Consider the following 144,179-nt stretch of genomic DNA (forward strand, 5'->3'; position numbering starts at 1 on the left):
TCCTCAGAAATACAGATAATCAGCGGTTAGAGAGGCAAGATCAATTGCAAAAGTATAGAGCATATTTCAATAGACAATGTACTTCGCACATAAACAGACTTTAGTAAACTCATGTTATAAAGTGCTTCAGAACACCATAAAATAGTTTATGCGTTGGTTTATACCACCTCTTCAGAGCACCTCTCTCACTGAGAAAAGGGGCTCACGACAACCTTACTCTCAGCACCTGACACTGTTTTAAGGAATTATGTAATTCATTACACAGTTTAGGCTTTGGACAAGAGAATCGCTTAGTTATTTTCCCTAGCCAAAAACAAATAAACAGAAACAAAAAGCTAAGGCTTGTTTAATTTGAAATAATACAAACAATTTAAATAAAATAAATTTAAAATAATTTTTGAATATATAAAGGGTCTAATAAATATTGAATAATAATTTTCAAAAACTCTAAATAGAGGGAAATGACAACTAACACATCCAGACCTAGAATGGCTGAGGTTTATTTCTTGCTCCTGTTATGTGTCCACTGAGGTCAGCTGGGGGTTCTTCCCTCTCTGGGACCAGGATGACTCAGCAGCATCTGTTGGGAACATTGCTGGATACTGTGGCAAGGGGAAAGAGACCCTACCCTGGAGATCAAATCCTCTGCCCATAAGCAATGCAGGCCAACCACAAGGGACAGAACTGTCACCTTACCACAAGCCTGGAAGGAAGTTACCAGAGCACACCAGTAGTTCCCTCAAACAGTGATTGGCCCTATAGCGTAGACACTAGTGGGTAACACAGTATTAACAGTCAGGGAATCTATTTAACAACTTGTTAAATAATTCAAATGAAATCAGCAATGCTTTTGTGAACCCAACAGACATTGTTGGTTTGGAAGCTGGTGCCGTGTCCAAAGGGCAAAGACTGTAACACGATAAGAAGTCGGGAGCTAGAAATGCACATGGAGAAAAATACCAAGAGACATTTTGGTGGGTGGAAACATTCCTGGAAAGCAGAAAGTATCAGAAAGATAAATTAGAGGGAGTGTGATATCAACTTCCACTGATTCATCTGCTTATAAAGAAACGTCTCTCCCTCACAGTCAATAGGAGAGGGAATGTCTTACCATGGCCAGGAGGGAAAACCAAGGGTTTTCATACACGTACACTACCTCTTAGACACCAGTCTATTTTCTTTCTTTTTTATAATTTTAATTTTTAAAAATTTATTTATTTTAATTGACACGTACATGCTTATGCGGTACAATCTGATGTTCTGATATGTTGTATAACACTCAGGTTGGGGTAGTTAATATATCCATCCTCTAGCTATTACATAATATACAAAACTTAACTGTTAACTATAGTCACCCTACGGTGCCATAGGACACCAGAAATTATTCCTCCTATGTAATTGTAATTTTGTACCCATTGGCAAGCCTTTCCAGGAAGAAGTCAACATTACTTTAGATTTAGATATTTAGTGCCTATTTTCTAAATATCTAAATTTAAGCTGACATTGAATACTTCCAGTAAAAATATGTGCAGTTATCTACAGATACAACTAAGTACACATTCCACAAGCCCCCAGCAACTAGTCCCTGTCTACCCTTCGTCTTTCCCCACACCTCCGGCACTGAAATTCCCTGCAGTTCTCCCACCTTTCTTTGTCGTGTCTCCAGGAACTTTAGTGCGCCTTCATTTTCCACTCTCCATCTGCCCGATCAGCTCCTGTGAATCCTTCAGAGCTCATTGCAAACCAACCTCTTTGTCAGTTGTGTCCTCGCACCACAGCCACTAAGATGACAGCTCTCTCGCTGTGTGGCATTTGTTTTATTTATTTATTTTTCAGTTAAGCTGTGATCTTTTTTTATAAGTCCTAAATTATAGCAAATGGTTTTACTCCTTAAATGTTCTTGACCTAAATAAAATTAACAAAACAAAACAAACAAACAAACAAAAAAAAACCCAGATCAATGAAATAGAAGAGACAGATCAGAACAGAACCAACTATGTATGAGAATTTTATATTTGACAAAACTGACAATGTGAAACAATGAGAAAAGGAAGGATTATTGATAAATGATTAGCAGGTTGAGGGAAAAAGAACAGAACAACTTCCCCTCCCAATACATGCCTGAATAAATTCTGAATAGATCAAATTGTTAAGAGAAAAAAGAAAACTGAATCATAAAGAGAAGAAAATACTGTAGATACACAAATATTTGCATGATCTCTGATTAAAAAACAAATTCCTATACATAAAATTAATCATAGAAACTGCAAAGAAAATTATTACTAAATTTGATTACACAAAAATATATAACTGCTTTATATCCATAAGTGCCATAAATAAAATTTTAATTTTGTCTTTTCAGGAAAATGACAGGTTGGAAGAATATTTTCAACAAACTGATGGACAATAATACATACAGAGTTCAAAGGATAAATTTAAGAAATAGATTCCAAAGGGTAAATATTCAATACCAGGATATATTGATACATAAAAATAACATAAATATTTAATAACTATGCCAAGAATGCTTAATATTACTAAAAATTAAGAAATTAAAAAGCAAAATAAATGATACACTCTTTCTGACCTGTTACATAAGTAATTTGACAATAGAAATGTTCCTCAGGAAATAAAAGGAGATGCTATTAAATGTGTGTTTTCAAGCATATTCATTACAACACCCTTTTTATACTTGTGAAAAATTAAAAGCACTCTCCATGCTCAAAGTTGAATGACTAATTGCATGTTCTACAATGCAGCAGCAGCTGTTAATAGTGATGTGAGTACATGCTACATAATGGTGTGGGGAAATGCTCATGTATAGTGTTAAGTGAATACAAGCAGAATAAACATCTATATGAAAAGTAAGATTCAGGAGAGGAGGACAGAAAGGTGGGACAGCAAACTGTTAACAGTATTTACTCTCAGGTTGAGTGATAACAATGATTTTTATTTTTTCTTTCTACTCATTGGTATTTTCCAAACTTCCTGTGATGAAGATGTGTTAATTCCAGCATTAGAGTAGAATGATGAATAATTTAAAATTATAATACTTAATATTAATGTGGATGCAGTGAGACTTCAAACCTGTGGGTACTCTGTGGGTAGGAGGATGAATTGGTAAAACCAGTCAAGATAACAATATGTTGATAAAACCTTTTAAACCATGTCTGCCTTTTGAATTGATGCCACTTATAGAAATATAGCCAAAGCATATGCTAAAAATGTTGTGTATTAGAAAAAAAAGTTCTAAATCTAAAATTAACAGAGTAAACCACAAGGAAATATATCACTAAATTTGATTACACAGAAATATAAAACTTCTTTACATCCATAAATGTCATAAATAAAATTTTAATGTTGCCTTCTCAGTCAAATAACATGCGGGAAAATAATTTTATAAATAAATATATATATATATATTGTAAATATATATTGTAAATATATATTCTATTTTATAAACATATTTATATATAAAATGCATCAATATCAGTCCATTTAATATACAAGTGATGAGTATGATTTTACAGTTAAACTCATAACAAAAATTCAAAAATTGCCTGAGTGTCCATAAACAGGCATTGGTTACATCACTCTGACCATTGATACAATGAAATATGCTTATGATATAACATTAATATCACATTAATCCTAGAGAAGAAAATCTCAAATAAGTCAAAAAATGAAATGGTGAAAAGACTCAAGGAAATACAGAAATCTTTGAAAGTTTTATATTATGAAAGATTTTTATTTATATCTTTATATTTTTGTGTATTTCCAATTTTTCCTCAAAGTACACTTTTATAATTAAAAAAATGCTTGATTTTTAAAAAGTCAAAAGAAATATTGATTCAGGTTGAAAGAGAAGAGTTAAATAATTTTAACATTAAAACATAATATTCCAGTACAGCTGGAGATACCAAATATCAGCAGTCTTTTTTGGACCATTCACGTTTACTTTTTTGCAAGTAGTATTTTTTAACATTTTTTGCCTCCTTATTTCTTAATGGATTGCACGAAAATATAAAACTACTTTATAGCTATAAATGTACTACTAATGGGCCAATTCATAGCTATCCAGTTAAAAACAAACCAGCATAGGTTGTTGAACTACACATTTTGTAATGAGAGGGAAAATTTACCTTGACAAGCTTGCAAAATTTCCTTGGATTGAAGAAGAGTTTAGGGTGACCCATCTATGCCAATATGCCAGTTTGCTGTGGGTATCTTCTCCAAAAAGTCATTTGAAGGAAATAACTGCTTTTGACATCAACTCACTAAATTATGCTCCTGAATATAAACCAGTAGGAAGGAAATAAAGGTAATGCTTTTCAGTCCAACTGAAGGGAGATCTGGAGAGATCGGTGGTGCAGACAACCCTAGTCCTTCGAGGAGAAAGCCTGTGGTGGCAACTGGTGGCCAGTGACACCCACCTGCTCACAGACTTTAGCCACTGCTGGAACCGTCCATATCTTCTTAAGGTATCAGTGAGATAAGAAACAAAGAGCAGCCCAATGATGGTCTGACTCAACCACAATATTGGCAACATCTTTCTTCAAGTCCTGGTTCTAAAATCAGGGACAAAATTATTATAGAATCATAAATGTTAATGAGGAGATTAAGTCATTTGGAAATTCATCACCTAACTTAAAGATGGATAACTCCATTTGTGTTGAATTCTGAGATATATTTTTTTAAATAAAACCATCATGGAGTCTGATGAACTGATCTGTAGTCCTACCAGAAGACTTCAGACAAGTCACCAAGTCTCTTTCCTTTCCTCATCTGTAAAATGGGTAGAACAATAAACATCTCAAAATGCGGACACTGAAGCTTAAACTCAGTAATCAGATAGCCTTTTGTCAACTGTAAAGTGTTTTACCAAAAAAAAAAAAAAAGAGCAATATTATACTAATTCATTAAACACTGAGCTCTGTTACATGCTAGGCATCATGCTCTGGCAATGCAAAATGAAGACATAGCTTCAAAATACCAGCCATGCCTTGATTCATTTCAAAATAGAGGAAGAAGACCAATTGCATCATCTGGAGCTGTCCAGTATAAATGAGTTTTCCCTTCATCATCTTGCCATCCATAAAGATAGCTGCCACCTGCAGGACCAGCCCTTGACCTTCTGCTCTGTGGAAGGCCAGTTGATACTGGAAGGAGATATGTAATGCACATTTTCTAATGATTCTGTAGCCAGCTCAGTCCTGACCCAGAGAATTTAATCTGAAATTAGTAGGCATCTAATTGCTTTTTAATTTAAAGCAATTAGAAAGAAGGGTGCCACCAAACACCATTTGTGAAGAAAGTGTCACAATGCGAAGGGCTACAGCCTCTGTAGGCTGGGTATCTGTGGATCGCCAATGCACTTCTGTGCACAACTAGCATGAAAATGCCTAACAACCAATGAGTTGAAAAGTTAAGTCATTACATCAACCTGCAGTATTGTGTGGCCAAAATTATAATTGTTTCATTTTAGGATATGAATTCTTCAAGTGTTCTTTTTATTAACTTTCCTTGTAACTTCATCACAATCCTTACAGGTACACTGAAACTCAGAATACAGAGCCACAGACTCAGTCTTGAAGAGGAGAGACCGTGCATCTGATTAGCAATTTAAAAAGAAACTGAAATGACGCATTATTTCTTCGTTTCTTCCTTCCTTTTGCTCTTTTTTCTTTCTTCTTCCTTCTATTTCTCCTTCTCTACCTCCCTCCTTCCTTCTCTCCTTCCTTCCCTCCCTTCATCCTTCCCTTCCTCCTTTCCTTTTTTCCTTTTCTTCTTCCTTCCTTTCTTCTTTTGTTTCTTTCTTCTTGCATTTAATAAATATTTACTCACTACTTATATACCATGCTTATGGGAATATAAAACTGAAACAGAAGTATCGTATTTCTAAATGTAACACAAAACTGTAAGAAAGGAGAAGCAACAAATTTACTACGTGTTTTTCAAAAGCTTTCAGAAATTCTTTCTAGGATATATATCAAGGAAAATATACAAGAGTGTAGGGAATAGAGGAATCTGGGGCTTTTCCTAAACTGGCAAAAAAAAGTGACTTAATTCAAGGCCAGTATATATTTAAATTCTATGATTTTAAAAACATCTGTTCCCTAGATAATATGAAATAAAATCAAGGAATTGGTTCAGGGGTTGGTGTACAGGATATGGGAGTAGGTAGGCTTAAAAGAATATAACATCACGTACTATCTGTAAATTATTGTGTATTAACTATTTTAAATATGTATACGCATTATAGGGCTGGGGTTTTTCATAAACAAAAAGCTGTCTAGTGGTATGTCCCAAGCACTATGCTAAATCCGCTGGGAGCTACAAGCATGAGTAAGACATGGTCCCCATCTTCAATATGCTTATAGCTTATAGTGAAACACACACACACACACACACACACACACACGGAGAGAAAGAGAGATCTTCTCATGCTAAAAAATGGCATACTGATGAGAAATACAAAGCAATCCAAGCAAAGAGGGTGCTCAGAACTGTCAACCCTGACAAGGAATCAAAATTGCTTAATGGCAAATGTGGCTTCTGGGATGAATGTGGGAAGATAAATTAGGATTTTAAAAGGCTGGAGAAGAAAATTAAGAGGACTATGGGCTTAAGGAAGAGCATAAGTCAGGACAAGAGGTGATGGACTTCTGCTCAAACACGTGTAGCTGGAATGCCAGATGGATAGAGAGACTTCAAAAGAGTTCAGGTCGGAAGCAGAGGTTCGTTAGGTTAGGATGGCTGAGTGCAGGTGAAGAGTAACTTAGAAGAAGAATCAAGGACAACTTTGCCAATCTAGTCCTCCACTCTGGACAACCACAAATGCAGGTACACCTATAAATCCTTGTCCCTGGCTGTCTGGGGTGAACTGTGCTCCTGGCTTTTTGGGCAGTGCCCTGAGATTGTTTCTGAAAGGTCATGGTTATGGGGTGTGGTATGGAAATACCACACTGGGAAGGGCATTACTGTATCACGAGGCTAGTCCCTTGGGAAAAGAAGAATGTTTATCCCTCACCACAATATGACAGCTTCACAGCATATGTTACCCTTGTCTCTTAACACTGCTGGTATGACATGATTTTATGACATTTCTAGAACTGCAGCTCTGGGGCAGGCAGTAACTGAGAACCGCAGCACAGCCAGAGCCTTTCTTTTTAATTTATCCAGGCTTGTCCTGCACAGGGTGGCAAAACTGTTGTCCCTGACAGCCTGTCTCCTTCAGCACAGGCATCCCTCAGTCACAGCAACTTGCCACTTTGTTCCTATCTTCTGGAAATGTGCACGCTGCACGTTCCTTTATTAGCAAACAATGAAGAAATTACAATAATTTCCATTCATCCGTAGTTTAATGAGGATCACATGATAACAGTGGTAGTTGAGGAAAATCTAAAACTTCTCAGTTACAGGAAAAGCTCCTGCACGTGGGTAATTATATCCCAATTCAGAGGCTTTCCAGAAGAATGAAACAACATATTCATACTTGTGTTTTGTTCTGGATTTCCTCCTGGATCACAGAGGACAAATGGAGAAAAAGGGCGAAAATAATGTGCAGGCTAGGTATGAACAACTAACCGATTGTGATGGTAATAGAAGATTACATCATTCATTACCATAGCAACTAAACTTGTAAAATAACAATTACGTTAGCAGAAGTTATTTCAAATAGCTTTCTTGATAGTTGATTTACAACCCCACTGAAAAGATGAGACAGATAAATAGAAAGATTTGTTCTTTCAATTGAGGTTTGATTCACTATTTGTCTCTGTTCTTGACTTTTCCCCATTATACTCTGAACTTCTTTAAAGAACTATCCCTTTGTCTCTTTGATGGAATAAAAGCAATGCTGATGCCTTTTCTCTACCTTTTTCTGTTTTGGAAAACTCTGCCGTCATTTACTTTACTCAAAAGGAAGCAGAGCGCCGTTCAGCAGCTACACAATGTGTAACAATAAGAGAAATACCATAGGGAAGTATTTCCCTGGAACAAAAACTAAAATGAAAATAAAGTCAATGGAACCAGCTACAAAGTTCACTTCCACTTCGAAGGCACAAAATGCAGCAGGTTTGAGTTTTTTTCATTGTGTAAGTTACATTTCATTTTTGTTTAAAATCCATGTTATGAAAGAAGAACAATAGGCTAAATTTATCTTCTAGAATTGGGATACTTTTATTCAAATCTTCCTTGCAGATATCTTGCTACAAAGTCCTTTTAATTTTTTATAAAGATATTTTGTGGTCTATAGAATTAAAATGTTCCTAGTAATTCAGTGACCCAATAGACTTACTTCACAGCCAATGTTTACTTCTTTTTTTCTTTCTTTCTTCTTTTCCATCTTTCTTGCTTTTTTTTTTCTCTTTCTTTCTTTCTCTCTCAAGAAATGTGGAAAACATTAGCAAAAACTGTGTTGGTCTGTACAATTTTATTCTGTTAAAGACAGGTTTTATGATACATTTAGCCTTTTAAATGACACTAATAGTCCCTGGAGACACATGGCTTTTCCTCCAGTGCAACAATTAAGTCCATTTCAATGCTATTTGGATAAGTTGAAACAATTCAGTTACTGTATGCTGCTCCTAGGTATGTACTGTAAGCCTAAAGGAGAGCACCAAAAGTTACCTAAATAATAAAGTTTTAGCCAACTTTAGACATGTACCAATGATTTTCCTTTTCCATATTTCACTCCCTTATTTTTCTCTCATTTTTTACAGAAGGGCAATAGTAAGTCTTCTGAAGTATGTGCCAGTCAGAGAAGTGACTGAGTAATGAGTATTATTAATCACAATTGGGCCCTTTTCTCCTTCCTCCCAGGAGTTTGACATGTGTTTCCCACTAGAACCAAGCAAGGCTTATTTGATTTTATTCCTTTATTTTTTTTAATCAACTATGTTAGAATAAATATGTGGGTATAATTACTCTTCAGGTAAAAAGCATGCTTTGGTAGTTGGAAGCCTGTTCAGAAAATATATTTGTATGTTGCTCAATAGTGATGCTCAATTATGATCAAATTATTACTGATCAAGAAATTAGGAAGTTAGGGGAGGTAATTTAGTGAACTCCAGATCTACACATTTGGCTTAGCTCATACTTTTAAGTACAAGTTTAATCACTGGGAGCAAAGTAGAAGTCCAGGAATGAGTCGGCTTCAGCGAAAGCTCCCCGGGTAGCATAATCCGCTTCTTTCAGACATCTGATACGTTAAAATCGCCTCATTAGAAAAATTTCTGGCAAAAAGTTTTCCCTCTTTCTCTTTGTTTTTTTTAAAACGTGGACACATGTTCTTTGTCTTTCTATATAGAAAGAAATAGAGATATTTCATAAAGATGGAACAAAATGATTTCAAGATTTTGGAGTCTTGACTGCATTGTAGATGAATTTCCATCCTCCAGATAGCTTATTTCTAAATCCAGAGGAGACTTCCAAAAGCAGCAAAAGAATAATACCACAAAAACAAATCAAGTAAACATGGGACCCTCTAGAGAAGCATGATATTAATTACTAATCAAATTGAGATGATGAGAAACATATTCTTACAGGTACTGCTTTTTTCCCCCACAATTTTCTTATCCATTCATTAATATAATAATACTCAGACAATAAGAGAGGGTCTTGCAGCTGATCCTCGTGAGGCCTAAGATAAATAGGAAATGTGCATTGTCTTCGTCGCTTATTCTCAGACGGTGAAAGTGCCGAAGTGAAGTGAATACCCCTCCCGCCCCCCGTGAGCCTCCTTCCTCTGAGGACATGGTCCTTCCATTGACTGCTCCTTCACAATTAAGCATGCAGCTGCAGATGCCACCTCTTATGCTCTAATCTCACATGCTTATGTAACTCTGTTGTGAATTAGTTTTGTGCATGCTTATATCCTATCTCTCCAGAGAGGTTACAACATCCTTAAGTGATGAGGCCATGGGTTAGCCTTTGTCAATGCCCACTGAGCCTAACGTGATGTTTTAAAATCTATATGGGCAAACACCAGGCCCTCCCAGCATCTGTGAGTTGATTGTCATTTTAAAGTTGCCATATGCAATTGAGTGCATGCCAATAAGAAAGAAAGAAAGAAGTGGAGAAACTAAGGAAGTAAACATCTCACCATGGAGACATGAAAAAGGAAATAATTTTTGTAAATCCAAAGGTTAAACAAGTAAACATAGATTTATTATCTTTTTGATATTCTTTATAGTAGTGAATGAGATTTTTCTACCATATTTGAATTAGACAATTTGAAGATATAATGTGCCTTTGTGATAAAAATTAAGAAATTTACATACTTAGTATTGAATAAACCGTGATTTCTTCGGCAAGTTTTTTGTTCAAAATTGTGCAATGCAAGGTTTTGTTGTTTTAAACTAGAGAGCTGTGAAGATAAATGAAAATATCTCCAAAGAACTTTAAAGTAGTCAGAGAAGGCAATAGATTTTTAAATGCGATGCAGTTTGAAGTAATTAATTTTTGTAAAATGCTTTCGAATTGTCCATGGATATGCAATTTCTATGGTAAATGTGAAGATGTGGGTTTGAAACTTACACTGGAACTTCAACATTGAAAAGCTACATGTACACTTTCCCTTTCTTTCTCCCTGTAATTGGACAAACAGAAAGTTAGTTTAGTACCCAGACTAACCTATTACAAGAGAAGATAAGGATCAATACAATTTTCAAACTAAATAAGCTCTCGCTGCTGTTTTTATTTCTCTTACCATTTACGAAATAAAATGACTTAAATGCTTTTGTCCACATTTTTAATACAGCAAAGAATTTCTAAACCAGAAAATGTTGTTAATGATCATGGCTGCCTAAATTTCTCCTGGGTATTAAAATGTTAAAATATTATTTCATATTTAGTTAATTTTACATCATAACCAGGTGTTTCATCCCAGATATCTTAAAATTAACATAAATTCACCAAACATTTGATAAGCCAGGAACAATGTAAAATGCTGAAAATTAAAAATAAATAAAGCAAAGTATCTATGAGCAAGGAGTCATAGGATTTGGTTAACACTGAGTTCAATTTATCAGTTTAAAAAACTTTATAATTCCAGAAAAAGACAAGGTTTTATTCTTCATAATTTTATTATTTGTTTATTTATTTCAAATTCTAAGTTTAGCCATAAAGTGAGATTAAAACAAATTCAAAATTCAGAGGAATGCTGTTAGACAAAAGTTCTTTATACAGCAGAGATAAATGTGTCATATCAAGAATAATATATTTTTTTCAGTTCTTATAGTTTGAAGATACTTTCTCATCCAGTGAGAAGAGCATGGACATTGAGATAAACACATCAGGGTTCATATCCAACTATGCTTTTTATTAGCTCAGCGACGTGAGGGTAATTACTCCACCCATCTGAAGACCGTTTTCTCTCTCTCTGCTATAGATGGAGTTACATGTTTTGCCAGCAGGTTCTTTGAGTGACCAAAAACACAAAACTTACAAAGCACTTGGCACATACGGGGCAGTCGTTTAGTAGTTACTAAAGATAACTAAACAGATGCAATTTAGCTCATCTTTAAAACTATGACAATGTGATAGTTATTGTTGCAACATGTGAGTACATGTGGATACTTGATATTGAAAGTGGTTCATGGTAGACCTAAACTTCATACTGATGGAGGAGAAAGCTGTTTAATGTAAACAATTGTAAGAAGTTTATGGGTTTCCGTTATGTATTTCTCTCAAATAAATAGTAGGAGTGTGTTTCAAGGTGAGTCATGAAGGGAACATGTTTGTTATGACAACCAGACACCCCCACCTAGGTGTGCTGGGTGGATTTTGAGGCCAGAATCTGACATTTTAGAATCAAACCCCAGCTCCCTTGCTTCTGAGCTGTGTTGCTTTGGATAAATTAATCTCTTTGAGTCTCAGTGTACTCAAAGAAGTGTACTTAGTGTACTCAAAGAAAAACAGGGTCTCAGTCAGGTTAGTATTAAGATCTAATAAGATTATGTGAGCAACTAGCTCAGCACAGAGCTTAGCACAGAAAAATGGTCCATAAAAGGCAGCTGTTATAACATTGTTGCTGCTGCTAATGGTATTGATGCTGCTGGTTATGAGGATACTGGAAAGCAAACTTTCTAGAGGTAGAATGGCAAACATATTATTTTTCTGTTAAATTATGAAAGCATTGCTTTTAAAGAATTTGGCTAGACCATAGCTTCAGTGTTTCAGAACCTGAGGTTTCTCACCTGTATGTGGCACTGAAATGGATGCAAAATTGAGCAAGTCTAAAACTAGAAATACCCATTTCCCCATCTTTAAATGTTCGTCAGTTATAACCAGAAAACTCCAAACAGGCAAGCCTTGGCCTTGTGAATACTTCAGCTTTATTATCCTGATATAAGCCTCACTTAGAAGAAACCATGCCAATGTTTGGTCCTCAACTCATAAAGAAGACATGAGATTCTAAATATTTTTCCAAAACCAAAATAAGCCAAGCAAAGTGCTCTTATAATTCAAAATATAATGAAGAAGAACTTAAAATATGCTCAAATCATCTTTAATTTATGTTTAATATTTTGATTGGGATAGCTGTATCATTTAGGGAAAGAAAAGATTCTCAGTTTGTACATCAATGTATCTTATAGTCATTATCCATTTTGGGATTTAGCAGAACTATTTAAAAGTACAAGTATGCAGAGTCAGTAAATCACGGGTCCAGTCACCCTCCCTGGGCAGGTAAGTATATAGAATAAAAACCTGCTTGTGCTAACGTGCTATTTCCAGTCCCCTGGCACCAGTGTTACAGGAGTCATGGATCTGAGATTACCAGGACATAACATCAGCCTCAGGCCTGACTCAAATCTCATGGCCACTACCGTCTGAAGTTCACCTGTGCTTGAAGATTGGTGAAATTGTTGCCCTGTTCTCAGATCAATGTGTCCTCACTTTGGATTACCAGCAAGCAAGCCAACACCTAAGGACTGAAGTGAGAGAAGAGCTTTCCTATCCCGCTTCTGTCCCCTAACACCAGGCTCAGTGGTCAGCACTGGTGGGCAGTGAGGACAGGAGGTCCAGGTGGGATCAGGGTGTGAGCTCTACACCTGGGGTAGGCCAAGGTGGGAGTGGTCACCACTGAGTCACAGCCCCACTCATTGTCACACAAGGTGACCCATGTGGTACTAACACTACAAACTTCTGACTTCCACATGCGACAGCCTACCAAGGCCTTCAAGAGAGGCCAAAGACTCGGGAGTCTGAAGAAAGAACAGTGCACAAAAGTGACATTTGGCAAAAGAAGCAGGAGGTGAAAGATTATAACACTCGTAAGAGTTTTGTTTGTGCAAGTTAATAGTTATCTTAGTTTGAGATATTTTAAAGAAAATAGTAAAAGAAAATAACATTTTTTAATCATGCTATTGAGCCCCAGGAATATATATACTGAATACCTTCTAAGTGTCAAACACTTCTACAAGCACTATGCTAGTATAGGAAATGCAATTGTATATGTGGCAGATGGGGGACCTGCCCTCATGGACAGTACATTCTAGAGAGAAAAGCAGTGTGTAAAGCTGAATTATGCACGCCCCCCCCCAAAAAAAGATGTCCATGTCTCAACTCCTGGAGCCCGTGAAGGCTTCCTTGTATGACAAAAAAGGGACTTTGCAGATGTGGTTAAGTTAAGGATTTTGGAATAAGAGATTGTCCTGGATTATCCAGGTGGGCCCCAGGTGCCATCACAAGGACTGTGTAAAAGATGCAGAGGGACATTTAACCACAGAAGAGGAGAAGGCGGTGTGAACTGAGACAGAGACTGGAGGACTGAGGCCCTGAGCCAGGGAGCCAGAAGCTGGAAGAGGCAAGAACAGATTCTCCCCCTAGATTGTGGGGATTGATGCTAATTTAGGACCTCTAGCCTCCAGAACTGTGAAAGAATAAATTTCTGTCATTTGAAGCCACCAAGTTTGAGGTCATTTATTATAGCAGCCATAGGATACTAATACAGACAGATTTTACAAAGTAAACAGACAAGTTAAGTAATCACAGATCACAGTAGGTACCTGCGGGGAAGCAAGAAGGGATGAGAGAATAACGGGGGGTAGGGGGGCTGCTGTCGGGGTGGATGCGGAAGTTGATGACTGGGCTGGCCGTCCAGGGTGCTGAAGACAGTCACTGCCCCGGTGCCATGGGCCTCACCACCTGTGGCTCTGAGACCCCTGTTGCAGCCACCCTGTCTCAGGGCAGAGCCCAAGCTGGAAGCCCGAGTGGTGCCTCACTGTGACCCCCGAGTTCTCCCTGCTCCCACAGGCCTGTCTTCTTTCCCTCGTCTCCGCTCAGCTGTGTCACCTGAGCAGTCCCCTGTGCTGTACCAGCCTGCAGCTTGCCTGCCATCAGACCATGCAGCCACCTTCCGAAAACCCTCCTGCGGTCCTCCTCAGAGCCCTGAGGAGCCCCCGGCGGCTTCCCACTGCCATGACAATGCAGCCCGACTGCGGGGACATGGTGGTCTCCAGAGTCCTTGCCCTCCTTCCTCTCGCCAGCAGTGAACTCCCTTGAGTTCCTCCCGCATGCCAGGCTCTTTTGTCATCAAGCCATCACAGGTTTCATTTCTCTCTACTGGAAACACTTCTCTCATCTTCCCTAAATTAACCTACACGGCTCCACTGCTTGTGCTATTTTCTCATAGAAACGTGTCCCTGTCGCTTCTGATCTCCTTTGAGCTCTCCGGACCCCTCCCCTTTCCCTCTCTTCGCCCTTATCATAGCGCATGTCCATTATTTCATTGAATGACCATCTTACCACCACACTGGAACCCCCGTGAGGGCAGCAAGCAGTGGTTTCCGAGCCTTCTTGAGCAGTGTTAGACAGGAGGGACAGGCGCCCCATGACGTTCTTGGGAAATGCTCTGTGTGAACACTTTTCAGGATTGCATCGCAGCGAATAAAACCAGAGACGCTTTTGTTGCGTGGTACCAGGCAACAGGCAAATCTCAGAGAGACACGCTCACATGAGTCGTGTTGCAGGAAGCGTGCCACCCAGTGGCTCTTCCTCAGGCCGGCACCCGAAAAGCAGCTTTTCAGCAATGATGGTGTATGACACTCCAGGTGAGAGACATGTCACAAGAAATGTTTCATCACGGTAAAGCAGCAGAGCTTGCAATAGACTCTTCAAAAGTGTAATAAATTATCTCCGAGGGGAGAGTACCCCCATCTTCTTGCATTCTGATGTAATTTCATTGAGAAGGATGGACAGGTTAGAATTAGACACAGAATTCAGGAATTGACCCTCACTGGCAGCCTCCTTGCCCCACGTGCTCCTCGTGATAAACACAATTATTGTCAGAGCATTGGTATCTGTGGCAACTATAAATATTGTAATGCTTTACTCTCCTGCAAGCTCGGGCATGGGGGGAGGAGATTGGGCTCCCACAGGGCATCATAGATATCATCCTTCATGTGTGTCCGTAGGAAAAAGGCTCCCAGCACTGTGCTAGATCATGGGTGGCCAAATACTTTGTGTAAATATTTTATTATAAATGTTGTAAGTATTTTATGCTTTGTGGGCCATATGATTTTTGTTGCAACTTCTCACCTCTGGTATTGTAGTGTGAAAGGAGTCATAAATGGGTGAGCCTGGCTGTGTCCCACTGAAACTTTATTGATGCACACTGAAATTGGAATTTCACTTCATTTTCACAAAATATTATTCATCTTTTTATTTATTTGTTGTTGTTGTTTTTTTTTTTTCGTGATTACAAAATATAAAAACAATTCTTTGCTCACTGGCCATATACAATCAGGCACTGGCTATTTTCAGCCCATGAAGCAGTTTGGGGAGCTTTGCTCTGGATCTTTAAGAAAACCAAATAAGATCAATAGTGAGTTTGTGACAGATTAGGACTTGCAGCAAACACTAAAATGATTAAACATATACAAATATTCACATATTTATGCAAGTATTAAGGATAAAAAAAGTTGCATATAAAAAACGTTAATTAAAAACACAGGACTTGAAAACAGGTAAAATTTTAAAAACTGGTAATGTCTAAAAAAGTTTATCCAGAATATACAAAGAGCTAAAAGAAGTTTACAGCAAGAAAATAAATAATGCAATTTAAAAATGGGCAAAGGAGCTGAATAGATATTTCTCAAAGGAAGACATACGAATGGCCAATGGGTATATGAAAAAATGCTCAACATCACTAATCATCAGGGAAATGCAAATTAAAACCACTTTGAGATACTAGCTCACCCCAATCAGATTGGCTATTATAAAAAAGACAGAGGGTAACAAATGCTGGCAAGGATGTGGAGAAAGAGAAACCCTTCTGTACTGTTGGTGGGACTGTAAATTAGTGCAGCCATTATGGAGAACAGTATGGAGGTTCCTTAAGCAACTACAGATAGAACTTCCTTATGATCCAGCAATCCCACTCCTGGGGATATATCCACAGGATTGGAAAACATCAAGTCAAAGTTATACCTGCACTCCCATGTTTATTGCAGCTCTATTTACAATAGCTAGGCGATGGAATCAACTTAAATGTCCATCAATGGATGCCTGGATAAGGAAACTGTGGTATATATGTACAATGGAAAACTACTTAGCCATAAAAAAGGATGAAATTCTACCATTTGTAGCAACATGGATGAGCCTGGAAAAAATTATTCTAAGTGAAACAACCCAGGTACAGAAAGAGAAATACCATATGTTCTCACTCATAGCTGGGAATTGAATCCATAAACAAACAAATGAACAATAAAGAGAGACAGAGAGAGAGAAAGAAAGAAAGAACAATTAGTCATATCTTGAGCTTTTAGAAAGAGAGGAAAGAACCGTGGTTACTAGAGGTGGAAAAGGGGAGCAGAGGGGGGAGGGAGGGGGGCTAATGAGGAATTGGTCAACTGACACGGAGAATGATTGTGTATTGTAATGACAAGTAAGCTAACTATCTTGATCTAACCACCACGCATTGTACACAATTATCGAAAATCACCGTGGTACCCTACATGTATATATAATCAACTATCTAAAAAAAAAAAAAAAAAAAAAGAAAGAAAAAGAAAAAGAAATATTGGACAATGTAATATTTATTTTTAAAATTTTGGCTGCCTACTGGTAAAATTTAAAACATGACATCTACTTTTCAAATCACAAGAGAAAGAAATGAATAAGGTAAAGAAAATGAGATCTATATAGCAAATATCAGGGAAAAAAAGAATAATCAAGGAAATATGACAGCTCCTCAGCAAGTTCTTTGAAAGATTCATATTATCTTTTCATTCCATTTTTCCATAAACTTTTTGAAGTATCCTTGTGATTCTTTAAACATGTAATATTAGAAGAAGAGAGGACTCACACCCTATATTCTCATGCATTTCTTAAACGTGAAGTGATTTTTAGAGTCATAACAAAAACAACTTATTTAGAAAACATAGTAAAACTGGTAACTAATAACAAGAGTTTAAGGGAAAAGTTATCATTATACATTCAAAAATAGTATGGTGAATTATTATATGGTTGAAGAGGAAATTAAAAGTGCAATAGTAGAGAAAATAAAACACGAATATTACAGATTGAAATCTACGTAACTAAATTACACCCACAAGTCAATTTGTTGCCTCATCTGCATCCTATCTTGAAAGAAAACAAATGAAGTGTTCAACTCATGTACTCCTAAAACAATTTCAAACCTTCCTAATTTAAAGAAAACAGAAGGAAAAACATAGTAAAGAAAAAGCAGAACACAATAAATTAGAAAAGCAAAATCTAGATCCGATGAAGGAATTCAAGAAGTAAATCTTTGGAGGACTGGGGAAAGCAGGCTTGGCTGTGTCACACGGGGCAGGAGGGAGCCTAGCCATGGGCCCCACCACGCCCACCCACCACCACCACGCCCACCCCCCTCACCACGCCCACCCCCCTCACCACGCCCACCCCCCTCACCACGCCCACCCCCCCCACCACGCCCCCCCCCCACCACCACAGCCATTCCACGCAGGAGCCCACTGGAGCAGATACAGTGTTTTCCTGCTTGAGCTTCACTGATGATATATGGGATAAATGATGAGCTATGATCCCATTACTGGCCTAGAAGCACTCAGCATGTCTGGGCAGATCTTAAGTAGGACGGGTATCACATCTGTAGGCAAGGCTTCCAGCCCACGGTGGTGTCCTCATGGTCTCCAAGCAATGGGAGGTTGCTCTTTTCTAGCAAAAGGGAGATATTCAATCCTGATGGACAAAGCTCAGAGAAATCCAGCGTCCCAGACTTTCAAGAGCATTTCCCCAGTGTCCCTTCTCAGCTATCAGGGCTTTACTGATAGCTTCCCTGACTTCAGTATAGGAGAATTGCCAGGGAAACAGATTCAGCCCTTTTTTGAAACTCTACCACTCTTGAAATCATATCTCAGGACTGATTTTCAGTCAAGTTTGCCCTTGGGCTACAAGAGATGAGATCTTTTTAAAATGTGTTTAGGCAGCCTTCTGACTTTGACATTCTTTTTTCCTTTTGTCACAGCTTCCATAGTTATTACCAATAGTCAATCAGCTCTCTAATGATAATGTTCAGGTGTAAGCCAGTGCCTCCCTGTCTGTAACAAGGCCTGGGTCAGATGAGAGCTTTCATCACTGTGATGATATGACACAACCAGTTGTCACTACCTTCTCTCCACCAGCAAATGTCCCAAACCCATGACCCAGTTCTGAGCCCCTGCTTCCGAGGACAACTCCTGCCTCCATCTCTACTAACTCCCCTTCCCTAGAAGCAGACCCTGAGAAGAGGACTGGAGTGAAAGGAGGTTATTTAGGAGGTGGTTCCAGGAAGAGAAGGAAGCCAGGGTAAAGCATCGTTAATGAGCAAGTTTCCACCAGGACTCAGTTGTACTAGAAACTTCTGGGAGGGATGGAGGAATAGGTTCAGAGTTGCTGCACTCAAGGATGAGGAGCCTGCTTACTTGGTCTCTGATTTCCACACATCGTTGACTGAGAAAGCCCTTGGGTATGGGTAAGAGACTCACTAGGACACTGTTCACATGCCTGGGAGCATGAAGCCAAGGGTATGCAGGAGGCCGCTGATAGCACCTGCTGCAGGAGAAATGGAGAAAACCCTGCAGGGATCCCCAGGGAACAATGCAGAGCCTAACTGTGGCCAAGAGTTTCTCTCTAGGTACTTGTTTCTCTCCGCCTTCCTTTGTTAACCTGGTTTTGACTTCCTTTTAAGATATAACCTCTTAGCAATGTGTGCAGACCTGGTGAATCTCACTATTTGGGTCCCCCACATCCCCCACCCACTCAAGAAAAAGAAGATGATCCAAGCCAGGCCATTGGATTCTCTCCTAGAGTGTTGAATCTTGAACAACATGTAAAAGGATTTTTTTTTTTAAGTTGGATCTCCTTAATTTTAATAGCAGTTTCTTGACATGACCATTGGTTAGTTCTTGGTACACGGACCCAGGGGATGTTCCTGATTTCTGTTCTTCATGAGAATGTTTCTCCAGCCTTCCTCTTGTGTCTATGATCTACATAATTCAATAAAACCATCTTCAGCATACACTGGTCATAATGACTTTCTGTTGCTTGCAATCAAAGCGCCGTAATTTGTAAAGGTGGATACGGTGCTCTGACTTCATGAAGAGAAAACTAACCCTCCAAGAATATGGGGAACTGCGGAAAGTAACAGCTAGTCAATGACAGAAGCAGCACCATCATTTGGTCCCAAATGTGGCACTCATTATAACAGAAGGCTGCATGCTTTTATTCCTGAAGTCACCCCTAAAAATTTCACTTGGCTGTAGATAATAAGGTTATAAAACTATGATGTCAATCAGATCTAAATTGCTTAAAGATATGGAAAGCTGTTTAAAAGCAGGAGCCCTGTTGTATATTTCTTTGTATCTCCATCCGTATTCTAAGAGAATTATATTAAGTGAAACGAGTCAGGCACAGAAAGAGAAATATCACATGTTCTCACTTATTTGTGGGAGCTAAAAATAAATAAATAAATACTCAAATAAACTGGGGTGGGGGAGGAGGGAAGAAGACACAACAATTACAATTCCTTGAAGTTGATACAAGCGAACAGATATGAGGCTGTTGGGAGGGAGAGGGGAGATGGAGCCGGGAGGGAGGTTTTGTATGGGCCACAATAATCAACCACATTGTATATTGACAAAATTAAATTAAATTAAAAAAATAAAAATAAATAAAATACATTGTCTTGTAGATAGTGGTCAATTAGATATGTTTGCTGATCAATTATTCAAAAGATATATAAACATTTGAGACTTCTTTAACTAACCAATGGATCTTTTACCAGTTCTTAGACTTTTCCAGAGTGTGTCTAAACCAGCTGTTTTTCTCTTTTGCCCTTGATGGCTTCTGCCCAGCCATATGAGCATCCTTTATAAAAAGCACTCTGAAGTTGTTCTAGACTTTATCCACCTGAATTTGCTCTCTTTGTGTTGCTGGTCTGTCTTGTGACTCTTTGCCTAAATTTTGGTCACTTGGGATTAGACACTTGAAGAATCTTTGGTTCCCTGTACTTGGCCCTCCCTCCTCGCCTGGTGCCAGAGTATGACTCTCAATGAGAACACAGGTCCTCACAGGCCCACACAAGGAGGGAGTTCAGACAGTTCAGGATGTTTTGAACTTTCTCATGCAAAGGTTTCAACATTCATTGTTCAGGTAAGCTGTCAACATTTTTCTCGATGCTGGCACATTGTTTCACTTTCTTTCTTCAGAAACTTGTCCCACTAAGCCATCTTTTTCAAGTATTTATCTTTCATTAATTATTATAGGGCATTTATTTATATTTTTAGTCTCTCTGCTTAGCCTTTTCTGTATCCTCTACTAGAGGCATATATTTTCCAAAGCATTGTACTGTTAAATTAAATCATGAACTCCTTGGAGATAAGAGATTTATTCACCTTTGGCTCCCTGGAGTTTAGCAGAGTACCTATTACACAGTGAGCACTTCCTAAGTGTTTGTTGATTGAATGAATAAATAAACATATCCAAGATAGCTCGTATGTGTGTATACTGCATTTCTAAATGAATATATACGTTATTCTACATAAAATATTTATGTCAGTAGTGATTCCTACTCTATTTCAAGTCAAGGTATGATTTTTTTTTTTTTTTTTTTTTGCCTAATTTGTGATGGTGAACTTGTGGTCTGATAAGATAGTTTGCAATTTCAATTAAATTAATTACAGCTACCAATTCAGCCCCAGAGTGCATCGTTTTTCACAGACGTGGGCATCAGCGTGGAAGAGGCTGCACGTGGAAGTCTGCAGTCTCTGTGGCCTCAGCAGAGTAAAGTTTGGGATTGCAACGTGACTCTCCTCATTCCAATCATCTGTTTTCCCTAGGCCAGTTGTCATCTGTTGGCCATGAAGTGAATTCTAAATGTTCCATTCCTTGTGTTGGCACATGACATACTGTATTTAATTCCCATAAGAGGACATCTCTATCTAGGTTGAAGTGAAGGAAAAGGTTGAATTCAAAGGTTGCACATTTTTCTTTGTAAAGATCACTAAATAATAGGATATTAACATGCTGTACATCTGAAATACAATCCAGAGAAGTACAAAGATGAATTTATTTCCTCTTCAAACTCAGTTTCCATTTGATTTAACTGCAATAATTGCCATGGACTATCTTCCCACAGGTCAAATTCATTCTCTCAGCAATGGACAACCTTCTGAAAAAAACATTTTAACACAATATTCAAGCCTAATTCCAGAGAGACCAAATTAAAATAGACAATAACACTGATCTCCAATTGCAAACCTCCTTTGTCCTGTTTATTCTCCCTCGGATACACTACATATTAATTTATTGTTATTAGTTCCTTCCATTGAAGCTTGTCTATCTCATGGTGGATGTAATAATGAGCTGTTTAAAGTCTGTGCGTAAGATAATACAGGCCTTGAATGACAATGCTGGTCACTGCTCTGTATGAAAAGCCCTGTGATAATGTTGGGTATCATGAATACTTAAATGGAGATATCTGTCTGTGGATGTGTGTGTATCTGCATAATCATGATCTTGCCAGAGTATGATATCCATGGTGAAATGGTCCCTGACCAAAACTGTGTGAATAAACGTCTGATGTAAATCCCAACACCGCAGGACACGGGTATCAGTGTTCTAGGATATGATTAGCTCCTGAGTTGTGGAACTCTGTGAAACAAAGACAGATCTCGGTGGAACTTAACAGATGCTGGGAGGAAGACAGAAAGGGAAAGGGGAAAATAGAGTAAAAATGAAACAACAGAGCAGATAAATAGGAGCTGGAAATCATTAGTGTCAATTACCCTCGCTCAGCTCATATGTGACCAAACATAAAAATGGTTTTGGGATTGAGTTGCTGAAAAATTCAACAGATAGAGAGAATTGGGGCATGTTAATGTCCTTCTGGAAGGCTTAATTTGGGGTGTGGGGAAATAGTTTTATGTTTCATATTTTTAGTCACTCTGATGAGCAGCACTTTCGAGTGAGAGAGAATGGAAATGACAACAAATGGATTCTGCGGCAAGAGGACAGAAGAAGGACAGGGCGCTCTCTAAACGAGTCCTTTCTGTGCAAAGCAGGAAAAACAAGCTGCTCTTATAACATCAGATTAAAAGGACATCATGAACACTTAGTACACAGGAAGAAAAGATGAGTGGTTTTAATTAAGGCTACTAACGGAGGGCCAAACAAATGTTCATGACATGTTCTGCACCTTGACAGCCACGGAGGAAGGTTGGCACCATTTACAGCACTAGACCTGTGCCAGCAACATCCAGCACCTCTGCAGCCCCGTGCCATATGCATAAAATGGGCTCTGCTGTCCTCAGGCCCAGGTCCACCTCCCAGCTCTGCGTGTTATTGCTGTGTGAACTTGGACAGACTGACTAAGATTAAATAAGATAATATACAAAAGGTCTATGGATGGCAATTAGTACTAGTAGTATTAATATAATTCATGTTATTTCTAGTAAAATGAATTAAAGAGACTATGCCAAGTGTGTCTGGGTGCGGGCCCCCTTTTCCCAGGGCACCCCAGCCTAGAAGTCCAGATTAGGAGGTGGTGGTTGGTGGCCTCACCTCCTCAGCATGCGCCTCTAGCATTTCTCACGCATTCAGGCAGCCTCCTATCCTCTCCTCTCTCCCTACTCACTCTCTCCTGGAGAAGTTACTGGATGAATTACTTGACTGCTACTCAGAACACACCCATGACCCCCCAGCCCTCTGCCTACTCCTGGACTGTCTCCTGAACTCCCCTCCTTCGGGTCTCCTTAGAGCTCTCAGAGCGGACGTGGGAGAGGTGCTTTCACTGAGCCCAACCAGCAGCATTCCCAAATGCTTCTCTCCACCGAAGCAACCTCCTTCTATTGTTGCCTGTTTTACCTATTGACAAAACCATGCCCCCGTCTCCCAAGCCCCAACTTCAACTCCTTCTAACATCACAGCAACCTCAACCTCCCTATCACCTGGCACGATGTCAATCTGGAGTGAGTGGCTTCTGCCCTCAGAGACTACTCTCTGCTTCAGGGACTATGGCACTAACTCTGTCTGTGGCATCCCTCACCTAAAGGGCTGCATCCTTTTCTCATACTTCTCCACTCTCCACCTCCCATGTCTTGTCCAGTCTACTCCATGCATTGTTATTCTAAAATATAAGCATGTCCTTGGTATCTCTGCCACACACTCTCCAGTGGCATCCCGTTGTTCCAGAACAAAGCCCTACCCCACAGCTTGGCATTTGATGCTCTTCACTGCCTGGTCACAGATGACCTTTGCAGCCTCTCAGGAAAAGAAGAACAGCATGCCCCCACCCGCCCACTAGTCCACTTAGCTATGTGTGTATCCCTCTGCCAAAACCACAGCCTCAATTCTATGCAATAAGCCTTGAAACAAGGCACAGTGATTGCTCCCACTTTATTCTTTTTCAAAATTGTTTTAGCTATTCTTAGGTGTGTGCCTTTCCAGATAAATTTTACAATAACCTTGTCTATGTATATAAAGAATTTTGTTGTAATTTTGATAGGAGCTGTGTTAAACGTGTGTATCATTTGGGGAAGAACTGATCTTGTCTATATCGAATCTTCCAATTCATGAGCAAAGATTCCTCTCCATTCGTTTAGATCTTTGATTTTTTTCAACAGTATATTGTAATTTTCAGCATACAAATCCCATACATGCTTTGTTAGGTTTACCCGTAAGCATTTGATTTTTTTGGAGCTATTTTAAATGATGTTATATTTGCAGTTTGGGTTTCTACATTTTCTTTGTTAGTATGTAGAATACAATTAATTTTTGAGTACTGATTTAGTATACTGTGAACTTGCTGATCTCACTTATAAGGGCTAGTAGGTTTTTGTCTGTTTTGTTGATTTCTTAAGATTTTGTACTTAGACAATTATGTTATCTGTAGATAGGAACAGATTTATTTCTTCCTTTCTAGTCTGTATGCCTTTTATTTCCTTCCTTCCTTATTGTGATGGCTAGAATTTGTTGAATATTGGTGATGAAAGTGAAATTCTTGCCTAATAATCAATTTTGGAGAAAAGTGTTTAGTCTTTCATCATTAAGTATGATGCCAGCTATAGCATTTTCAGACAGGACATTCTTTATCAAGTTGAAGACATTCCCCTCCATTTCATCAATGGGTGTTGAATTTTGTTAAATGTTTTTTGCTTCAACTGATATGATCATGTGATTTCTCTTCTTTAGCTCATTAATATAGTGACTGACATTCACTGATTTTTAAAAAATATTAAACCAGTCTAGCATACCTGGAATAAGCTCCACCTACTCATGGAATATAATTCTCTTTATGTATTGCTAAATTATTTTTGAAAATATTATGATAATGATTTTTCATCTGCATTTTTGAAAACATACATGTATGAGAACTGTAGGTTGCTTGCTGCTTTTAATCAATTTTATTGAATTTTTTTAAAAACTAGATATGTTTTACTGAATTTCTCTCTTGTCTTTCTGTTTTTAATCATTGATTTCTCTTTATTATTTCCTTTATTCTTTTTGCTTTGAGTTTATTTTGCTCTTCTTTTCTAGTTTCTTGACATAGGGACTTAGACTATTAATTAGACTTTTTTTTTCCTTTTTTTATGTATGTATGCACTTAGTGCTATAAATTTCCCTCTCAATAATGCTTTAGCTGCATCCCACAGATTTTGGATTCGTGAATGTATTGTTGTTTTAACTTAGTTCAATTTAATTTTTTATTTCCTTTGAAACTTCCTCTTCCTCATGGGTTATTTAAAGTGTGTTGTTTTGTTTCAAAGTTTTTGGAGATTTTCCTGTTATATTTCTGATATTGGTTTCTATTATATTATCATTAATAATATTGACATTGCTTTGATTTAGTTAGGCCAAAAAACGTACTCTGCATGATTTCAATTCTTTGAAATTGTTGTGGTTTGTTTAATGGCACCAGATATAGTCTACTCTTGTCTGTGTTTGGTGGGAGTTTGAAAAGAATGTATATTCTGCTGTCATTTGCTATTGTGTTCTATAAATTAGATACGGGTTAGTGATGATGTGGTTAAATTGTCCTATATTCTTGCTCATGTTCTCTCTATTCATTCTATTAATTATTGAGAAAGGTGTTTTGAAGTGTGTGATGTAATTATGAATTTGTCTGTCTCTCCTTTTAGTTCTGTCAGTTTTTGCTCCATATGTTTGTAGCTCTGTTGTCTGGTGCACTCTAGGATCACTTTGTGTTTCTGGTGGGCTGACTTCATTACATAACATCCCTTTCCTACTCTCTAATTTTCTTGGCCATAAAATATACTTTATTAGATATTAAAATAGCAACTCTTTCTTTTGACTTATGTTTACATGATATATTTTTCCATTCTTTTACTCTTAACCTACCTTTATCATTACATTAGAAATGAGATTCTTACAGACAAAATATAGTTTGGTAATGCTTTCTTATTCATTGTGTCCACTCTGTTTCTTCTTCAAATTTAGAATATGCATATTTAATGTAATAATTAATATATCAAGGTTTAAGTCTGTCATTACATTTTTTATCTACAGTTTTTTGTCTCTGTTTTTGGTTTCTCTATCATCTTTTTTCTGCTTTCCAGTGAGTTACTTGGACTTTTTTTTAGAATTTCATTTTTACTCATATATAAGGTTTTCAAGTGTATCTCTTTGTATAGCTTTTTAGTGTTTGTTCTAGATACTACATTATGTATGAATAACTTATCCCAGTTTACTGATGTCAACACTTATCACTATGATTAAAGTGAAGAAACTTTACTGTCTTTGAAGTGCTTTTATTTTCCCCCACTTACAATATAATTGTGTTAAATATTTCCTCCAGACACATTGAGAACCACATTAGACAGTGTTATAATTTTTCTTTTAACTGTCATACATAAGTTATAAAACCAAGAGGAAAGGCAAAACCTATTGTATTAACTCATATTTTCGGTTGTGCTATTTTTAAAATCCAGATATTCAAGAATTCTTTCTTTCATCATGTATTTTTTATTTAAAGAAGTTCCTTTAGCCATATTAGGGTAGGTCCACTGGCAACAAATTCTCAGTTTTCCTTCATTCAAGAATGTCTTGATTTCTCTATCATTGGGGAAGAACATTTTTCTTCAGTATAGGATTCTAGGTTGACAGTTCTTTTCTTACAATGCTGGAAAACTTCGCCATTTCCTTCTGACCTACATTTTTCTTCTAAGAAACCCACAATCACTTGAGTTGTTTTTCTCTTAAAGTTAAGGTATGATTTACCTCTTCCTAATTTTAAGATTTTTTTTTTTGTCTCTTTGTGACCAGTAAGGGGATCGCAACCCTTGGTGTGGTGTCACCCACACCACACTCAGCCAGTGAGCGTATAGGAACTGAACCCGCGGCGAGAGCGCCGCTGTGCTCCCAAGCACTGCACTCTCCCGAGTGTGCCACGGGGCCGGCCCTTAAGATTTAAAAAAAAAAAAAAAAAAAAAAATTAATCTTTAGAACTTTGACTAATATGTATCTTGCTGTGGATTTCTTCAGGTTTACATTGTTGGGATTTTCTTAACTTCCTGAATCTGTAGGTTTATATATTTCACCAAATGGGAAATTTTTAGCCATTCTTTTTTTGAATAATTTTTCAGCCCTACCCTCTTTCTTCTCTCCTACTAGGACTCTAGTGACACGAATGTTAGACGTTTTGCTTTAGCTCCACACAGGTCTATTAGGTTCTGTTTGCTCCCCACCCACCCCCAGGTTACTTCTTTATTGTTCAGGCTGAGTAATTTCTACTGTTCTATCAAGCTCACTGACTCATTTCTCTGTCTCACCTATTCTACTATTGAGCCCATCACTGAGCTCTTCTTTTGATTCATCTATTTTCCAGTCCTAAAATTTCAATGTGGTTTTTGTTTATATCTTTGATTTTTTTTGTTGGCACATTGTATTTATTTGCTGACTGTCTGTTTTCTTCATCTGTCACAGGCACATTTGTGATTACTCTTTGAAGAATTTTTGTGGTGGCAGCTTTAAAATTCCTGTCAGATAATTCTAATATCTCTGTCATCTCAGCATTGGTATCTGTGGATTATCTTTTCTCATTTAAATTGAGACTGTTCTAGTTCTTGGTATAATGAGTAATGTTTTTTTTCTTATGGAAACTTGGACATTCAGGTTATCAAATCATGTGACTGTAGATTTTATTTAAACCTTTTGTATTAGATGTCTTTTTCTGTCATTGCTCTGATAGGGGCTGATTCCTCTGTGGCTGGAGGAGTATCTTTTTACTTCTCCCCATTTAGTCCCCTTTGATGCTGTGATGGGGTGGCTACATTCCAGCTGGGGACACTGAGCATTCTGACTCTCCACTAAGCCTCTTTGGGACTGTCCATTGGAGAGTGGGGGTAGGTAGAATCCAGGCTCACATGTGGTCTTCACTGCCACCATGAGGGTTGGGGACTAGGAACGTCTGTCTGAGACTGAAGTCCTGACTCCTACTCAGCCTTCTCTGACACCATCCTGGAGCGGGCTTGGTTTCCTCATTACATCTGGCAAGGGTGAACATCTAAGTGCCCACTCAGCCCTTGCTGGTGTGGATGGGGGGTGTGCAAAATATTTTCTGTGGTATTTGACAGAAGAAGACAGTAATGTCTAAAACTTTTGTGCATGGCTAGGCTACTTTTTTCCTGGTCCTTTGGATAGAGAGAACAGGCTTCTACTATGACTTTTCTTGATATATGCCCAGTGGTATTTCTAGGTTGCTGGCTTCTTCAGCTTCAAGTCTGGGAGATAGGAGGCAAAATCAAAAACAAAAACAAACCAAAACATAGTGCAGTATTGTGCCATTCCTTGGGTACTGAGGTCCCTAGAGTTTTCTCATGTTTGTGTTATACATATATAACATCCAAGGCTTTTAGTTGTATTTAACAAAAGGAATGAGGGATAGGAACAACTGCTCCTATAGCATCCTTGTGAAAACAGAAGCCATATAAGTCAGTTTTGAAGTGTGTTTCAAGAGGTTTTAAAATGTTCAAAATTATTCCATACTCATTGGTTATGAGGCAATAATTTTAGAATAAATAACAAGCCTTTAACAAAACTCAACGATCTGGTTGATAAATAATTAAACAACTCAGGTTAAGAAGAAATTAAATAATTACAGTGTATTTAAAACTAATGATAATAAAAGGTTTATGCCAAGTTGTCAAAGATACAAAGGGATATTTCTAGGTATAGTACATTAATTTTTAAACAAGAAAAGGTGAAAATAAATCATTTTTATGTTAAGTGCAGCTGGTTTTAAAGGAAGAACAAGAAAGACAAGAAGAAAATAAAGATAAAAGCAATGATCAATGAATCAGAAACTAAAAAAAAAAAAAGCTTTGTTCTTTTTTAGGTATTTGGTTAATTTCTCAAAATAACCAAATGCATAGACAAATTTTTGATAGATATAATCAAGAAACTAAGAGATTAAACCCCACATCTGTAAAAGATAAGCATTAAAAAAGTTTTTATCATAGATAGAAAAATATTTTTAATTATTAAGAATAGTTTTTAAAATTTTAGTTTTAAAAATTTCACATCAACATTGGTAATATTTTTATAAAATGAACTATTCTCCAGAAGAAAATTACCAAAGTTGGCTTACAAATAAAAATGTAAAATAGTAAAATTGAAATGATTGCTAAGAAAATAATTTCAAAGCTGTTTCTAATTTCAGATTTTTTTTCTACTTGCAAGAATAGAAAATGCTCATGCTTTTTAAAATGTTTCACAGCACACTGAAGCAGATGGAATTGCTAATTTCTTAATTATTCACTAGGCACAGGGGATTTAGTAGTGAATCAAATGAACCCCCTGCCCTCAGGGAGCTTGTATTCTAGCTGGGGGAGGTGAAAGGTAAGAAGATAAGCAAAGGTATAAGCCGATCAAAAGATCATACGATGTCATAATCGAAGGCATTTTTCTTTCAGAAGCCCCTTTTTAAATCAAGACTGAAAGGATATTGCCCTAATAAAAGGAATATAGTTATATCAATCAAAGAGTCTACATACTCAGGGGGGAAAAATGAGGCAATCAACTTAAAATAAGAGAGGCTAGACGAGAATGTCTGCTTAACAGTGTTATGAAAATTTTATTGATATATTAACACAACAAAAATAAATGAGATATAACTAGTGGATTTAATCAAATACAATTGTTATTTTGAGAATTAATATAAATATCTATTTATTGAAATAGTTACTTAATAAGTATTTACTCAATAAATAAAATCCAAGGTATCAACCAAAAATAAAGAGGAAAAAAGAAGTTGATAGCTAATGAATGGATTCAGAAAGATGGCAAATTATAAAATAAATGTATAAAAAACAAATGTCCCCTATACCACTAAAATCCTAGAGAAAAGTATAATTGAAAATGATCCCTGTCACAATTTCAACCAAAACATATATTAGCAAAAAATAAAATGTAATTTTTAAAAAAAATTTCAGGGCATGAAAAAAAACTCTGAAAAACATAAAATATTGAATAAAAGAAAGCATACAGGTCATATTTCTCTAGGGAATAACTGAATATTTTTAAAAGATGCCATTTCTTCACAAATTAAAGCAATTACAATCAAAGTTGTAAATTACCTAGAGAATAATAAGTGGGTGAAAATATAAAGAATGGTTCAAAAAAAAGAGAGAGAATGTAGAAAGCATGTCACTAACTTTGCCAAACGTCAATTAATAGATTTAAAGCTAGACAGACACACTAATGGAGCAGAATGGACGGCCACAAGCTGATTAAGTTCTCTCTATATTTTAGCATTAAATAAGTCATGTGTTTCTCACGTTGAAGAGATTATATATGGGAATTAACATGGATTAATTATATATGGGGAAAAAAGGAGTTGGTACCTTCCCAAAACCACATACCCTGAAAAACAAGAGAAAGACTAAACAGTTAATTGTAAATCAAGAAAAGAAAGATAACTTAAAACAGCTAGAAGATTTCAGAGTAGGTAAGGGCTTTTTATCATAAGAGCAAAGAAAGAAACAATAAAGTGTAAATATTTGGTTGTAAGGTTTTTAATTAACCCTGTTCCTCCTCCCCAAAAATACCCACCACGAACAAAAATAGAATATAAATGTCAAATACAAAAACTTTGCAAAACTTTTGACAAATTAATGATCTCCTTAATATATAAAAGATCTTACAAGTCAAAGACCCTGGAAATAAAAAATGTAACAATTGAAGAAAAAAATAATGCTTACAAAATTGCCTCCTTTTTCAAAGTGGCATTTACAAAATAATACTGAAATACTAAAAATTCTCGAATTAAAATTAATTTTAATTCAACATTAATTTATAATGTATGTATGCACATATGCATACTTACATTTCCATTATGTATACATATGCATACATGCATACATATTATACAAAGTTTTATTTTAAATAAACAAGGGACAACAAAATTTCACTACTTAGCAAGGGTAAGAATTACGATAATTGATAAAGAAAAGTCCAAAAGGGATATGCTTCAAAGAGAAAATATCTTCAACGTGTCCTGAATATTGCTGTCATGTTCAGAAAGGACTGCCCCTTAGTGGGTGTTATTTTCTCCTGTTGACAACTGTGTTGCAGTTAAGCTCTGATTCTCCTGGGCACTGCCTATGGAAACATTGTAATCAAGACCTGAAGAGAGTGACCACCTCAAGCCTTGGGTCACTGTGTCCGGGCAGTTGCAACAAGATGTCATGATGAACAGCTGTAAAGTGAAACCTTAGCTTCTCCATGCAATGTGTAGTGGCCAGTGTGACCAGGTACTCGGCACAGTTGACTCTACGGTTTGGGATCACACAAGGACAGAGTCTGCATGTTCTCCTTTCACCTGCTCCTGGGGAGGGTCCCGGATTCCCTGCTGCTCTGGGCCCAGAGGTGTGGATTTTCTGTTCTTTCCCCTAGTGTGCACTGAATATTTAAACATAATCTCTATCAAGTGTCGAAACTTCCTCTCCAGGTATTTTGATTTATTTTATCCATAAAAATATTCTGTTTTTAAACATTTCCATTTCATAAATATAGGCCAAAAAAATCTTGGTTCTTTTAAGCATTCCACATTTATTGAAAGTTAAAAAAAAAAAAAAGCAAGGGAAATTGAAAAACAGTAATTAGTTAATCAGTTCTACCAACACAAGCGTTATCTATGCTTTATTTTATAATTGTGAGAACAAAACAATCAAAATTTACTGATCCTGTAATTGCAATCTTTCCGACCAACACTCCTGAGCTCCAGGTTGTGTTTTCCCACGGCTCCGAGTCTTTGCACCGTGCTTTTCCCTTCGTGTTGCTTCTTTTCACCTTCCCCACCCTTTGGAAATGACATGGGAGACGTCGGACAGCCCTGCCTCTTATGAGACACACACAGGTGTCTTTAGAGAATCTTCGTGGAGTCTGGAAAGCCCCGTAAACAGGGAGCGGCCGTGAGGTGTCAGAGAGTGCCTGAGCTGTCACTGGTCTGCATAGTGACACTGGTCACTAGACTGCACAGCGCGGTTGACTCCGGGTTGCAGAAACACCTGTGGTGGGCCCATTTCCTGGAGTCTCCGGAGTGTCGCTCTCAGGAGAGGCCTGGTCCCCGCTGTCTCTCCAGGCTGCCTGGGTGCACGTCAGCCGGGAGAGCCACAGGTGCAGCTGGCATCCCATGAGCCTTCAGATGTGTCACAATAGGCAACGCTACATCCAGGGAGATCTGGCGGCCACGGGGTTCTTGACACATGACACAGCTTCAGGTGGGCTGGCCACGGTCATCAAGTGCTCCATCCCCCTCTCCCGGCTGTCCCCTCTCCCCTCTCCCTGCCTGCCAGGCTGGTCTGCAGCCGACATCACATGCAGGAGGGGGACAGATTTCAGCTGTCAGCTCAACAGTATAGAAATGTGCTCACCAAAAAGTAGAAAAAGAGAACTGCGAACTTTTAGGATGGAAAATGCTAGTTTTTTGGTGAAAAAAAATGGCGACCAAGACACAAAGAGGAATTTCTTTTTTCGAGTACATTCACCCATAAACTCTGCTCCCCACCTCCACAGCCTTCCCCCTGGGTAAGGACACTCCTCCTCCCGGCGGAGCTGTCGCCGGAGAGAATGGGCTGGCTTTATGCCCTTGAAGGAGACCCCCAAGCCCCCGCAGGGCTCTGCCTGGCCTAAGTCACCAGCAGGGCGGTGGCGACGTCAACCCAGGGCAGCCGGCCCTGAGCCGCCTCACCTGCCGGGCCAGACGCCGCCCTGCACGGGACCCTCTGTCGCAGGACAGGGCTTCCTCCAGCCGCAGACTGAGAGAGCAGAAAGTGCCGTAGAGGCTTTGGAGGACAACGGGGAGGGGGGACACCAGGAAAAAAACAGATGAAAAGAAAAGGGGGTAAAGGACTGAAATCTAGCAGAGACAAGCACAAATCAGTTACCCGAAAAAGCAGATGTATAATGAAGCCACATAAATACATAAGGCACTTACGTTGTCTTAAAGTAATGCTGAAATCACAGAGCTGTCATCTACAGACCTGCGGAGGTGCCTCTCCCTCGGCAATGTCATTCCGGTGCCTCTTGGGGACGGGTGGAGTGAGGCTGTCGTGGGAGTCCCAGGTCAGGGTGAAGGGCCCGGGTGGGGGCTTGGGGGCCTTTCCCTGGGAGACCAGCCTGGCTACGGTGAGCTGATCCTCCACCCCACCGAAAACACGAAACGAAAATATTAAAAGTAAACCCACACCGAGGCCAGGAATTGTGAGGAAGACAACTGTAGAAGGGCCATTTTCTTATGGGGCGGGCGGGATGCGGGCGGAGAAGGATTATTTTGAAAGGGAGGACTGTAAGTGCAAGCAACAGGGACTAAAAGAAGGTTAAGGGCAACGTACAAAGACGCAGGAGTTTCCTGCTCAGCTATTAAAAGCAGGAGCAGAATTTTTAGGCTGCCCAGATTTGACTTTTCTAAGTTTTATTTTCCCAGCTTCACTCATTAACCTTTAGAACAACACCAGTAGATCACTGTTGAAGAAAAATATTTTATATTATTCTTTTCTCACTGTTTGAAAAGAAAATGCAACCCTTAGACTGTTCCAATATGTAATTTTTATTTTTTTTAAAAAAACCCGTAATAATTGAGACTAAAGAGAATAACGTTTCTCTCATCAAGGAATTGCCACGTGTCGCCCTAATGGAGCGGGGTGATCGCTGGGTGCGACTTGCAGAATGGCATAACAATTCCACAGCCCAGGAAATTTCTGTCCCCTGACACGCTCGTCCTGCTTTGTGCTGCACAGACATCTCCCTGACCGGCTGCCGCGTTATTGTTCACATGAGAGCTGGGTTGCCGATAAAGGTGGCCCTGTCAGGAGCTCTCAATAGCTCCCAGCTAATGGCTGACCCTAGCAGTCCCAATTAGCCATTCCACGCGCAGCAAGACGGCCCCTGGGACTCAGCCTTTCCCACACACGCATTGTGAAACTCTCTCTGCGCTGGTACCTTGCCTATCGGCTTTGTAGTCACCTTGCAACAGATCAAAGGGTTATTGGAAAGAATGACCGCTCTATCAGCCCGAACAGGCCAGGACACAGCTACGCACACATAACACAAAACCCACGGCTCCCGTGGTGAGGAGCGGAACCCGAGGCGGTGTTTTAGGGCAGGTCTCAGAATGATGTCTACATCGCTGTAATTTGATGAAATAATCCCAAGCATTTAGTTCCAATAAGCTCCCTCTGATAATCAGCAGAGTTACAGCAGACTCAGGGGCTCCATGCCAGACATGGGGATGTGCAGGAGCCCTTACGAGAGGGACGGTCCTGCCACCTCCACCTGCCTGACCTCGAGGAAGGCACTTGCTGCCTTGTTCCTGAAAACTAAACCTGGTCTTGTTCTAGAAGTCATCCGTGATCATGCTAGACAATACGGAAAACAGAGGGGTGGGGGGAAGGAAGGAAGAACGTCCCCAATGTCTATGCCTCACCTGGACTCTTGGTTACTGGAATTTTCTCCTGTTACATAAGAGGCTTCATAAATATCTCGAGTGGTGACGACATAATAGTCTACCAAGTGCCATGTTTTATTTCCCATTCTCTAAGACTCTGGGCCATGTGGGTTTTTGTTTTTTGTTTTTGTTATTTGTTTTTTGTCTTTTGGTTTTTTTTGCCGTTATTAATATTATTATGCATAAAGCTTTTCCCCATATTATTAGGCAATTTTCTTAGGACTTATTTCTTAAACAAAATCAGGTCAAAGGATGCTGGGTCAAAGGACACTGACAGATGTTGCCATATTGTTTTCCAAAAGAATTGAAATCTCCCTTTTTCTGCCTGACAATATTTGACAAATGTTTACCAGATACTCATCAGCAGCATGTTATTTTTTGGAAATATTTGCAAAATTTTATGTTAGATTATTATTATAATTGAATATTTCCCATTTTTTCTTAGTAGTATGTAGACATTTTTTACATGCTCATCCATTTATCTACTATGTTTTTACTTTTTTTAAATTAATCACATATTTTCGTTATATAGTATAAATATTTCTCCTTTTCTGCTATTAAATATTTCAAATTGTTTCATTCATTTTTTTTATTCTATCAGTACACACATCTGTTTACATTTTTAGGAGGTCAAGTCTATCATTTTCTGCATTCATTCTATTGCTTTTAAGCTTAGAAAACTTTTCCACATCAAGAGATCAGCTATATATTAAACTAGATTTCTTCTTAGTTATTTTTTAGTTTCCTTATTTATTTGTTTTACTTTTTAAGTGTATCTGGAATCCATTTTGTCATATACTATTGGGTGAGGCTCTATATTGTCTTCTAAATACTAAAGCAAATTCCTCAACTGCAATTTGTAATTTATCCCTTCCCCACTGACATGGGTTACTTTCTTTAAAACATTCTAAGTTTTTGTATAAACTGTACTCTGTCTCTGAATTATCTGTTCTCTTCTGATAGCTGTCTGCTTATTCTTATACCGTGCCATTTTAATAATCGACCCATGAATTTAATATCTAATTAGCATGACTTCAGTACTCTTTTTTTCAAAAATTTTTAAATATTTTAATCGTAATTATTTAAGATGAATTTTAGAATCATTTTGTCATATTCAAATAAAATGACTGTTTAGGCTTTAATAGAATTGCTTTAAACAAATGAATGGATTGTAGGTAGCTTGCTCACAAAGATGGTGAAGAATCTCTTCCCCATGTCCACACCTGCTTAACAATGTGACTTTGCTGTTCCCCTCCTGAGGGGCAGGGGCCTTTTCCTCACTCCCTGAATCTTGGCTGGCTTGTGCCTTGCTTTGTCCGGCAACATTTGATGAGGTAGTGCTGTGCCAGTTCCACGCCTAAACTTCTGGAAGAAGCTTTGAGTGCCTCTGCACTTGCCCCGGGAACCTCCCAGCTGCTTGTGATCAAGTCCAAGCTAGCCTGCTGGAGGATGAGAGACCCCAGAGAACAGAGAGGAACTGTCTCAGGCACGGACATCCTGGACCAACCTGCTCCAGCTGACCTGGAAGCTGGCTTCAGATGTGAAAGTCAGCCCGTGAGACAAGACAAGACACCCTCTGAACCCTTCCACATTGCTGACCTCCAGAATTGCAAGGAAAATAAATGGTTGTTTAAAGCCACTGGGATTAGCAATGGTTTAGTTTTCAGCAAAAGTGATACATAAAAATATTCTATATTTCTGCAATGGACTGAATTGTGCCCACACAAAATTCATATGTTGAAGCCTTAATCCCGAACGTGATTTGATTCTTCAGGATAGAGCCTTTAAAGAGGCAATTAAGGTTTAATGAGGTCTTGGGGTAGACCCTAATCCTATCAAACTGGTGTCCTTATAAGGAGAGGGGGAGACAGCAGGGACATGGGTGCCCAGAGGAAAGACTGCATGAGAGCACAGCAAGCAGGCTGCCATCTGCAAGCCAGAGAGAGAGACCTCAGGAGGAACCACACCTGCATCTCAGACTCCCAGCCTCCAGAACTGTGAGAAAATACATTTCTGTTATTTAAACTACACAGTCTGTGGTATTTTGTTATGGTAGCCTTAATAAATTAATAAAATTTATTCCTGGGATGTTCTGTGTCCCTGTAATTATTCAAGCCTTCTTTTATGTCTCTCAGTAAATTCTGATAGGCATTTATTATGGGTCCTGCGTATTCATTCTTGAGACTATTCATAGATGTTTTATGCTTTTTCTTACTTTTCTGAAAGGGATCCATTGGACTTTTCAATTGGTTAATGCTTCAATGCTTCAATTTTGATAAATTTATCCTGTTAAAATAGATGTTTAATAAACTTATGTTTGAACAGTATTGGAATTTTGTTCTTAGATTTTCTAGGTATACAACCTTATTATATACACTTATAATAATTTTTTTACTTCTTTCAAGTATTTATGCATCATTTTGTTGTTGTTGTTTTGGTTCTTACTGCTTTGGCCAAAACTTCTAGAAAATGTTAATAAGTAACGATGATAACCTTGTTTTACCCCTTGATGAAACAGCAATTACTACAGAGATTTCACTGTAAGACATTATGATAAAGAGAGTGTGTAATGGTTCAATATGTAGTCTCCAAGATCAGATGAACAGGATTTGGATCGTGGAGTAAAATTTCTCAAGACTATGTGCTTTTTCCGTTCTTCCAGATCAAGCTTTGTTAACCCAATTTCTTCTATTTATTAGCTACATTATCTTGGGCAGTTCCTTAACCTTTCTGTTCTGCAGTTTCCCTCAGAGGGGGGGATCAACCCCACACTCAAATTTGGTGTGAATGTTGTATTAGGTTGCCAGGGCTGCTATAACAAAATACTGCACCACCAACTGGATGGCTTAAACAACAGAAATTCTTTTTCTCAGTGTCTTGGAGGCTAGAAGAACAAAATCCATGTGCTGCCAGGGCCACACTCCCTCCAGAGCCTCTAGGGGATGATCAATTCTTGACTCCTCCGGCTTCTGGTAGTCCTGGGTGTTCTTGGCTTGTGGCTGCATTGCTCCAGTCTCTGCCTCCTTCATCACGTGGCTGTCTTCTCTGCGTCTGTCTTCTCTTCTTATAAGGACACCAGTCCTATAGGAGTAGGGCCCACCCCAGTGATGTCATCTTAACTTGATAACATCTGTAAAGACCCTATTTCCACCTAAGGTCACATTCACAGGTACCAGGGAGTAGGACTTAGACTTCAACATATCTTTTTCAGGAACACAATTGAACCTGTAACAGATGTGGAGACTGAGGATATGACTTGTACACCAAGCCCATATGGAAATGTGTCTACCTTATGTAATAGGCTCACAGCAGGGCAGGCTTCCACTCTGGTCCAGATGCTTGTACACAGGGAGCAGCAGGTAGCTTCCGCTTTTATCGTGGTTGGGCTGCATCCAGGGTGAGGGTCCTGTGTTCTGAGAGGTTTGCATGGTTTGAGCTCCCGCCAGCACCACCAGGTGCAGCATGCGGACTGCATGGTAGCCTTGCCCAAATGTGGGGCAGAAGGGGAGGAGGTGGAGGCAAGTCCCACTTTGTACTTCTTAAATCTCAGTGATAATAAAACAGTTAATTATATTATCTTGCAGACTTTTTGTGATGGTGAAAGGAGCAGATGCCAACAGGCCTCTTGGCACAGTTCTGGTACTCCCCAGAGCAAGTGTTCAGTAAGGGAAAGGCATAGCTGCTGTTATTACAGGCTAATTGTGGGTTTAGACAGGCTAGACCACACCAGGGAGGTGCTCTTTATTCCAAGTTATTTAACACTTTTTAAGCCTTTGAGCAAGTTCATCTGTATCTTACTCTGTATTCTGGAACAGTTTGTTCTGAGATTTATCAATTTCTTAAAATTTTGAAATCATTTAAGCCTGAGACTTTTATCATTTGTGAATTTTTTTCTTCTTCTTTGGTTATTAATCCATCTGGCTTTCTTTTTCTCTTCTCTTGCAGTCAATTTTATAAATTTTTATTTTCCTAAAAAGGTTTTTTTAAAACAAGATTCCCCAATTTGTTAGAATATAGGTACTCATAGTGTCCTCCTACAACATTTTAAAATCTCCGGCCAACCTAATATATTTCCTTCTAGTCATTTCTTTTCATAATTTTATCATGATTACATTTCTGAAAGCTTGAGCTTTTTCATTCTTAACAGGTTATTCTCAAAACCAGCTCTTGAATTTATCATTTCTACTATGTTATTGCTTTTCAAATTATTGGAATTTTTTTCTCTTTCTTTTTCTCTTATATTCGTTTTAGGGTTTTTTGTTTGTTTATTTGTTTGTTTTCCTAAATTCTTGAAATAACACCTTGGTTGATTTATATTAATCTTTTCTTAAAATAAAATAATAAAAAAGATAAAAAGTGACTTTACTCTGAATAGCCTGCAAGCAACTTTTGATAATTTATTCCTATGTCATTTTCACTGTTGTTTTTCAAATAGGCTATGACCATCTCTTTAATTGCCTGCTTGATCGAAAGTATATTCAGAATATTATTTATTTTTAAGTCAGCTTTTGGTTACTTTAAAAAAACCATCACCATTTACTTCTAAACTTGGCATAATGGCTAGAAATCTATGGATTTGACCAGATTTTCCAGCATCAAAATCTCCTAGGGAGATTTAGAAAAATGCATATTCCTCAGTGCTCCCCACTGGAAGTTCCATTTACTCTTCCATCTGTTCTGGTAAGAATTCTATCCTCACCCCCACCTCACCCCTGGAAGTGCTTTTCTCTGGCTGGACAAGGATCTTGATGCTCTAACCTTGTTCTACTTTTAAGCTTCTTGATATCATCTTGCTCCTCTTTCCCCTTCTTTCTCTCTAGGTTCGCACGAGGTCATAAGACTGTGCTGATTGGTCTCCTGCTCTCTGGCTGGCTTCTTGTACTCCACCTGACTTCTACCTTTTGGGCTGCTTTGGGCTCACTGCTGAGCTCTTCTAAGTTAACTCTATTTGCCTCTGTGGTCTCATCCTGCTGGAGTAAGCAGGACTGAAGCCATGTTGGAACCTAAATCACATGGATTTTTGGAAAGAAAAAAATGAAGTTTTTTTCTTAGCATACATTTCTCTGAATTCCCTATTTTCCCATGGTTACTTGATATTTTGAACGTTGGTATGGGGCTATATGATATTATTTACATAAATGAAAAGTTGTTTTCCAGTCAGCCTAAAGCTGCAAACTTGCCATAAGATGTACTATCTAGGCCCTGAGAAAGCAAGGAAAACATCGATAATGCTATGCTGATTTCCCCCTGAAGCAGGACCCTAAGATAACATCAAGGAGGAGAACAGAAGCCAGAAGGAGCTTGGGTGAGAATTTGCACCTGGCCCCTTGCACGTTCCCCTCCCTCCTGCTTTTCACCTCCCATGTTCCCTCCCTCAACCCCCTCTTTTAAAACCCCTCAGTAAATCTGAGTCTTTCAGATGGTTTTAGTCTGGCCATTCTCCTTGAGATTTACTGGAGAGATGGATTAGCCAACATCTCTACTCAGGTTACCATATTCCTGAATAGTAGTTGACTTCCTACTCCACCAACCATTTAACTTTTGGGTTGTTTGTTTTTGTTTGGGGCTAGGCAGCCAGATTTGGGTTCAGTTACAAGATTTTGGTGAACTTCAGCCAAGAGCTGAGTGCTCTGGGGCAACAGATTTTGATAAGCCAAACCAGGGTTTTGCAGGAGGCAGAAAGCCAGGCTTGGGTTCCATAACAGTTCATTTCCACAGATGTCCATACCATCTACAGCCTGAGCTTTATGTCCAGCTCTGAGTCACCTCTCCACTGGATTCTGCTTCCTTAAGAGGTCTTCTCAGACCATCCCATGAATGTTCCCTAAATCGCCAATCACTCTGCTTCATATCACCTAGTTTCTCACTTCCTTCATGGCATTTGGCCCTCTGTGAAAGCACCATGAAATCAGGAATAATGTATGTCCTATTTACCACAGTGTCCCCAGTACCTAGCACGGTGTCTGCCACATAGCATGTGTTCAGTAAATATAGGTTGGGTTTATGAAAGAAACAATAAATGGGTATAAGAGATCTAGGCAGAAACTGGGGCATATATTTTTAAATTTTTGTTCACGTGATTTCAATAAAGTGATAACTAAGGAGGCTGCCAGCCTGAGGAGTCTCAGGATTTTGGAATTTATTGAGGTTTCTTTGTCATGTAGTGTGAGGGTACTCCAAAAAGTTTATTGAAGAACAGAATTAAAAGATAACATGAATCTTTCCATGAACTTTTTGAAGGCCCCTTGTATGTGATTAATTGTAAATATTTCACAGATGCTAGAAAAGTAGATACAACCTCACCAGGCTGAAAATATCTACATTTTCCATTAATTCAATATGTTTAATTGTATAGTTTAAGTAATTTCTTCATTTACTTTTTACCTATGTTATTTATCATAAATGGACATAAGGTATGCTTTAAAGGTTTCCTTAAGAACCATGCACCTGCTCATTTCTCCTTGCTCTATGCATTCTGATGCAGTATTCCTTGTGTAAATGTTCATGACTACTATGTATTCTTGTAAATTTTATTTTTTGCTAAAATAAACAATACAAATGGGTGTTCTTATTCATATCCAATGCTTTTTGCTTGGAATGTCAATATTGCAATGCCTGGGTATTTGTCCTTTATTTTTTGGTTTTTATGTTGTTGGTGGTGTTTGTTAGTTTGTTTGGTATCTACTTTGTCTTCTATATTTCCAGACATCTTTTAAAAATATTTCTGCATTATTTTATTTTGATGTGCCCACTGCAAATTTTATAGTGTTAGACATTGTATTTTATTTTTAACACAAAATTTTAACTAATTTATATTTGCATATGCATCAGTTTGCTAGGCTGCCATAACAAAGTACTTCAAACTGGGTGGCTTAAATGACAGAAATTTATTGTGTCAGAATTCTGGAGGACAGAAGTCTGATGTCAGGTATCAGCAGGGTTGGTGCCTTCTGAGGGCTGTGAGGAGAATTAGCTCCATGCTGCTTGTCTGGCTTCAGGTGATTGCTGGCAATTTGGGGTGTCTCTTGGAATGTGGAACTGTCATCCCAATCTCTGCCTTCATCTTCAAGTGATAGTCTTCCTGTTTTTGTGTTCTGTGTCTAAATTCCCCCTTTTACGAAGAACACCAGTCATTTTGGATTAGGGTCATATCCTACTCCAGTTTTGCCTCATTTAACCTAACTAACTACATCTGAAATAACCCTTTTTCCAACTAAGGTCACATTGCAAACTATATGAGGGACATAATTCAACACATAACAACACAATTCTCCTATTTGATCTAACTCTGATCACCATGTTTTATGAACTCGTATTTTATGAGACCTTCTGGTTTCCAATCTAAGCTTGGGTTCTTGCTTGGTTTTGCTTCATTTCCTTGCAGAGACCTGGTAGCTCTTATATTCTGCATCAGTTTGGGAAGTAGACATCTGTTACTGGTAGACTAATTTACAAGTGATTATTTTCAAATTTTTAAAAAACAAATTTAAAGCAATATTTGACTAATTATAGATATCAATAGTAAACAAGCATCCCATAATAAAACTATTGTTATTCATCTTAGAAAAATGAGTTGGGCACTTCTGCTATTTTCTCCTCATCCTTTGTTGGTGTGAGCTGGTTTCTGAATCTTATTTCTCTCTTTTTCTGTCTTCCTTTTTTTAAAAAAAATTAATGAAGGTAACAATTCAACAAAAGGAGTAGTAGAGGTAATAAATTTTAACCATATTTAAAATAATCATTTTGACATTTAAATAGTGTCCGTTTAATTCTTTTTTTAATTGAAATGTTGAGATAATTATACATTCACATGAAGTTTTAAAAAATAATACAAAAAATTTGTCAACTTTGCCAGGTTTTCCCTAATGGTAATATTTTGCAAACATATAGCCTAATACCATAACCTCAACACTGACATTGAAATGATGTCCCAGTTTTACCTGTACCCACTGTGTGTGAGAATGAAGTACTGTGTAGTTCATCTATCCACCATCACTGTCAAGACACCAAACAGGTGTAGTATCCCAGGGAATCTCCTGTCTTACCCCTTCATAACCACATCCACCTGACTTCTTCCAACTCCCACCTCCCCATCCCTGATCATTGGCAATCTGTGCTCTCTTTTTAAAATTTTGGCATTACAAAAATCTTATATAAATAGGATTACACAGAATGTAATTGTTAGGGGTTGACTTTTTTCATTTCACATAAAGCCCTGGAGATTCATACAAGTTGTTATGTGTATTAATAGTTTGTTCATTTTATTTTAGAGTATTTTTTGGTATTATGTACAATGGTTTGTTTAGCCATTCACCTGTTGAAGAACATCAGGGCTGCTTCTAGTTTTTGGCTAGTACAAAAAAAAAAAAAAAGATATTATGAACATTTCCACACACATTTTCATGTAAACATGTTTTCATTTCTGTGGGATAAGTGCCAAACAGTATCATATGGATTATACATACGGCAATTGCATGTTCAGTTTATAAGAAGCTGTCAATCTATATTTCACAGTGGCTGTACCATTTTACATTTCCACCAGAAATTTATGTGACCCTGTTTCTCTGCATCCTCACCATCACCTGGAGTCATGATTTTTTATCTTAGCCATTTTGACAGGTAAATTTTGATATTTCATAGTGGTCTTAACATGCATTTTCCTGACTACTAATGACGTGCCTATCTGCACCTGTGCATTCTATTCTGTGAAATGTCTCTTCATGGCTTTTGCCATTTCCAATTGGATTGTCTTGTTTTATTTTCACTACTAAGATTTGAGTATTCTGTACATTCTAGAGGCTAGTCTTTTGCCAGATATGGTTTGCAAATATGTGATAACAGATATAATAACAGAAAATCAAAACTAGTGAAGCAACAACTAGCAGAACTAAAGGAAAACTTAAATACCTACAGTCATGGTCATAGATCTTATTGTCTCTCTCTTTGTGGTTGAAAGATTAATATAAAATAATCAGAGAGAATATAAAAAATCCAAACTTCACTATCAATCCACTTGACCTAAATGACATGTACAGGATGCTCCACCAACAACCACAGAATAAAGATTCTTTGCAAGTGCAAATGCACAAAGAATATGCCGAGCCCACAAATAAGTTTGATGCATTTCAAAATATTAAAATCTTACAAAACATGACTTCTGGCCAAAATAAAATTAAAGAATAAATTAATAACAATAAAACATTTAGAAAATTCCAAAATTATAAAAAGTAATTAATATATTTCTAATTAACCCATGGAACAAAGAAAAACTGTATAGGAAATAAAAAAAATATTTCAAACTAAATAATACTAAAAATATTAAAATTTGTGGGATGAAGCTTAAGCGTTTCTCAGGAGAAAATATATAGCTTTAAATGCCTCTACTAAAAAAATAGAAGATTAATTTAATTACCTAAGTTTTTAGCTTTAAAGTCTAGAAAAGGAAGACCAAACAAAACCCAAAGTAAAATCTAGAAAAAAAATAACCAAACAAAATCCAATGTTGAAGAACATAAATACTAAAGCTGTGAACTAAAGTCATTGAAATAAAAATAATGAAGAAAAAAATAATAAATATTCAAGGTGATTTCCGAAATACTAATAAAATTGTCAAGCCCCAAGTGAGAGGATTCAAAAAAGAGAATACACAAATAACTAATATCAGAAATGAAAAAGTGGTCATCACTAATGATCCCATGGACATCAAAAAAGATAATAAAAGAATGCTATAAACAACTCTGTGCCTACAAATATAGCTTAGATGAAATGGACTGACTCCTTGAAAGACACAAACTACCAAAATTCACACAAGGAGAAATAGGTTATCTGAATTGGTCTATATCTATTTTAAAAATTGAATCAATAATCAATAAGTTTCCAAAAAAAAAAAAAAAAATAGCATCAGGTTCAGATGATTTTATTGGGGAATTCTAACAAACCTTTAAGAAAGAGAAGATTCCATTTCTCTTCAATCCCTTCCAGAAAATAGAGGGAGAGCACTTCTTTTTTTTTTTTTTTTTTTTTTAAGTTTTATTTTGTCGATATACATTGTGGCTGATTATTGCTCCCCATCACCAAAACCTCCCTCCCTTCTCCCTCCCCCCTCCCCCCCAACAATGTCCTTTCTGTTTGCTTGTCGTATCAACTTCAAGTAGTTGTGGTTGTTATATTTTCTTCCCCCCCCCGTGTGTGTGTGTGTGTGTGTGTGTGTGTGTGTGTGTGTGTGTGTGTGAATTTATATATTAATTTTTAGCTCCCACCAATAAGTGAGAACATGTGGTATTTCTCTTTCTGTGCCTGACTTGTTTCACTTAATATAATTCTCTCAAGGTCCATCCATGTTGTTGCAAATGGCAGTATTTCATTCGTTTTTATAGCTGAGTAGTATTGGATCTTATGGAGCCAACATTGCCTTAGTACTAAAACCAGATAAAGACATTACAGGAAAGGATAACTACAGACTCTATCACTAACAAACACAGCTACAAAAGTCCAAAACAAAATACTAGCAAATCATATTCAACAATTTATAAAAAGAATCATACACAATGACCAAGACAGCTTAATTCTTGGTGTGCAAAAATAGTTTAACAATTAAAAATCAGTTAATGTAATCTGTGACATCAACTAGCTAAAAGAGAAAAATCATATGATCACATCAGTGCAGAAAAAGCATTTGGCAAAATTTAATTCAACACCTTTTCATGATAAAAAAGAAAAAAAATTCTCAGCAAATTAGGGATGGGGGAAACTTTTTCAACTTGACAAATACATTTACAAAAACCTATGGATAATATCAAACTTAATGCTGAGAAACTAGATGCTTTCCCCCCAAGATCAGAAACAAGGCAAAAATGTCTTTTCACCACTGTCTTATTCAACATCATATTGGTATTTTTAGTTAATGCAACAAGATAAGAAAGGAAATAAAAACCATACAGATTGGGAAGAAAAAAATAAAACTGTCTATGCTTGTAGATGACATGATTTTCTCTGTAGAAAATTCTAAATAATTTAAAAAAAAAAAAAACTCCTGGCAGAAATAAGCAATTACAGCAAAACTACATAGTGCAGAGAAAGCAGGTTAATACACAAAAGCCAATTGCATTTGTATATACCAATGGAATTTAAAATTTATATAAAATTTAAAATTTAAAACAATATCATTTATAGTAGCACCAAAATAATAATATACTTAGGTATAAATCAAGCATAATATGTACAGAATCTATATAAGGATATTGACAAAACTCTGATGAAATAAATCAAGAAACATCTAAAGAAATGGAGAGCTATTCCATGTCCATGGATAGGAAGACTCAATATTGTTAAGATGTTAATTCTTCCTAATATGATATATAGATTCAATAAAATCCCCAATGAAAATCCAATCAGAATATTTTATCAATATCAACTAACTGATCCTAAAGTTTATATGGAGAGATAAAAGACACAGAACTGTCAACATGATAATGGAGAAGAAAAAAGTTGGAGAACTGGTACCATTCAACTTCAAGACAGTAATTTATAACAAAGCTACAGTAATCAAGACAGTGTGGAATTGATGAAAGAATACACAAGTATATCAATGGAACAGAATGGAGAGTCCAGAAACAGACTCACATAAATATTGTCAACTGGTCTTTGGCCAGGAGGGAAAGACAAATCAACAGAGAAAGGGTAATCTTTTCTACAAATGATGTTGGAACTACTGGACATAAATATGCAAAAAAGAGAGATAATCTAGACAATCTAGATACAGAACTTACACCTTTCACAAATATTAACTAAAAATCAATAATAGACCTAAATGTCAACACACAACTATAAAACTTCTAGCACATAACAGGAGAAAACCCAGGTTTCCTGAGTTTCTCATTGAGTTTTTAGATCCAACAACTAAAGCAAAATCCATGAAAGAAGAAATTGATAATTTGTTTGGATTTATTAAAATTGAAAATTCTGCAAAAGACACTGTTAAGATAATGTAAAGACAAGCCACAGACTGGGGGAAAATAATTACAAAGCACTTCACCTATGTGTTTAAAGGACTTGTATTGAAAATATACAAAGAACACTTAATACTCAACAATAAGAAAACAAACACTCCAATTTTAAAAATGGGCAAAAGACATGTACAGACATCTCACCTACAAAGATACACAAATGACAAATAAGCATGTAAAGAGGTGTTCAAAATCATGTTATTAGGGAATTGCAAATTAAATCAGTGAGATACCACTAAACATCTTTTAGAATGGGTACAATCCAAAAACTAATAATACTCCTACAAATGCTGCCAAGGAAGCAGAGTTACCATTTAACCTGTTTTTGTCTTATTTGTGCTCTCTCTAGATTTTCTAGTTGTTTTCAGTGGGACCATTAGTTTTCCACAAGTTCCTAAACATAGCTAAAAAGAATGGAATGATTTTTTTTATTGTGTTAACTTGAAAGTGCTATGTATTTTAACTTGTTTAGTAATGTACTTTTTGATATCTGTTTATTTTGAATGATAAAAAATACATAAAAACTCTTCCTATAATTAAAATATATTGCAGATGTTAGTAGTTATTATTTCAAAATCAAAGTTTAGCTTTTGTAAGTAACCAGAAATTGGGAAAGAGTCCTCCATGGTCACTGTCTTATGATACACAATGAAGTAAGCAGTAGCCAGGAAGATCACCCACATTATGTTTATTAATAATGTTTTCCATTTGGGTCAATTCAACAAATGTTTATGGACCAATACATGACGTTACTTCCAGGACTACTTATAATTCAACCATGAAATCAGAACCATGCATTTAATCTTACAACAGTAAAATGGCACAGACTCTTTTTCTCCTGTATGAGCTCCAGTTCCACCTCTTACCCTGTGTATTTACTCCTTTGCCTTCTCAGGTGAGATATAGAGACTATTTTCCACAGCATTACTGCTTCTGCTACCAAGGAAGCTTGTTTAGTAGGAGCATTCATATAAACAGAAAGCAGTTTTAAAACACACAATGCTTTTCAACCTTTGTTTTCTTGAGTTCCCATTTTCAGGATCAGAGAAGTAGAAGGCAATAACGATTCTGTTCTTTTTGCATCACTAATTCTTATTTGTATGAGCCTCTAAAGGCTGGACAGTATATACATAACCAATAAGCCACTTTTCCTTTACATGTTTTGTATCTGGATATCTGAGGGAAAGTAAAGGCCATCATCGTAGAGCAGCAATCATTATACAATGTGGAAAATATACAAAGCAATGAAACAAGAGCCCCCTTCCCCTCAAAAAAGATACCCTGTGTGTAGAAGAAAGAGTTTAGTCAAATACATTGGATTCAAATGCTAGCTCTGGCACTTCTGAAATCAACAACTTTGGGAAAATACTTAACTTCAAATTGAGTCCTTACCTATCTGTACACTGGGAATAGCAACACCTGTACCACAGCATCTTCAGTAGCTTTTAACTAGATGTTATTACTGTCTTTTACTTGGGAAATGAAAATAATCACCAGGATCGATTTTGGTTGAATTAAAAAACAAACAATTCAAAAAGTCAGAATTCTATTAAGTTTACCTTCAACTGCTTTGGAGAGCTGCCAGATTTGATTACATGAAAGAAGAAATATACAAATTTTCATGCCAATCAGATTTTTTTTTCCCCAGGTACAAGAAGTTTTCCTGTTGTGGGTCACTTTTCTGTTAGGAGAGACTAAAGCTGTTAACCTGTTAACTGTCTCAGTCTCCCTAGCCGTATTCTGGAGTTTACCATTTCTTTTGCTGTGTTCAAGACAAAGGCTAAATAATTTGCGAGTTACACCAAGAAAAATCAAGAAATCAAGATTTTTTAAAAAATGTATAAGGATGAAATATTTGTTACACCTAAAATAGTTTCTTTTTATCAGATGCATGTATATACATTAAAACAATATTCGAATTTCCCTAAACAGGCTTCTGCAAAAGAGTAAAAAAGCATTCTTAAATACCGAAACTATAAAGGCAAGATTAATACACCTCAAAAGACTGACAGTTAAGTAATAAACACACATGTCTAACTGAAGACATATGCAAGCAATATTTTTCTGTCTACCATCTAAACAGTTCTATCATAAACTGTGCAGAGAAGTAATCATGTTTCACTGAGACTTGAAGTTGGACCAAACCATTGTATCCTATACATTGTTAGTATGTTTGGATACATGTGTTTCAAGTTCATGTAAAAAATAAGAAGCAAAGAAGCAAAGCTTACTTATTTTCTGAATCAAAATAGGGGTTTTCCAGTAATCTGCCATGGGGGCTGTGCTAACTTTCTTATTAAGGCATAATATAGTGTACTCTTAAAATTGTACAAACAGGAATTTAACTTGATGGGTTCAATGTAAGAATATTCTGAACCCTCCTAGATGAACAAATGTTTACTCCTCAGATTTCTCATAATTCTTTAAGAACACAAAATGTGGCCTAATCTGGCCCCTCAAAAAAGGAGTCTACCTCCAATCCTTCTATATCCTGAAATTAGTTTCTCAATAGTCCCCATATTTTGTAACAACTCTAATCTGATAGCTTTTTCTTAATGTTCATTCCCCTTGATGGCCACAAATTCTCTGTACGAGGGCACCTCAAAAAGTTCGTGGAAAGGTTTGCATTATCTTTTAATTCTATCTCTCTATGAGCTTTTTGAAGAGGTGGTGTCTGTTCCCCTTCCCCGTGAATCTGACTGGCTTGTGTGTGCTTTGACAAACAGAGGAAGATGGAAGGGATGCCGGGCCGGTTCCAGGGTGGCCTTTAGAAGAACCGCAGCTCTGCCTGAGTGTGTCCCAGTCCTGAGCAGCTACGGAAGAAAATCGACCTCTCTGTTGGAAAGACCAGGTGGAGGGGCCAGAGAGGACATGAAGTGGGACTCAGGCGTGAGATGGAAGCTGTCTTGGGCCCTCTGGACTAACCTAGCCACCAACTAAATGCCGCAGAACACTTCCAGTTAGGAGATATAACAAAAAGGTTGCTACTTTAAACCACTAGGTCTGGGGGTAGTTCTTTAGACAGCAAAAGATAGCAGGAAAAGATGAGCCTATTGGGCAAACACTGCTTTAAGCTTCCATTGCCTTTGCGTGGAGAATGGTAGCAACTTCAAGTGCTATTTTCTCCTACGGTTTCTTCCTGCTCTGTTCTCGATCATCAGACTCCCAGGGCTGCAATGTAAGTGTGAATGTGCCTGTCCCAGTTCCTGATGTAATCATCAGCCCCATCTCTCAGTGCCAAGGAGCTTCTGAATGATTCTCAGTTGGGGATGAGGAAATCTCTATCTTTGGGGCATTTCATTCCATTTTCATAGAATTTTGACCATATACCAGGGTTGGTTTGTTTTTGGCATTCATATTTCTTGTAAAATATAAAGCCCAGTGCAAATTGAAAGACATTCCCTCATTTGTTCTAGATAGGATTCTTCTTAATGAAGATAAATGCTCTTCTTTTTTTCCCCCACTCCGGACAGCCACATTTCATTTTAGATTTGCACAGAGGATTTGCAGTGGTAGTGTTGTTGTTAGTATTGTTGAAATGTCTGCTGTTAAATAGTGTTTCTTCCATCTTTGCTTGTGTTATATTTTATTTGTATCAATGAACAGGTCTTTATGTTTCTGTTAAAGTGAATAAATATAACTAATCTTATTGCTACAAGTTTTTAAACTCTTTCTTTTTTGTATTCTAATTCTGTTATCCATTATGCTTTGCTTTAATGATATAACATCTATATCAAGTCATTAAAAAATACATGAACAAAGAAAGGCATTATAGACTTACACCAGATAACTCTTAGAAAGTTAATATCAATATTATAATATCAATAATATCAATACATACATATGCATTCACTATGTGTGTATTCGTTTACTTATTTATAATAAACCTGATTCCTGAAAGTTTCTATGGCAAATGAATGATTTTGAATATGTACAGTTAAGCTGTTTTAACAATGTGATGGAGTGGCTTGAACAAATAGAGGAGCTTTTCTCTCTTTGAATAAACATTTCAGAGTTGAGCAGCTAACCCAGCGATGAGGTAGCTCTCTGGGAGATCACGCAAAGGCAGGTTCCTTTGGCCTGGTTGCTGCCATCTATGTGCTAGGTCATGGCCGGCTCATCTGACCGTGCACGTGCTTTCACATATGGAAGGAGGGAAAGGCGGAGTTAAAAACAAACACTTTCCTGTGTAAGGATGTGACCATGAACTTGCTCACACCACTTCCTTTTATATTCTGTTGACCATAACTTTGTCACGAGGCTCTCACCTCACTGCAGGGAGACCAGAACATGCGTTCTGCAGCTGGGCAAAAGGCAAAGAAGTGGGGTGATGTGTTGTTAAGGGAAGAGGAGGGCATCAGACACTGGGGCAGACTCTCTCATCTCTGCCACCGGCACTGTCATTCGTGAGTACTGACGTAGCTCATTTTCCTGGGAAGCATTTGCGGCCTCTCCGTGTTGATTCCCGGAATGCCCACCCAGGCATTGCAAATGGCTCCCTGGTGTGGGTAGCATGCTCTCTCCTGAATTCCCCTGGTGTTTCATCTTGATGATCCCTTCAACAGAGGAATTGGATTTAATCTGACAGCACTTATTCTGCACAAACTTCCTGTGGCTCCTTGCAATGAAATCTTCTCCTAGGTGTTCATAGACCCTTTAAAAATTCATTATGGAGTTTGCTCACAGTTGAAATCAAGCCCATCGAACAAATTCTGCCTTCCTTATTACTCTTTTTGAAAATCAGAGTATTTGCCTATCCTTTTTTCCAACCCGTTTCTTTTTCCAGGCCTCCTCAAGGTAGGACTGAACACATTTCATCTCTTCTTTTTACAACTCCCTCATATCCAGGGATAGATGATCCAGAAGTCAAAATTATTTAGCATTGACAGGTACTCTTTTTCAATTCTTTCACAGGCTACCTTGAAGCTTGGTTACAGCTACCTTGAAGCAACGTTTATTTTTACCCTTTTCAGTTTGAGAGTTATTCTCCCTGGCAGAGAAGACAGGGGCAAAATAGACATAGAGATGTTTTGCTTTTTCTATGTCACTGGCTTCAAGCTACAGATCTATTTGTACCCAAATCTCTTCTCTGAACATATCAAAAATGTCTATGATATTTCCTGGCACTATTCATACAGTTTCATACTCCTGTCTCATCTAATTCTTTTTCTGGTCTAATTGTCCGTTAGCTTACTTTCTCCTGTCTCCTCTACTCGTTCTTATTATCAATTCGTTTTCCAGTTGAAAACAGTAACCTTAAAAAAATGTAGATCTTATTCTTCCAACCTCAGGTTTAAATCCTTCCCAGGGTTCCCTATTGTTCCTAGAATCAAAGTGACACTTCCCTAAAATCACCTGAAGGTCCTCTTCACCTTTGCCTTACAACATGTTCTCACTGCTGTGGCACACGGCCTGCAGGGGCCTTCTTCCAGCTTTGGGGCTTGCCTTCTTTCTGCCAACCCAAGGGTGTCTGCACGTATTGTTCTTTCCGTGTGAAATGCTTTCCCCTCTCTCGTTACTCGTTTTTATCTACTCTGGAGAAGATCTCAAAGCCTGCTGTGCTGCTGCTTCTTGACTTTGTCACAGTTGCTATTTCATCTTTGTTTATGCCATTATTGAATTAATTTCTGTCTCTAGCCACACCACAAACTTCACAAGGGCAGTTAGTGTAGCAAATAACATACTGTAGACATTAAATATTAGTTGATGAAGAAATATTCGGAAATACATTTTTGAGAGCTCTCTAATCCTAATCATCTTGACATGGAGAACTTCAAAGTGTCTTTAATAAACTAATGGGCACTGAGGAACTCCAAGAAGAGGACGTAGAATGTAACAATTCTCACATAAATTTGAACTTTGAGGCGCTTACTTTATGTGTGTCTTACTTCAGAGATATAACATTTCATGGGAAACATATTAGTCAATACAACTTCCTGCTTTACGAAAGCAGATTCAAAAAATGGTTAACGTAACTATAAGAAACGAACTTGATTTCTGGGATATTCTAGATGAATAATTATATTAGCTAAAAATAATGACACTCTTCCCTGTCTTCCTGATGGATTACTCTTATTTATTTTTCTTATCTTATTATAATAGCTAGGATTTTCAGAAAATATTAAATAGTAATCATAATACAAATCCTTTTATTCACTTTCTTTCCCATTCTTCTAATGCTTGGCTTTTTAGTCAGGTACAATGCATACTGAGTACAATGATGTTTTTTGCTCAAAATAGATAAATTTTTCCCAGTGTCTTCCTAGTCTTGGGTCACACAGAGAGTTTTTATTTATTTTAAGTTTCAATGTTGCTACATTTTACTAAATATCTTTTGGACATTGGTCAAAGTAACTATATGATTTTCGTCCCTTAACATTTTTTTTTCCGTGTGTGTGTGTGTGTGTGTGTGTGTGTGTGTGTGTGTGTGTGTGTGTGTGTGTGTGTGTGTGTGTGTATTTGTTCGTGTGGGAGGTAGAGCAAGGTAGGAGAAAGAATCTGAGATAAATTTGTTGTGGGGACTGAATGATCCTTCAGAGAATGATAGCTTGAACTAAAATTTGGAAAGTTGTGTCAATAATTAATTCAATTTTGTATCTGGTCAATTTGAAATGCTGGTGAACATCTATGTATTAATGTTGAGGAAGGAGATTGGAATTTCAGATCTAGAATTTATGATTTAAGAAAGTATAAAAATATAATCATTAAAAGTAATAGCTAATATTTATTGAAAACAATGAGCACTGTGCTAAACATTGTATATACATTATTTCACTTCATCCTCTCAGCATTCCTAGGAGGTAGGTACTATAATCAGCTACATTCACAGATGCCTCCCTTAACATATTAATAACTGTAACCAATATTTGTTTATCATTGGCAGGCTAAGTGCTAAATCCTTTATGTATACCTCATTTAATTTTTGAGCAATAATATGAGTTAAGTATACTTTTTCATGTTCCTGTTCCAAATGAAGAAACATGTTTAAATAAGTTTGGAATGTGGCAGGTGATAAAGCCAGAATGGGAAAAAGTTATGTCTGAAATTAGAACAAATGAGGCTTCCTCAGAAATGTGATAAATTGGAATATTTTTTTTTTAATATTAACTATCTCCAATTTTGTGTGTTTAGTTTGCTAGCATTTTAGTTGGGATTTTTATATTTACATTTTTTAGAATTTTTTTCTAGTCATTATCTTTTTTTTTACTCTTGCTATAATTGATGAGTTTGATATCAAATTATAAAATCTTTACGAAATAAATTAGAAGCATTTCCATCACTTGGAAATGCTCTATGATAGTTTATTCGTCGTGATATTTTTTCCTTTACTACTTGGGTGGTAAATCCTTAACAAATTTTGTCAGGTTCTTCCATAGCTATTTATCTTTTTATGACTTTTCAGTTTTCCTGAGCTAATTTTTGAAATTTATATCTTCCTAGTAAACTGTTTACTTTCCATGAAATTTTAATTCATTAACAAAATTGTATGTTACATTTCATTTTCTCAACTTTTTATAATAACAATTTTTAAAAACACAGAAAAGTTGAAAGAACAGTAAAATAAATGCATGTATATCCACCAACTCAATTCACAAATGAACATTTTGCGTTTTTGTTAGCTTAATATATTTTTTCTCCAAACAATTTGCAGGTATTAGGTGGCATGGCTTCATCAATAAACACTTTAGTATGCAGCTCCTTAAAAAGAAAGGACACATTTCAATATAGGAACAATTCATACATAATAAAATTAACAATAATTCCTAATGTCATGGAATGTGGGGTTTATGTTCAAATTTTCTCTATTGTGCCAATGATTTACGTATAAACTTTTTGAAAATTTGAATGATATTTTAACCAATGTTTTGTATTGTGTATAATCATATATGTTTTTAGTCTCTTTTAATCTAGAATATGTCCCCAAATCCCTCTTATTTTCCTTCCTGGCATATTTTTTGAAGAGATAAATCTTGTATAATGCTGAATATTCTGGCTTATCTAAGAACACTGCACATTCTAGATTTTTTTGAAGATGCTGTTTAACTTGTATCTCTATTGCCTATGTTTCCTATACACTTAAAATTGAATTTAAAGACTTTCTCAAATTAAGGTTCAACATTTTTGACAAGAATACTTTGTAGGCATTAAGACATCTCATACTGCAAAACGGAAGGAGCCACATGTTTTCAGGTTATCCTCCTGTTAGCGATGCAAAGCTTGATGATTTGTCAAAGCACATTTTTTATTTTGCAGTTAGAAAACAATCTATGGAGCAAGATTACAGATAGATAGATAGATTAGATAGATAGATAGATAGATAGATAGATAGATAGATAGATAGATAGATAGATAGATAGATAGATAGAGAGATAGATAGATAGATAGAGAGATAGATCTATATATAGAAAGAGTATATATCTGTATATTTTCAAAGAATATATACATATATTCTTAGAATCTTTATGGACATGGATATCTATGTATTCAATGTTTTTAAGTCAAGTATAATCATTCTTCTTGTTTCTCAAATTTTTTCATATTTGGTTAATGAGTCACTTCAGTCTAGCCCATTATCTTTATGATACTCCCTCATCAGTCTATGAGCACTTTCTTGCTTCCTAGCACAAGATTCCCAGATTCACCTTTTACTTTCTCTGCCCTAGACCCTGAATTAACTATTCTTCAAGGAACCCTGGTTCCTTTCAATAGGGAATGATGTTAGTAACCATAATGTGAGTACAAGCTCATTCCTACTGGAGTGTCAGCACTCACAGGTCTAATGTATAGGAAGGTATAGGGAATTGATAGATATATATGTGCATCCATATTTACATACCTATGTAGATGGATGGACAGATAGGTAGATAATAGACAGGCAGATGCTACAGAGAGAGGAGTGAGGGAGAGATGCATGCACATACATATACAGATGGATAGATAATCTACATATTGCTCATAATATTAGTATGTTTTCTTTATTATCTAATATATGTAAATTATTTTAAGTTTATTAAACCAACATTGTTACTAAAAATAAAATTCCTGAATCAAAATTAAGACTACTTGGCAGTTATTGTTTTATTTTAAGAAAATTTTCCAGTAAGATTGAGCAATATAGTCCTATGTTTAAATGTCACTTGAAATAATTCAATTGAATATGTTTCAATTTCTTTTCTATTTAACTTTGCTTTGTTTCCCTTTTAAAATGTATATTCTAAGCATTTACATGACTCATAAATCAAAATTAGGTATAAAGGTTTCATTTCCATCCCCATCTCATTTGTACTCCTTTCCTACACTACATACTGCAGCATAATGTGCTCACTGATTGCAGGTGGCCTTTTCAGGTCACACTTAAATCTGGAAATAAGTACAAAGAGATTTTCCTCATTTCTTTTAAAGCTGGCTAATACTCCACTGTGGGGTAAATCTTAATTTATTGAGTCAGCCAGCTATCTCTTGACATTGGAGTTATTTTTGATATTTTATATACAAAATTGCATAAACTTGCATTTAAGTTCATTTGTATTTGTGGATGTGTATCTTCAAGTTAGATTCTGAGAGATGGTTTTGTTGGGCCAAAGGGTAAAAGTATATGTAATTTTGTCAAATATTGACAAATTATCTCTATAAATTCCATACACATGTGTCTGTTTTTCTACAGATTCATCATCAGAATGTTCTTGAACTTTGGGTTATTTTGCCAGTCTAATAGGGGAGAAATGAATCTCCAGGTAGTTTTGATTTGCATTTCTCTCTTAATAGATGAAGTAACACATTTTTTTTCACGTGAAGGGGTATTGAGGATTCTTTTTAATTTTTAAATATTTTATTAACTATTATTAATATTTAATAGAGCAGATGTTTGTGTACATTTACTGACATGTTTTCCATTTTCACTTTTTTGAAATTCATTGAAATTTTATTTCTGATTTATAGCTCAGTTAATGTTGGTAAATATTATATGGGCACTACAAAAGAAAGTGCATGCTGTCTTATGGTCACAGAACTCAATACATTACTTAAAAATCACATGGTGTTTCTATCCTCCTACATGAATATTGATTCATTAATATATAGAAGTCTTGTACTGTTTAATGCTTTTCTGTTTTTAATTTCAAATATTATGAAACTTGCTATTTATTTTATTTGCTTTTGCCTGGATTCTTTTCTGCCTAATTCATTTCCACATACTTTGATGCCTTGCTCCTGCAAGTTTAATAGCTCTGAGCTTCACAAGAGAAGGGCATGTCTGAAGTTCATCAGTGTATCCTCAGGGCCTGGCACATTTTGTGACAAACAGTGGGAATTAGTAAACATTTGTTCATTATAAGTTTCTTCACGTGGCTTCCAGTCCCTCCTCTTGCAAGGCCCCTGCTTGCTTCTCCTGCTCATCTCAACTGCTTTATACTGGAGCATCCTGGGCGTCTTCCCTTCCCTGTTCAAACTCATGTCTTTCTCTAACCATACTCACTACTATTTCTGTTGAGCTATCCCAGGTCTCCACTGTGGTACCCAATAAATAGCTATACCACATTAAAATGGAGAAGCAAACAAAACCCCCTTCACATCTTCTTGTGGGCTGTTCCTATGGTCCCTGCCATCTCAGTCCATGGCAATTCCACACTTCTTTCATTCTGCCTGATCAGGCCAAAACTTGGAGTCCTTTTTGGCTTCTCTCTTTCTCTCAAATTCCGCATCTATTCCATCCATTAAAAAAAAAATCTTATGTTTTGTGCTGGGTTGAATTGTGTCCCCCCAAAGACATCCCCATGTCCTAACCCCTGATATCTATAAATACAACCTTATTTGGAAATTGGGTTTTTGCAGATGTGATCAAGTTAAGATGGTATCATCCTAGATTAGGATTGTCACTACTCCAATGGCTGGTATCCTTCTAGGGAAAAGAGAGGGAGGTTTGGATACAGAGACACAGAGAACACATAGAGGGAAGATGGCCTTGGGAAGACAGACACAGAGATTGGAGCGATGCAGTCACAAGTCACCAGATACTAAGAGAGAAGCCTGAAGCAGATTCTCTCTTAGGAAAGATTCTCTCTCAGAGTGTTGAAATCAAGACGTCTTGATTTCAGTCTTCTGGCCTCCAGAACTGTGAGAGAATAAATTTCTGTTGTTTCAAAGCACCCTGTTTGTAGCAATTTTTTTGGCAGCTCTAGGAAACTAAAACATGTTCTATATACAGAATATACCACACCTGTCCTGCTACTAAACCTTCCTCACAGCCCCCTCGCTTCTACCCTCTTCCTCCTTTTATCTGTTTGCTACTTAGCAGCCAGAAAATCTTACTGCATATAATGTTAGGTCACATCACTCCTGCTTACATGCCACTGGGCTTCCCTTTCCTCTTGGAATAAAGAGACCTTTTATAAATGAGAGCCTGCCACATCTGAGACTTTACCTCCTGCTACTATGCCATCCACATTCCCCACTCTAGCCATATGGCTGTGGGGCATGATGCTACCCCAGGGCCTTTCCACTGGCTCTCCCCTCCACCTGTACCACTTTCCTCACATATCTAGTCACTCCCTTAACTTCCAGTTTTGCTCAAATGACAACTTCCTAGTGACAACTTCCCAGCCCATCCTATTACAAACTACACCTTCTCTCTATTCATCCCCTCCATGTCTGCTTCATTTTTCTTTACATCACTTATCATTTCTAACATTTTTTATATTTTAGATATTTTTTATATTCTTTGCTTTTGACTTCCCTAACATGTACGATCCATGCAGCAGGCATTGTTGTTCACTTGTTTCCTGCTTTGTTGCTGGCACCTGGAACAAGCACACAGTCAATATTTGGAGCAAGACTCAATGATTTAAGTAAATGAAGTGAGATTTTATATCTTGACTTGATCTTATAATCCATATATTTTAATTCAAGAGGTAAATGAGTATATTTAATGTAACTAGTAATACTTTTGTCATAGACATATTTGTTTTCAACTCTTTTATTGACCTTTATCTTCTATCTTGTGGACATTTGAACAATGCTTTTAATTCTTTTTTGGAAATGTGGTATTTATACACCTCAATTTTTATTTCTGAAATTGATTCATTTTATTTATTGCCAAATACATTACATTTTATCAACCTTAAGAAGGAAATAATTGTTGATTATTCCTATAGAGGATTTAGCAGTCAAATAACATTTCTCCCATTATCTTTTCTCACTTTCTTTTTTATTGAAATTATCTTGGACTGTAGAGCCATTTTCTTATTTTTCAATTATGAATTTCAATATACAACACATCTTCTTATGAAAAGTACTTGTGACGATAACAATTGTTCTACAATCATGTTTATATGATCCACTGCTGGCCACAAGCCTTACACACTGCTCATCTTAATCCTGCTTCTTTTAAAATTAATGTCACAGTTTACTGTGTAATTCTCAAAGTTATGTTTTTTGGTGGGTTTTTTGGATAAAGACTATGGGACATAACCTTTTCTACATAAGTTTGTCTTCCTATGATGTTATTATGGAACAGCTTGGCTATGCATGCGGTTACTAGACAGCAGTGTTGCTCCCTGCACCCGGCTCTGTGTGCCAGCTCTAAGCCCTGGAGGTGCTGCACCCCATCTCCTGGTATTGCATGAGCCAGGGGCCTGCTCCACCCTTCCTTTTTCTGATAGACAGTGATGATCTTAACCATCATTGTTCTCTAGACTTTTGTATCATTTTCTTCTTCTCTTCCTTTAACTCTTCCTCCTTTTTCTTCTCTTTCAAAACTCAACCAAAAAGAGTAATTATTTATATATTATATATATATATATAAAGTATTATATATATATCTATAATACCTTCCATCAAGAATAAAACCGGAAATTATCCTAAGAGATGCTGCAAACTAGATGAAGACAAGCAAAAAAAAGTGTGTGGATGCAGAGAGAGAAACCGAGTTGTCCCCTAAACAACCGTACTGTCAAATTTCTGGAACCTTTTGCTGTAACACAAAGTGTGCTTTCTTTTGTGGCTCATCCTTCAGGTCCTCCTAGACTTCCAATATCCTGCTTTACTAAGCTGTTGAAATGAGTTCTCTCCTGCTCTAATACCCAAAGTCCTAGAGGTGCTAGAGAAAACACTGCACATAAAAGGCATGGACAGGCAGAATAGGCTTACATAATGTTAATGCAGACAAATGACGTGTACAAAGTTATATCTAGCTGCAATTCAATTAGATTAATTAGATCAATATAATTAGTAGTGCTGTATTGCCCTAGTTAGACTTAGGCATATCCTCTCTGTCTCTCTCTCTGTCTGTCTCTGTCTCTGTCTCTGTCTCTGTCTCTGTCTCTCTCTCTCTCTCTCGACACATGCACACACCAGCTTAGAAATGGTTTACAACCCTAAAACATTATAACAGCACATGGAGTACCAATGCAATAACACATCAATTCCACCATGAACACACCATTAAGAGTGGGAGTTTGTAGGACACTCAAGAGACACATAAAATGCTACCCTGCTAGGGAAAAAATTTGATAATATAGACTGAAAAATATCCCTACTGCCCAAAAAATTGCTTATTTCACATTAATCCCAAGTTTAAGTCTGGTCATGATTACACAAAAATGAATTTAACAAACAGGTTCTGGAGTTTACCTAATGAATAAAACAGGCTTAGTGTGGCAGTAGTTGAAAACCTGCAGAAGTTACATTGCAAACACTCACTAAATCACAGATGTTCAGCCATCCATTGAAAACTTCGCAGACAGCATGATACGTAAGCATCCCGTAGCCTTTAGGAATTACAGGTAAACTAAGTCATCAATCAACAGAAGACTAATAAGTAGACCAGTTGGTGTTCTGGGTCAGGGGGAGAGACTGCCCTGTCCCAGCCTCTGTGATTCATTATTTGTAAATGAGACTGTCAAGCCTCCTTACTTACAAAAACAAAGACAAGACGTGTCATTATGGCTACATCCAGGTGACCCAGAGAGAGATGAGAAGATACGCTGGCTGAAGCAACCAAAGTCCACCCAACGTTGATAACAGCCAATTTGTTAATCTTCAACACCAAAGTCAAATTATTGTGTCTACAGACCTATCAGCTGCCTCTCTGTTTGGCCTTTAGGTGTAACCCAGGATGGCTGAAAGATTACAAAAGGCAATACAGAAATTGACAGAAACTATGGGAAAATAACCTTATATTCATCGGTTCCAAGATTTTCCTGATTTTAGAATTGTAATCAACAACCATAGGACTTAGAAGAAGAAAAAAGAAAAGGGGAGAGAGAGAAAGGAATCTTGCAATTAATTTGTAGAGGTTAAAATTTAATTTACACCAAGCCCCAGAGCTGTTCACTCCATGAACATTAGAAGAGAAAGATTTTCCTCATTTCTTGGACCCTGGCTTTTATGCTGAACTCCCAGGATTCCCAATGCCCTAAAAGCAATACCTCCTTATTTTTGTAGCCCAGTTTTTACTTTGACAAATATTGACATCTATTTCAAAGAGAATGCAAAGAAATCTGGTGTTCGTCTGATTTTTGTTTTCATCTTGCCTTTTGCAAGCATAAATTAAGATATTCTGTTAAATGTTCGTTTCTGAAGCCTAATTACACTGAATATATTGTGGTTGATAGTGTTTACATACTGCAAACTACTTAACATCTTATATATAGTAGGAAAGACATGTTTAAATATGTTTGCATGGCTGGTACTTGTACATCGCTAAAATAGATTTGAATAGTTATCAAGCATTGCCATCCCTGTGCTTTTTTGAGTTATAATTAAAATGCATCATTATATTATACTTTCAATTTTTGCTCTAGAAAATGTTGAATCGTAACTGCACATTCAAGTTTAAATTAATGTACTCCTTCAAAAAGTAATTTGAACCAGTTTTTACCTATAAATATTATAATTTGGTTATGGTGTGTGTGGAACAGAATTTGTATAAATATTTAAATGAGTGCATGGAAAATGTTAAACACTTCTACTATATTTAAGATTTGAATGGTACATATTCCCTCAGAAATGGTGACAAACATATCAATTTATATTTACCCCTCGCTGGCAATCTTAAATTTAAGCTGCCAGATTCTCTTCTTTGCCTCTTTCTATGCTGAAAAGTGAGGGGTTTTTTTCCATGAAATTGCATCCCTGATAATCATTTTGCTTTTTAGATTGACCCACAAGATTGCGTTACTGCAGAACCTTGTCTCAAAGGCAGGCAGGAGGAGTGACTGAGCAAGAATGTGATTTCTAATTGCCAGTCAGTAAGAGCAGAATAAATATGGGATTTATTGAACATTTTATTCTTGTGAGCCAAATAAACTAAAGTAAGAACTAGGATTTTCTTGTTAGATAAAGGTTAATATTAGCAGAATTAAGGCTTTTTGAATTGGAAGGGACAGATAATCACACATGTGCTAAAGTAAGCAAAACTGGGAATTAACTGTAAGAATTTGGGGCTGGGAGGTGGAGGTGAATGCCAAAGATTAGAATCTGGGGGGATGTCAGGTACACATTCAGCCAGGGACTCAAAGGCCATCAAAATGATCTCACAGTTCTGCTCCTCTCTGCCCATCTGTGTTCATCTATTTTTCTGCAAATGCTTTGACCGAACAAAAAATATGAATGCTGACAACTTGTAATTCTATCAGGTTCTGAAAATTCTTTTGTCTTCTGCCACAAGAGAATGAAAATGACTAAACTAAATTCTAGCTGAAAAGTCCTGGAGAAAGCGAGTCCTCATCCTGAGCCAACCAAGCATGGTTGGAGGTGCCACGTAGACCCCAAAGAAGTGTATAAATGGTAAATGGGAGTGCAGTTCACCCCCAAGTGGAGGCTCTGTTTCCTGGGTGAAAGTGGGTTTGACACAGAACACAAGTGGAGTCCCTATCCCTTGCTCTAAAATTATCTGTGCAAATCACTATCACTGGCCGTCTCCACTGCTGCATAATTATTCACTAGACTGGATGCTTCTTCAGGGCTGCCTCTGAGTCACCATCACATCTCTACAGCTGAAGCCTAGCACAGTGCCTGAAGATGTTCTAAGAGATGGGAGGAAGGAGGGAGGGAAGGAAGGAGGGATGCAAGGAGGAAGAAAGGGAAGGAACTTATGATCAAGGTGTAAAGATGCTTACAAATTCTAGGAGCTACAGTCATCCTTCACCTCCATTTAAGCCATTACAGCTTCTATTGCAGAGTGTGCAGAAGGCAGAAACAAGTGTAGTATGTAAAAGCATGGCCTCTTGAGCCAGAGGTAATAGTTCAAATCCACGCATTCCAATGTATCTGACTAGCTGTATGGTCTTCTGCAAGTCACTTACTCTTTCTCTCCCTTAGTTTCCTCATCTACAAAAAAGGTTAACTGTAGGACCTTTCTTATAAGATGATTTCACTTAGTCATTTGTAAAGCAATTAAAACAGTACTTGACAGATAGAAAGCACTATATTTTTAGCGATTAATTTTATTATTATCATTATTATTATTATTACATTATTCCAGGTCAATATTTTCTATTAGATATTAATTTCAAAGAAATTGGGAGCAATTTGGTACACAAATATGGTTTCTGCATCTGATTTTTGGAAAGCAAAATGGGATTTGAAAGATAGTCAGCACCTGCATAGATCTGTGCTCCTCACACACCGTTACTCCCTGAACTAAGGAATAATGTTCAGATAAAATCGTATCATCAGAGTATGCAAAGATAGCTGTCTAAACCCAGCATCAGCCACTTGGACATGTAATATACTGAACTGGAAAAGAATTATTGAGGGACGAAGAATATAAGCTTCATATTGAGTACAGCTCTGGTCAAATTTTGTGACCTTGGAATCTCCTTAATCTCTCCACCTACAATTGTCTAACTTCTATATGGAATAACAATGATGTCAAAGCAGCAGCAAAAGGATCAAATGGGCTGTTGAAGAAGTCACCTTATGTGTATAAGAGAGTCACAGTGTGGTCACAGTGTGGTTCATTGTAGCTAAATATTAGCTACAATTATTATGTTCAGTTCACCTATTTCTTCAAAAGGACTCTTACTCAGTAGAAATAGAGAGGCAAAAGGCTGTAGTTCCCTAGTCCCCAGAGAAGAAAATCGCAATTCAGTCATTCATGCTCTCAGTCCAAGGTTAACAAGAGGCCAACTGCCACCATTTGGGAAAAATAGCAGAGACTCGACTGGCTCCGAATAGAAAAAGGCATCTGGATAAGATCAGGAGTATCCCAGTGCTGGGATTCCCAATCAGATGACCTGAGATTGAAACCCACACATAGGGTGGCTTGGTGTGAGTACAACCATTCATGATTAGAGAGAGATTTGATCACTGAGTGCCTACCTCATGCCTGGTTCTAGGGATCAGTAGCCAATAATCCGACAGAAACCCCTGCTTTCATTGAACTTATTTTCTGATTAATTAACCTCTCTATAAAGAAGGAACAGTCATATTTCCTACCTCATCTGGTTGCTACAACAATTAAACAAGATAATGCACATAAAACACTTCTCATCATGTCTGTCATTTTTAAAGCATGTAGGAAATGCTGGTGGTTGCTATTATCATTATTATTATTACTTAGTAATAGCTCAGGAGACCACAGGAGCATACTCACCACTGCCCCCTCTCCTTGCCCTATGGTGCTGCACTTTGCAGTACATTCCTTCAGGGGTACAATTAAGTAAATTAAATGAGGCTCTAATGAGAATGATGAGATACACAAATAGCCCGGTACTGACTGAGGAGTCTGTCCTGTTTACCATTACACTGCGTTGTCTAATATCACATTCTGAGATAGAGATAAATATATGTGTGGAAACTCTTCTGGATATGAATGTGTGTCATATACCAGAAATGACATCAACCACCAAATTAACATGTGTGGGCTTGACGTGAAATCATAATTAGCAATGTTTATAGCCTTAATTTCAACATAATGATGTGAAATTAGAACATTATGATCTGAAGTTAGAAATCAAGAAATTGTTAAAGTGTATGTTTTTTGGTGATGCTATTTAAGGTCTTTGTTTTTTAAGCACATACTACTGAATACCATTTACTAGAAATATATTTCATTTCACTTTGTTTCTATCATTTTAAAGTTGATTTTTAAGATACTGTTAAAAAGTGATGTTCAAGACGGTTTTTATTTTTAAGGAAAGCTAAATGAATTTCACATTTTCAAAAGCACATACTGAGGTTTTTGAATGGAGAATAAGCCTGACATTGGAAAAGCATTTTCCATTTTAATTTATTCACGCAGTATTGCTAAACCTTTAATAAACCTCACAGGAATTAGTCTGGCCATTTCAATGACAGCAACAAATATCATTAACAAATGTGAAACAGCCAACAACCAAAAAGCAAATGCATGGGAATTCAATTACATGACAAAGCAGAGTTGGGGAATGGTCGCATTTCATACTTTGCTGTGTTCTCATAACAAAGCAACTGGAGGCTGTTAGAAATTGTTCTTTTTTTGCTCAAGATATTACCTAGGAAGGAAAAATTACCTGAAGGCTTAAGGTTATGATCATACAGAAGATTCTAGGCTCCTGAAAAATATCCCTGGTAATTGGTCGAGCACAAAAGAATGCCTTTCAAGATGGGACTACAATGGGGATAAAGGATGATTTGGACAAAGAGCTCCCATCCCATAGGGACGCGCCCTCATCTTCTGTGGCCAAGCGGGCATGTGTGACTTATGGGAACTAATGTTTCCAGCCGTGAAAACCCAGGCAGTGGAAATTCTTCATCGTAAGTGTTTTAAAGCACTGGTTTACAATTACAGAATTTTAAAAAAGCTTTCCAAAATGGTTTTCTTGGAGGAAATTCCCACTTAAAAGTATCTACAACTACAGAAAAATAAACATAATCCTAACGTGCGGTATTTTAAACACCGCGGATGAGGTGAGTGTCAGAGTGTGGGGACTCACGTCCCACCACGTTCCCATGCTCTGCCGTTCACAAGGAGTCATATGCAGTGTTTGAGAAATGCAAAATGCTGGGGTGTTTCAAACAAGGGAGAACCCAAACCGAGGCAGGGAGGATGCAGAGTCATTGCCATTGGTAAACTCTACCTGGAAAGCTTTTTCTCAAGTAAAAAAAAAGCAGCAGCGGCCAGGAGCATTGCACTTGACTTGCATGTCTTCCTGACCTTTGAGACTGGAGTCAGCTGGAGATCGGACCCTGGATATAAGATATTAATGTGTCTAAAAGCAGCAAGATTCTGAAAGGAGGGGAGCTGTTTCCCAAAACTGCTGCTCCCACTTGCTCTGTTCCTGCCTGGGCTGCTGCTAGTAAGGGCTCAAAGGCACAGTTGGGGAACCCTGAAGAGGTGCCCAGAAAGTATGCGGATAGAGAGGATGATAGGGGTGTTTGGCCCACCACAGAGGTTCTTATAAGAGCGAGTGGGCCTGGAGCACAGCCAGCACTGCTGAGATCTGCCGACTCGTGTGAGACAGCTCCTGTGTGTCATGCCCAGACTCCTGCAGCCAAGGGTGCCATGTGAAAGCCCCTCTCTGGCCCCATCCAGTTCTCATACAGCTGTGTGTCCTGGATGGTTAGGAGCATTTCTGTTCATTCTGGGAAGGTAGTAGGTGCCTCTGAGCCTCACGGAAAGATCAGAGGGTGTTGCTGGATTCTATTGTTCTGAGTTGGTTGAAAAGGCCCTTTCTGGTGGGAACTTTATGAGGAGCATTTTCATCAAAGAGAGTCTAACATATCAGGTTAAAGAAACTCCTCATCAAGTTAAAATTTTTGCTGCTTTGTGAAATTGAAAAATATTTGGTAAACAATCCTCATTTCACAATACTTCAACGCCACCCTTCTATCTAATCACTAAAGACATGAAAACTTTTCCCTTCTCTTTCTCAACACTAATCTTTCGCATTAAAACCCATTTGCTTTGTGCAAGGACATCTGCCCTGTTTATATTTCTCTCTGTCTCTCCTTATCAAATCCTCCTTCATCTCTGGATCTTCTCTCATTTCCCAACATCCCATTTAATGATTTGTCTCCTAAAAGTCTGCTATGGGCAACCTATCTTCCTGCAAGACAGTGAGGTTCTCAAACTTAAGGGTGCTTAAGAATTATCCAGCAGTCACATAAAAATGCATATATCTAGGCTTTGCCCCTGAAGGTTTTGATCTTCAATAAGGTCTAGAAATTCATATTTTTCCCAGGTAACATATATATATATGGCTTTGATTTGGTAGTCCTCAGTCTATGTGTGGGGCTCACTGTCACAAGAGCAGATGCCATGTGATAGCCTGAGGACTATATTTACTCACAGTTTTTCAATTCTTGTTTTTGTTTTTCATACTCCAGTCAATCTGTATATTAAGTTATAAAGCTGTAGGATGTAGGGCTACCAATAGCCCATACAGCATTTTCGGGACATTGTTTTAAAAACACTCCAACTTCGAAGTGGAGTCCCCACTCCAGCCTTCAGGGCTTTGCTGGCAGAACTCAGTGTAAATTTCATTCCCTACCATTTCTTGGCTACCAAATGATCTGAATAGCAATTATGGTGGCCCTGGCTAGGTTTATGGGGTAGAGAGTAAAAATCCCCCTTAGCCAATCAATTTTGCAGTGTTTTGATCTCCTGAATGGCTTAGTTTCTGATATTTAGCCAAATGTTAGAAAATCTTGGCAACAAAATTGTGTTCATGGAAATAATATTCATCACTAATGCAAAAACCGGGACGAAAGTAATATCAATGATGATTTTTGAGAGCATCAAAAATAGAGAGGAAGTAAAAGCAGAGAGAAGAAGGTAGGAATTGCCAAGGTTGATGAATCAATTTACAAATATTTTTTAAGCACCTACTGGGTGTAAATTCTGTCCTAGGCACTTGGGAAACACAATTAGAATATGCAGCACCTGCCGCCAATAGTGCAGAATGAAATTAGAGAGCCAAGATAATTAAGATAATGAGAACACCTTCATTTAGGTTTCCACAGCAGTGTGTACATTCCCATTTTAGCTCTCATCACTTATCTGTGTCATTGTTTATTTATCTGTCATGCTTGCTTTACCCCCCACCCCCATGAACCCCTCAGGAATGGGACAATTGCAATTCCATTTTATGGCATGATGGCTATTGTGGTGCCTGGCTCATAGGGAGGATTCCCGAGTAAAAAAGAAGCCAATGTCAGGTGGCACCTGCTTTAGACATTTGCATGAGGGGGAAAGGGATGATAAGTACACAAGGGCAGGGATGTGAAGACCCATTGTCAGGACCATAAGGAAACCAAGGGAAAAATGACTGCTCACTTACAGGAATCATTGTCAAAGCCATGAAATCTAGGGTCAGAATGACAGGGCTCCACACTCCACCCGTGTGACCTGGGAACTGGCCTTCACCTCCAAATGCCAGTGTCCTCATCTGCTAGCTAGTGGGTAAGAACACCTACATGAGCCCAATGGTGAGAGGACTAAAGAAACCATGAGTAAAGAGTGTCCTGGGACTCTGTTGATACTTGATATGAGGTGGCAGCATTAGTATAGGTTTATTTGTTGATTGTCTGCCCCGTGAGGATATAAGCTCCTGACAGAGGCAACTATAACCTATTTGTTCCCTTTTGGGTTCCCAGTACCTCGAATGAAGCCTGTCATGGAACAAGAACTAGACAAATGGTTGACGCATGGAGGGTTTGTCAGTCGTAGCAGCCATTGCTAAGCTGTTGTATGTATCACCATCGTGCCCATCTGTTAAACCCTGGTGTGCAGAGTCATCGGTGATGCATGTGCAGACTGAAAAGTTGAAAATTAACTTATCTTTGAATTAACAAGGCCTATAGATAGAAGAGTCTCTGTAACCTCAAGAATGGTGACGGTCATTAAAAATAGATGATTAATCCAACAGAGAATATCTTTCCCTGACTCCTTCTTTTCTCCTGCAATCCATAGCCCCATGCCCACCTTTTTACGTTTAACATCATGTAAATTCAAAATAAAATGTTCCAAAGTTTTATTTTAAACAATTGCAATAGTTCCTAACCTAAGGCCCAATGTGTAGCCATTTCCATTTTTCATGCCATATTCTGCAAGATCACACTACTGGAAAACATGGAATGCATAACAGATGGGCTGACTCAATGACCACTGGAATGTGCATGGATTAGAGACAGCAGCACAAAGTACGGAGGTGATACAGTGTGCTCTTTTCCTTCTCCACATCCTTGAGGATGATACCCATGCTGAGCAAGCCCCTCAAGTTAGCACCCCTCCCTGCCACACGCCCGGCTTGATGGATTGTCGGTGCAGTGTTCCAGGCCCAGCTCAGAACCTGCCCTGTAGTCAAATGTCTGCTCTTAAGAAATAGCCGTGGCCCTTTCCCTCCTGAGCGCACAAGCACAGCAGAGGCCACCGTGTCATGGAAAGAGGCACCAGAAGTGGTGACGCTGCTCCCTGTGATTTGTTTTAAGCTGCATGTGCAGCAGTTGGCTCATTGAAGAAACAGTTGATTCAACCTGAACCTCCAAGCAGGTGATTTCCAGTGACTCTCTGAAATTCTGGGACATTCTTTTTTCTCCACCCTGGGATGATCAGTGATTTACATTAACAGGGTGTCTATGAGGAGCCATGACCTTGGAACTTTCCCTAATGACACTGAGCAAGTCATTGCTCAGGTTGGCTCAGGGTCTCTGCTCTTCGATTACCTGTTACCTACATACAGATACAGTAGTCTGAATATGTGCGATGAAGATGGAGATGCATCTAGTTAGATAATATTTCATAATAAACATAAACTTCGTTTCACTCATATTGGTGATTAAAAAATATGTGTTTAAATATGTTCCTCAACTTATTCATCAATTTTTAATACTGCTTTTTTTTTTTTTTTACAAACTTGTGAAGGGAACTATTTTAGACTATATTCTCCCCAAAGGAAATTCAATAGGCAAGGGGAAAATGCCAGCTGAAAGATGGAATTCCTTTTTTAAAAAACACATATGAAGTTTTCTTACAAAATATTTCTCTCCTGGATTTGAAAGTATTGAAGACTCCCTATAATAGCTAATTAACTAATGGATAGTAAAAATAAGTCACATTAATCATGCCCAATTAAAATCCAGGCACCAGCAGAGTACTCGAAATGTATAGGTGGAGCTCATGTTAACATCCACTGCTTTGCGCTGATAGGAAGCACTCTATTAAATGTGTTTTTGGATCATATTTTAGATGGAATGAAACCAACAACCTGTGGGACCTCAGAGGCACCAAATCAGAAATACCTCCTCCTCAGGGGCAGTTGCCATTGGCCCACTTGCTCACCTGGAGTTGTCCATTTTGAGCTAAGGTTAAAATAAATCGATATTCATTCTGTCCACGTGCTTACACAAACAGGAGAAGGAATTTAGAACAGAGATTTAAAACAGAAGCACTTGGATAGGATTTTTTCACCTACAGAGAGTTTCAGAATCCTCTCAAAAACTATTGAAAAGGCAGAAAGGTTCCTTTTTGTATTGCTGCAATTTCCTGAAAACGTTAACTTCATAAAGCACAGATTCCAGCTTCGGTATCTTTTGACAATCTCAATAGGGGTAAAGATCAAGGATTTCCCTACTGGCAATTTGCAAATGCTGCTCTAAGCTTTTTCTTTCAGAAGAGATGAGGGAAACAGCATAATAAAATTCTTTCCAAAAGGAAACAATAGTTAACTGTGCTGCAGACAGGGCTAATTTGGGTCTGTGAGAATTACTGAACTATTTTTCTAGGTTTTATTTCTGAGATGTTCTTCTCTTCCCTCCCCGATTTCATGCATATATTTATATGCATCTTTTTCTTTCTGTCTGTCTTTTTGGTTCTGTTTGTACCACAGCTTCAAATATAGAGCCAAGACTTGTTTATTTCCTGCTATGCAGTTATCCAAAGATTGTGAGCCTGTTTTGGAAAAAACAAAAATTTTTTTTTTCTAATTTGGAAAGCATCCTGTTCTGTAGTATTTCAAATTTAGAATTCCATTTAGCTGCAAAATGAAAACAAAGAGATAAAGTGCAGTCTTGTGTGTTTCAAGTTTGAATGAATCTTAGCCACATTCCATAGATTATTTTGATTTAGTTTTAACAAAATACCACATTAAATCACTCTAATGAGCTGTTTCTGTTCCCCTCTCAGCACAAGGTCATTAGGTACGAGACAGCATCTTTCTGCAATGTCTTCGCTATTTCATGTCAGAGATGTCAAGAAGGACTTTGATGGTTTTCCATAGTGCGGAATAGAACACAACTGTTCCAAGAGAGAAAGGTCTGTACCCTAGCAGGGAAGCAATTTGTCATGCTTCTTGGTGACTGGGTCCAGGCCCTGCTGGCGACGAAGTGCAGGCACATGGCTCGTCCTGGGAGAAGTTCAGAACCCTTCCCTCTTGCTGGCTCTGCGGTGAGCTCCTCTCACAGACTGCATGGCAGTGGCACCCCTTCCACGTGTGTGCTTCCAGGAGGTGAAAAGAAAAACCTGAAATTAGCATACACATTTAAAAAATCTGTCATTAAATGAATTGTGCTTTTTCTTTTTTTTTTTAAGGGAAACAGCGTCTTTTTAATTAACGTGAGTTGCAGGTACATGATGCTCACACAACGCTGCACACATATCCTGTACACTGTGGCAGGCCAGGCGCTCTCTTCCATTTGCAATGGGATACAGACAGCAAGGTGAAAGCAACCAGTTATCTGAACGTGACTGGCTTAAAGCTACAGCATGATGCGCTAATTATAGAGGAACAGTTCCTGTTCCAGCTTCCAATTAGGGGTCTGAACAACCTCATCAGTACTTTATTTATTTCCTGGTATATTTTCTGTGAAAGCTGGTATTCAGGTACAATGGTAAGTGGATGGACTCCCATTGACCACTGAATGGACAAAAACAGCCTTCAAGGCAATACTTTGGGGAATGCAGACTCTGGGTCAATGTTCGGCAGAGTTTTCCCAAGTGGAACATGATGCCCTGTGGTCTGGTGTAAGGAGGACAGCTCGGTGCTTCAACAACCGCTGAAGCACTGGCATACCTCCAAGCCCCATTCCTTAAATGGGGCAGAATCTTCCACCACACCTTCAAAAATACTGGAAAAGAATGTTTGCCTTCACTACAGGGATAGTTTTAAGAGAAATTTGCATATTAGGCAAATAACCAAATCTAACTAAATAGCTCCTTTTCCAATTGTCTATCAAGGTCAAACTATGTTCTTATCAAAGTCTAAAGGTCTACTCCATGAATTATTATGAATAAAACTGGCCATGATTTCCATTATTAAACAATTTTTTATTGCTAATTGATTAGAATACTTTGCTGGTTAATAGGTATTTACAAGTCATATCAGGGGAATTCATACCCATGTGTATTTTTATTTTGTGGCTACTGTCTGTTAGCCAAATAACATTTATATACATTGAGGTGTTAGTGAATAGGATATGCATTTGCCATCACGATCAAATCTTACAGGCATGTCTAACAAAACCAATAAGACGATGCCAAATGAGATCACATGGGGTGATTTACTAACATAAAAGTCTTGAGTAACTTCATGAAAACAGGTTTGCAGTTGAGGCTGTTCTACAGAGATTTTCCAAATCCATCATGGATTTGACAGACATCCCCAAGTGAAGATCATGCCCAGCAGCCAGATAAAACACAGAGTCCCTTCTCTCTGCCCAGACTTAGCAGTGCTCAGCTTTGTGTCATCAGAACAACCTGGGCTATGAGACGTGACATAGCCGCCTCTGGAATGTTGCAGGTGAGCGACTACCGGCTCAGGTGGTGGTCAAGACTGGACCTCATGGGGTCGTAAGGGTCACAGTCAGGTTAACCACAAGGAATAAAGAATGAAGAGGGGCCAGCACAGATGCATGGGGTGACGTGGTACCTTGGAGGCCCCCTGGGAGTCCTCTTTAAGAACGTGGGAGCACTCCTGTGTGGCCTCCCTCTGAGAATAAAGCCAATCAACACAGTATATGATGAGAGCCTAACAAAACTAAACCCCATCAGTGAGAGAGGACCTCCTTCAGGCCCAGCATGAATTAACAGCAGACTTTATTAAATACATCTCCAGGGTGGATGGGGAGAAGAAGTCTGAAATGAAGGCACAGGAAAGTACAGTTAGGAAGGGAAACTGTCGCAAAACTCATCCAAGTGCTGATGGGAGTGAGTGTCCTGTCACCCCACCAGTGCCTGCTCTGCCTAACAGGTGTATCTTACTCCATTGCCAGGCACTGGAATAATCAAACTCGGTGCTTGTACTGACTGCCCGTTCCCCAGGCATCCTTCCAATCATTTGACTTCCCAAGTAGCTTGCCTGCAGGGAGAGAAAGTGTTGGTCAGGATGAAGCAAACATCTGGTCTGCTTGACACTTATATTACTCACTGTAAATTAATGAACTGGCACTCTGGTTTCCTATGTCAGTCTCCTGTGAGATGTGTTAACACAAGTCAGTGTTCTTGAGTCAAACCAACTCTGAGGTCCGAAAAATCCAAGTAGAGGGCTTGATACAAGCCAGGCCGGAAGACCACTCTGTAAAGTTTCCAAAGGCCCCAATTAAATTAAAATGTCATCCCCAAAGATTAACATATAAGCCATCATTTCTTCAATCAAGAATTGACCCTAAAATTTTGAGGCCATGCGATGTAATCCAGAGACACCTGGTCAGCGGTTGGGCTAAGTGAGAGGCTTGGCAGTAATTAATCGTTGATACCACGGACAAAACGAAGGGGCAGCACTAGGTGTCCACTGGGACCTCAGGGTCCTGAACCTGTCATGTCAAGATATGGAGTGGACTGGAGAGTTTTTAATAAGGAGAAATAATATTTTAAGTATGAGGAATTAAGGATCGATGTCAAAGAATCCTCTTGAAAGAACTTCTAAAATAGCTACAGGGCTTTTCTCCAACTGAAGTTTTCTTATACAATGTTGCAACTTAACAATGATGTACTGGGTCATTGTGGCACAACACAGACTTTTTCCCTCAAATGAAGTCACTATTTAAATAGGGAGAAACAGGAATGAGAAATCAGAGATGTACTATCTATAATTCTCTGCAGGGGTCCCTTGTAGGTCCTTTGGCGGTATATTACAAACACAGCCTAAAGTGTGGGTAGATGGGGACACACATGTACATGCACCACGAAATCATGTGACAGGTGCATACGCAAAGACTCACCAGAGCAGACTTCTGGGTCTTTACCAACTTTTGGAGTCAGATGCATTTGCAGTGGAGTTGTTCTGTTATGGCAGTGCTGGGGGAGCTCCCCAGGGGGTGCTCTCCCTGTGCACCAGGATGTCAGTGTTGGCCCTGAGTCTGCCGAGGGCCAGCTGGACAGCATCAGAACAGTACCTCTTCTTTCAACATCTTGAATTACGGAGTGAAACCCACAGGCACAGGACTAAAGCACATAACACAGCATTCCATTCTTACAGCTCTATTTCCCATTTTCACATCCATTACCTTCCTTGGATCCAGTCATTCTAATTCTGACAAATCTCAGAGTGCCTCTGGACTGTTCACTGTGCTGTTTAGTTTACCTGGATCGGGTGACAGGGTCTGAAATGCATACATTATCTTCATTAGGAGCGACCCTGGTGTGTGATGACCGCCCTTCATTTTCAGAGGGGCGAGGACACCATGTGGGTGCAGACGCTTGTCTGTTTGGGAGAGCTGAAGTAAATCACATCCACAGATAATAGCACAGTAGGGACAGTGCTTCGGGGAGGAAAAGAAGAATAATACCTGAGTCATTTCATGTGCTATTTTCAGGAAAAAGAATATTTGGAAATTTCAAAGACATTTGATAATTCTAAACAGCTCGTTAAATTACCCTGCTCTCTCCAAAAGAGAAAGAGCTTCCAAATTTGCATTCATATAGCTAAAGGGGAAAGCATTAGGAATAACTCCTGCACAGATTTTTGGCGAGCATCAGGGCACTTTTTTTCTAAAGACATTCCCTCTATTGCCTGCCGCTTGCTGCTTCATAGCACTTGACAAATTCACAGTTCTTAAAAGCCCCCATAAATGTTTTGTAAATTGCTCCATTTTATCAGGGAGTTCTCTGAGCCTTGTCCCTGATATTCACCATGTTTTCATTCTCCATTCCTTGTTTATCTTTATTTTTATGCATTTTCCAACATAAAAAGGCTGCGTTATTAGTGTCCGCATTCTTATTATTATCTTGATGTTAACCACAGAAAAGATTTACCAACTGCAAGCTGGAAATTCCCACCATCCTGAGATCCTCACTGCTCCCAACAAACTAATAAAATAAATAAATAAATAAAGTCACATAAAGAAAAAAAATTAAGACATCTGAAGCTGTTACACTGCTTCAGGAAAAATACACATGCATATCTTCACTGCTCATAAGCATGCCTAAAGCCGAACAAGAGCCAGAGCATGACCTGATCACAGATATAGAGAAATTCTTCACAGAATTCCATTTAGACAGGAGGAGTAATTTAAGGGTATGTGGGTGGAAGAGACTGGAGGAAAGAAGACAGGAGAGAGGACAGAGTCCATGATGGAGTGTGGGGGAGGGGGAGGGGAAAGGGTGGAGAGAGTTAGTGAAATTGCACTAGAGACCTAAAATTATAGACCTGTTTGGAATATTAATCCCCACAGCTGCAAGCAGGAGGCCAGCCGATTGAAACTTGTTTGGAATACTTTCCTGGACAAGTTCTATTAAAAATGAGATAGTGTACTGTAAATATAGGATCATGTGCTCCAGCATTTTGTCAGCGCGCCAGCACCTGATTCATTCCCAATAGCACAATCTACTGGATATTATACCAGGACTGTAAGGAACAGCCGGTACATGTTTCCATCACTCAGAATTGCTACCTTTTTAAACACGAGCATGTAAATGAAATATTTTCCCCAGTCAGGCCAACCTCGGGCCTGGGACCAAGCAAGCACTGCTGCACTGCAGCCTACCCTGCAAATCGGAGTTTATGCTAATGGCACACATCAATCCCTCCCAGTCCAGCACTCATATGAGACCTTTAATACCAACAAGAAGCTGGGTCAGCCAAGCAGCATCCACATTAAAAGAAAAAGAAATCCAACTAAAAACTAATTTTCCTTGAACAGCTGTTCGCCCATGTTTAATTTCTACCCTGGAAGTCCACTTTTCAGAGATTATCTAATAATTGCAGCAGAGAGTGGACTAGGTAATAATACATAAATAATATTTCCCCTTCTCCTCCAATCTTGCCGCCAATAGTCAGGGTGATCACTAAAATATTTCACAATAGTTTTGAGAGCACCTGGACTTTTGGGGGTTCGTCAGTAGTGCCGGAAGATACTCTTCCACAAATGACACAAAGCCGGTCCTCCGCGTCCAGCCAATCCACTCATCTCGGTACCACCCAGGGAAATCTTGGAGCTGCTCTCCGAATTCCTCATTCATTTCCAGGATGGCCGCATCTGATGTTAGTGGCATTAGCATTAAATCACAGATTGGACGCTAAATCACACCCTGAGAGGGAACAAAAACCCCGTGACCGGGCTGAAATAGCTTCCTCGGCTCCTACACAGCGTGCACTGTGGTGCCCAGAGCAGCAGAGAGGATGGTAGGTGGTTAATAAAGAAAACAGGGGACAGTGGCCTCACAGAGGGACATCTGAGCCAGCTCGGTGCAGAGAGTAAGGACAGGGTAGACTGAAATCACTCAGGGCCACACCCCATTTCCTCCTGCACCCAACTCTGTCTCTAGTTAACCGAAGGGCATCTTGTGACTTGGAAGGATACACGTGTGGAGATAACATAAAATCAAGCACTGTTGATCCAATCAGCCTGTAAAAGTGAAGGGATCCCTGAGAGAAGGGCACAGAGGAGGGTCCAACAAGAAAGAGAGGAAGGAAGTGTTGGAGGTTGCAGGTGAGACTGCAGGGCCTGCCCTGAGGTGGGAGGACTCAGACGGTTCTAGAAAGTAGGATGTAGCAAAGGAAATAAAACCGTAATCCAGAACATGATGAGAGGTAACTAAACTCACACTTTCCCTATTTCACAAATAGCCTTAGAATGACCTTGGGTCCATCATACACATGCACATGCGTACACACATGTGAGTGCACTCTTGCGGGGGGGGTCCTTTGGGGATGAAGGGAGGCCTTCATCTTTCAGGCTCTCTGTCCTGATAGTTGTTCCTTGTAGAAAGCCCCCGCCACCCTTGCCCCTTGGTTGTCAGAGAGCTCTCACAGCAGAGGTGTCATCCGAAACAGGACCCGAGCGCATGATCACAGGCTTCTTGCTGTTCCTGGACTCAGTTCATATCCTGTGTAAGTCCTTGGGCACTCCACAGAGTTATTACTAGGTTGTAAATCCAGCATTCTAACATTTATAGAGCCTGGTGAACTGCTAAAACCCAAACATAGATTCAGAAAATGACACTGATGAAGCTGTTTGGAAACGGCCTCATTTCCTGATGAATCATTGGAGGGTGGGTTTTCCCATAGCCTGCAGGAGCCAGGGTCCTACAGTTTTCCTCTGCGGGTCTGTTGGCCTTAGGAGCCCAGGTGGAGGGACTGCCTGGAAGCAGCCTGAGCATTTTTTGAAATGTAATTACCACTTGCAGTGGGTCTAATGGTAGCCCCCCAAGAGAGGTGTCCATGTCCTAACGCCACAACATATAAATATGGAAAGAGTGTCCTTATTTGGAAAAAGAGTCTTTGCAGATGTAATTAAGCTAAGGATCTTGATATGGGATCATCTTGAATTATCTGGGTGGGTCTTAAATCCAATGACAGGTATCCTTTAAAAGAAAAACAAAGATTGGAGTGATGCAGCCACTAGCCAAGGAACACCTGGAGGCACCAGAAGATGGAAGAGGCAGGAAGGATCCTCCTTGAGAGTCTCCAGAGGGAGTAGCCATGCAGACACCTTGACATCTGGCCTCCAGAACTGTGAGAAGATAAATTTCAATTGTAATAAGTCACCCAGGTGGTGGTAATGTGTTACAGCAGCCACAGGAAACTTATCCTAGGGGATAACTTTCATTAAAGAAAACCCCACCTCAAAAGGTATAACCCAGATTCAGCTGGAAAAAAAACAAAACAAAAACAAAAGCCATAACATAGACTTATTTGTGTCACCTTCCCTTGACACAAATGACTCAGATATAGGCATCAAAGTGTTTTGAATTTGTAGCCAGAAGTATGCCTGGGTCTTACTAACAGCGTGCTGTAGCTTACTGCTATGGTCTGAATTTTTGTGTCCTCCAAAGTTCATATGTTGAAATCCTAACCCTCAAGGTGATGGTATTACGAGGTGATTAGGTCATTGGGGTGGAGCCCTCGTGAATGGACCTTCATCCCCTCCCACCATGCGATGGCACAGAAGACAGCTGTCTGTGAACCAACAAGTGAACCAGACACTGAAGCTGCCAGCACCTTCATCCTGGACTTTCAGCCTCCAGCATTGTGAAAAATAAATTTCTGCTGTGTATAAGTCACCCAGTTTATGGTAATTTGTTATAGCATCCAGAACAGACTAAGACACTCAGTGATATACATCTAATTTAGATTTCCAAATGGAAATCTTAATCTCTCAGTCTAAAATAATTATATTCCTATTGTTTTGCAGTTTTTCCTAAATACAAAAAAGACCAGTGCTATACATTTGCACGGATAAAAGTGTCATTCAGAGACTAAGGTCAAAGTGAATTCCTGCTGGCTGTCCTAGCAAGTGCAAAGGCCATGATGCAGGAGATTTTTTGAGGCTTCTATACATTCAGGAACCAAACAAAATTCGTGTGGGCCACATCCGTCATGCTGCCATGCATGTGTTCAGCACAAAGCAGAGAGCAGGCCCACACACGTCCTTGGTGTGTCTCATGTTCATGTCATGCAGGTCCTGAACACACGTTCGGCATGCTCCACACACACAGAGGCACGGAGTGGATCCAAGTGTGGGATCTGGAGCTGCAGGACCAACAAACACTGAACATCCCTCTGCCTTGACATTCTCATCTTTAAAATGGGGTTAATAACGGCCCCTAATTTAGAAGGTAATTGTAATGATTAAATGAGACAATATGTGTCAATCACTTAAAGAAGTGGCCAAACAAAGTAGTGTTCAGTAGAAGTTAGCTCTTACTTTGCTCTCCCCATGAATGCAGGCTCCGGTTACACTTGCACAACATCAGTTCAATGGCCTCAGAAATTTATAAGTAAAATAAGGTTAACCCCTTCTGCCAGGCCAGGAAGATCCAAGTCCTGGGTTGTTGACTGTCGCTTGCTTCCCTGATCAACACAGGGTGGGGTTTTCTTAGGGAAGTTTATGACTTCTTCCCCAGCTTTACACTACAAGCCCTGTATTCCTTCCACTCACAGGCAAGTGTAACCTCTGGAGTAAAAGAGAAATTGCCGAGAGAAAACAGCTTCAAAAGTTTAGGAGAGTAATTAAGGGTATACACTATTGGATTTACATTCTAGCTCCATGTCATAATAACTGTGGGACCCTGGGCTAATTCCTGGGCCTAATTTTTAATTTCATCTTCTGTGAGGACAGTACCTCATAGGGCCATGGTGAGAATCATGCTGATAAAGCATTTAAGGAGCAAACTAAAAAAATTAACTATTCGTAATATTTTTGAAGAAATCTTTTCCAAAGTAGAGATAAATGAGCATGCTTGTATATTTAAATTCAGCTTCTTCAACAATAGTTCTAAAGCACCATCTCTATGTCAAAACGGTCATTTCTTTCATTTCAACATCTCAGCGCTTATCCATTTTTTTTCCTGTCCAAAGCTACTTGCTTTCTAGCAGAAACTCTTTCTCCAGGCCCCGCAGTCTGCAGCACTCCAGTGGGAGACACATGAACAGCTTCTGCTGTCCTGAGCCACAGTTGGTGGCACATGGAATGGGGACACCTGCCCACAGCCCCAGCACTCAACGAGCTCCCCTGTGCCAACCAGAGACCCGGAAAGAAACTAGGTAGTGGTAATAATAAATTAACCCAAAACTTGAGTAAACTGTTAATTCTGTGAGTATTTCGTGAGCACCTCTTATGTTTTCACAATCCTGCTGAGGAGTAGAAAGAAAAAAGAGGCACCAGGCTCAGCCCAGTGATGAAACAAGCAGTGGGATAATCACATATAAAGTCTAATAACCCCTTGAAAGATGGAAAGACTAAATCCCACCAAACAAGACATTGGAGAACAGAACTCTGTACAATACAACAGTTGTAGGACATCAACAAGTAATTCATGATGGATCTTGGATGTGACCGGCACCATTGTGCACACAATAAGAACAAAATAGCCACTAGCCTTGTCTTCCATTCCAGCACCAAACCCCTTCCCCCTTCCCTTTAAGAGAAGCCTTGTGACTTAAACAGAAACCCTTTTGCTTCTGCAAGGGCGCAATTCTCCACCCTGGTTGGAGAGCTTCCTCATTAGCATAATGCCCCTCCTTGATTATATCAGCCAGCCCTTGGCACCCTATATAAGCTCTACCACCCCCACACCTGGTGCTGTCCCCCATTTTGAGGGTAACCCCGGGCTGCCTGTCACTTTGAGGGCAGCCCAGCAGATTCTTTCCTTTAATAAAGCTTGATCAGTACGCGGCGTCTCAGCTCACTTTCTTTCAATTCAGAGGTGGAAGAAGAGAGATCAGAGGCTGATCTGACATGAAATATTACAGGGCAGGGTGGACTTTGATGCCTATGTGTGAAGACACACTCATGGTGCACAGCTCAGTGATAGACAAGCGAGACTCTGAGGATGTAAAAGACACACGATCTACCCACCAGAGAACTCATGTGCTACTTAAGCATATGGGTCAAATACACAAATAAAACACATTTGAGAATTCTCAGAATTTTCCACCCACATGCTATGAGTGTGTGGCCGAGGAGTAAGATGCCACCTCACAGATACTGGGGGCATGACCCAACACTGTCCTGCAAGAGCCCAACATTTCCTGAACATCTTGGCCTTCTCTCAAAAGGAGTGCAAGATCTGTAGTTGACTCCTTGATATATAAAAATAATGTTTAACATTAAAATGTATTAAATAACTGTCAGTGGGAAAAATCCTGCTCCTGGAGACCTTTTTCCTCCAGTTTCCCATACTCCTTGGCAGATGGCTTTTTACTCATTTCAAAAGCATGGGCAAGAAAAGCAAAATTCCTGAAAGAAGGTAAATACAAAAAGATCTATAGGTGCTTTGGGAGTACAGAGGAGGCCACGGTCACAGAGATTAGACCAGGGACAAGCCAGCTTTGGTGGCCTGGAGAGGTGGGGAGCACTTAGCAAGGGACACAGACCACAGATGGCTGCTTCCCATGGAGTAGGCACCCCTCTTCCTTGTGGCAGAACCTTGCTTTCATGTAGGCAGCAAAGTGCCCAGCACTAGGGGATGGGATTGAACCTTTCAGGACCATTCCTCCCCTTTGTCAGGTGCTCTCTTTCCACACCTGTCACCAAGGAGCCAGAGGAGGCACATCTAGCCCCTCAGATAGAAGGGGAATTCAGCTGGTAACTTGTAGAAGAGAGAGTTCTGTCTTTATTTAAAACATAAAAACACACTGGCGCCATGCACACTCCTGCACACACACATGCACGCACACACATATGCACACATACACATACACACACACCTGTGCACACCTGCACACACGCATGCACTCACCTGTGCACACACATACACACAAGCATATAAACCTGTGCACACACACGCACACTCAGACTTTGCACTGGCTGGCCCACTTTCCCTGCAGTTAGGAACGTTGTTCCCAAAGCTGTGGCTGGTGTCTGGTACTGCAAGGGATAGGCGAAAAGAGCTATAGAAAATGCAAACCCAGTGCCTGGGGATCCCTCAGCTGTCTGACCAACTCTAACTCCTGATCTCTAGAATTCTTATCACCTGGTACCATAATCTCTCCCATATCACAGGCACAGCCTCTTGTCTCCTGCATCCTTCCTCACCACCTGCCCAACCCTCAGTGCCCCTCTCTACATTGCACAAGACTAATCCTTTTAGAATGTAGGTTAGATGACATCAGATCATGGCCTTGCTCAAAATCCTGCCGTGCTCCCATCTTAGTCATTCAGAGCCCCAGCAGAAGACTTCACCATGGCTGTTACCCTTCTGACTCCAACACTCTCTCACCCCTCACTGCTCCTGGAACCCGCCAGCACATTCCTCCTGCAAGACCTCTGTCCTGGCTCTTCCCTTGAGCTAGAATGAGATTCAAGTTTCTCAACATGCTCCAGTCTTTGCTACTATAATCACCCTATTTTTAAAAATTCAAATGGGCACTCACTCCCCAGCATTGCTCAGGTCTCTTACCCTCTTCTGATTCTTCCATATGCTTACCACTTTTTCACACTATATAATTTACTTGTTTATATTATTGTTGTTAGTTGCCTGTCTCTTCCTCATAGAATTAAATTTTTCATTTTTTAGTCTGTTTTGTTTTGTTGATGTAATCTAAGTGAAAGAACAGTGCCTGGCACATGGTAGAAGCCCAGTAAGTGAGTACTTCAAAAAGCTCGTGGAAAAATAGAATTAAAAGACAGTGTGAATCTTTCCATGAAGTCTTTGAGGTGCCCTTTTATGTGATCAGTAGAACATCTGCTGAATAAAGTCTCTGCACTTAGTACAGTGACTATGACAAACCTTCCATAAATGTATGATGATTGAGTGAAAATATAATTTAATAAACAAAAATTTACATTCTACCACCTTTCCAAAATAAATGGGTTAAAATACATATAGATTACTAGGTCTGTCCTTGAATACTTGATTGCAATTATTGTGAAAAATATTGCTGCATGAATAATCCCAAGGGAGTACCATAAAACTATTATCACTTAGTACTCCAGTGATATCTCTTCTTGGTCTCAACTCCCTTTCTATACAAAGGAGAAAAATGATCACTCATTTCAACAGTGTTCAGTTAACCTCCTAAGGTTTCTTCCTATCGAGCCTCTGTTTTGTGTGCTGTACCATCCCACAAACATGAGTACACCCATCAGCCACTTTTTTTTTTTTTTTTCTTTCCTTCCCATCTGCCTGGCATTTCTGGGACAAAGTCCCAAACCAAGGATGTTAGCTCCACAAAATAGTCACTCATTCTAGTCCCAACTACCATCCTTTTATTCATCCCAATGGAAAACGTGTGTTCATTTACTCCATGCAACACTGTCTCCAATCTTCTCATGGTCCTGACTTCCACTTGCTAACTTTTACAATTTTGCACCTGTTTCACAGGCGGGATCCAGACCAATCAAGGCAAGTTCCCTGAACATGCCCTCGTGGATGTTTTCTCTGTGTCTACTTCACTCCAACTTGGGTGCTAATTTCCCACCTATTCTCTTTTCTCAGCTTTCTCGTTAAGATGACACCTTCATACAGCAAATTGTTAACATCCAAATCCTGCATTTGCTTTTTAATTATATATTTTTAAATTATGATTTTAGTGGTGGTCCTAGACTCTATACAGTCTCTTTAGTGGTGGGCCTTGACTCTCTACAGTCCACTGTAAACCAGTTGTCTAATCACTGCTCAAGCACCCCACTGTCTTTTTAAAAAAATTTTATCATTACACAATGTAATCAATTTTCATGACCCTTAAACCCTATTTCTTAACCCTCTGATACTGTTTGTATTGATGCATAATTGACTATACATATTTGTGGGGTACAGAGTTGAATATCAATACATGTGTACAGTGCATGATGATCAAATCATGATAATCAGCATATTCATCATTGCAAAATGTAATCATTCTTTGTGTCGTTAACCAATTTCTTGCTAACCTCTAGTAACCACTGTTCTGATATTTCCTGAAAGTTCAACATATTATTGTGATTCTCTCTTTCTCTCCTCTCTCTCTCTCTCTTTCTCTCTCTTTCTGTCTCTTTCTCTCTCTCTCTCTTATTAATGTTTTTAGCTCCCACTTATGAGTGAGGACATGTAGTATTTCTTTTTCTTTGCCTGGCTTATTTTGCTTAACGTAATTTTCTCCAAGCTCATCCATGCTACTGCAAATGGCAGAATTTCTTTTTTTTTTTTTAATGACTGAGTAGTGTTCCATTGTGTATACATACCACATTTTCCTTATCCAGTCATCTGTTAATGGACATTTAAGTTGGTTTCATATCTTGGCTATTGTAAATACAGCTGTGGTAAACATGGGAGTGCAGGTATCTCTTTGACATGATGATTGCCATTCCTTTGAGTATGTACCCAGCAGTGGGATTGATGGATCATATGGCAGAACTCATATGGTAAGCTCCACACTGTTCCATAATGGCTGCACTAATTTTCAATCCTACCAACAGTGTAGGAGGATTCCTCTTTCTCGGTGTCCTCACTAGCATTTGATATTCTGTCTTTTTGATAATTTCCAGTCTAACTGGGGTGAGATGGTATCTCCATGGGTTTTCGATTTTCATTTCCCTGATGACTAGTGATGCTGAACTTTTTTTTCGTGTACCTGTTGGCCATTTCTATGTCTTCTTTTGAGAAATGTCTATTCAGCTCCTTTGCCCATTTTTAAATCAGATTATTTGGGGTTTTTTTGCTGTTAGGTTGAGTTCCTTTTATATTCTGGATATTAACCCCTTGTCAATATTTTCTACCATCTTGTAGGTTGTCTTTTCACTCTGTTGTTTCCTTTGCTGTGTGGAAGCTTTTTATTTTTTATAATCCCATTTGCTTATTTTTTCTTTTGTTGCCTGTGCTTTTGAGGTCTTATTTGTAATGTCTTTGCCCCGTCTAACATCCCGAAGTGTTTCATCTATGTTTTCTTCACATAGTTTTATAGTTTCAGGTCTTATATTTAAATCTTTAATCCACTTTGAGTTGATTTTGCCATATGGCAAGAGGTACAGGTCTAGTTTCATTCTTCTATATGTGGATATCCAGTTTTCCCAACACTATTTATTGAAGAGGCTGTCCTTTCCCCAATATATGTTCTTGGTGCCTTTGTCGAAGATCAGTTGACTGTAAGTATGTGGACTGATTTCTAGGGTCTCCACTCTATTCCATTGGTCCATGTGTCTGTTTTTATGCCAGTACCATTCTGTTTTGGTTACTATAGCATTGTAATATAATTTGAAGTCAGAGAGTGTGATACCCCCAACCTAATTTGTTTTACTCAGGATTGCTTTGGCCATTTGAGGTCTTTTGTTGTTCCATATAAATTTTAGGACTTCTTTTTCCATTTCTGTGAAGAATGTCATTGGTACTTTCATGGGGATTGTATTGAATCTGCAGATTTCTTTGGTACTATGGACATTTTTACAATGGTAATTCTTCCAATCCATGAATGTGGAATGTTTTTCCACCTTTTTGTGTCCTCTTTCATTTCTTTCAGCAGCGTTTTGCAGTTCTCATTGTAGAGATCTTTCATCTCTTTGGTTAAATTGATTCCTAGGTATTTTATTTGGGGGTAGCTATTGTGAAGAGGCTTTTTTCTTGATTTCTTTTGTTGCTAGTTTGTTGTTGGTGCATAAAAGAGCTACTGATTTCTGTATATTGATTTTGTATCCTGCAACTTTACTGACTTTGTTTATCAGCTCTAGGACATTTTTGGTAGAGTCTTTAGGTTTTTCCATGTACAGGATCATGGCCTATGAAATCAGGAACAATTTGACTTTATCTTTTCCAATTGGGATGTCTTTTATTTCTTTCTCTTACCTGATTGCTCTGGCTAGTACTTCCAATACTATGTTGAATATTAGTGGTGAGAGTGGACATCCTTGTCTTGTTCCTGTTTTTGAGGGAAAAGCTTTCAACATTTCCCCATTCCAGATGATGTGGGAGGTGGATTCACTGTACATGTCTTTTACTATGTTGAGATACTTTCGTTCTATACCTAATTTATTGAGAGTCTTTATCATGAAGGGATGTTGAATTTTGTTAAATGCTTTTCTGCATCTATTGAGATGATCATATGGTTTTTGTCCTTGGTTTTGTTGATGAGGTGTATCACATTTATTGATTTTCATTTGTTAAGCTATCTTTGCATCCCTGAGATGAATCCCACTTGATCATGGTGTATATATAGTCTTTTTGATGCAGTGTTGTATTCTGTTTGCTAACATTTTGTTGAGGATTTTTGCATCTGTGCTCATCAAGGATATTGGTTTGCAGTTTTCTTTTTTTGTTGTATCTTTGTCTGATTTGGGTAATGCTGGCCTCATGAGTTCAAAAGAATGGTCTCTGTTTCAAATTTTTGGAATAGTTTGAGAAAAATTGGTATTAATTTTTCTTTAATGGTTTGGTAGAATTCAGCAATGAAGCCACCCAGTCCTGGGGTTTTCTTTGTTGGGAGACTGCTGATTACTGCTTCAATCTCATTGCTCATTATTGGTCTGTTCAGGTTTTCTGTGCCTTCCTGGTTCAGTCTTGGTAGTTTGTATGTGTCCATAAATTTATCCATTCCTTCTAGGTTTTCAGATTTGTTGGTGTATAGTTGTTCATGATGGTCTCTAATGATTTATGTCTTTTTTCTTCTCCCCTGGTTCTTTCTTGTCTGGCTGAAATCAAAGTAAATCTTAAACCGAAAATAAACAAACAAGCAAACAACCAAGAAATATTTTTTTTCAAATCTTGTTATCTATTTCCTAGTTTATTTCTTTGTGTTCTTTTAAAAACATCTTTTTAAAAAATTACTCTATTTCTCCAATATCTCCTTCCTTATCATTTACTGCTGCCTCTTTCCCTACCAATTTGGTTTTGCCTCCTATGTACTACAATAATTCTTCAATTTTTTTTTACATCTATCATATCTGAAATAGGAATTAGTCTTATAAACAATGACATTATATTTTATGAAATATGATAAAATTGCGTACCTCAATATGACCTTTCATCTTCTAATCACTAAAGCCAGTGACTTTTCTCATATTATGTTCTTTGTGATCTCTCTAAATCACACTGCATCTCTTCCTTCTTGAAACTTTCTTCCACTGCCTTCAATAGTTTCAGTTTCTTTCTGTTTCTTGTCTTCCTTCTACCTCTTATAAAGTTCTTTTCTAAACAAACTTCTCCCATCTATACATTTTTAGATTCAAATTTTACCTTTTAAGTCTGAAACATCACCCAATATTTTATCTATTATTTTAATATAATTGTCATATAAATTTCCCCCAGAAAATCCTGAAGTAGTGTAAATAGACACCATAGTAATTTCATAAGATCCACAAACCTGTTGTTCTAATTTCCCTATGTCTCATAATGGCATTAAGATTTCCAGGGTTCTGAAATGTAATACATGAGAGACATCTCTTGTCCCCAGAGACTCTGCTCCCTACCTGTAGTCAGGATTCCAATTCCTTGCTGTAACTCTTTTTTTTTTTTTTGATTGAAACATATTGACTATACATATTTGTGGTGTACAGAGTTGTATTTCAATTTCAATACACGTATACAAAGTGTGATGATCAAGTCAGTGTAATTAGTGTATTCATCATTATGAAACTTAATCATTTCTTTGTGAAGAGGACGTTCGATCTCCTCTCTTCTAGCCATTTGATTACTTGCAGTAAATTGTTGTTAGTTATAGATGCCTAGCTCAACTGTAAACCAAGAGAATTTACTTTTCCTATCTAGCTGCTTTGTGTCCATTAACCAACCTCTCACTATTCTGCCTCCCCCTTCCCTTTTCCCACCTCTAGTAACCACAGTTCTGCTCTCTCTTTCAGAAAGCTCAACTTATTATTACTGTTGTTTGCTTATTTATTTTATTCATTTATTTCTCTTTCTTTTCCTGGCTTATTTCACTTAATGTAATTTTCTCCAAGCTCATCCATGCTGCTGCAAATTCTGCCCTAACTCTTGAGTTCATTTTTTTCTCTTTCTCCATTTCTTTTATAGACATCTTAACTCAAATTCTCATTATTATTGTTCTAAAAACTATAAAGCCTTCCTATTGGATGTGGTCAATTCTTTTAATTCTGGCCCCTAATGAAGATTACTTCCCTGTTTCTGTCTATGGCCCTTGGTTCTCATTAAGATTTGGAGTTTACTTCTTTGCCTCCTGGAATCAAGGCTGGATCTGTGAGTTGGTCAGATACAACAGGTAAAAATGATGTTTTCAGAGCTAAACTCAGAGTAACTTTCACTTTCACCACTTAAAACTCTTCCCTGAGACAGCTATGCGAAGACGGTTTAGCTACTGAAGAATGAAATATCATATCACACAGAGCACTGAGGATGCCCCACCCCCACCCCAGCAACTGGGACCAACTTCCAAACCTGGAATAAGGCAGCTTGCACCTTCCACTCAAAGTCAATCCATGAGAAGACTGCAGTCACAGGAATTGTCCCAGCTGAGCCCAACAGGAGAGCCACCCAGACTGCTGACCCACACCATTTTGAAAAATACCAAGTGTTTGTTTTTGGTTTTTAATCATTGACTAAGGTTTGAGGTGGTAACTGATATTGGCAACTGGTAATGCATAATGCCTCTGGCATTCAGTCTCAAATCTACCCCAATATCACTCTGTTGTGAACTAAATGTTTGTGGCCCCAAAAAATTCATAGGTGGTAGCCCTAACCCACCAATGTAATGCTATTTGGAGATGGGATCCTTGGAAGGTGATTAGGGTTAGATTAACTCATGCCTGCAGGTCCCTTGTGATGGAAATAGTGCCTTTATAAAAAGAGGAAGAGAGAGAGATCTCCCCTGTGCCCTGCTCACACACACTGAGGAAAATCCACATGAAGGCACATCAAGAAGACAGCCATCTGCAAGCCAGGAAGAGGGACCTCACCAGAACTAACCATGCTGACACCCTGATCTGGGACTTCTAGACTCTGAAACTGTGACAAAATAACTCTTTGTTGGAGCCACTCAGTCTAAGATATTTTGTTATAGCAATCTGAGCTGATGTAGACATTGCCCAATTAATCTTCCTAAAGTTCGTCACTATATGATGCAATAGTTTTCTATTTCCTATCATCAAAACCCAATATCCACTGTTTCCTTCAGTCATGAGTCACTTTTTATGTCATTTGAGATTTCCCCTTTCTATGAGTTGTATGGATGTGACCATCTCCTTTGATCCAGCTCCCATGAGAGATGCAGGCCTCACCTTGCACTGACTCGGTCTCTAAGCAAGCTTGCTGCTGGCCTCTCTGAGCACCTGGGAGAGTTGGCAAAGATGGCATGCAGCTCCCTAACCAGCAATGTGAAAATACATCTCTGGGGCTTTGGCATCTGACAGTTTACCTCCATGGACTTGCCAGGCTGGTAGCAATGGGTTGGTTTTGTGAATGAGTCTTGACAAACAAATGCATTAAGTGAACCATTCCTTTCAGAAGAGAAAAGAAAATTGGTTGAGAGGCCCTACAGATATGGGATTTTTGCTGCCCAAAAAGGTGACCTTTGGGAGGTTACCCTACCTCTCTGAGCACTGGCTTGCCAATCTTTAAATTGGAAACAGATTTGAGAAACATATGCAAGTGCTTATCCCAGTGCATGACACATAGTAAGTGCTTACCAAATTGTGGTTATTAGCAAGCATTTGTTATCTATTGATGTCATACTAGTTTCCGGTGGCTGCTGTAACAAATTACCACAGACTTGGTGGCTTAAAGAACTGAAATTGTTCTCTCACCATCTGGAGGCTAGAAGTTTCAAATCAGTATCATTGGGCCAAAATCAAAATCAAGGTGCTGGCAGGGACATGCTCTCTCCAAGGAAGAATCTGCTCTTTGACAGTTCCAGTTTCCTGGTGGCTGCCAGCCTTCCCTGACTTGTGACCGCATCCCCTTAATTCTTCCTCAGTCACATTACTCTGTTTCTGTCTTTCAAATCTCCCTCTGTCTCCCTCCCAGAAGTAAACCTGTGATTGTATTTTGAGCCCACCAGGCTAGTCCCAGAAAATCTTCTCATCTCAAAATCCCTAATTTAATCTCTTCTGCAAAGACCTTTTTTCCAAATAAGGTCACATTTATAGATTACAGGTATTAGCATGTGGATATCTTTTTCAACATGCCACAAATGCAGAACAAATTACCACACCTTTAGTGGTTTAGAGCAAGACACATTTGTTTTCTCACAGTTTCCGTGGGTCAGGAATCTGGGCACAGCCTCTCCGGTTCTCTTCTCAAAGTCTCACAAGGCTACAATCAAGCTATTAGCCACACTTCATTCCTTTCTGGAGCTCAAAGTCCTCTTCCAAGCTCACATGGTTGTTTTTTTACTGTAGTTCTGAGATTTGTTTCCTCGCTAGCTGTCAGCCAGGGCTGCTCTCAACCCTCCATGTGGTCCTCTCACTCGTGGAAGCTGCATCTTCCAGGTGGACAGAAGAATCTTTCTCTAATCTATCAAGATAGAGACTTATACAATGTAACGTCTTCAAGGGAATGACAGCCCATCTCTTTGCCACATTGTCTTGGCAAGTCACAGATTCCACCATATTCAAGAGATAGGGCTTACACGGAATGCACACATGGCGGATTACCTTAGCGTGTGTCCACCACAGGTAGGAACAACATAATTAGTAGTAAGGACAGCTGTAGCAGTAATGAGATTGAGAAGTGCTATGGTTTAACTGTGTCCCCCAAAAAGCATGCGTTGAAAACTTAATCTCCAACACAACAGTGTTGGGAGGTGTCTAGGGTTAACGCCTATTACGAAAGGGCTTGAGGCTGTGTGTCCGATCTCTTGCCCTTCCACCTTCAGTCACGGGTCAAGGCAGCAAGAGGGCCCTCGCCAGATGTGGGCCTTTGATCCTGGACCTCCAACCTCTAGAACCATGAGCCAAATAAACTTCTGTTTGTTATAAATTACCCCATCTGTGGTATTCTGTTATAGCTGCACAAAACAGACTAAGACAAGAAGTATTTTTGGTAGGTACAAAGAAAACATAAATCATAGGAATAAACTTCAGTGTAAAAAAAATCATGCAATTATTTCAAATTTTATTCCAAATCACTACTGCCTCAAGTTATGGTCAAGAGCTGTGATAGTATTCATCCTCTGACCAGCAACACCACCCTGAAAAATCTACTAAATTAGTAATTTGACAGAACTCTCCTCCCCCATATTTAAAGCTTCTGGTATGAGACAGAAGCCCACTCACCAGGTGCCACAGCCCCAGCAAGTGCTGACTCTGCTGCTTTGTCCAAGTACAGAGGGGTGCAGAGGGGCCTGAGGGCCCGTGGCAATATCAGGGCCTGCTTCATAGAGGAGGTGGGACTTAGATCAGCCCTGGAAAATGGGCAGGTATGTGGAGAGGAGAACAAGTCATCCAAGTCAGAAAACCTAACATGCATTAGGCACGTTCACAAATGAGCACAGACCTCACCTGGCTACAGCAAAGGGTGCATGGGAACAAAATTAGCAAGGTCATAACATACATCCCAGACTCCTGCACCCTTCAGCAGTTATATTTCCCTTCATTTTATAAACAGCATTAACTTCAACCACTGCTTCTGACACTGCAGTAAGCTCAGTCTTCCAGAGCTCCCTCATCCAGTGTCTCTGGGAATCCACGCATATCTCCATGCTCAATGGATTGTGCCCGCTAGTCATGTAGCTATCCCTCTGGCCATTCTGGCCATCCCTCTGGACCACTGGGATTCTTCTGCAGGTCACCTCCAGGTGTGCACACATCGGTGTGCCTCCAGGCTAACATCCAGCAGAAACTCAACTACAGCCATAGTAAAATCAACATATTACACTATGTCCAGCAGTGTGATTTCTCACTCCTCTATTTAGAAAGCAGGAGCTTTACATAACCAAAAGGCTTACTAAAATATTTTTACCAAAACAAAGATGTAGAAATAGAAACACTATCAGCAGCATCTAATTAGCCAGTTTTTCTTATGATCAGATGTCAGGACTTGAAAATTATTGCAGCATAGTGTCAATTCAATTATGTCGGGCTGAAGTCAGGATTAATCAGGGCAAAATAAGGTTCCTGATGTCAAGCGAAGAGTTTTGAATATTATCCCATAAGCAAGAGAAAGCCTTTGAAAACTTTTACTAGGAAGATGATATGACAAAAGCATTAGATGAAGATTAACATAGCCACAGTGTGCAGAACACCCTGGAAATCTGCACCAACAGGCCTGATTGAGGGAAGTCGTCATGGATTTAATGTGAGAGACATTGATAAGGAAGAATTAATTGGATTGAAATATGTACCTCTGAGAGATGACAGAAGGGAAGACCTAAGACAAACTCCAGGTTTTGGATATGGGCAGTGGGTGAAGAAGGATGCGTCCTGCACACACGAGGCAGGAAAGAGGGTGAACCATGAGGAGGTGGAAACAAGGAGCCTGCCTCTGCAAGGTGGAACTTCAGAGCCTGCAAAGGACTTTTGTGAACATGTCCAATAAGTAGTTATGGAGACGATGTGCATACACACGCCTCAACATAACCAGGATGCAGTGACACACTCCGAGCCTTGCTCGGGATAAGCATCCAATACATGTTTTGTTATGAAAGATTGAAAGAATCAATGAATTGCCTTTCATGGAAAGACAGGAAGGTAGGGAAAAACATTTAATATCACATGTGACAAGTTTCAGTGTTTGCTGGTCTTCAAATAGCCTCATCTCCTTTCAATCTGTAGTAGTGCAGAGGCTGAGAAGTGCCATGCAGTGAACTCCTTCCTTCATATCCAGTTAGAGGTGTGTCATTGAAAGGCACAAATAAACAAAGGATGTCAGGACAAAATGTCCAGGCAAAACTGTTTAAAATAGGAAGATAAATTCAGACAAGACCCCAAAAGATTGATTCTTACCTGAAGCTTATATGCTAGTCTGAAGGCTTAAATATCTGTATTCTCAATTTCTCCTCTGATTCCACTCTGCTGGGAGAGGGCATTTTGAAATACTGCTTGAATTGAAGTGTCCTTGAATAAGAATTAAGTTGGACTTGAATTAATGGGTTGGTAAAAAATTCAAAATAGTGTTGATTTGTAGGCAGAGAAATTCAAGATGTTAAAATTTATTAAATACTCACTTGGTTATTTGAGATACATGGGGGGTGCTCAAGAGACCCTTCTAGCACATGCTTGTTTTCTAGCCTGTCCTCCGTTTTGGACCATGAGGTTAATGGAGGTGAGGACAGTGTCTGTCAGTACCCATGTGGTGAGCCAGGCTTCAATTTCTATCCACATGTTTACCTCCATAAAACGCTCCTTTTGGGGCAGGAGAAGGAGTGGGGATTTGTCAATATCTTTCCAACCCTGCCTTCCTGGGATGGTGATAATTCACCAACAAAAATATAAATGCGAGGAAAAGAGGAGAGAAAATGATAAAGTGTCATTGCTAGCTGCCAGCAAACAGCACAGCGTAGCTGGAGGGAGAGTGGCTTCTAAGTCAGAAAGTTCCGTCCCAGCACCCTCCTGCTGGCTCTGTGACAGGGCACAAGTCCCTCACCCTCTCTGATCTTCTGAAGCAAAATTACTACAGATGCCTACTCTACTTCCTAGGGCCGTTGTGAGGAGCAAATTAATTAACGTAGATGTGGTCTATATGGGAATTCTAGCCATGAGGTTAAAAAATAAAAACAAAAAAATCTTAAAACTCCAAGAAAATTGTATTAAACAATAAGAAAAAATTGTCAAAATAACTAATCACTAGTTCCAGAATCAGGAAGTACCATGGCTTAACATGTCCCTAAGACCAGCTTCTTTCTGCCCCACACACCTTCGCAGCCTTCAGCAGGGTCACTTACGGTCAAGGGCCAGCGGACGCCCTGAGCTTCACACTGTCACCACAATGTCCTTAGCAGAAGAAATCGCCATCTCTGCCTCACATTTCTTTGATTTTCTTTTTAATGTCATATTACTGAAGTGTAAATTACACAAAGATAGCACCCATTTCGTGAGTACAGTTTGGTGAGTTTTGACAAATGCAGTTACGCTCCTGTAATCACCTCTAGAGTGAGACATAGAATATTCCCATCACCCTAAAAATTTCCCTCCTGCTCGTCTTTAGTCCACCCTGTTCCAGACCTTGTCCCTAGAAAGCCACGGATCCATGTGTTGTCACTATCAGTGAGTTTGCCTGGTCTGGAATTTCCTATAAATGAAATTACACAGTACTCACTCTCAAGATCTCACTCAGTACTCACAGACTCAATTTTCAGTCAGTGTCTGGTGCTGGCGATCCAGCCACGTTGCTGGCCGGTCTCTGCTGGTCCTGCTCACTGCTTAGTGCTGCACTATCACTGGGTTACACTGACTTGTGCATCCGTGCGCCTGGTGATGGACATTTGGATTGTTTCCAGTGGTGGCTATTATGAGGAAAGCTCCTGTGAACAGTCAGACACAGGTGTACCAGTCTTTGCTTGGACACATATTTGCTTCTCTTCTATACACTCCCGTGAATAGGATTGGTCATTTGGTAAGTTCATGTTTAACTTAATGAGAAGCTGGCACAGACCAGCAGCGTGAGACACACCATTCTGCTCACCCACCAGCAGCGCATGAGAGCAGCCTCCAGTCTGCAAACTCACCAACACTTGCCTTCTCAAACTTTTCAATCATATTTGTGCTTTTTCTTTATAAATGCTAACTGACTGTCCTAGAAGCCCAGCCTGAAGGGTCCACCTCATGTCTTACAGGACAGAACCGTGTCCTTCCATTTCATGTAACAAGGGAAGTAGAATTATCATGATTGTTTCAGATTAGTTAAAATGCATGCCCTAGGCTAGAAGTTAATTTTAGATTCAGTATGGAAAACTGCACCTAAACAGGTTTTTAAGGAAGGAACGAGTAGAAATGGCTCTCAGGTAGAGAGCTAAGTGCGTCTTCTATTATTTAAAAAAAAAAAAAAAACTTGTACGTGAAAAAGTGTTATGTATATGAAATGATATAAAATATATATATATTTAGAAATATATATATATCACATTTGTATATTTAGAAAATATATAAAAATCAAAGACCATGTGAATCACTGGTCAACTTATTTTTCCCATGTAAGCATTTATTTATCCATCCCTTCTTTCTCAATCAATAAACCATTATTAAACAACTGTGTTATGAAAAGTACAAGATGCTAATAGGGAGAAAAAATGAAGGCTGGTCTCCAGCATGCCACCTGGCAGAGCCAGCACCACCCAGCACGGCTAAGTCTCCCTCACTTTCATCATAGATATAGATACAGATGCTAATCTCTTAAAATCATTTCATCAATATGCAGTTTCTAACATAGCTGGATTTAGATATGTGGAGATATTCTCTCGAAGTGTAATCCAAACTTCTCATGCCAAAAATTGATGAAAACAGTGTTTAATTAAGTACAGTCAAGCATCACATAATGACGTTTGGTCAATGAAGAACCGCATATAAAACGGTGGTTGAAGAAACGGGCACACCATACACAGCCCAGGTGTGTAGCAGGTTGTACCATCAAGGCTTGTGTAAATTCACTCTACAATATTCACACAACAAAGAATCCACCTAACCATGCTCTTCTCAGAATGTATCCCCATCATTAAGTGACACTTGACTGTATTTATTATACTCATATCCCAAAAGTTAGAAAGAGAGAGAGAGAGAGAGAATGAAAATGAGAGAGGGTCTTAGAGAAATATGTACAGATAAACCAACAATATTCTACAGGCGCTCTTCTTGAAGAGCTATTATATCTGAAATTTTGAAAAAAAAAAAGAAAGAAAGAAAAATACATCACCCCAGCAATGATCTTGGGCATTCAGACATCAGCCAATGCCCAGTTTCCACAAGCAGGAGTGGCCTGGCCTACATGCACTCAGTGGCACTGGGGGACCAATGGGCAGAAGCTGGGGTGCTGGTGCCTCCCACACCAAGCCTGGTCCTATTGAAGAGCAAATTCTGCCCATTTTCTTTGGTCACTTTGGGTGTCAGCGATTTGTGATGATATATACATAACCAGGTACTGTTCTTAAATAGGTATCATTCTACACCTATTGCTCCAATAAATCTGAACAGCATCTTAAAGCAAGGGAGACAGAGCTGCAGTAACATTGACAGAGGGCCTGGCTATTAAGCTGTCTGCAGAATCTAGAATCAGTGAATTGTTTGACAGCGCCGGGACAAACGCGTATTAGCAACATTGCTTAATCCATGTTTCAAGGGCAGAATTTGAAACCATGCTTTTGCCCCATGCGGGCTGAGATCGCTGGAAGGATACTGTCATCAGGAAATTCCAGAGGCTATGCCAGGATGTGCACCCCTGCCCTTCATCGGCGTACCTCATATCTCATAAGACAGAAGGTGCATAGCTCTGAGATGAAGAAAATAAAAATAAAAAAATCTAATAGAACATTTTTTTCAAAGGACAGATCAAATTAACCCCCGTAGTCTTAGGGCTTCATGTTCTTTATTCCTGGGGAAGTAGCATTGTTTGGGAAAGCTCAGTCTGTCTCACACTATGGAAATATCTGTTTATTACTATAGATCCAAGCAGCCAGAAGCAAGGGTCCTTGCCCCTGCAGATCTGTAATCTGTGCACACATTCCTCTGTGCACACACACACTGTGACCCTCTTGCACAAAAATATGAATAAATAAAGAGGTCCAAATTTAGCCATTGTCCAGCCTAAACGTCAGGTAGGCTACACTTTTCCATGATTGACAGCATATAATATCATATAACATCATCCTTTCAATTACTTATTTTTCCCCTCCAAGACAGCATTTTATAGCACTGAATCTTTTAAAGTTTCCACTGGGCATGAAGTCTACCGTAGATGACCTGCTAATGGATATATCTGAAAGGATTGGCCACGGCATGCCCGCTGGTAACATAGACTGAGTTTTTCCATCTCCCAGATGCAGTAATGGTTCCAAATTTGGGCAAATGATCTTGGAGATGATGATAAGATACAAGTTTTTAAATGTTTTCACACAGGAAGAGCCTAGGACTGAAGCAACCAAGGGGGTGGGGTGCTGCCATCTGGTGAGACCCTGATATCTCCACAGTCTAGGATATTTCTGTTTTTTGCATCAATTAGAAAATTCCCTTTCTCATCTCCCAATTTTTTGGCAAACAGGCAAACTGACATCTTGATAATGAACCATTTTTCAAAATCAGAGCTCAAGGGAGTATGGAGAAGCTTCTGTCTGAATAGTTGAATGGAAAATCTTGAAGAGTGTATTATCCCAGTGGTATCAGGCTATGAGGTTTAATACAATGTTATGTCTCACACAGTAAGATTTGGTCTGTAGTCTGTCTGGATATTGGCAAGGTGTCTAAATATTAGTTTACTTTGGTTCCAAAACATTCATTGAGAGCCTCCTGCAGGCAGCACGGCATGAGCACTAGACTGGAGGGCTGGAAGCTGAGGAGGACACAGCCCCTGCTGGAAGAAAAGCGGAACAAAGGTGGGCAGGAGGCTTTGGGGTAATGGCTCGAGACAACCTTTCAGAGAACACCCTGGTTCAGCCCAACATCTAGACTTGCAACCAACTTAAGTGTGGTGTAGGTGGGAGATCCACCCATCCTAAGAGCCCAGCCTCCAGCAGCCACATAACCTGGGACTTGGGAGGGGAAGGAGAGTGACCCACCGACTCTTCCTTTCAGCTCCCCCAGCTGTTAGAGGACGACTACAGGGGGAATCCTTTCACAGCATCTGTCCCCCAAAACACATGGTTCTGGTTCTCTAGACACACAAGAGTTGCTTGGCCATAATGACTTAGCAGCATAAGAAAAGTAAAAATCTAATCATAAATGAAATTAGTTTTCTTTTGCTCCCTCCTGCCCTCTTTCTTTCCTTCCTTCTCTCTTCCCTTCTTTCTGCATATGTTGCTGAGTGCCGGCAAGAGCCCTGACTGACTTAGACCAGGCTGGTGAGATCATGCTGAATCACGACCAGGCCATGTGACTCACCAGATCAACAGTTGCTTGACAGGGTGCTTGATGCAACACCACCTCCCAGCCAGGCCCTCACATCCTGCCATGCTGCACGGTCACTTATGCGTGAGACCCTTGTGTCTAGGAGCAGTGACTGGCTTTACCACACAGCCTTGGAAGAAGCAGCCTGCTGAACTCTGCCATCCTGAATTTCCTCTGGGCAATGAGAAAGCTCTCTCCATTCATTCCCGCCTTCTAGAGCCCATTCAAGCAACTCGAGAATCGCTTAACTGATCTGCCATGCTGTGGTCTCACCAAGCAATAGTCAGGAAGGTGTTGTTTTGACAGCACTTCAGAGTGGTGTGGCAGAGGGTAGTATTCCTGTGGGGTGGGAGGGGACAAAACAGAAGAAACAGGAAGCACAAGGAGCTGGCACTGCAAGGACACCCAGGCCCCTCTGCATTTATTAAATAAATTCCTTCTGACGGGTAAAGGGTCACGAAGAGAAGTCAAAATTTAAAAATTAAAATAAATAAATAAATTCCTTCTGTTTAGACATCTTCAAGAAGTCTCAAAACAAAACTAAGTGTACCTGGGTCTATGTACCCTGAAAGTATTCACAAGTTTTACTCTCTTCTCAGATTTCCAGTTCCACTCAACTACAGGATGGCCCTGAGAGCAAATCCTAAAATGCCACCAGAAGGTACTACTGGAAAGTCTCCAAGTGGCTGAATCTTGAAACCTCCCTGAGAGCTGGGGAGGTCCTTTGAATGCCCCGCGCAGCTCCCAGGGATGCTCAGAGGGAGCCCCTCAGCCTGCAGGTGGGGCCCTGGGCCCCCACCCCATCCAGGCAGGTGACCCACAGGTGGGCCGAGGGTGCTGCAGGAGTCAGTGGGGAGCCCGGCTGGCTCTTGGTGTGATGCTGCCCTCACTGGTAACATGAGCAATTCCGGGTAGCGATGCCAGGCAGCAATGCTGGGCAGCAGGGACACGGGCCAGCCTCTGCCCCCGAGCTCGGTTCTGTGGCCCGGTGGTGGCCACATGCATGTGGAAACTTCAGGAAACAGAACGAGAGACCCCACCTGACTCTGGTGTGCAGGTGGGAGATGAAGGAGGGAAAATAGGGCAGGTTTCATAAAGCTTCTTTTTCTTCCTCTCCCTAGCTTGCTATCATCCTCAGGAAGATTAAATGAAGCAGCAGCCATTGATCTGCGAAACATAATCTAATTTCAAAAGAAAAACTCTCTGTGCCATATGCATTCGCCGGCGTCCACAGCAGCAATTTGGTCAGCAGCTGCCGGCTGCTCCTCCAGGACTTAACTGGTCTTGAAAGTAGCCCACATTCTGCAGATAGATGCAGAGAAGGGCATGAAGGGACACCAGGGCTGGGAGCTCTGGGGTCTTCATGAACAGGTTCCACTGAGAGCAAACTCAGGCCACTCTGTGGAGCCATCGGTCAGCCGTCTGTGTTAGGGCTTCTTTAGGGGTGTCCCTGGAGCTGGTTAATAGCTTCAGGCAGGTCAGTGCCAATGGGGCAGGGTCCCTCCCTATCCGTGCTGATTCTCTAGTGGCATTGCTAGCACACGGGAATCTACGCCCTTAGCTCTAGATGAAACTGCACACCTCTCTTTGTGGCCCAGGTAAAGTCACCATAATAAACGCAGTACAGTAAATGAGGCACTGCCAAAAAGCAATAAGACATGCTGGTGAATTGTTGGCACCCAGTGGTGAGCACTGAGCAGGAAACGCTCAGCATCAAGTCCTTGCCAGCCCTGGGAAGTGAGGTCTCCTTCACAGTGGGCAGGACACAGAAAATAAGGAGTTAGAATACCAGGTGGAGAATGACAACGTGACTCCAAATGCGATGCTGTGACTCCTTACACACAAGAAGGAGGCTCGCTGCCCTGTGGCACGTCCCCTGGTGCCCTGCTCCCTCCCTCACCTTTTGCAGGTGCACCTCGGAAAAACATTGGCAGGAAGGCTGAGCCTATGGGGAGGTGAGATCAAGGTAGCTCAGACGCCAGGGGATGAACAGAACGACCCATGGAGGTCCCTTCCAGTGTTTGTTTCTGAGAAAAGTGAACAGAATTTCTCATTTAAGTACTTGTTAAAGATTCCGGACAAGTGTCTCCTGAGATGCTATTCTATTAATACCAAAAAAGTTGACACACTTCATTTCCAAAGAGGCTTGATTTCATAATGATCTTTTAAACCCTGAAATAGAAAGTTTCTATTGAGTAGGCCTCATCTTGATCTCAGGAAGCTAAAACCTAGAAAGACCCTGTATCAAGGATCAAAATGTTGCCATTTCCTAAAAAAAATACTGGTGGTTTCTGTTACTTAGGATTAGCACTTAAATTACCACTCGTGAGCAATATGTTTTTATAAGTTAGTGTAGAATTATTACTGCTTTATAGCCTTTAAGCATGACTGAAGGAATATTTCTTATCTAGATTCAAAACAAGAGAATTGTTTAAACAAAAAAAAAATTCAAAGAAAAAGAAAGGAATCAATATGTTTTGTTGGAGATGATTAAAGAATAAAGAGCCCCCAGGACGTTTCTGGCTCATTTAAATACACATAAAAGATCAGAGCCGTGAAAGAAACACAAGTTAGCCTGTGCAGTGTCCTCTGCTGACATCACGTCTGTAGTCTGTGGTCAGCTGATTAGCAAACATCTGTTTTACCAGCAGACTGGCCAAGATTTTTTCCATAAAATTCTGCTTCATAAAAAATCATGTTCTGTCACATTTTTGCCAGGCAGGTAATATGCATACACTATTTTTAGAAATTGCAAGCTAATTAAAAACATTGTTGCAACTCTGCTAATCCTATTATTGATGACCTACAATAATAGAATTACTACAATTTTTTTAAATTTACTTTTTAATCAAAATGCATTGATTGTAGATATTTATGTGGTACAGAATTATATTTCAATATGTGTATGCAATGTGTAGTGATCAAATCAGGGTAGTTAGCAAATTTGTTATCCCCAAACTTATGGCTTTTTGTGGGAATGATGAGAATATTTAAGCTCTTTCTTCTAGTCATTTGAGAACCACAATAAATTATTGTTTATTACAGATGCCAAGCACTACTGCACACCACTAGAATTTATTTTTCCTATCTAGCTGTTATTTTATGTCCATTAACCAGCCTCTCACTGTTCCACCTCCCCCTCTCCTTTGTAGCCTCAACTAACCACGATTCTACTATCTACTTCTAAAAGTTCAACCTTTTTTTTTTTTTTTTTGCTTCCACATGTGAGTGAGAACATGCAGTATTTAACTTTCTGTGCCTGACTTATTTCACTTAACATGATTTCTTTCAGGCTCATCCATGTCACCACAAATGACAGGATTTCATTCTTTTTCTCTGCTGAGTAGTATTCCATTGTGTATATTTACCACATTTTCTTTATCCATTCATCTGTCAACAGATACCTGTTTATTGCAGCACTGTTTACAAATGTTTTATACTCAGTTCAGCAACTCTTGCCAAGACTACTAGCATCCTTTTGGTCATTCTACAGTGATTGTTCAGTAAAGCATTTGACCAACTAGGAGAATCATTTATTCATCTGTCACTTAAGTCATCATCTTTCCATCAGCATTCTGTTGAGCTTGGCTTGCCAATGAGCCATGAAAGAAAGAGAAGGGAAGGGAGGAAGCTGGATGTAAGAGACAAGGGAAAAGAAAGGAGTCATACTGGGGGGGGGTTGTTTGTTTTGGGGGGGGATTACATGAGATTAATTATGTCAACAAACTATAAATCTGGTAAATCCACAAAGGTTATTTTTCCCTTCATGGCATGAGTGTCAATATTTCTATGAGGTCTTAACTCTAGGGTTTTCACCAACTTTCAGACATCCAACCATCAATACACTTTTAACTGAAAAACAAAATGTAATCCTGCATTGATCTCTGTTGGTTCTCCCTCCAAATGACATGTCACATCCGTCTAATTTCCTCATCTCTGCGGGTACTGCCTTTGCCCATGCCAGGATCGTCTCTGGCCAGGATGATTTCCTCACTGGACCCCCACTTCCTCTCCTGTCTCCCTTCAATCCATTCTACACATATCAGGTTCTCACATGAGTTACACACCTCTAATTTAGATGCGCATAAATACTAAATTTTAATTTTGCTTATAGCTGAGTTCAGTTTCTTTTCTTCCACAAGACCTAATTATCTCAGTCACACACTGTTTTTGTAATTCTTTGAATACCTCTGATTCATCATCTGTCTTCCCAAACTAAGGTGATTTTCTTCCTAAAAACTTCACAAGTTAGTAGAAGATGAAGATACATTAATAGAAATATATTCAAGTAGACTATGGCATGTATATGGACAAACAAAATCCCATGAAATTTATTCAAGAAAGAGAGAAAAACTTGAAAAGGAATTTGTCATCCAATTTATAACAATATTTAACTTCGAATTCTGGTTCAACCTGCAGATTTAGTAAATATGAATTCAGATCAATAATAAAATACTAAGAGCACAGTGGGAGGGAAACACCCTCCTGATGATAGTCAGTAATCAACCTTCTTAGGTAAAACAGTTTAACCATCTATGATTTTTCAAAATATTAGAAAGTTATTCTGATGGCTTAGGACGTTGCCAAAGAATTTTCTTGACCACGACCCTGTGATTTAGGTGTTACCATGTTTCATTTTTACGTAAGAAGGAGGCTCAAGTGGTTTGAATAACTTATACGTTGTGGCACCAGAATTTGAGCTCAAGAATTGTGACCGACTCCAGAGATCATACCTTCAACCACTTTGCATTGAAGATTTAACATGAGTTTTTAATTGGAAAGGATGAAATAAACATCATGCAAAAGAACTGAAACCTGAGATATGTGAGGTGAGAGTAGAAAACCACTCATTTGCCAAGATACCTCTCCATTCTTTATAAACTTTCCAACCCCTTCCCTTTTCCAAAAACCTAGAAACACTGAGGTTTCCCTAATTTTAAATAGGCCCCTACAATTAAAAATCCCTGCCTACCATGTAACTAGAAAACAAACAATACCCAAACTTCAATTTACCTGTAAGTAGAAAAATAACCATGAGAGCCTTATCCACTACCCCATGCATGCTTTTGTGGAAAACAAAGGAAGTCCAAAAAAAAAAAAACTTTATGGGAGAGAAAATAGAGGAAATAGCTGTAGGCCAAAGATTGATCCCAAATCACCACTAGAAAAGAGAAAATCCATTATATGTGCAAAATAAAAGGAGTCCTGAAAGATCAGACACTATAAGAGGAGAACTATACATGCAATCAATTTGAGATGGCAGTCTTTGATTAAATGACATTGCTTCTGGGGGAAGAAGAACTTACAAAGGAGTGGTGAGGTACACTTTGGATTGCAGGTATAAAAGGGAAAATAAACAAAATGGATATTTATGGCCCCATGAGAATACTTCCACTGATGAAAATTCTCCTAAAGAAACAACCACAATGCAAAAGAAAACACAACACTCCAAACTGACTAAATATCCTAAGCAAGTATTTGGGGGTTGGAGCGACCACCTTGAATCAGAATTCACCATTTGGCAACCATCCTAGCAATGATTCAATCACTAATGACATAGTATCCAGTGGATGTTGAAACCTATGGGTGAATGTTTAATGAGTAGCAGGATAATTACAGGGTCTCCTAGTATCTCCCTATAGGACACAAATTACAAAAGGTAAAAATAATACCTTCAAAGCAACTTGGCTATACAGAAACAGTGACTTTACAGTGGAGCAGTCTGCAGAGTGATCAGCTGATCAAAGGTAACATCGCCAGAAATGGGACAATTGACATCACGTGCCTCCTGATAGAAGATACTATGAAAATACATCATTTCTGTAATATTAAAAATTACATAGTCAGGATCTAATCATGAGAAACATCAGACAAATTCAAATCTAGGTTCATTCTTTAAAACAAATGGCTTATGCTCATTAAAAAATATCAAGGTCATGAAAGACAAGGAAAAACTAATGGACCATTTCAGATTAAAAAAGGCTAAGAGCCATGATGACTGAATACAACTTTTGGTCTCAGATTTTTTTTCCCTTAAAAGGACATTATTAGTAAAATTGGTAACATTTGAATAAGATCTGCAGATTAAAGAGTAGTATAATACCAATGTTAAATTTCTTGATTTTTATTTTCATACCATGATTTTTTAAAAAAGAGAATGCCCTTGCTTTTAGTACATAACCCTGAAGTATTTAAGGGTAAAAGAGAATAATGTCTTTAGTTTACCTTAAAATGGTTCAAGGGAAAAAAACCACATATACTTGTGTAGATAGAATAAAAGCAAATGTGGAAAATGTTAACATTTGTGAGGAATATATAGGTATTCTTTGAATTATTTGTACAGCTTATCTGAAAGTCTAAAATTATGTCAAAATAAAAAGCAAAAATATGTAAATTAGAACTTCTTACTTCCATGATAAAATAGTTCAGTCCAGTGATTTTCCATAAAAATAAAATCTGTGAGAATATTTCAAAAGTATACATAGAACACATTCTATAAAACATCATTTTTATAGAAAATTGCATATATTAAAATGCATTTCATTGCCATGGTGTTTTAGTACCAAATTGCCCACTGTTCCATTTTTGCTCTGCCTAATATTTCTATTTCTGAAATTTCCTCAATTTCCTAACAAACATAGTTTGATTTTTGTTTGGTTGTCTTTTTATTGTCTATAATTATTTTCAACACCTTTAAAGCCAATTGAATACTTACCAGTCTTTATTCAGATTTGTAACATCTCTTAATTAAGTACCATCTGTAAATTTCATGAATTTGCTGTTTTATCTCCTTCTATTGGATCGTTAATTAAGAGATAAATAAAGCTAGTCCAAATAGCAAATGCAGAGGCAGTCCAGGAGCTCCTGGGCACACAGCCGTTTAAGTTTATCCCGTGATCACAGACTCACTGAGCTTTGATTCCAATTACTTATGCAAGACCATTTGAGTCAATATGGGACATGCCGTGTTCTCCACAAGAAGGTATCAGTGCTTCCCCAAAGTGCCTCATGTAGAATCATACCAACTCCCTTAATATCCTTGTTTTATAGTCTGATGCAAAAACAAAACCATTATGTTTGTATTTCATAATTGGCTTTTAAATTAGTCAAACTGCTCATCAACTCTTTTTTTTTTTTCTAATATGTGATTACAAGTTCCATCTCTGCAACATCTACTCCAGCTATTTCACTCATTACAGATATTTATGAAGTACCTCCTGTGCTCAAAAATTTTCGTTGGTGCAAGAACTGAAAGAGGAGAGGAAGTACAAGGCATCATTTCTACCACCACTACGTTCTTCGGTTTCACACTCTTGCCTGTCTACCTTTTACAGCATTTATCACATTCTTTTGTGTTTGTTTCCATTCCTGACTTTCCCCTTGGATAGAGATGTGCATATTTTTGTCTTTTGTCCCTAGCAACCTATACAATGCCTAACATTGGCATAAACACTTAGAAAAATGAGCTGAAAATTAAATGAAATAAATGCACGGAGGGTTCTGCTTGGCTAAACAGAAGGTGAGTGAAAGAACAACAAGGGTTGGAACAGAGTATGGATGAGAAGAAAGTGAAGATTCTAAGAGGACATGAGTGTTTGTGGGGGTGGGAAAGGCAGACACGTCCCCACGATCCCTCCTGCCTTAGACTGAGAGTCCCCCCAAAACTTGAACCCCCAATGTGATAGTGTTAAAAGTGTGGAAATCCTATTACGGTCATTGAAAGGTGGGGCCTTGGAGAGGTGATTAGATTGTGGGGCCATGCCGTAGTGAGTGGATTAAAAACAGCAGTTGTGGGCATGGTTTGAAGGGCTTTAAAAAGAGTCAAAGAGAAAATTAGTCTCTCTGCTTCCACCAGTTTGCAATGTGAGACCCCTGTGCCACTGTGGCCACTACCAGATGTATTCCTTGGACTTTGGACTTCCCAGCCTCAGAAACTGTAAGCAATAAATTTCTCTTTCTATACCAATCATCCAGTTTCAGGTATTTTGTGATAAGCAGCAGAAATGGACTAATACCCCTCCCATCCAGCCCTACAACCCAACCTTTCCAACAGGATCCAGGAGAGGACACTAGCCCTATGAAGTGTGTATGCCAAACACAAGAGTGGTGAAGAAGCAGAACCCAAGATTCACAACAATTAAGGGGCTCAACAAAGATTCAAGGTGTTCAGTATCTCTGTTCTGGCCTGGTGTGGGGGTGGGGAGTGCATGGGTGAGTGTTGTGCGGGGGCAAGACCAGGCAATGAAAAGCCTCACTTTTGCCTCTGAGCCTCCCCAAATCCTCCACCACCACCCTTAGAATAAAATAGAAGAGGCAGAAATTGCCTAAGAGAAATGAAACGCAGCCTAAGGAAGATGATTAGAGCAAAACTTTATGTTCTACATTTTAAGGAAATGGCATAGATTCTATGGAAAGATGGTCAGCCGGGGAGCGAGAAGGTCCCATACACAGAACTTTCAGGACTGACACCAGGAAAGTTTCAGGAAAACTGTGATAAGTCATGCCCCTAACCATAAGAAAACTGCAAGAAGAGAGGCATCTCTGTAACCTGAAAAACCTAGGAGAAGGTTTCCAGATGAGCCAGGACGTGAGCTGAACTGAGCCCTAAATAATTACTTATGTAAAAATGATAGAAGAAAACTTTCAAGAGTTATTTTTTTGTTTCAGCCTTTCTGCACAATGAGCCCCAGGAATATAGCAAGACATTTGAACCCAAAATTCCATCCAAGCTCTGGATCATGGAGACCCAGCTGGTCGTCTCCCTCTCCTGCAGCTCTATTTCTAGCCAAGAGAAGTGGAGGGAGGACTGAGAAAAGCCCAGCAGCTCTGAATTCAATTATCTTTCCATCCACCAAGGAAAAAGACAGTGTTGTCTAAAGGTATATAGATTCTTAGCAGGGGTTACCAGAAAATATTTCTTAAGGTTTTACTTCACTCAAAGTTTCCAGGAACAAGGGCCAGATCCTATATTATAAGCAATAAACCCTCAACTGGCCACTTAGGTCTCAACTGTGATGAGCTCTGAAATCAGCAATATCTTTCTTATATCTGGATAAAAATACAGTTAAGTTTCACAAGCAATAACTTCCTTTTACAGTGAGACGTTCTAATATAACATTGACTTTAAAAATAAGGAAATCACATATGATAATTATATCCTATGTTTCGTGAAAACATCTCAGGAACAATGGTTAAGTACAAGTCAAATCTATGATAAATTTTAAATATATTGATTATTTATTCAACAAAAATTTATTAAGCACTTACATGTACAGAGCACTCTGTCTGCAAGTAGGAATAGAGAAATGAATAAAAGACAAGTAAGTATTTTAAAATTCTGTAGTGGAAGCAGATCTGATATATCATAACTCAGAATCAACATAAGTGGACTAAACTCTCCAGGAAATGACAATGTATGTGAGACTGGATTAAATAATTCCACCTCTATTCTGTTAACATGAGACATACTTAACAGAGTCCTGTAGGTTGAAAGTAAAAGTATTTAAAATATACACCAAGAAAATAGAAAAGTTTGTGTAGTTTTATTAATATTAAACAAGAAAGATAATATGGCCAAAGAAACTTTACTAGATATTGCATTTCATTGTGTAGATAAAAATATTCATAAATTGATATGCCTCTTAATAACACGGCTTTAAAATGTGTAAAGTAAAATTTTATAGCACTGCAAGGAGAGATTTACAAATCTACCATGATAGTGGAAGTTCTAAAATACAACTTTTAGTATGTGTACCATGCAAAAAAACTTCAAGTTATAGAATGTCCGAACAGCAAAATTAACAAGTTTAATCTAAATGAATATATGCAATATACAATAGCCATCACTTGGAGACTTGACATTATTTTCAATGACACACAAAATGTTTAGAAAAATTAACTGTACGTTAGTTGATAAGACTTGGATTATAGGGAACTTCCTTAACCTGATAAAGGATATATTAAAAAACAATAGTAAGCATGACTTAAAATAGTGAAAAGTATTAGAAGAATTTTGTTTAAAGCAAGAATAAGACAAATATGTCCACTAATACCTCTCCTATTTAACATTGTTTTAGAGATCACAGCCTTCAAAATAAGGTAAGAAAAATAAATGAAAAGCATAAGAAAAGAAAAGAGAAAAAAAAGTTATTATTCTTAGATAATATTATTGACCACATAGAGTACTACTCAAAACCTCTAGATTAATCTTTTGAACTGAGACAGATTATTTAGTAAAGCTGTTAGACAAAACATCAATATATAAAAGAAAGTTGCTTTATTACACATGAGCAAAATTCCAAAGGAGCAGTTTAAAAAAAGATGTCATTACAATGTCAATAAAAATGTAAGAATCCTAAAAACAGATCAAACAAAAAAAATCCAAGACTTGATAAGGAAAATAATAAAAATTTATTTAAATGTTAGGTTAACAATAACTTATATAAATAGGTATATAATTACCTATGTAAATTATATGTAAGATTAAAAATAACCTATGTAAATAGACATATCATATTTATGTTTAGGAAAACTGAATACACACCCTCTTTGCTTTAAATGTTTCTTAGGTGAACAAATTTTAATTACCAAGGCTTACTTAAATAACACCCACCCTCCAAAAACACAGTTCAGATTTCAGTTTCCAGGGTATGTTTACTACGAAAAACTGAGTAGACTTCAAACACCGCTGCTAGCTTTTCAGTCCACAGATCACTGAATAAGTAACAGATGAGCAGAAGGGGCAGTGACCCATCATGTCGCTTCTTTCAAAGTCTGTTAATGATTAGTCACTGCACATCTGTTATTCAGTTCACACACAGAGAGAAAAGCACACAGTTGCATTGCCTCCTCATCTCCTGGTGATAAACCTACATCATCTTCCAAAAAATGCATAATGGAAGAGGAAATTAGCCAACAAAGATGAAAGTGCAGTGTATTCATTTCCTATTGCTTCTGTAACAAATTACCACAAACTTATTGGCTTAAAACAACAGAAACTTAATATTTTATAGCTCTGGACATCAGAAGTCTGGAGTTAATCTTACAAGGCTAACATCAAGGCATTGGCAGGGCTGGTTATCTGGACACTCCAGGGAAGATATTCCTTGCCTCTCTCATCTTGTAGCAGCTACTGTGGCACTCCTTGGCTCATGGACATGTCACTCCAACCTCTGAGTCTGTCTTTACATCACCTCCTTTTCCTGATCTCTGGCCTCGCCTTAATAAGGATCCATGTGATTCCATCAGGTTCACTTGGATAATCCAGAATAATCTCCCACCTCAAAATCCTTAACTTAATTACCTCTGCAGAGGTACTTTTGCCATGTGAGGTAATATTCACAGGTTTTGGGGATTGGGATGTGGACATCTTGGCTGCTCTTTTTCACCTATGACATGCAGCAAAAAACAAAAAGTAGTAAGACTAGAAGTGGAGTTGGATGTGATTCAAAAGTAATTGACCATGAGAATGTTGTCCCTGTTGCCATCTGAACGACTCTGGATGTGCAGCCAGAGGAAGTTTGTGATGACAAACCCACGCAGATGAGGAAACTGGATGTGATGAAAGGGCAAAGATGTCCCAGAGGATTGATGCCGGTGAAAAACCTCACATCAAGAGAACGCACAGAGACATTTCACAGCAATGAAAGTGCAAGGAATAGAATGGTGGGCGCTGGTCTAAACTTAGAAGGGACCATGACGATTCTCCAGGGCATGGAAAAGATGCTCACTGTGTGTTGTAAGTTTTATGACAGGAAGGAGGAAAACACTGCTCACACTATGCTTACTAGGTTTCTTGCAAAGAAATAAACACTTTTTCAATGTTTTTCATGTTTTAAGTTACAGTGTATTAAATAAACATGCATAATAAAATAAGTGTTAATGTTTTGACAAAAAGTATTGAAGGTCACAGAGCCATCACAATTATTGAGACCATTTTGTATGGTTTTAACAGTCATTTTTACAGTCCCCCACAGCCTTGCAAAGTGAAAACTACCCATAGAGTAAAATGTCAGTTCTCTCAAAATTCAGATGTAGATGTAATACATTTTTAACCAAGATTTTCACAAGCATTTTTTTGTGGAACTTGATCAATTACTTCTAAACGTTATATAGGAAAAACTCAAAGAATAGTTAGAACAACTGGGAAGCAGAAGACCAGGAGAGAGGCTTGCTCTATGAGATATTAGCCTTATTGTAAGTTACAGTAAATAGGGTGTGGTTTTGGCACAAGGAGAACTAGACCACTTGCGCAGACCAGACCCCCACATAGATGAGAATCTGGTATTGCATTTCTAGTAGGAAAGAAGGAATTTTTCCAGGTGGAGGAAGCAATCAGACTTGAAAGATAAATCTTAAACTATCAGAAAAAAAAGTATAGAAGAAATTATGATGACTGGGATAGGGAATGGTTTCTTCATAAATAAAGCTCTAAGGGAAAAGTTTGATAAATTGGGCTTTATTAAAATTAAGAATTTTTATTCATCAAAAAGCAATAAGATGAGTGAAAAGCCACAGAATTAGAAAAGCTGTATACTACAGATAGAACTAAAAAGGCTTAGTATCCAGAATACATGAAGAACTTCTATAAAAGAGAAAAAGAATAACCACTCAAAAGAAAATTGAACAAAAAACACCACTAGATAGTTCACAGAAAAAGAATACTGAATGGACAATAGATATACGAAATGTTCATACTCAGTAATTAAGAAAATACACATTAAAACCACATTCTACAGAATGGCAAAAATAGTAAATTCTAGTATTTGACAAAGAGTTTAAACAATGAGGACTCTCATGTATTGCTCAAGACAATGCAAATATGTACAAGAATTTAGAAAACAATGTGGCATTAAGCATTCCTTAGTCAATTTGATTATCTGCTTACTCCATGACCCAGTAATTACACCTAGTCATAAACCCTAGAGAATGTCACCCAGATTTACATGAAGGGACAAATGCAGAATGTACTGAAAACACTGAAAATATGCAAGAGGAAGGGACAGTTCAAATACTCATGCAGAGAGAGTGAGTAAGTCAATATTGATGTATTCATTCAAAACACTAACAAACGCAGAGAAAAGGAATGAATCATAGCGACAGGTGTCTATATGGGTGAATCTCAGAAACAAAGAGAAGTGAAAAAGCAAGTAAAAAAATACTTGTGTGAATCCACTCAGATAAAGTCCAAAATAGGCAAAACTAAACTATAAGTTGCTTGGGAAACGACACACACACACATACACACACACTCAGCATAAAACTCAAGAAAAGTGAAAACAACATGAGATTCAGTAGGGTGGATGGTCCCCTGTACGGAAGGAATGTAAAAGCAATAAAATGCAGAAGAGGTATACAGCAGGATAAGAGGTATTGGTAATGTTCTAGTATTTCTTAAGTTTAGCAGAGGGCACACAGAGGTGTGTTTCTTATGTTAATGCATGTATAACATGCAGTTTTTATTTATGCCATGTCAGTATATATGCATATGTGTAGATAGGTTATATACACACTTTTATATATGAACTTTTTCAAACCATAAAAGCTTTAAAGCCTTGAACGCTGGAGAAGCACCCTAAATATAATAATGATGATAATAATTATAGCAATAGTTAACAACAATAATAATTAATACAGGGTTTTGTGGAGACTAGCAAAACCATGCCACTGCAAAATTTTCTTTCATTTTTCACTGTGCCACGTAGTAGAAGGATACAACAGACGGGACAACAGACTTCTTGGCAAGTCTAGAATGTTTTAAAGGCCTTTATTGATTGTTCTGTGATTACCTAATAGCCCATCACAGGTTTCTTTCATAGAGAAAAGACGATTCTAGAGAGACGCTTCCTACGAAGAATTCTGGGTTGTTGTGTGTGTTTTTGAAGCACAATTGCATGTAGAACTGTATTGCTTAGATAATCACATTTGTGGTAAATCTCACCATTCAAATTATAAGGTATTATTACAAGAGCCAACCTGAAGAAGCTCCCAGGCCAAATCTGGGACAATTTGAACAACGATACAAATGATAGTAATGAATTACAATCTATAGAATAAAATAAAGATCCACGAGTCCATAGTGAAATAAGTCATTGAATAAGTGAATGTAAACGGGGGAGAAGGAATAGCTCTCCCTGGGAGCAGAATTCCAGTTAAATCCAAGGGGGATGAGGCAAACAGAAAATCACCATGAGGCTGTGTTGCAGGCCCCATGGATGCTAAAATCACTGGACAAGTGCAATGAGAAATAGGATATTAGCATAATGCCAAAATCTCTCCTCATGAGATGTTTATTAATGACAAAGAGAAATACTACTTTATAGTAAAGAAACCTGGCAAGACACCACCTTAACCAAGTGGTCAAAGTCCACATCAGCTGCGATGAGACATACCAACAACGCACCCTCCTGATGCGCTGCCCTGAGAAGGACACATCCCCTCTGGCATCCTCCCCAACCCTGCACAACCCCAGTCTCCCCAGGACAAACCCAAATTGAGGAATACTCTACAAAATAACAGGCCAATATGCTTCAAATGTCAAGGTCATTAGTCAAAGACCCACTGAGGCATCCTCACAAATTAGAGGAAGCTAAGAGTCAGGACAAGTAAATGCAAAGTCAAATCCTGGATGAGATCCTGGAGCAGAACAAAGAAATCAGTGGGAAAACTGGAAAAATTTGAATAAGAATTCTGAAGATAGGATTGTGTCAGTGTTGATTTCCTGGCTTTAATAATTGCACTGTGATTATGTAAGACGCTTGCTTTCATTATGCCTGGGTGAAGGGTATAAGAGAACTCTCTGTAGCACTTTTGCAACTTTTATGAAACGCTAAAACTATTTGAAAATAAAAAAAATTTAAAGTGATGCAGAAGTTCTATAAAAGGCTAGACCACAGTGACAGAGAGAGAGGACAGATCAAGCAAGGTCTTTAAAGCCTTGGTAAAAACTTTGGACTTTATCCTGAGGGCAAAGAAGATGTACGAAAGGCTTTCAAAGTAGCAGAGGACCAAGGACTCCATCAGAGTTACATTTTGTAGCTTCGTTCTAGCTGCAGGCAGGAAATGCACTGGGGAAGGAAGTGCGGGTGGGAGGTAGGGAGAGCAACCATTGGCTCCTCAGACATCCAGACTAGAAAGGAGGGGGTGGAAGGAAGAATGGAGCCGAGCGGTCTTGGGAAGAAGAGTCCTGTGGACTTGGTGACCATTTGGATGAGGGTGGAAGGTGCAGAGGGAGAACGGCTGATGACAACTGTGCAGAAAATGAGTCACACTGAGTCACCAGGAGCAATCCATGCCTTCCCAGTGTGGGAAGAAGCTCCTGCTTGTTATTTTACCTTCTCAGGTCAGAGCCAATTTGGGACAGCTTTGCTTTTGGATTCGTTCCCTTTTGGAACAGAGGGCTGGCCTCTACATAATTTAGAAACCTCTGATGTCACATGTTTGGCTGTTTTTGTAATCCAACAGATGCAGCTGTCTCAAACAACTGCCCTCCCTGGAGTGTGTTAATCCACTTAGAAAAGGTATAATTGATTTTCCAGTGAAATGTGTACCAGAGACTGGCTGGTTTCCGAACACAGGGTGCCCTGCTCCTGTCACGTGCATTTGACCTTATTAAGCTGGTCAGGTGATTCCTTCCACCCACGTCTCACTTTTAGGCCACTTCTTAAAGATGAGTTGGAAGTTCCATTTTCATCACTCTATCACACAGAATTATTAACTGTTTACCACTGAGCCACCAGCTAGCTGTACCAGGAGGTCAGGATGAGCTGAGGTTCTAGCTAAAATAATGGTTGGTCCTTTGAGAAAAACTCCCACACACTTCCTGTAGCTACTAAGTAGGATTTTATGCATAGACCTGTTCAAGACTTTGCAAGGATTTGACTTACATGTGAAAATTGTACTCAGAACACAGATGCTGAGGATGGGGTACATTTGAGGGGCACCATGCATGGAACCACTTGAGTATGACGTCAGCAACCTCCCTGCATCAAATCATCCCGAGCCGGCACAGATCTCCGCACCTCCAGCCCCTGCTGCACCTACCGTCTGCTGCGATGTCTTTCACTGCTCTGAGAGCCTCTGTATGTGAAGTCCTGCCTCTCAGTAGGGCCTAAAGTCATGTAATGTAAAGCTAGATAAAGCTAACGGATAGTAGTAAAAGATCATCAGATTAAAATGTCATGTGTCCTTTTGAAGGCTCTACAATATCAGACATTTGGAAGTCATAGAATTAACCTGCTTACACAGCCCTTTGGTGCATGATTTCATGCTTGGGTGGGGGGCAGGGGATCACCCCCTGGTGAGGAAGGATGGACTCAGCCCCAGATATTATAAACTCTCATCTGTGACCTCCAGGACGCTTAAGACCACATTATTTAGGGTCAGAGAGACTTCAGCAGAGCCACAGAGACTAGCACCTACAATGGCTAGTCCTATGGCATTTAATAAGCCATTTTATCTTCCTAAACGTAGGTTTCTTCATCTATAAAGCAAAGAGGATAATGCCTTATCTTACAGGGAATGTTTTTTACAAGAATTAGGTAAAATAAAGTATTTTGAGTGTCCAGCACATAGGAAGGGTTCCCTAAACACTGACCCATTAATTGTTATGGTCTAAATGTTTGTGTTTCCACCAAAATGAATATGTTGATTCTACCTCCCAACATGATGATGTTAGGAGGTGGGGACTTTGGAAGGTGATTATGTCATGACGGTAGAGCCCTTGTGAATGGGATTGGTAACCTTATAAAAGAGGCCCAGAGAGCTGCCTCGCCCCTTCCCCCACGTGAAGACACGGCTGAAGGCACCAACCAGGGGAAGAGTCCCTCACTAGACACTGAATCTTCCACTGTCTTGATCTTGGATCTCCCAGCCTCCACAACTGTGAGAAATAGATTTCTGTCATTTTGTAGCTACCCAGTCTAAGGTATTTTGGTACATCAGCCTAAATGGACTGAGACATTTTTCAAACACAGAACTCTGACTCAACATCCAGCCTTCTTCCCAATCTGCCAGTGGGACAACACTCACTCGGCATAAAAATGGTCATTGGTCCTGGGGTGCTGGCACCTTGGAGAGGTTTGCATTAGAGAACACAGGCAATTTCGAAGGTAAACATTTTAATGTGTTGTGTCAGTAAGAGCAGGACTTTAGATACTAGGGACACAGGAGTGGACAAGATAGCCAAAAACCTGCACATAAAATTCTCGGAGAGGAACCCTGAGAGTGGAACAAAAGATATCTATCATTTGCTTCCCTCTTGTGTAAGAGAGAAAGGACAGGCCTCTTCCAAATGGCATCACCCACCACAGACAGCATGGGGATGGCTGGACCTGTACGCCCTGAAGGTCTCAGTCCCGGGGACAAGAAATAAGGGAAAATCCAGGTGGGTGCTGAATGAAACCCATATCCCCAATACTTTGGACAAGGGATGGTTGTCTAGAGCCCTATGGCAGTGTTTCTAAAGACCACAAGTACTCTGGAGACATGTTTGTTGAACTAAATGGACTCCTTTGGTGCAGAACTCTTTAGAGAGCCTGTAATAGGATAAGAGGTGTCATAAATCTGCAGGAGAATAGACCATCTAGTACATCTCAAACTCATTTTATCACAGAGTCCCTTTTCACAGAATACCCATTGCCATCATGAGCAATACTGAGGAAAACAGTGGCCTATGATAGAGTGATCTGGAAGCAGAGTACTCAAGCCATGGGAGCAAAACAGATCAAACAAGAGTGCATGTCTGTGTGTACCTGTGTGTATGTGAGTGTGTGTGTGTGTGCATTCACTGGCTGGTGAGGGTGATGGTGCATCCTGTTGTCACCTCCTCTGTTACTTTGAACTTTGCACAAGTGCTAAAACACCTGAATTATCTGAAAATTCATGTTTTTGACAATACACCTAGGTAAATTCTTTTGTTTAATACATTCTTGACTGTTTTCTAGAGCGTAGTACAGTTCAAGACATGAGTCCCTCAATAGATGTGTTTGATTTAAAGAATGTCTTTACATACAAATGGTATAAAAACACAGACAAAACACATATACACACAGACACAGGCTTTATCATTCTAAAGATTCAATAAATAGGAAGATATCAGGTGAGAAACTGGCAGAATGAATTGCAAGGAACAGTTGAATACCCCATCTACAGACCTTGAAATGTTACTGACAAACACTTTAACACCACTGTTGACATATATGGATTTCCATAGCATTTTCCGTTTCAAAAACTGAACACCAATCAGAAAAAAAAAAAAAATCTGTCCTTCCCTCTGAGCATCAGTGGTTATTCTACTACTGTTAAAAAATGTATTTTATTCCTTACCTTTTCACTTTCCAAATCTGCCTCATTTATTAAATATTTATTTTGGCTGGCAAACACACAGACCACCCCCTTTTATAGGTTTCCTTCCTCCTTACAGTTTTGTGCTGCTTTTTAATTAAAAGAAAAGTTTAAGAGGTAATTCAATTGTGTCAGTTTTAAAAACTAAAGGAGGAAGCATTCATGAGATGGAAAAAGAAAGTCACATATTTGCAGATTTTTAATGAAGAGGTTTAAAAATATTTTCTTATATACACAAAGTTAATGCTTCAGTAGGTGAGTTGTAAACGCTCCTTTCCGTTCCATAATTATAAGTGAAATGTTCTTTAATGTGCAATAATAATGTTCAAGCTGTGCTATTTTGCAGCTAATAATTATACACAACAGCATGAGGCATGATAGCTAACAGAAAGTTTTCCTTCTTTATGTATTACCCACATCTCTTCTCTCCCCGCTACCTGCCTTATTTGCAGTGACTGTACTTTTTAATCCCCTCTTTATTCTAGGAATAGAAGAACTAGTTAGCTACTTTCTTAAGGAAAGAATGTGAGCAAGACTGCTGACTTGCTAAAATTGCTCCCATACAAAAGGAAGTATAATAGACTGGCTTTAAAAGAAAGAAAGAAATACACACTTAAACTACAGCTAAGCCTAAAATGCGCTTCTGCAATCCTGAGTCTTAAAAGGTCCGAAGTTTGCGTACAGTTTTACACAGTGTTCCTAAAACAAGACGAGAAGTTAGCAGTGAAAGCAGAGGTCATCAAGCCTTGGCATCAGAAACCGATTTCTCCATGGATGGAGGAAGAAATTTATCATTGAACAGCCACATTTGTTATTAGGGATATGCACCATTTCCGAAATATCTTGGGGTTAGCCAGCTGTGTATCTGAGTCAGCTTCTCAACCACAATGTTCCCTTGAAATTGCTGAATATATTATGTGATTTTATTTGAAAAAAGAAAGAAGATGCCACATGTATTGAGAAAAGTCATAGCAGATAAACTAAGACTTGGTTGGAAACATTTGAGAAATCCAACTTACCTCAAATTGAGTGTTCTAAATAGTTTAAATGCATTAACTTCTGCATAAATTTTAAGAGCCATAAAAGGCATGTACCCCGGATACAACAATTGATTCAGCAGAGATACGCATCCTGATTTTCAGTGTACCTAATGCTCGTTTGGACAGTTGCCTGGACTTCTTCAGCTAACGTCCAGCTCATTTCCAGCTGCTCGAAACATACTTCCTTCCTAATGGTCCACAATAAACTGACCATATGGGTTAATATTGAGTCAATTCTTTATTTTCTCTGCTATTACTGAATTATGAAAAAATATTTTTTGGCATCAAGCTTGTGGTGTATATTCAGCCAGATTCTGAATAGAATATTGGAGAAAGTATGAATTTTAGTTAGTACTAAGGGCAGTTAGGAATGGAGGTGAGAGGGCTCGTTGTGTTGCACAGTTCAGGAAATGGAGTCATTGCAAACTTAGGTAGCATTCTATCCTATGCATGAGAGACTATAAACAGGTACTATGCCACATTCTAGAATCTAGAAATTACTCCCATTTCTCACTGGCATATGAATTCAGGATTTTCCTGCAGCTTCTAAAGCACAACTGAAATATTTCACAACTTAAAATAATAGGATAATATAAAGTTAGAACTTAATGAGACCTTAGATAACATGTAATCTCTCCTTTCATTTCACAGATGAAGATTGTGGTGGTTTAGAAGGTATTTTGCCCAAGGCTCATACAAGGTCAATTCTATTGTGACATCTGTCAATCCAGGAATCACCAAGATAGACTCAAATAGCTAGGCCAATGTCCCATTCTGAATTATTTCTCTATGCGCTTGCTTAGCTTGGTGTATGCTTTATTAAAGAACAAGACTTGGACTTCCATTGTGTGCTGTGGAGGACTAGATTGTTTGGATCTGTGCCCAACAGCAGAACACAAACAAGGCAGAGTATGTGTATAAGCAACAAAGAGCTAACAAAATAATGAAGACACACACCTTGGATTTGACAGGGATACGGATCTACTTTTGCTCTGGGAGTATATGCTAAACTGGAAACCACATCTGAGAGTCTGAGATGAGTTTTTGGTGCCTACACGGTACCCATAGAACAAAACTTAGATCTTGGGGCATGCCAATGGTTGGGACTCTGATATACCATCCCCTACCTTTGTATAGAACTCCAAAGAACTGCTCCCTGAGAGTCAGGATACACCAGAAGTAAACTATCCCACTCACAGACTTTGAGTCAGATTCTAACTATCTGGGTGTCACAAAGTACTTAAAATAAGATGAATGACCCCAAGCACCTGCCAGAAGTAAACAAAACTGTCTCCAGAGGAAGAGAACTTTATCCTATGTCTCATATTACTTCTATAAATAATTTCTTTTTTCTTTTTTTTTTTTTTTTTTTTTGTCTTTTTCGTGACCGGCACTCAGCCAGTGAGTGCACCGGCCATTCCTATATAGGATCCGAACCCACGGCGGGAGCGTCGCCGCACTCCCAGCGCCGCACTCTCCCGACTGCGCCATGGGCTCGGCCCTATAAATAATTTCGAAACAAAAATGTTCAGCCTAAAATCAACATGAGGCACATGAGGAGGTAAGACATCATGAGAAAGAGTCAACAGAAACAACAAGCAACTGAAACAGACCTATGGGGACTGCAGACATTTGACTTATCAAACACTCTGTAATAACTATGTTTACTCTGTTCAAGAAGATGAGATTTAAATTGTAAATTTGGTATACAAATCTGATTTTTAAGTAAACTGTAAATTTTAGATATGAAAAAATAATTGAAATGAAGACCTCAATGGATGAATTTAATAGCAGATTAGACAGAGATGAAATGGTTAAAAAAGCAAATATTCATGATGAAAATGGGATATAAGATATATTAAAAAATTGCAAAGAGAAGGATTCACCAGAAAAACAAAAACCACTCCTAAATGTCTTTTAAAAGAACTTAATGTAGGGAATTGGTTAAACAGTGAGTAAAAGCTGAGAATCCAAACAGGAGATGGTGAGACAACCAGAGATCAGTAATTGAAAGCCACTAGCCTTCCCCCAAGCCAGGAGATCAAGGGAAAGATGTGAAGTAATTGGTGTCCATGGGCTGTACACACCCAACAGAACATGGAAGTTCAGCATATCTCCCCATCAGGAGCTGGAGTTAAAGAGCAAATGTTGTTGTTGCTGGAGATGTTGACAGAGCTTCATCCATGCTTTCACCTTTTAATCCCTTGCCAATGTCTCATTTGCCAAATGCAGCCAAACTTATCCAGAAGTTAACTGTCACAGGAGTCTGGGATATGCATCCCATAGTGATGGTTGACCCTATGAGACAGGGCATAGCAAGGAATGGTTAAGAAATGAATCAAACAGCTAATGAGCCAAGAATTGGTACAGGGAAAATTAGAATCAAAGATGTTTAAAATAAGGTGAGAATTTCAAATATATTTAATTGGGCCACAGAAGGAGAGGAGAAAGGAAATGTGATAGAGGAGATATTTGAAGTAACGACAACTGAAAAATGTCAATATCTGATACAAGACATCAATCCACAGATTCAACCAACCCAACTGACCCCAAGAAGGATAAATTAAAAAAGAAATCCAGACCTAGAAATATTATAGACAAAGTACAGAAAATCAAAGAGAAAGAGAAAAGCCTTAAAAGAGGAAGAGACACTAGTTTCAAAGAAGTGACAGCTAACATTTGACATTCCACTAATCAAAATACAGGACCTTCCTAGACTCTTTCTAAGAATAGATATAAGTGTCTTTCTGGTCACTGCAGTGCTGTGTTTGGAGACAGCACAGCTGTACTTCCCAGCCTTGGCTGCACATAGAATCTACTAAGAAGCTTTTAAAAAAACTCAGTGTCAGTGCATACAGCTGACCGATTAAACAGAATCTCTGGGAGAAACACCTACACATTACTTTCATTAATATTTGTTTATTTGTTTTGATTCTCTGCAGCTGATTATAATGTGAAAATGAAGCTTAGGAACCACTATTATGGAAGCATTCTCATGTAGGCCATGGAAGGAATGCATCCTAACATGAATGAAGATGTTCGTGTGATGAGATCAGGAGCACCATAGATGCTTTGCGTACTTTTGCACCCAATTATTTTGTGTTAGCTATGCCGTTGTTACAGCAGTGAAGATCAGTGGCTCTCATTAAAATCACCAGAGCAGATTATTAAAAATATTTTGTAGAATCACAGAAATGTGAAAGATAGGCAAACAGATCCCATGGATTCTTTACTGAGCTTACCCCAATGCAATACCAAGAGCAGCAGACTTTGGTACAATGTATAGTAGTTCTACACCAGATACATACAGTTCTATGTCATTTTATAACATGAACATTCCTGTAGCCACCACCATGATCAATACATAGAACAGTTTTATCACCACAAAAATCTCTATCATTCTACCCCTTCATAGTCACATCCATCCCTCACCCTGACAACACTAATTTGCTATCTATTTCCATAATGGGGTCACTTCTATATATTATATAAATGGAATCATTCACTGTGTAATCTTTTGAGACTGGCTCTTTCCACTCAGTATATTGCCCTTGAGTATAGTTTGGTCATTGATTTTTTTAAAAATCTACTCTGCCGATGTCTTTTAATTGGTGTTCATAGACTATTTACATTTAATGCAATTATTATTATGTTAGGGCTTAAGTCTATCATTTGTTTTTTTGTTTTGTTTTTTTTCTCTCTCTCTCTGCTTATTTCCTATGTTTTCTGTGGGTTCTTTGCTTTATTTTCCTGCCTTCTTGTGAGTGGCTTAAACATATTTTTAAAATTCCAGTTTAATTTATCTGTAGTGTTTTTGAATTTATCTCTTTGTAGAACTTTTTTAGTGGCTGTTCTAGGTATTACATTACATATACATGACTTATCACAGACTAGTACAGTCATTTTACAGTTTAAGTGAAGTGTAGAAAGTGTATGTCTCTTTAAGTAGCTTTACCCTCATTCATTTATAATTATCTTAAATATTTTTTCTGTACACATTGAGAACCACATCAGACAGCATTATAATTTTTGCTTCACCTACCAAACATAATTAAAAATTAAAAATAAGAGAAAAATCTATTGTATTTACCTATAGTTTTGCCCATCCCATTGTTCTTTTTATGATTCCTTCTTTTAAAATTTCCTTTCTGTTCTGAGATTTTTATTTAGCCATTCTTCCAGGGTGGGTATGCTGCCACAATTCTTTTAGTTTTTCTTCATCTTAAAAGGCTTTGATTTCTTCATTACTGAAGGATATTTTTGCTGGATATAGAATATGGAGTTGATAGTTCTTTTCTTCCAGCCTTTAAATGGTGTATCATTGCCTTCTGATGAGAAGTTTGCTGTTATTCAAATTGTTTTCCCTTATAGATAAGATGTCTCCAGCTGCTTTAGGATTTTTTTCTTTAGTTTTCAGAAGTTGCTCCATGCTGTATCTTAGCATAGATTTATTTTATCCTATTTAGAGTTCACTTTACTTCTTGAGCCTGTAGTTCTACGCCATTGCCAAATGTAGAAAATTTTTAGCCATTATTTCTTTAAATACTTTTTCAGGCAAACTCTCTCTTCTTCAGGACCTGGCACAAATGTTAGGACCTTGATTGTAGTTGCACATGCCTCTGAGGCTCTGTTCATTTTTCCTTCCACCTGTTCTGTCTGTTATTGAGATTGGGTTTTATACATTTTATTCTCAAGTTCCCCACCTCTTCTTCTGTCCTCTAAAGTCTGATACTGAGCCCATCAATTGTTTTTTTTTAATTTTTTATTTTAGAAATTGTGTTTTCCAGGTCTAAAATTTTCCTCATATCATCTCTTTCCTTGCCATACTTCTTCCTTTATTGCTGAGACTTGTTACTTTTTATTTACTTCATGTGTTTATAATAGTTTATGAAATCATTTTTGTGACAACAGTTTTTATGTCCTTGTCAGACCATTCTAACATTTCTGTCATCTCAGTGTTAGCATCTGTCTTTACACATTCCACTTGAGATTTCCTCCATTCTTGGTAATTTTTTAATGAACCTGGACATATATTATGAGACCCTGGCTATTATTCAAATATTCTATCTTAGCAGGCCGACTTTGATACCACTTCAGTAGAGAAAGGGGGTACACTTCATTACTGCCAGGTGGGATGGAAGTCTAGGTTCCCCACTTGGCCTTTGTCAATGTCACAGGTTGGGTTCTTTGTTACTAATGGGTGGAGTTAGGAGTACCCTCCCCAAAGGCCATCACTCATATCACCCCAGTTGGGAAGGTCAGGAGTTATTCCATCCATTCGGTCTTCTCTGAGGGACGAGGGGAGGGCTCATCACAGCTGGGGAGTGGTGAATCCTAACTCTTCAGGAGGACTCCTGTTCTGACACCACCCAATCAGCGAGGAGACCTCAGCCTTCAGACAGCCTGGCAAGGGTGGGAATCTAGGCTCCCCACTTCTCCTTAGTCAAGTATGTGCAGAGATAGAGCCATGGTTTTCTTCTGTTCTGTTTAGATGGAGTAGAGCACGTATTGTGTAAACGTTTTCTGTCTTGCTAGGCTGCCCCTTTCCTGGTCCTTTGGCTAGACAGAGTAGGCTTCTGTTGAAGCTTCTATTACCTGCACCTATTGGCATTCCTGGGTTTCCATCTTTTCCAGTACCCAGCCTGGTATATATGACACACACTAAAAACAGCTCAGGGACTCACTGCGATGCAGCTTCTTGGGTCCCCTGCTGCTCTGTTCTCTATTCTCCATGTTTAGAGTCTTCTCTTGTTTGTTGTGAACATAGTATACAGTTTTTAGCTGTATTTAGAGGAAGGGGCAAGAAAAAAGTGTGTCTACTCCATTTTACTAGACCTAAAGAGCTGACTTAAACTGTTCGGGCTGCTATAACAAAATACCATAAACCAGGCATCTTATATACATCAGAAAATGATATTTCACAGTTCTGAAGGCTTTAAGTCCAAAATCAAGGCATTGGTTGATTCGGTGTCTGGCAAGCCTTCTGGTTCATAGAAAGCAGCTTCTCCCTATGTCCTTATATGGTGCAAGGGGCGAGAGAGCTCTCTGGGGTCCCTTGTATAAGCCACTAATCCCATTCATGAGGCTTCACCCTCATAACCTAATCACCTCCCAAGGTCCCCACCTTCTAATACTATTACCTAAAGGGTGACATAGGAATTTGGGAGGGACATAAACATTCAGACCAGAGCAAGAGCTTTCAATAAATCCCAAGGGATTTCACTGAATTGATCTGGGTTGGGAAGCACTGATGCATCCCAAAACCTCTGAAGAGTTAAGAAATTAAATAATTCTAGTCAAGTGAATGCATTCATTAACCTGAATTTTACATTTATTTCAACCCATTTTGCTGAAAATCTTTCTAAAACAGAAATGTACTTTTGTACCTTTTTAAGTAAGTGAGCATAACTGAATCCTGTTGAATACTAAGAATTCAGCACTGCCAATGTCATTATGTTTGAACAATTCTTTGGGGAAAAAAATTCAATACAGGAGGCAGCTAAATGTAATTTTAAAATATCCCTGTATGTTAGATATTGTTTTTCTACGAGTATCAGAATAGTTTCCTTTCTTTTGTTACATTTTATCCTATAATTCAGACATGTCATCCAGTTAATTCTGGACTTTGATTTGTTTGACTCAAATTAATTGAAGTGTTAATCTTAGAACAATAGCACAGGAATTTTTTAATAATAAAAGATTAAACAGTGTAATTTATTCGCTACAAGTTAGTAAAATTAAACATACCATGTTTTTTATTCTTAAATGAGATAGCAAAAGGCTCCATAAATGATTAGCACTAAGCGTTCCTGTTTTTTGTTTGGGGTTTGTTTGTTTGTTTTTTAGCTAATATTCTCCCTGCGCCTAGGGGAAAAGTGGTAGGTGGAGAACAGGAAGGGAGGTGTTTAAAATGTGCGAGGCTGTGTATAAATGAAGCTATCAGTGAGAGCCACACGGTACAGAACCAGCAACACCTTGAAACAGTGACGTAAACCAGACAAGCCTGGTGTGAATAGTTCCTTATTCCCTACCATTCTGTGACCAAAATTTTATGTGAAAAGTTGCCTGGAGAAAATAAAAATTCGGCAACCAAGTCACTCGGTGGCTAGGAAGCAGACAGGAGGGAGGAAGGCTAACCTCACTGTTACAGGGCACTCTGAAGAGAACTCCGGATTTTGATGGTCTGAGAATAATGGTATAAACGTGTCGGTAGACAGAATACCCAGCCATCTGTCTGGATGCCCTGACAACTGACACCACAGACGTTTCTTAAGCAGATCACTGTTTCTTCTGGGTTAACGAAACAGACCATATTTCACTCTGTATTTATTAAAACCTAAATTCTAGATGCCAGAATATTCCCTGGAATGTGGTCCATGCCATTATAGAAGCTCCGGCACTGAATTGTTTATGTGGGAGTCTCCAGAATGACAAATGAAATTCTGTGTGTCCCTGGGCATATTTCTGTGAGAGACTCACTTTCCGCATCCATAAGCAGGAACTGTGATCTCTACCATACTCAGCTCCTAGGATGCTGTGAAGAACAAATTAGTAGGAGTTCATGAAAGCACCTGTGGAGCTCATCGACTGATGCTGAGTAGACCACCCCGTAACTTAAAACAGTCATTTTCAGTATCTCTCACAGGCCCATGTGTTGACTGGGCTCAGGTGGGTTGCAGTTAGAGAATGATTTGGGATGGGTCATTTGAGGGCCCAACTGGGCATGGTGTCCACAGCTTCTTCATTCATGTGTCCAGCATCTCAGCAGGGATGGCTGGCCCTCTCTCTTTCTCTCTTTCAGTGCAGACCCCACAGGGCTAGCTTGGGCTTCCTCACAGCACAGCAGTCTGAGAGTCAAACACTGCATGGCGATGGCACCCCAGCACATTAGGAGTCCCAGGCAGAAGCTGCAAGTCTTCTCGTGGCCCACTGTCACCTGTGCTGCATTCTGTCACCACACAAGCCAGGCCAGATTCAACATGTGAGAGAACTCACAGGACCTGAGGAGCTGTGGTGCATTGTGTGACCATCTTTGCAGACCAGCTACCTCAGTACCTGACCACTTTTTAAGTGCTGTAGAGAATGACACAACATTGCATATAAATTACATGACATTATGTAGCATTTTACAACATAACACTTCTGAAGTCTTTTTGGACCTTCTTATCACCATGGTTTAGTCAAATGACTGCATTCTTACAATCATTACTAAGAAATTTCATTCCGTACTGTTCCTCTCCTTTCCAGAATATTAAACTCCATCTCTAGGGAGTTTTACCAGCCCTACATACATGACTTCTGCAGCACTATACGTTTTGTCTCTGAACCTATTGTACAGGGAGACATATCCTCCCTCCATGGCCAGAAAGCTTCTGTGACTGTCAATTTTATGTGTTAGCTTGGCAAGGCTCAGTACCCACCCAGCTATTCAAACACTAATCTTGGTTTTGCTCTGAAGGGATCTATAGATGTCATTAACATCTGCAATCCACTGTCAGTTGAAGCCCTAAGAGCAAGACTGAGGTTTCTCTGAGAAAGACAAAAGTCTGTTTATGGACCGCAGCATCAGCACTTGCCTGAGAGCTTCCAGGCTGCTGGCTGCTCTGCAGATTTCAGACTTGCTCAGCCAACATGCGTGAATTCCCTATAATCAGTCTCAGTCTCTCTCTCTCTCTCTCTCTCTCCCCCTCTCTCTCTTTCCCTCTCTCTCTCTCCCTCTCTCTCCCTTCCTCCCTCCCTCTATGTGTGTGTGTGTTTACCTCTCTGTCTCTCTGTCTATATATATGTATGTGCATATATAGATATATCCCACTGGTTCTATTTCTCTGGTAGAATCTTGACTGCTGATGTAGCCTCACCAATAGAATCACTTCTTTGCATGAGACTGCAAAGGTAGATATAGTTTTTAGAAGTATGCTGGAAAAGTACTTATAGATTATCTAAACTGTTAAGTGGAAGCTTCAGGAAATCTAGACTTCTCCAAGAAGGATTTGGACATTAGATTATTAAAGTATAACCTATTTTAGAGGAGATGAGTTACAAATCAGCATATCTTGGTAGAAAATTTAGTAGGTCAAGGTGGGTGCAAATCATGAGTGACACAATAGAAAATGGAGTTTGGAGGCCAGACCCAGACGGATACACTGCAAGGTGGACTAAATCCTAGAACTGACAGGGGGCCTGAATCCTAGGTTCCAGGATCTAGGGATATCCAGCAAGTGCCGCAGGAGAACTGGGGAGGAAGGCAAAGTCAAATCCAGACCACTCAATAGATGCTCCCTGCTCACAGTCACTCCTCTTTCCCTACTTTTGGCATGCTCCCCCAGTATTGACATTGAGCTTGGCCATGTGACATGCTTTCAACTATTGAGTGTGAGCTAATATGTTTGCCAAGGCTGAGCAGAAGCCTTCATTCGATGGCATTTTATGACTGTCATGCTCCTATTGCTGCACTCTGCCATGAGAAAACAAGGTATAAGAGACCAGGGGGCTCATCCAGCCTGCTTCCCAGAATAAGAGTGAACCCCTAATGCCCACATCGCCTGGAGCACAACCACAGAGGCACAGAGCCACAGATTCGAGTCCACTTCCATCAGACATGTGTCATAGGCAACAAAAAACCTCATATGACACTAAGATCTGGAGGTTGTTTCTTAGGCAGCCTCACCACAGCAAAAACTAACTGATGTACTTCCTTCATCCTTGTCTATGAGGACGCTCTATCCAAAATGTTATTCTTTATAACTGCTCAGATTAAAGCCATTTTGAAAGTTTGTGTGTTTCCATATACCAAACAGTAATATTTTTATTGTCATAGAGCCTTCGAAGATAAGATAACCTTAAGTTCAAGGAAACAAGGGAGTTTCTCATTTAAGAACAGCTGTGTTAAACATACTGGCCAAATTCTTCTCAAGAAATAATGATAAACGTAGCATTAATATTTCAAATTGGTCTTGTTGAAAGGTTAGTCTTCTAACACCCTTCAAGCATCCCAATATCCTGTAGGGAAATTAAAGGAAGGTTAGACTTAGCAGAACTATGACTGAATGAAATATCCTTAAAATATTTTTCAAAAGATATGACAGACATTATGCAGTCAAGCAGTTAAAACAATAATACAGTTCATAATACAATCAAAGGACTGGAAAATGAAACTCTAACAAAAAGGTTTTGTGGAAAGAACTTTATGATTAAAGAAGTCATTTGATCCTATCCTCATGGCTTTGAATAACCCCAGTTCGATTTCAAAACTTGAAACTCAGATTCAACCCCATTTGTACTGTCAAGACAAGTAAACCAAAGAACAGATGTGTCTGGGGAAACAGAGTCAATGTGAGTGCTCATTGCTGAATTAAGTGGGAAAGAGTTAGAATACAGAAAATAATTTTTTAAAAAATCTTGAACTAACTCTAAGAGTAAAACAGTTAACTTAGGTTTTAATCTTTATTTTGATATAAATTCAAATTTACAGAATAGTTTCAGAAATAACACGAGGAACTTCCACATACCTTTTATCCTGACTGATTTTTATATATGCATGTTTTTTCTATACCAATTGAGATTAAATTTGAAACATTTTGCTTCTTACCCTTAAATACTTCAGTATACATTTCCTAAGAAAAAAGATCTTTTTTTCTACAAAAACATAGTACAGTTATCAAAATTAGGAATTTTAATATTGATACAATACTATAATCCACAGTTCACATTCAGATAGATTATATCTCCAATAGTGTCTTTTGTAACAATTGTTTTCCCAAGCCAGGATCTAACTCAGGATCACATTTTGCATTTTGTTGTCATGTGCCTTTCATTTCCTTTAAACTGGAAGAATTTCTCAACCTTGAAATTTTTGAAGTTTTCAGGCTGGTTATTTTGCGTGAAATTTCTCAATGTACAGTCATCTGATGTTTCTTCCTGAAGAGGCTCAGATCGTCGACTATTAGCAGGAAGTGAACAGAAGGAATACTGCATCCGTCTATGCACAGCACATCGGGCCCCCATAATCTTGCTTTGTCTCCACATAGAGATGTCAGCTCGACCACTTGGTGTCTGCCAGGTTGCAGCACTACCATGCTGTTATTTTTCCCTTTGTAATTTATAAGTAATTTGTAGAGAAATAGTTTGTTGTTATTTGCTTATCCTGTTTCTCATCAAACACTAGGATTAGCATCTACTGATAATTTGCTAACTCTTTATTCCTTCTGTATTTATAAGAAGGTGTTCCACTGTATGGAAGAGATTTTTCCTTCTCCCCTATTTGTGTATGTACATAAATGTATGATACTGTGAATGCATCAAAGTATATATGTATGTGTATGTACATCAGTGTAGACTGACATAATTTATTTCATTGAGTTATAATCCACTATATATTTGATGCCCGAATTGTCTCAGATTTAGCCAGTAGGAGATCCTTCAAGCTGACTCCTATGATTCTGTTGTGATTGTTGTATGTGTGTGTGTGTGTGTGTGTGTGTGTGTGTGTGTATTCATATGCAACTTGTTCTTAAGAGCTTTCTTTCTTTCTGGCACAAAAGGATGTTCCAGACTCAACTTATGTTTCCTGCCTCAACCCTGGAGTAGATTTTTCTCAAAGATCACTGGTTTTCTTAAGTCAAGAGTGATCTTTAGAAACCAGCCCATGAGTGCAGGGAAGTCATTGCTCCCAAGCCCTTTCATTTGACATACCTGAGAAATACACACACATGTGCACATGCATGCATACACATATTTATGATCTATTTAAAACTGTGAGGTTATAAGTATACCTTCAGTCCCATAAAGTACATACCACAAGATATATCCTAGATTTTTCTCTTTCTATATTTGTAACTGCCTTCTCCAACACTGAGAAGTCCAGCCACCATCATCTTCAGTACATTCACTCATTTGTGGAAGGTTAGGCATAAAGGAAGTAGTTACAGAACTGTAAGGCCATACCATTGCAAAAGCTAGAGTTGAAGATTGGTTCATAGATTTGTTAAGGCTTTTTGAGATAAGATTTACATACTATGAAATCACAGCTCTTACGTATACAGTTCAGTGGGTCTTAGCAAATGCATACAGCCACTGAGCCCACGCTGCTAGCAAGATATACAACATTTTCTTCACCCCAGGACATTCCTTAGTAACCCTTCCTAGTCTATTTCTACCCCTGCTAGTCACTGTAGGTGAGCTTTGCCTGTTTTTGAAATTCACATAAATGAAGTCATACAGTGTTTACTCTTTCCTGCCTCACTTTCTTTCACTCAGCATGTTTCTGAGAGTCATCCATGTTGCTGCATGTATCAACATGTTCCTTTTCACTGCTGAGTAGTATTCCCAAGCATGAATGTACCACAACATGCCTGCCTATTCCCCTGTCGATGGACATTTTGGTTTTTCTCCCACTCCAGCTGTTATGAATAAAGCTTCTATGAACATACTTGTTGAATTTTACAAGAAACTGCCAGACAATTTTGCAAAGTGGTTGTAATTTTCACACTCATACCAGCAACGTTTAAGTCTTCTGGTTGCTCCGCATCTTCATCAACATTTGATGCTGTCAATGTGTTTTTTAATCTAGCCTGTTAGTTTTAATTTGTATTTCTCTTATGATTAATGATATTGAGGAACTGTCATATTGTTATTTGTTTTTTATTGTGGATTTCTAGGTGTTCTTTCCTTATTTTGCATATAAGTTCTTTTCACACATATATATCAAATATTTTCTCCCTGTCTGTCCTTGTCTTTTCATTGTTTAATTATGTATTTTGATAAGTGAGAGTTTTTAATTTTGATAAAGTCCAAGTTATCAATTATATGTTGCTTTATATTATTGTATTCTGTGTGTTATCTAAGAAATATTTACCTTTCTTCAGATCATAAGACATTCTCCTATATTTTCCTCTAGAAGTTTTAGAGTTTTAGCTTTTATATTAAAAAGATTTATTATTCATCACAAATTAATTTTTGTGCATTGTATGAAGTAGGACTCAATATTCTTATTTGCTCTTATGAATATCCAGTTGTTCCAGAACCATTAGTGGATTTTTATTTCCTCCCAAAATGCCTCTGTGTGTTTGCATAAAATCAATTGACCACAAATAACGTTGCTGAATTTTTGAAATATTTATTTGGTGTGATTGGCCTATTTTTCCATGCCAGTGGTTCTCAAGCAGGGGAGACTTTGGCAGTGTGTAGACTTCTATAACAGCCTAAGGGGTTGGGGTAGAGGTGCTGCTGGCATCTAGTGTATAGAAGCCAAGAATGTTGCCAAACATCCTACAATGCACAAGATAGCCCTGCAGAAAAGAATTATCCAGCCCCAAATATTAATAGTGCTGAGTCTGAGAAACATTGGCAAATGATTACACCAATATCATACTATCTTAATTATTGTAGCCTTAAAGTAAGCCTTCAAGTTGTGTAGTATAAGTCCTCTAACATTTACTGTATTTTTTCAGATAATTTTCTCTATTATAGGTCTTAGCATTTTAATAAAAACTTAAAATTAGTCAGAATTGAGATTTTGGTTGGTATTGTACTAAACTTATAGATTGATTTGAGGGGATTGACATCTTAATAATAACGAATCTTCCCAGCCTTAAATATGGTATAGTTTTCAATATATTTGAGTATTCTTTTTAACTTCTCAAAGCAATATTTGGTAGCTTTCCACATAGAGAACTTGCAAGTGTTTAGTTAGATCTATTCTTCAGTAGTTAGTGTTTTGGGATGTCGTATGTACTGAAATTGTATTATATTTTTTCAAATTGCATTTTCCAGTTGTTACTAAGCCTTTGAAATACGGGTGATTCCTGTATATTGAGTTTTTATCCTGTGACTTGGTTTTACTCACCTATGAGTTTTTGCAGTTTGGGGTGATTCCTTAGTATTTTCTACATACTCAATCAGATCATCTGCAGTTACAGATCTTCTTTCCCAGTACTTATGCCTTTTATGTCTCTTTCTAGTCCTGCTGCACTGGCCAGGGCCTCTAGTACAAAGGTGAATAAAAGTGCACATCGTCATCATGGTGGTAAATGTTTCAATATTTCACATTAAACATGATGTTAGTCTGGGTATAATGTAGACACCTCTTATCAAATTGAGGAAATAATTTCTACTTCTAGTTTGCTAGAAGTTTTCATTATAAATTAACATCAATTTTAAAGTGTTAAACCAACCTCGGAACTATCTGGATAAATTCCATTTGGCCATAATTTATTATGCTGAAGTCAATTTGTAAATATCTTGTTAAATATTTTGCTTCTATATTCATAAGGAATACTGTTGTGTTGTCTTCCTTTCTTTTTCTAATATCCTTGTCAAGTTTTGTTTTTATACTTATTCTTACCTAAAAACAATTTTAAAAGTATTTTTTGTTTGTTTGTTTTGTCTTCCAAAAGAGCTTGAATAGGATTGGTATTATTTCTTCTCTGAATGTTTCACACATTTCGCCACTGAAAAAATCTGGGTATTGAGTGTGTGTGTGTGTGTGTGTGTGTGTGTGTGTGTGTGTGTGTGTGTGTGTGTGTGTGTGTGTGTAATTAGAAAATCAATTACAATTTTTCTACTTCATCTAAGTTGTGCAATTTATAGTTGGCATAAAGTTGTTCATAATATATATATTTTTTATAGGTTTAATATCTGTAGAGTCTGTTGTGATGTCTCCTTTTTTATTCCTGGTACTGGTAAGCTGTATTTTCTCTTTTTCTCTTGATCAAGTGCATTAGAAATTCATTAATTTTATTACTCTTTTCAAAGAATTAACTATAGGCTTTGCTGACTTTCTATACAGTTTCTTTTTTATTGTTTCATTGATTCCTTTTCTTTAAATTTTCTTTCTCCTACTACTTTAAATTTAATGTGATCTCTTTTTAGATTAAGTTGGAAACAAATAATTAATTTTGAACATTTTAAATCAAATATTTAAATTTCCCTCTAAGCACTGATTTAACTGCATCTCTCAAACTTTGATATGTTGCATTTTTATTATCACTCAGTTTACATATTTTTTATTTTAGTTTCCTTGCACTTTTTCTTGGATTATTTAAACATGTTTTGCTTAATTTTCAAATAGATGGAGTATTTTAGATATCTTTATGTTACTGATTTCCAATTAAATTTGTTGTGGTCAGAAAACATTCTCTATAAAACTCCAATTTTAAAAAATTTTAAGGCTTGTTTATGGCCTCATATATTGTCATCTTGGTGAACATTCCATGTGCTCTTGAAAAGTACATGTATTTTGCTGCTGTTGGGTGTAGGACTCCAGCATGTCAATTAAGTCAATTTGGCTGATAATGTTGTTCATATCTTCAGCATCCCTTTTAATGTTTTTTGTCTATTGTTCTTCCAGTAACCAAGGTAGGGGTGCTAAAATCTTTGTGATTATATACTTTATCCTTAGATTTTTAACATGTTAATTTGATAAATGCACATTGGCAAACAATTTGTCTATGTCAGATATTAGCATAACATATATGAGGAAAAGGTGACCCAAAATGTTATACCTCATAAACAGAAAGGAGAAACACTTTAGACATTATCAAGAGTTCAACTAAACTTACCACTTTTCATTTTCAGTGTCTCAGATTAAGTTTTAAATGAGATCAAGGCTCAAGCCCCAGGTGAATACACTTCAAAATAACAAAAAATAATGTTGAGATGAGACCTCTGAGCCACAGTGACTTCATGAGACATGGGGGCTCTGTCAAAGGGATACACAAAGAATATAGGGATGCAAAAAGGGGGACGGGGCAGATTGTTGCACTACTGATCAAATTGGCAAGTTTTTTTTATATGTATTGAGGGAAATAACGTAACGATCCCTAGAATTGTTAGGTGGAAAGACAGGCTCATGAAGACCAGTCATGATGTGTGTACTGCGTGTGTGGAGCAACAGCTTACACAGGTGCAGAGAACCTCGATTTCCTCAAAGCTTCACTCTGCTGTGACTCATGACAAATATCAGGTAAATAATCTTGGGTTAATAACACCATCATTTGATGTCTTCACCACTGATCAAGCAAGAAATCAATTATGATACTAGCATAGACAAGGAAAATAGTTTACAGAAGAATGCCCAGATTGTTTGTGCCGTATTTCACCTTTGGTGCGTGTGCTTCCAAACTGAAGCAGCTCAATACTTTTTCAATAATTTAGATGAAAATTATTATATATTTGCAATGAGACAAATTTAGTGTGTATTTTTAATTGCAAAGGGTAAGAAAGTTCAAAAAATTGCAATTGTAAGGGAAGAAATACAGACACAAATTTTGCAATTTTATTAGTAGGCAAGGAAACTAGACTGAATTGTTTTAATAAATTAGGAAAACTATCAAAATTTCTATATAAAAGGGTGCAAGAATCTGGTTTTAACTGACCAAAAACTTAAGTTGGGTGTATTAGTTAATGATAACAATATGCCAATTGAAAGGGTTCCAGATAATGTCAAGTAATAGCCCCACCCTGCTCCTTCCTGCTATATTCAGAGTATTATATTTAGTTCTGAGACATATTTTATTTGATTTATGTTACTGACTCCAAGAGTGTGCCTACAGGTGAGCAGGAAGGTGCGGAAGGCTCTGGCAGGAGTGTCCTGTGAGAGCTCTCAAAGCATTTGGAAGTATTTGTTCCAGAGAAGAGTGGGCAGAAGATCAATGTTGGTGGCTTCAAGTATTTGGAGACTTTCTTTTAGAAAAAGAAACAGGCTTCTGAATTACTCAGGGAGTTCTCAAGTTAATCTTTTTTTACTCTTAACTATTTAGAAAGACAATTTGTTTTGCATGTCAAGTCAAAATTTATCAATAAGAACTCTCTAAGGAAGACAGTTGTGTCAAGAGAGTCTGTTCCCTTGATGGGGACATTTAGGCTCCACTGCCCTTTATCAGGGATGCTGCAGAAGGAAATCTTATTTGGGATGTCATTAGGGTGAAATGAACTCTGTGTTCTCTTCCAACTCCAAGATTCCAAATCTGATGTCTGACATGATATACATTTTGGAACATTCAATCTAGGAGAGATTCAACCTGAGAGATCATCTTATGTCTACATCTTCAATTTACAAGTGAAGAGACTGTGGAGGTTCTGGCCCAAAGTCATGACCTGTTGGTGATTGGACATTTCTCTGTCCCTGTCAAATTTTCTTATCATGGATTATACCAACTGTAGAATTCAGAATTCTAAAGAGAATATTAAAAGGCTTTGAAGTCACTCTACTTTTTGTGTTAATTATTAGCCTGCAGTAGCCACACAACAGAGTCTCCCGGTATGTGTCAAGCTAGAGATTTTCAGTTCAAAATTCAGAATATTTTATTCCATGTCACTATAGAAATCTGTAACCACAACTATGAGTCTGAGTACACTCTTACAAGCCTGATATTGTGGAGAGTTTGCCTCTATCTGTCTAAAACTGTGACATGTCTGTTAGAATAAGAAAGATTATTTTTCAGTAACAGACTATACCAACCAAAGTGGGTTGGTTCAGCTCTGCTCTGCTGTCTTCTTTCTGCAGCCCTGGCCAATGGGCAGCCTCACCTGGAACTCTGGCAGTTAGTACTGCAAAAGGAAAGAGTGCCTGGCACAGTGCACAGCAGAGCTTAATGCTGCTGCCAGGAAGCCCATTTCCACTGACATTTCATTGGCCACAGCAAAGCATGTGGCCACACCCCAGTGTTACGGCCCAAGGAAGCATCACCTCCAACCAGGGAGAGAGAGGCATCGAACGCCAGCCAACATGTGCACACCTTCTGCAATGCACATCTTCCTCCTGAGGCTTTAATACCACACAAGCCATTTACTTCCTCTGTGACCCTCTTCTCTCATGGTGAGATTTCAGACAGAAATAAGATTTGCTTGTCTAAGGGACATTTTAAGGTACTGCTGGAATTCTTTGTCTGTCACCCAGAGAGATTACTGAGTTATGCAGGGATTGGAATGGAAATAAGTGCTGTTGAGAACAAAAATTAAAACTCCACCAGACTGAGTTCAAAGAAAGCCCTGTGTATCCATCGGAGCTCCTCAGAGTGACGGAAACAATAGTTACATACATATATAATGCATGCGTGCGTGCGTGTGTGTGTGTGTGTGTATGTGTGTGTGTGTGTGTGTATGTGTGTATAGTTGATCCTGTTATTGATCCTACAGGTTAGGGGCCTCTGTGCAGAGACAGAGAAAGAGATAGAGATAGAGAAAGAGATACAGGTAGAGATAGAGAGATAGAGATAAAGTGAAAGAGATAGAGAGATAGAGATAAAGTGATAAAGAGATAGAGATGGAGAGATAAAGAAATAGATATAGAGAAAGAGATACAGATACAGAGATAGAAAGAGATACAGATAGAGATAAGGAAATAGATATGGAGAAAGAGATAGAGATACAGAGATAGATAGGAATAAAGATGAAGAGACAGAGAGATACAGAAAGAGAAAAAGATTGAGATAGAGATAGAGATAAGAGACAGAGACTGAGAAAGAGATAAAGACAGAGATAGAAAAAGAGACAGAGATGGAGAAAGAGATAAAGATAAAGAGATAGAGAGACAGAAATAAAGAGAAAGAGATACAGATAGAGAGCTAGTGATACAGATGGGGACAGAAAAAGAGATAAAGAGAGAGAGATAAAAATAAAGAGAAAGACACAGAGAAAGAGATAAAGAGATGTAGACACAGAGATAGAGACAGAGGTACAGACAGAGATAGAGATAAATTTATTATGAGAAATTGCCTCACAAGATTATGGAGACGGGCAAGTCCCAAGTCCGCAGGGTGGGTGAGCAGGCAGACCCAGGTGAGCCCCAGGACAGCCGATGGTGTGGATGGAGTCTGCAGGCCGTCTGTGGAGAATTCCCTCTTGCTCGAGGAGGCCAGTCTTTTTGATCTACTCAGGCCCTCAGCTCACTGAACACGGCCCACCCACATCATGGAGGGCAATCCACTTTACCCAAAGTTCACTGATTTAAATATTAATCTCACCCAGAAACACCCTCCAGGTTGATACATAAAATTAACCATCATACTTGTCATCAGAAGGAGACTGCCCATGCCCACAGGGAATGTGGCCCAAACTGTTCCAGTGGCCTGAGTCCCAGGCAGATATAGGAATAAAGCCTCTGCTTTGCAGGGAGGGGAATAAAGGGTTCAAAAGGGAAACTTTTCTCTCCCTTATTCTCCCTTCAAGGAGTTAGAGGCAGACACTCACCTGGTTCACCTCCCCAAAGAGGTGAAAAAGGGGGACTTCAAAGAATCTGCGGTGAAGCTTAGGGGAGAATTGTATTCTGTCTCCCTGATAGGGTCATGCTAAGCCATAAGCTTGCCACCAGCATTTATACAGGGCATGGGGAGAGAGAGTTTGGTGGTACTTCCCCATATGGGGTGCAGGACACCTTTCACATTCCTGATGTCTAAAATACAGAAGGAGGATCCCAGGGTTGAGGCTGCAGAGGACAAGCATTCCAGCGACAAGGCAAAGAAGCCCACCCCTCAGAAGAATGAGTGGGAGGCCACCCTAGGAAGGGCAATCAGAAGCATCGAAGTGGAGAAGTGGACCTTCTGTGTCCGTGGAGGTGACTTACACTCAAGTCCCTTGTCAGATGCCTATACTAAGGCCTCCCTGTATTAAGAAGTTATGGGGTAATTTCCTCTCTCTATTAACTGTTCAAGTTAATCTCCTAGGTCTGCCATAACAAAGCATTGCTAACTGGGCAGCTTAAAACAAAAGGAAATTTATTCTTTCACAGTTCTGGAGGACAGAAGACGGAAGTCAAGAAGTCATCAGTAAGTACCATGCACTTTCAAAGTCTCAAGGAAAGAATCTGTTCCATGCCTTTCTCTTAACTTCTGCTGTCACCAGCAATATTTGGTGTTCTTTGGTTTTCAGCCACATCACTCCAATATCTGCTTCCAACCTCACAGGGCTGCCTTCTCTCTGTGTATATCTGTGCCCAAATTTCCTTCTTCTTATAAGGACACCAGTTATATTGCATTAGAGCCCACTCTAATGACCTCGTTTTTGCTTGATGACATCTACAAAGACCCTATTTCCAAATAAGGTCACAGTCACAGGTACCAGGAGTTAGGACATAAAATATCTCTGGGGGCTACACAATTCAACTGATACAACATGGAGGCATAGAAATAAGTAAGAAAGAGAGAGAGAGAGAGAGAGAGAGAGAGGATGGACCTGAGCACGCCCTGCTCTACTCAGAACTTCCTCAGAAACATGTCCAGTTTGCACAGGGTGTGGGAAAGGGGAAGATAGAGGTGCTTTGAGTCAAATATTACACTGAAAGTTCTAAATAAGCAGGGTCGAGCATTAGAAAACAAAATGAGATTGTTTTCATAACTGGAAGTGGATAAAAAAGTATGGAATTGGACTGAGACGTGTTACAGGAGCCTACCCAGTTGGAAAGATAGATTCAAGATAACGCTCTGAGCGGCAGCCATTAAAAATAAATAAAATTGTGTCACATTTTACCTCTGAAGTGGAATTTGCTCCTGAACTGTCTAGAATTACAAACATCCTAATAGAAAACTATCCCTGAAAACTAGAAGGCCATATTGCTTCCACAATCATTTCACCGTGTACAAAAGGTGTAACCGAAAGAGAACATCTAAACTAAGGCAAACCCAACAGCTTAATCCAAAGACTCAGAGATACTGAGTAGCTCAAGATATCGCAGGTGCCACTTTTGACCAAGTATTCCAGTCAACGTGACATTTATAAACTCTATAGGTTTCATCAAGTTTTCTCCATATATTGCTTTGGTGTTGTGAAATCCACCACAATGTAGAGGGAGCCTTAAATCTCTGTCAGTGGCTAAAGTCAAAATAAATGTAAGTGTCCATCATTCAGTTGACTTTTAGTCTCTGGTAGCATAGATGGGTGACTTGGGGGACCACACCCTTAATCAATGGGACTCACCGTGCTGGTTGTTGCTTCTGCAAGTTCAAGGATCAGAATTTTGTGTCTTTAGAGATGGATATTTTCTTAGTTTAAATAACAATGGCTGTTGAATATGTTCTCTAAATATATGAAGAGTTCTGTGTTTTGCTACATTTTTATGTGTTTTTGCATAATGAATCATCTATTCCATTCCATTCCTAACTCATCAACTTGGAAGGCACAGGAAGAAGAATCAGACCCCAGTTTGATTTGTTATCCTGTATTTTTACCTGTAGCAGCCCAGAATAAAATTTAAAAGGTGCTGAAGAGAAGAGAGAAATCACTGCTGACAACACATTTTACCCAGCAGTCCAACATTGTTTATCAGCATAATAAAATGTGCCAATACTTACCACTACTCTAAAATATGCACTAATAATAAATAGAGATACAGGGCATAATATGGTCAATGGTGAGATATGAATTTATAGCTCCAGGGGGAAGAAAATGATGGGATACCTCACAAAGGGCAAGGTTGACTCTAGATAAAACTGAAGACTTTTCTCCTTTGATAAGCATTAGATGAAAAGAGTGTTGTTGTTGTTTTTAATTATAAAATAACAATCCCTATTTTGTATGATAAAGAAACAGAAACAAATTTCCAGGATATTGTCTTTCAGCTCTCATACACTCCTGCTTCATTTTTTGTACATCTTGTTGATAGTTTAAAAGTAATGGTTTTATAAAAGGATAGAGCTTAAGACTGTTCATCGTTGACCTGATCAGTCATCAACCACAACAAATTCTTTCCCACGTTCCTTAAAGCAAAAAGTATGGGGGAAACCTTCAACGGAGGTTCTCCATTGCAGCTTTCTGTAATACCTGGATTCTCTACATTTTTCTCAACTAAATGTCCGCCCTTATCTGAAGAGACCACAATTTAAAGTTGCTTATCAGCTATTGAGGACAAGGTCATAGGTCCCACTCTCTCTTTTCATTTATGATGGTAAGTTAGAGCCCGTATGTGATATTAAATAGATGACATAACGATAGTTGACAGCACAGTGCTCTAACCAACTGAGCTAACCAGACAGTCCCCCATAGCTTATATAAATGCTTTTATATAAGCATTTAAGTTTGATGTTAAGTTTCTTTTATGGTCTCCATTGAAACTTACTATGTGAGTATTATTGTCATATCTTCCTTTCTTCTCAACAATCTTTAAACTCATTTTTGTAGCAGTGGGATCATTCCATATCTTATACTTTGTTTTCCTAATACAGGTGAGTTAACTTATATCCACTGAACTTTAACTTGCTAAGTTTTCAGTTGGTTTTTCCTGTAAATGTCATTTTGGAATTCATTATTCCTTTTATATTCTCTCATCCTAATATGGTGCAAAATGCTAAACAGATAGATAAATGTATTAGTCCAATGGCATTTTTGCACTTTGGTAGTTTTAACATCCAAATTTACAGTTATTGGTAAACAGATAAAATTACTCCAAAACCACAATCAGCCATGATAGAATTAACTCCTCCCTAATGTGAATGTATTAATTGCCTTATTCTAAATCCTCCCAGAACTAAAAGGGTGCCTTTTACCATCGAGAGTTATAGCAGACAAGAATAACAGCTAATTTTTATTGAGCACCAAGTATGTGTCAGGTGCTCTGCTAAAAAGTATATTCATTTTTTCTCTTTAATTTTTGTAGTAAACCTGGGGCATACACACTCAATAAATTCTTCCTCAGTTAGATTGCACAACGACAGTCTGTCAGTCACAAAGACATTGCTGTGTCCCCACAGGACACAGGGCTTCAGGCTTTTCTAATGAGGCATCTGGGCCACAGATCAGATGACGTTCCCTACCCTTGGAAGGATGCCGCAGTGCCTCCTTGTTAAAGACAAAGCCTTGAAATACGTGTGAAGGGCGGTGCCCCCAAATGACAGTCATCTAGAAAAGGAGGGGGCAGAAAATCACCTTGGAATACACATCCCCAGAAGAACAGGTATGAATGTCCTTGAGTTCCTTAAGAGGATGTTAATAATCTTAGTCTAGCAGAGCTCTCACTCAGAGTGATGTGCACATGCTCCCCTGGGAGGAGTGAAGGTAGCATCCCCTCCACAAAATGTACCTCATATAGAGAAGGTATGAATTCAGGCACCATGTCTGTGAAGTTTGACAGCAAAACAAGTGTCTGGTCCAGGCCCATGGGTCTTCAGGAAGGGAAGGTGGGTGTGCTCCTGGCCCCACAGTGTGGCACACATGATCTCTCCACTCCTGAATGTCTCAGGCCTGGCTGGAAACCTGAGTTTGGTTGTGTGTGAAAAGGGAGATCACTGAGCCTAGAAATTTTCAGCCTCAGAACCCTGCCTGGGGCTGAGCACAGCACGGAGAGTGGAGAATGGTCCTTCTGCAGAAAACCATAGTCTCTGTAGGGTTGTGTGCAAGAGGCATTCTTGCAGCGGGGACCAACCTCCACCTGGAAGGGAGCACCGAGCATTCTCCTGGGTATGGTGTGGCAAGAAGAACTCAGAAGTCTGGTTCTCATGCTGCTCAGGGGCTGAAGACACTCACCACCTCTGGACTGCTCAATTCCCTGAGGACTTTGGATATGGTGAGTCTTTCTGCACATAGATGCATGGGGTCCTTGGGCAATTATTTGAAATAGGAACAGGTGACCTTATTAGCATCCTGGGTGTGTGGAAGGGTTCACAAAGGCTTCCTTAAGTTCCATACAACTGCAGAAATATGCCCCATGAATCAGAAAATTGAAGGAAACTGGTGGACAGGAATACAAGTCAAATGAATCACAGGTTTCTCTAAGTGAGCAAACATTCGGACAGACTATCATGACATATTAACAGAACTGGAAGGGTGCGTAGAAGTCCTGCATCCCACTCTTCTGTAATGGAGACCTGTGAAAGGTTAACAAACCTCATTCAAGGTTAAGGGAAATAAATCAAGATATAACTCGGGTATTTTGACTTCAGTCGGTGAAGGAGATCACCTCATTCTAAACCATTAATGAGTAAAACATGACATATCCTATTAACGATATCTAATTCTTCTTTCAAAAATGCTAATCCCTTGCTCCCATACTGGGAAATTCTAATAGTCTGATTGTATTGAAACTTCAGAAAAAACATGCACTTTATTCAACAGAAGCAAAGGTCTTCAGGAAAAATCCTGAAGCAAATTCTTGGGCAATAGGACAGGTCAGGGCGACACCCATTGAAATTAGCAGAGAATAATATGGAAGGAAATCTGTCACCCGTCTTACCCAAAAGAATCAGTGTTGCTCTATAACTATGGCAAAAAGTCAGACCGCAGAGAAGTGGCCCTTTTCCAGGGGACCACGGATTCCAGAAAGGCTTCCAACCCACTAAGTTAAGTACAAAATTCTAGTTGTGTGTGCATATGCCTGTTATTTGAGGATAAGGTCTGTAGCTCTCATTATTTGCAGAGAGATTTGTAACCAAAAAAAGATTAGCAGCCCCTGTCCTCAAGAATGTGTCTGACACCTCTCACCACATTGGATACGGTCGTCTCTCCTTTTAAATTCCACTGTTTATTCTATTATATTAATTTTAAAGAAAACAACAACTAAAGGTGTGGAAAAGACAATTTAATATAAAAATTAAAGCTATTTCTAGGGCTAAAGGAAGGTTCCAGTTTAAAAAAAAAAGATTAGGAAATAATAACTAAAGCTATATGCCTTATCACTTCAGGTAAAAATATCTTATGAATAATATAATCATTGTCCCTGCTTATTGGGTATGAAAAAGATAAGTGCACACAGCATCGTGTGGCAGAGGGATATTAACACTTTCACAGTGACTGCATACAGACTCGAAAACGAGTTAAGAATCACCAGGTCATCTAAGTGGAGGATTATTCTATACATAGGCCCCTAGGTCAATTTAAATTATTAAATTTATCTCAGTGACCGCAGGGGCCAAGACATCTTTGTGTGCGCTCTTTATCTCTCGGTTCTGTTAGCACGGGCTTAGCAGAAGGGCATGGGAGACGACAGAACACACACACACAGAGGAAAATCCAGAATTCCTGCATGGATTTTTAGATGGTTAACAACTGAGTCACGAAGGAACCAGCCTGCATGTTTCAAGAGCATTTTCCTGCTGAACAGCTTTACTCTTTTTATATTTATTTTGTCACCCACACACCAACAGTGGCTTGGGTCCTCCAAGGCTGTCCACACGTGGAGAGAAGGGACAGGTGTGATTGTGCGAGGCGTCTGCACATGCCCTGATTGGGAGAATCCCCTAGCCTCACTGGTGAGGGTGGGCACAGCCCTGGTGAAGGGTTGGATGGACATTCACTGTCCTTCTCTTTACTGTGTCGTGTGCCCGGATGGGCTGCTTTTCAACATGAGCTCCTGAGCACACTGCCTGGGCTTCAGCGTACCTTTGTGGGCAGCACTGCAGAATAGTCAGTCCTAGAAAAGTCCGCCATGGGTTACTCCAGAGGAAACCAGGCCCAGGCATTACATTTGCTGCTACATCGTCATGGGAATTCGAATAAGATGGGCCCATACCAAAAAACTTAAAATCATGACATTTAATCTTTCTGCTGTAGAAGGACAGAGTCTCGACCCACCAATTCTCCCCCAAATCCATCCCTTCTCCCCGGCACAGCCGGCAGTGAGACACTCCATGCAGCCATCTATTACCACGGAAACTCCACAGCAGCTGAGCCTCCTTTATAGCTGTTAAGGTTGCCACGGCTTCCAAACACATGGAGCTTTCTTCCTTTTATTTTAACAGAGAAGCTCTGATTGACTCAAAAACAACATCTACCTCTCACTCATCTCAGCACTTGCTAATGGCTCCTCCCGCCCACCAGGCCTGTGATGTGTACTTTCTATGCATCACCTCATTTAATCCTTACAACAACCCTATGAATTAGGGTCCGTGGGTATCATCTCATCTCACAGCTGAGGAATCCGAGGTTGATGAAGGTAATTCAGACCCAAGCTGAGCCACGTCCAGGTCTCATCTTCCGCTGCTCCCTGCTCTGCATGTGCCCGGGGAACCACACACCACCCCGACAAACAGCCCCCGACTCTTGCAGAAACCTCCAGCCCCAGCATACAGCTCTAGAGAACCCTAAAGGCCACCTTCTGGAACCCACAACAGGTTTTATTTCTGACAAACCAAGCAGCTTATAACAGGATCAGGAGCCTCTCAGAGCCCTAGGGAAGTTTAAGAAGAAAAATATCTTAAGAAATGTTATTGACTTCATGGCATTCAGGAAAGTGTGGGAAAATGCTAGGCCCTGTTCTGATCCCCCTCAAATGAGCAAACTTCCTTAAAGATGTTGGAAATCCAGAGATTTTACTGTCTTTTCTCTCCCCAAGTAAACTCTTCCACTCCTGCAGGTATATACACCATCTCTACACCACCTCTGCCAAACCTCCTCTTCAGTCTAAACCTCTCAGATCTGCGGATCCACCTGAATGCTTGACGTTCCACTTGGCTGCCTCATGGTGCCTCATGTCCACCACCACCAATGCAATCCCCCGAACTCTCGCCCCAACCTGCTGCAGTTACCTGCATTCCAATACCTCACAGCACCAGCATCTGCACAGAAACCCAGCAGTTACACTCAGAACTCCCCTCCCCCCAGTCCTGGATTGAATAGTGTCTCCCAAGATTCGTGTCCACCCAGAACTTGAGAATATGATCTTATTTGGAAATAGGGTCATTGGAGATGTGATTAGTTAAAGGTCCACTGATTAGGGTTCGGCCCTAAGTTCAGTGACTGGCGTCCTTGTAGGAAGAGGGGAGGACATTCTGATATACAAGGAAGGAGACCGCATGAAGACAGAGGCAGAGACAGGAGGGATGTCACCACAAGCCAGGTGGCTCCTGGAGCTGCCAGAAGCTGAGGAGAGGCAAAAAAGGATCCTCTCCGAGAGCCCTCAGAAGGAACCAGCCCTGCTGACATCTTGACTGTGAACCTCTGAATTATAAGAGATTAAATTTCCCCCTCTCCATTGTCACAGCCTTGGCTGACCCTTCCTGCCAAGACCCCTCCCACAGCCCGCCAGGGGATTCCCCACATCCACTCTCACCTCTGTCCAGTCTGGTCTCTGCAGAACAGTGTGGCCTTGGGGTGACACAAGGTGGATTATACAGCACCCCTGTTTGAATCATTTGGTGGTTTTGAGCTGCTCTTATAGTAATGTGGAGGTCCTGAGCTCGGCCTCCAGGGCTATGTGCTCCAGCCCTGCTGCCACTCCAGCTCCTCCCTGGCGCTCCCTTTCATGAACCTGCAATGGCACCACCTCCCCCACTTCCCCAGCAGGCCAGGCTCCTCCTGCCTTGACAGCTGTCTCACCCTCCCCTCTGACTGAGGCACCTGCCCATTTCTCATCTGATAAATCTCAGGGCAATCACTACACCCTCACAGAGACCTCACTGTGCCTCTCCATGCAGACAGAAATGACCATCTGTTACACTTTCTTAGTCCTCTGTAGCTTTTCTTCCTATGGTTTATCACAAATATGATCATATATTTATCCCTACAATTATCTGGCTGTTCCCTATCCCTGCCCAAGCTGTATGCTCCAAGATGACGGGGACCTCACCATCCTATGTCCAGTGCCCAGCACAGGCCTGGAAAGCATATGGTGATCACTATACAAACATCTGCTGAAAGGATGTTGATTGAAAACTTAAGTCT

This window comes from Cynocephalus volans, chromosome 13 (assembly GCF_027409185.1).
Source record: "Cynocephalus volans isolate mCynVol1 chromosome 13, mCynVol1.pri, whole genome shotgun sequence".
Taxonomy (NCBI): domain Eukaryota; kingdom Metazoa; phylum Chordata; class Mammalia; order Dermoptera; family Cynocephalidae; genus Cynocephalus; species Cynocephalus volans.